The sequence below is a fragment of the Microcaecilia unicolor genome, chromosome 3, assembly GCF_901765095.1.
Source record: "Microcaecilia unicolor chromosome 3, aMicUni1.1, whole genome shotgun sequence".
In the NCBI taxonomy this organism is placed as follows: domain Eukaryota; kingdom Metazoa; phylum Chordata; class Amphibia; order Gymnophiona; family Siphonopidae; genus Microcaecilia; species Microcaecilia unicolor.
The window spans coordinates 307410336-307554514 of NC_044033.1; the positions used below are offsets into that span (position 1 = coordinate 307410336).

A 144179-nucleotide genomic window follows, 5' to 3' on the forward strand; every position below is an offset into this window, starting at 1 on the left:
AAAAAAAAAAGCAAACAAAAAAGGCTTCTCCTAAAATAAAATGCAATAACGTTACCTCCTTCGTTGGCAGATTCACAAGGTACAAAATAAAAGATCTATTTGTTTATATATGTTAATAAATGTCAGAATCGTCAATCGGAAGGAAGAGACAGAAAATAAAGCTAAAAAGGTGTTTTGCTTTCCTTTTCTTTCTGCAAAGATCTGGGCGCCTCGGTTTCGATTTTAACAACTATAAGATTGTTGCAATAAACAAACCAAGGATAGGATCCTTGGAATTATTTATTCCTTGTATATATTTATTTATTGGAAGGATTCCTTCATTCCCCAATATTAGACGATTTTGCTGCTTAAACCTCTCCTCATCTGGAGCCTTTTCCCCCCAAGCTCTCCGCCAGGACTCGCCCTTCAAAAATTTCCCATCCAAATCCTTTTTCTGATCACTGGAGAAAAGAACTGAGGAGGGAAAAGAAAAAGCTACTTTGGGGGAGAGGTCGCTTAACCAAGCAGGTACTGAAATATTTATTTTATCTTTTATTTCTGTATGTGAATTGTGCGTCTGGTGAATTAAGCTTCAGCTCTTTAAACCAGATCTTTTCACCACACTCGAGTCATCCCTGGCTAGGCATGCTTAATTTCGGTACATCGATCTAATGCATTTCGTTTCATTGCAAGGCCTTTGCAGTGTTGGCATTAGGGGATGTTTTAGCTTCTGAATGCATTTCTCCCATTTTCATAAATGCATGATCAGTGAATTCCGGTTGCAGATCCACAGCAACCTCCCCCTCCATTTTTTCTTCCTTCCATATTGGTGCAAACCAAGGAGAAGGGGCGAAAAAGCTAGGAATCCTGTTGTATATTTAAAGTGGCTGTTGAAAGATTTCTCTGATTGCAAGATCTCCAACATTTCTATTGAGATATGACAGATACTGAACCGTCATTGTTAGTACATAGTTAAGGACTGAAAGTGCAAAGGTTCCACTCTCTCAGATCTATAGGATAATAATTGTCAGTTTCCTGAAAGTTAGGCTGGAAATTGTGGGCGGGAGGGTCCCTCTGTATAACTTGAGCTCGTACCCCTTTAACTTTTCGATTTTGGGAGAAATCAGATTTGCTTGTGTGCGCGCATGGTATTGACCCGGGTAGTCTTTCACTTTTCATGATCTTAGGCACGTGTTAGCTCGAGTGTAGCCTTAGCCCTCATCATCAGTTTTATTTTGTTAAAGGGGGCTGGCTGAGAAGGGCTGCGGGCAGCCCCTCCCTTTCCCCTCCCCTGGGGCTTGGCCTATGGCGCTGCCTGAAACGATGGTGGTTGGCACTGGCAAGCTAGTGGCCCCGGGCTGAGGGGAGACCGGGTAATGGTGGGGGCTGAGCAGCAATGACGCACAACTTGTGAGACCTGAAGCAGGAAGGAGCTGCAGGAAGGAGCCGACCAGCCACCCTGCTGCCTTAAAAGGGCCGAACATCTTTAAACTAGAGGACTTTAAATCTTCCAGCCTCTGTAACCCCACTTAAAATTTAGGACATGTGACGTTTAAAGCCTGAGTTTGTGCTTAGATCCAGCTTTGGAAAGGCGATGCAGTCTGATTAGCAAGGCCCGAGAGGAGGACTGTAGCTCTGAAAGGGGTCAGGATCTCACTGCAGCAGAAGGATATGCAGTTAGGGGTCCAGTGCTTTGTGGTGCGGTCTCTATTGATAGATCTTACAGGCTGTAGCTAGATGAACGTGCTTCTTATGTATGGTAAACAGATACTCTGTCCTTTAGGAGCAGCAATTGCATCAGCTTGTCTGTAATCTTAGGCAAGCCACTTGGTACAACTTAGATTGTAAGTCCTTTGGGGACAGGAAAATAACCTACTGCACCTGAATGTAAGCTGCTGTGAGCTGAATCCCAAAACTCCTTCTGGACCTTGGCTTTTAAGGTCTCTTGCTGTCCTCAAGAGAGAATATCTGCACTCATGACATCAATAAAGGACTAAGGGCCAGATGCACTAAACCTAACGAGCCCACAACTTGTGTTTTAAACTGGTTCCAGCCAGTTTAAAACGCAAGTAGTTTACCGGGGGCATGCACTAAGGGCATTTTCCCTGCCACGGTAGCAGGCAACGAAAACGGAATGCAAATTATTCAAAAGCTATTATAATGAGCTGCACTACCGTTGTAGCCCATTATAATGAGATGCACTACCGTTTTTCCGATTCCCTTACCGTAGGAACCTTAACGGGAGGTCTGCACCTCTCGTTGGGGCTCTTGTGAGGGAATCGGAAAGGAAAAGGGCCCCCCAAAAAAGGTAAAAAAAGAAAAAAAAAGCAGGGAGCGCATGTGAGGGGCGTCGTTTATGGAAGTACTCTCCCTGCGCTTGTGAGAGACGTCTTTTTTTTTCGCCATTTTTTGCTCTGCCCTTTTTTTCACCCTTCTATATTGTCTTCGCCGTGCCACTTACCCCTCCACAGCAAAATTTTTCTATTTTCCTGGTTGCCGGAGAATCAGGATGTCCCTTTCGATTATGCACCTCTTCCTGGTCTCTTCAGCCAATCAGAGCACGTTTCGCTGACAACAGCCAGCTAAACCCGCTTTGATTGGCTGAAGAGACCAGGAAGAGGTGCATAATCGAAAGGGACATCCTGATTCTCCGACTGGCAACTGAGGAAAATAGTGAATGCAACTGAGCTACACCAAGTAGCTCATTTGCATTCCCTATTGTTGATGCATTCCCGTTCCCTACCGATTCGCTACACTCCTCATTCTTTATCTCTGCAGACTCACTTTAATGGTGTTATAGTCCTAACTTTTAGGACTTTTAGTAATGTAAACTTGGACAGCAATCAGTAGGAATGGTCTGGGGAAAGCACAAAAAAGAGGTGGGGCATACAGTATGGCGTGGCTAGTGTTCATTGCTGTCAGTGGCAGCGTTTGAATAGCGAGCTTCTGTTGGGCCACTGCTGGATCTCTCTACTCACTATAGTGCTGTTACACGGTCAGTTTACCTTCTTTTGGCTGGTGGGGGAAAATGGGGATAACATGTTGGCTAAAGCTTTATGTTTAAAGCTGCTGTGGCCAGTTTTATCAACTAAAGAAAATTTTTGTTTATGTAATTCTGTATTAATTCAAGGGGTGGGGGTAGGTATTGCAAGTTGAAGGGTGTAGCATTCTTGGGTTAAATAGCAGAAGAGTCTTGAACTCATATGTTAAAGATATTTCTTGATTTTTTTTTTTAAGAACTCTAACCACTAGACATCTCCCTGTCACAGTCCATGAGAAAATGCAGAAAATCAAATTACCTTTACAGAACTGATTTAGAAAAAAAATACTTTTTTACCATACTCCCACAAGTCTGCAAACCCTCCAGCCCCTTGCCTGTGTGACAGTTTTTCAGACTTTGCCAGGTTGCCCTGAGCCATCTTTTAGCAGTGGCAGCAGCTTCCAATGTCTAAATACTTACAGTCCCCCCTTTTGCTTACGTGTGGAATTTCTGTCCTAGTAGAAAGCCTGCCAAAGCTGGTAGGATGCAGCATATTGCAAAAGCACGCCAACTCATAGCCTGTGTGCTAGTGGCTGAGGCACAGTCAGAGCAGACTCCTTAAGGCCTTATTTGTCCAGGCCATTGGTTAGAGTGAAACTGATATTGATGGGAATGAGTGGGATTCAGCAGAAGAAGGGATCTTTTGCTTAGTATGTTCAGTTACTCTCTGTATTGAAAATTTTATGTATTGTCATTTTTACTTTTATGTTGTAAACTGATTCTATATCATTGGAAAGGTGGTGTAGTAAACATGAAAATATCATTACAATTGTGAGAAGCATTCTTGTAACAGAAACAGAGAGCAATAGGGAATAATAGCAATTTTTTTTTTTTAATGATCACACGGTCTAGTACTCAGTCAGGGCCATTGAGCCAACTTTTGGTTTGATGCCCTCCCATTGGCATGCCCTGCCCCCAGCCTACCTTTTAAAGGCAGGTTTCCCCTCCTGAATACTGACAGCATTTCACCTGATGCTACTCGCATTAGCCCCTGCACCTTTCCTTTGCTGCACCCCTGTGGAAAAAGGAAGTTATGTCAAAGGAGGGGCCGGGGCGCGGCAGAAGGAAGGTGCTGGGGCTGATGCGGGTAGCGTTAAGTGAAACGCTATCTGTGTTTGAGAGGGGAAAATTGCCTTTAAAAGTAGAAGGGGGAATGTTGCCTGAGACAGAGTTAGGAAGGGGGTTGCCTACTCTTCTTTTTTTCCCTGCACACAAAACGCCACCGAGAAAGCCCTGGACCAGCTTAATCTATAGGGCCAATGATGTCACAGGCTCAAGCGTTTGGCACTCTTTATCTCTGGCGCCCTGGTTCATATGTTAAGCCAGCCCTGTACTTGGCCCATATGTTGTGGGAGGGAGGCAGGCAGGCACTCTTCTAGGAAAATAGAATAAAGTTTATCAACACTAATATGCCAAAAAAAAAAAAGAGAGAAAAAACCCAAAACAAAAGAAAACCAAAGCCAATAGTTGCTGACAAATAGCCTAAACAAAATTAACATGAGGCATGGTGTGGAAGTTTACCAATGAATCCAAGGTTGGAGATATATCCCTTACTAGTGTGGAGCTGAGAAAAATAGAGAGATAAGCAGCTCCTTAAAAAAAAAAAAAACACGTTTCTCAAAATTGATCATAAGCATACATCTACTGGAAAATGTAAACAAAAAATTCAAAAATTTATGCTTCTGTAGTAAGCAGTTGATGAAACACAAGTATGGGAGATGTGTTGGTCTGCCTGATGTGCAAACTGGCTCAGAAAGAGATAATACAAAAAGTAAGTGTATTAAACTGAACCCCTGCCTGACTTTGGGGCCAGTATAATAAGTATGTGCTAAATAACAGCTCCTCTTTCACACAAGCTGTTCACATTAATTTTTACTTTGTAATGAGGTGCATAGTGCACTGCATTAAAAAGAAAAATCTGTGCTACTGTATATATGAAGTAATGTGTAAAAAACAAAAACAAAGCTATGCTGCAATGGAAGTAAAGTACCCATGAAATTTAAGTTCCATATTAGTGTCAAAGGTTAACATGTTGGTAGGGTTTTAACTAGTACCTCAAACCACTGACTTGGAGACTCTCTGATGCAGTCCAAAATGACCCTGAGACAGGAAGACCCTGAGCAGAGAATTTCACAAACCGACATTAACATGCTGATCCACAAAGCCTGCACCTCCATTTTAGTGCAAATCTGTTTTTATTGAATTGTACCAAATCTGGAACAATAACAGCCAATATATATGAAAATGTGACCAATTCAACATTGTTTCCCAAATAGAGCATTCATAGATTAAAGCTAATCATAGTAGAGAGCTTGGCTTCTTATAGCCCTGTACAATAAATTGGGAAACAGCTACTAACCCACCTCCATTTTAAAATGCTCTGCACTCATCTGTTCCCACAGACACCCACCTATCTAACCCCTAATCCTTCACCAATCCACCTCCTGCCTATCCACCAACTTTCTTAGACTGGGTGAGGATGGCTTGGTAAGTGGATGGAGTTTCAGTAGGGGAACAGTTGCATCATTGAGTAGTGGGGGTTAGGGGATGTGGGATCCTGGAATTGGGCTGCAGGACATCCTTGAGTCAAGATCCTAGGGTACTTGGGGACTTACAGACTCCCAATTCAAGGTCCAAGTCAGGAGTCCCTTCTCCTGGAGTGTCTAACTTGGCTATCTCAGCCCAATTTTTAAACGTCTAGTTGATTCCCATTGAAGTCAAAATGTTACTCCACCTCCAGGAATTATTGTATTTGTTTTTGCTATATTTATTCATTTTCATTCATGACATTTATACCCCACATTAGCCCGAGATAAATTCAAGTTCAATATGACTTGCAAACGAACAATAAAGTGCATAAAACATAATGTACAGAATATAACAATAAGTTCAAGAAGCAAGTTAATACACATGCAGTAAGTAACCAGATATTTAGACTATCTCAAGTACAAACAAATAATGAAGGGTAGATAGGTGAGAGCATAATTATGCAGGACTATATGGGAAACGAGATTAAGAAAAGGCTTATGTTGGCTTGTACCCCACCTAGAATTGTGGATTGAGAGGACTAGAAATCTTTTATAAATAAGATTCCGTACTAAATAGGAAGTAGAAAAAAAACACACCAAAACTTATCGTACATTTATTACATCAAAAGTAATTCAATATGCAGCTGATTAAACACATTTCCATGCCCATTGTTCTAAGATGGTTCAGTTTAGTGCTTCTTGCTACTAACCCAAAATAACTCACACTAAGGTTAGCAGAGTTAATTGTATCAGCCTCCTAGGCATTTGCCGCCTTTGCCTATGCTTTGAACCAGTTCTGCACTGACATTTGGAAATCAACAGGCTGAAAAGGGTAGGGTTAGAAGAGTGAGTTGAAGACCTGGAGAATAGAGGGGTGCTGAAGTTTTAGGGCTTATTATTTGATGGTTTTCTCTCCTTTAATTAACCAGATAGCTCCTCAAGGGTCACCCTGAAGCAATCTTATTTCACTCCCATTGCATCCATGGACTTGTATTTCCAATTTCTCAGTAAAATTAAGGCCTAATGTCAATAGCTGGTAGTGAGGCAAAACCATTTGAAGCTTCTGTGTTCTCAGGGAAGTCCTTGGACTGTTGCTAATGGCAGTAACAGCAGTTGGAAGGGCTGTTATGCTGCAGTGAACCTAGTCCATTAAGCTCAGCTTTCTGTCTACAGCATCCTGTGAAGATTATGACGGAGTCTGAAGTCCTGATTCTCTGTATTTCTGAGCAGATGGATGGTGGCTCAGTGATGCCACCCTGTCATTTGCCACTCTATGGTGACAGGCAGCCTCTAGCCAAATTCAAACAAGAAATAGCAATAGGCAAAAGCATCCTCCTCTTTCAATTCGACATGTCGAGCAAGTACGACATGGTAAACCACAATATATTAATAAGTCTACTAGAAAAGTTCGGGATCAGTGGAAACATACTCAGCTGGATTAAAGGTTTCCTAACCACAAGATCATATCAAGTAAAGTCGAACTCAAACTTATTTATTTTATTTTTGTTTTTTGTTACATTTGTGCCCCTCGCTTTCCCACTCATGGCAGGCTCAATGCGGCTTACATATTGTATACAGGTACTTATTTGTACCTGGGGCAGTGGAGGGTTGGGTGGCTTGCCCAGAGTCACAACCATGGAAAGCAAACTGTGGAGTACCACAAGGATCATCGCTATCACTGACCCTCTTCAACTTAATGATGATCCCACTAGCCAGAGGAGTGGCCTAGTGGTTAGGGTGGTGGACTTTGGTCCTGGGGAACTGAGGAACTGAGTTCAATTCCCACTTCAGGCACAGGCAGCTCCTGTGACTCTGGGCAAGTCACTTAACCCTCCATTGCCCCATGTGGGCCGCATTGGGCCTGCCATGGGTGGGAGGGCGCGGGGTGCAAATGTAACAAAAAAATAAATAAAGACCTCGACCCTTTCATCTACGTAGACGATGTAATAATTTACATCCCTTACAAAACCAAACTGCAAGAAATCGCCAACAAAATCGAGCTAAGCCTAAATATCATGAAATTATGGGCCAATGCATTTCAACTAAAACTCAACAAAGAAAAAAGACACTGCCTTGTTCTCTCGTCCCAACACAACATGGACAACCCCACAAGCATCAACACCCCAGGTCACACCCTCCCCATCTCAGACAACCTGAAAATCCTTGGAGGCATATTTTCAAAGCACTTTGGGAGGCTAAGTTCCATAGGTTTCTATGGAACTTTGGGAGGCTAAGTGCTTTGAAAATAAGCCTCTTGGTGTCATAATAGGCCGTAACCTAACACTGGAGAGCCAAGTAAAGTCCACTACAAACAAAATGTTCCACTCAATGTGGAAGCTCAAACGCGTGAAACAGTATTTCATGAGGGATACCTTTTGCAATCTGATACAATCAATGGTGATAAGCCAACTAGACTACTGCAATGGAATCTATGCAGGATGCAAAGAACAAACCTTAAAGAAACTTCAAACTGCTCAAAACACGGCAGCTAGACTCATATTTGGAAAAACGCGATTCGAAAATGCAAAACCCCTCCGAGAAAAACTACACTGGCCCCCAATCAAAGAATGCATCGCCTTTAAAATCTGCACCATGGTTCATAAAATTCTCTATGGTAATATCCCAGGATACATGATAGACTTAATCGACCTATCAACCAAAAACGCCTCCAATTCAACACGATCATATCTCTACCTACACTACCCAAGCTGCAAAGGTCTTAAATACAAATCTACTTATGCATCCAGCTTCTCCTACATAAGCACACAACTGTGGAATGCGCTACCAAAAGCAGTGAAAACAACCTACGACCACCTAAACGTCCGGAAAATACTAAAAACCACCCTGTTCAAAAAGGCATAGCATCCTGACCGAACTTAAAAGACAGACCCTGGCTACACAAGAAAACCAAAGCATGTATGATCACAACACTACTCCTCCGCATCACGACTACTCTGTGACTTTGCCACATAAACCTCATCTTACCACAACAGCACAATGTATTTGTTCACACCGGAAACAGCAAATGCCATTCCAGCACTATGTAAGCCACATTGAACCTGCAAATAGGTGGGAAAATGTGGGATACAAATGTAAGAAATAATAAAAATAATAATAGAGGGAGGCAAGGGTGTGGACAGTAGAGAACATAGGAGTGGAGGAGTGGCCTAGTGGTTAGGGTGGTGGACTTTGGTCCTGAGGAACTGAGTTCGATTCCCACTTCAGGCAGCTCCTTGTGACTCTGGGCAAGTCACTTAACCCTCCATTGCCCCAGGTACAAATAAGTACCTAAGCCGCATTGAGCCTGCCATGAGTGGGAAAGCGCGGGGTACAAATGTAACAAAAAAACAAACAAAAAAAAAAGCCACGCTGTGTTGGAGACAGAACACTGAGCTTAATGGACTAGGTCTGCCAGCGGCTAGTCCTGGTCACAAGAACCTATCCAATCCCAAACCAGTGATCTATTTCTCATAGCTGATTAAAAGGGATTAGTGATGGCTAATATTTTTATGACATTTTCTCCAGGAGCCTGTCCAAATCTCTCTTGAAGCCTGCAATGTTAAGTTGTCTTGACCACATCCTCTGCCAACAGGTTCCAAAGCTTAATTATACGTTGTGTCCAAAATAACTTCTGAATTTGCTGGTTAGTTTCTCAGATTGTTCTCTTGTTCAGTGTTAAATGAGTAACAACTGTCCCCTATAATACTGTTCAGCTCACGCATGATTTTATAAACCTCTATCATATCTTCTCCAAGCTGAAAAGCCCTAACGTATAGCCTCTTCATAAGGGAAGTTTTCCATCCTCTTTGTCGTTTTGGTCATCCTTCTCTGAACCATTTCTAGTTATATATCCTTTTTGAGATGGGGTGACCAAAACCGCACACCATATTCAAGGTGCAGATGCGCTGGAATCCTGTACAGAGGCATAATATTCTCAGTTTTGTTCTTTATCCCGTTTCAAATAATCCCTAACATTCAATTTGGTTTCTTAGCAGCTGTGACACATTGGGCGGAAAATGTTTAATGTATTTTCCACAATGACTCCACTGGGCAACATTCTGGGGATGGGGGGAATCCTATCCCAAAAGGAAAGGCTCAACCTTAACCAGGGTGGGACCAGGCATTTAAAAAGGAGATAGAGCAGCTTTTAAATTAGAAACTGGGAGAAGGCCGACAGTCTCTCAAAAGTGCATTGTTTGGAATAAGGTATCTTTCAAAGATATCACCAAAACAGGGAAGATAGGGCATTCCAATAGTGAGGTTGCAATAGAGACCATAGTAAGCCAGGAGGCGTATTTTCAAAGCAGTTAGATTTACAAAGTTACATACAGGCATATTTTCAAAGCACTTTGGGAGGCTAAGTTCCATAGGTTTATATGGAACTTTGGGAGGCTATGAGGCATATTTTCAAAGCACTTAGCCTTCCAAAGTTCCATAGAAACCTATGGAACTTTGGAAGGCTAAGTGCTTTGAAAATGCACCCCCAGGTGTCTAAATAAAAAGCAGATTTTCAAGATTGTACATTATTACTGTCAACTGCTGAGCAAGATGTAAATAGGAACAAGAACCATAGTTTGAAATGTCTACATGCAAATTTATTTATTTTATTGCATTTGTATCCCACATTTTCCCACCCATTTGCAGGTTCAATGTGGCTTACGGAGTCCTGTTATGGTAAGCCTAAGAAATAAGATGGGAGAGTTAGAATATAATTCACTAAATGAAAAATATAGATATAATAAGAATCTCTGAGACTTGGTGGAAGGAGGATAACCAGTGGGACGCTGTCATACCAGGATACAAATTATATCGAAGTGATATGGTAGATCGAATTGGTGGAGGGGTAGCATTGTATGTTAAGGAGAGCCTTGAATCGAATAGACTAAAAATTCTGCAAGATATGAAACACATCTTGGAATCCCTATGGATTGAAATTCCATGTATAAAGAGGAAAAGGACAGTGATAGGCGTGTACTACCGTCCACCTGGCCAGGATGAACAGACAGATGTAGAAATGTTTTCAGAGATTAGGGAGACTAACTAACAAACTGGGGAACGCAATAATAATGGTTGATTTCAATTACCTCGATATTAACTGAGTTAATGTAACATCAGGGCATGCTAGGGTGGTGAAATTCCTTGATGAAATCAAGGACTACTTTATGGAGCAGCTGGTTCAGGAGCGAACAAGAGGAGGAACAATTCTAGACCATTTTTGTTGAGCACAGATTTCAGGCTCACGGTCTATAGTTTCCTAGGTCAGCCCAGATACTTTTTGTAAAAATTGGGTTATATTGGCCAGTTCTCAGGTATTGTGCTGTTTTAAATGATGGTGTCAGCTGGGTGTAGGCATATCCCTGGCAAATCGCGCAATGCTATTGGAGCTGGCCTGTAACAGTTTGGCTGAGGTTCGCTCCATCTTCTGTTGTCTGGGTTGTTTACACCATGGTGACATGCACTAGAAGGCATATCTGACTCTATTCCATAATTTATCTTGCTGTGTTGGAGGAAGGAACTAGTTAGACATAGGTTTGAGTGAGCTAGTCTTAGTTCAAGCAGAATCACTGATAGTCCTCTGCCTCCTGGACAATGGCTGTGGCCAAGCTCGATGGTCAAGGCTACAGTGAGCAAAGGTTAGAAAAAGACTGGTCCCCATTTTTGTGAACTAATTGTAAATGAATCGGGACTTATCTTCTGTGTCTGATTTTTGAACCAGAATTGGTTTTAAATATCAATATGTGTGTATGTACATACTGCATATACTGTATATATAATATTGTATGCTGGGGTAGTATTTCTACAGTGACATGAAAAGTTTGGTTTCAGCTATTGTAGTATTGAATTCCATTACAGGAAGCACATTATTAAAACGTGAATTTTTTTTTTAAGGACTGATTATTCAGATAAATGCCACTTGTAGAAACTTAGCCTCCAGAGCTGTGTTGTTGACTCATTTCAAGCTGTAAGACGCAATTACACAGCTGAAATGTCTTTAAAGTCCATTTTATACTTTTCAATATGGATTCAGTTACAAGAGAAACATTTCAGGTCATTGTTTCTTTCTGGCCTCGGTTGTTTAGTGTGAAGCTTTACATGGCTGCCAGAGATTCAGAAATGACTTCAAATATGCTAGAGTCAGGTGGTCTTGGTTGCTCTTTTTGCTGCTTTCCAATATGTTCATGTGAGCGGCGGAGACTGGATTTTCTTGATACCGGCTGTGCCTAGAGCCAAAACAGAGTCAGCCTCATGAAGTGCCAGGGTTCTTTTTACAAACCATGGTTTTGTTCACACCAGCTTCAGTTATAAAATGGTTTGGTCTGCTTGAAGAACCTCTCTTTGTAGCTATAAGTAAACAATTTGCTTTGCGACTGCATCAGGCCCACTTAGTGGAAAAAACACAGAAATCTCCAGGGAAGGATAATAAAATTGATCTGTTTTTGTTTGTTACTTGTAACTTTGTATGGCCAGTTGAGTTGAGGCTTCCTAAGCACTGAATTTGTATAGAATGGTTTTTTTTTATCTTGTTTTTTAATGGTTCTTACATATTAGATTGGTTATCGGTGGCATCGTATGCACACAGACTGTGAACTAGCTGGAGGCCAGTGCCACGTGTGACTTTTTCAGAAATGGCTGCTCACACTGTTGCAAGGGAATGGCCAGTGCACTCTTGGGAGGTGAAGCCACATGGAGGCAATAACTGATAAAAAGCTACTCAACAGCATGACAGATACCATTGTCTATTAAATATATTGCATGCAAAATCCTATCAAATATACTTTTCTTCTCTCTTTTGTTTGCCTGATTACTGATGTTGCTAGCTAGTGACTGGCATGGTCTTTTCTTAAAAGGCTAGTGGAGGCTTCTTCTTTTACAAAGTTACTAATGTTTTATTTACCTCCCAAAAGTGGGGAAGAGTGTAATAAGATGCTAAAATCTCATATTAAGACTAACAGTATGTAGCTGAAACTCTACTTCCATACCGATGGCCTTGCATATTCTGGCAGCTATTGATCTAGGTCAATGGTTCTCAACCTTTTTCCTCTTGTGCCATATCAAACATACAAGGTTCTCATATGTGGCAGTGCACAGTGGGCTGTCACAGGGTGGGGGGTGGGGTGTCCTTTTGGTAATGCAGCTGGCTAGTTCTTTTCCTCACATATGCCAATGCTTCCTCTTTCTCAGCACCCTTCAGCCGTGACAACGCTCTCAGGCTTACCCTCTACACCCAGTGATCAGTATTCAGAGGAGGAGAGCAAGCCAGGATCCTGTGTTTCCAGTCAGGGCTAGAAGGAAGCAAGGTCAGGAAGATGCAACAGGGATTTCAAATACATGGCTTCCTGCATTCCTCAGTCATCATGCCCATGTGTCTATTTTGAAAAGAACAAGCTTGCCATTTGTAAACATTTTTGGTGCCTCACCCTGATTGAGAACCACTGGTCTAGGGAGTGCATTAATTGTTTGACATCACTGCATTGTGAACCAGCCAAATTTCATTATATATCTTACTCATGTCACTGATAGTGGGTTACCAGATAACTCCTAGGTCATCAGGGATAGACTGAGCCAGTCCTGCTTTTGAGCCATTGTAAAAATCTTCAAATCCTTGCTTGTGTTTTCACGTTCAAAATGCACTGATGTAGGCATTTGTTTCACTAATCTACACACCATACTGTACACTTTCAGCTTGAAAGAACAATTGTAGAAATGTTCAAAAGCTAAGTAAGATTAAGTAACTAAAGTTGTAATTGCATAAGTCTTTTTTGCCACTTTGCACATTGCCCTTTCCTTGGTAGATTAGCTCAAACTCCTTTAGTTGACTGGTGATCATCTGTGGACTGCAGTCTTCAAGGCTTACCATAGATTTTCTGTTTCATTCAGGTCTTAGTCTTGATTGGGTCACTCAAGCACATTCACTTTCTTCTTGCTGAGATGCTTCATTATTGCTTTTGCTTTGTGCTTAATTGGGGTCATTGTGCTCCTGAATGAATCTTTTCCCCAGTCCCAGGTCTATGGTAGACTGGAACAGGTTTTTCTCCAAGATCTGCTTGGACATTATATTGCCCATCATTCCTTTGATGTTCGTAAACCTCTGTCTCTGCTGCTTAAAGTGTTTCCACAATATTATGCTTCTACCATTATCTTTTCTATAGAGATGGAGTTGGCAGGATGATGTACTATGATTTATGTGACAGATAATCGATTCTCATTGAGTCCAAGACTCCAAAGTGGAACTTTTTGGTCTTATCAAACTACAAAGCCTCCCATATGTGACCAGTGCTCTTTAAGCATTGCTTTGCAAACACTGTTCAGCGCATCTTATCTCTCTCCTTCAGCAGTGGCTTCCTGTTCTCCTCCCATACAGGCCATGTTTATGTTGTAATATTAAAATAGTTGAATCTTCAGTATTTTTCTCAGTCTCGGCCAAAAACCTCTGTAGTTTTAACATAATCTTCAGCTTCACAGGGACCTTCTTCAGCAGTTTTCCTTATTCCATGGCTAACTGACTTTGAAGGGATGACCTGATGGAAGCAGTGTTTCATTGGTGTGAAACTATTTCCACTTCATGGTGATGGACTTGAATGTCCCAAGAGATATTAAATGCATTCAAATTTATAGCCTTCCTTCAGTCTGTACAAGGATAGGCCAGTACAGATTCCTAAGTGGCCACGGAGAACTGAAAATGATCGAGCCAGTACTTCAGATACGAATACAGAAAGAGCACGTAAGAGAACACGGAATGACTCTGATGAACTCTTTACTTCCCCCTGTTCCACACCCATCAACAATTCTACAATTATACAAGACAAAGACGTGGCCCCTACCCGTTTTTTAGACAAACTTTGGGACGACAGGAACAGAGGAAGAGAAAGGGGACTACATCTCCAAAATGGATGGACAGACAGAAGGATGGAAAGGGACTTCCAACCTTATCACAGGATGGAATTCAGAGGAAGAGGGAGAGCATGAAATGTAGGCCACCAACGACGCCCATCATACAGGAGACTGACATACCCATAATTAACCTTTCAAATACTGAATTATCAAATACAGAATTACCAGTTCTTAAAAAAGGCCTTAAATGTGTACCAACTAACCATTATGTCCCGTTGCAGACGAGGATTGATATATTCAAATTCGAAAGGAAGCTCAAGATTACACATTTCTTTGTTGGGATTGAATCTAACTACAATGACCACTCCATGGTCAAACGCCCCTCCAAATGGATTCCTCAGGGACCCACGGATCCTCTGATTTTGACATTCAAACAATGTGTATTATGCAATATCAATAATCTGGAAAAACAGAAAAAAAGAATGTTCCACAATTTAACAAAAGATGAAAACACTGCACTCAAGAATCTTAGGAGTAATCAAGAGATTACCATCAAACCTGCTGACAAAGGAGGTGGAATTGTTGTCATGAACACTATCGATTACATTGCTGAAATAGTAAGACAGTTATCCAATGAGGAATTTTACCTCCAATTAGACAAGGACCCCACTGAGGAACTCAAACATGAAATCGATTTTTGGGTATCTTTTGGTTTTGAGTCTGGATTTTTAACCATCAAAGAGAAGGATTTTCTTACAACACTCCACCCCATCACTCTGGTGATATACACACTTCCGAAGATACACAAGACACTTGTCAACCCTCCAGGTAGGCCCATAGTTTCTGGGATAGGCTCCATACTTGAACAACTCTCAGATTTTATAGATTTTCTTAAAACCTATGGCTCCTCCGGTTAAATCATATGTCTGGGACTCCTCACATGCAATAAATTTGCTTCATGAGTTTGATGGTGATCTGACTGATATTATTCTAGTCACTTCAGATTTAGAATCACAGTATACCAATATTCCTCAACAACAGGCATTGAAAATTATCACTGATGTGTTAAATGACAGGGACACTAACACTCGCATACCCACATCCTTTATCGTCCAACTAGCATCCATAGCACTCCAAGAAAATTATTTCTGTTTCCAAGGGAAATTCTTTAAACAAATTAAAGGAACTACTATGGGTGCTAGCATGGCCCCAGATATTGCCATACTGTCTGTAGCCTCCTTTGAGCACTTGTACCTTGAGTCTCATCCGTATCAAGAAGAATTTCGGTTTTGGAAACGATACATTGATGATATCCTTGTGCTTTGGAAGGGCTCCATTGACAAATTACAGGAATTTCACATGTGGATCAACACCCTAGACAGTAATCTTAAGTTCACTATGCAATATGATCATAAAGAAATACCTTTTTTGGACATTCTAATCCAAAAGGACACTTATAATTTTAATACCACAATATACAAGAAACCAACGGACAAGAACAACTATCTCCATTTTCAAAGTTACCACAATAGAAATCTCAAGGAGAACTTACCACTATCCCAATTTCTGAGATTAAGAAGATTATGTAGCAATTATCAGGATTTTGAACATCAAACAAAGCCTGTGGCCCAGAGATTTCGAGACAGAGGCTATCCTGAACAATGCATCTCTCAGGGCATTTGCAAAGCCAAAGCTGCAGACAGAGAAGACTTGTTGACACAACATGAAAAACGGACAAACCCAGATATTGTATGCAGTCTGAAGTTCTCCAATCTCTCCAAAGATATTTAAAAAATACTACGTAAACATTGGCATATTCTCAAGGGCCATCATTGTTTCCAGGACAAATGGCTCACTGTGGCCAATACACGCAGTAAGAATATTAAAGAAATCATAGCACCATCAGCTCTTCCTGTCGCACCATCCACAGCACCTTCATGCATGGGCCACAAACCTTGCGGCTCTTGTTCCGTATGCCCCTCATCAATGACCATTACAGCATTCATCCATCCTCAAACAGGAAAGGCATATCCCCTCAAACACTCCTCCAATTGCAACACCGAAGGAGTAGTTTATTTAATTCTATATCCTTGTGAAATGATCTATGTGGGGAAGACCACTAGAAAAATTAAGACCAAGATCATTGAACACAGAAGCAATATCTGGAGACATAACGTAACAGCACCATTGGTTCAGTACTGCAATGACCATTCACACAACTTCTCTGATCTGTACTTTCTAGTGTTCAAAATTATAAAGTCATCATGGAGAGGTAATAATATAGACAGGATGCTTCTGCAACAGGCGCAGAGGTCAATTTTTGAATTAAATACAGTTTCCCCTGCTGGTCTCAACATGGAAATTGACCTTTCTGTTTTTTTATGAACAATCTCTTTATGAATATTCTCCCTCTAGAGTATGATCCATGTTTTTTCTGTATGTGACATCATTTGTTCTGATTTTATTTAAACTGTTTACAATGTTTTGTCAGTGTTCATCTCGACATGTTCTATTAGATTTTACATGTAGATTTTACATGTATATTTATATTTTTTATTTTATATATTTATGCTCGTTTATTACATGAAGTGTTCATTGAATTTTTTTTATATAGTTATGCGTAATTACACAGCATGATATATGGTTCAATCTATGTTCTCTTTCATATACTGTAAGTGCATTATATTTTATTTGAGCTCAATTCTATTTTGTTCTGTTTTAAACAATTTTTTATGAATAATCAACATCTTGATTGATACATGTTTTTGTCTTTTACAGAGTATAGTATGTGATATCATTTGTCCTGATTTTATTTAAATTTTTTATAATGTTTTGACAGCATACAACTTAAAAATGTTTTTTTCATGTTCCACCATATTTTATATTTACATTTACACTCACAATTTATGTATTTATGTTTGTTTATTATGCATGAAGTGTTCATTAATTCTTTTACATGGATATGTGTAATTATGCACTTTATCATACAGTATGACACATGGTTCAACCTATGTGATTTTTCAATTAATATAAGTGCATCATATTTTATTTGAGCTCAATTCAATTTTGCTGCTCTCTATAATTTAGTTTGTGTTTGAACTATATCATTAATTATTTAATATTTTTTATGTTTTTTATCAAGGTTTTATTATACATCTTCCATCATTTATGTATGTGTATTCATTCCTTATTTTAAACCATTATTTAAATGTACAGTTCACACTTCATATATTTTTTATAGACCCATTCTAATTCTACTCTACATATACAGATTATATATGAATATAATGTATTTTCAATACACATAGATTCATGTACGTATACACATTTCATTTGAATATATCCAATCTTGTCAATACACATAGATTCTTAACGAGCACATGATTGTACATATTGATTTTAACTATTTTTGGATTATCACTGACAAGATTCTGTTCCTCATTCATTTTATTATATTTTACATTGTTTCTATGTTTTTATAATTCAACCATTATATTATGGTATGTATGTTAATTTGTGTGGTCTGGATTTATAATCATATCTCTGTGTTTTTATGTTAGACCCCTGAGGCAGGTGCTTGTGCGCCGAAACACAGCCCGTGTTGGGTCTTTTTCACAATAAAGGACGGCTGTTATCTCTTTCTTGAAGGCCCGGTGTTGCTTTTTTGTCTGTGTTGTATGCTGTAATACCCTCTCTTTTGTGACTGCATGGACATTATATTGCCCATCATTCCTTTGATGTTCGTAAACCAAACCTCTGTCTCTGCTGCTTAAAGTGTCTCCACAATATTGTGCTTTTACCATTATCTTTACTATAGAGATGGAGTTGACAGGATGATGTACTATGATTTATGCGACAGATAATCGATTCTCATTGAGTCCAAGACTCCAAAGTGGAACTTTTTGGTCTTATCAGACTACAAAGCCCTCCCATATGTGACCAGTGCTCTTTATGCATTGCTTTGCAAACACTGTTCAGTTCATCTTATCTCTCTTCTTCAGAAGTGGTTTCCTGTTCTCCTCCCATACAGGCCATGTTTATGGAGTAATATTAAAATAGTTGAATCTTCATTATTTTTCTCAGTCTCGGCCAAAACCCTCTGTAGTTTTAACATAATCTTCAGCTTCACAGGGACCTTCTTCAGCAGTTTTCCTTATTCCATGGCTAACTGACTTTGAAGAGATGGCCTGATGGAAGCAGTGTTTCATTGGTGTGAAACTATTTCCACTTTATGGTGATGGACTTGAATGTCCCAAGAGATATTAAATGCATTCAAATTTATAGCCTTCCTTCAATCTGTACTTTTCAAAAATGTTATTTTGGAGTTTGGTAGCTCTGTCTTCAGCATGTTTAGACCTTTGCTTCAGATTCACATCATACAACAGAAATAGCCTGATTCTTCATCCAGACATATTCAAATCAACTACTGTGAATGACACAAGTGGGCTGTATTTGTCTTATTATGGACCTTAAGATTGTTTTGGAAACTGAACTATGTCTGTTGTTCTATGACAAAGGGTGTGAAACTTAATAAGATCAGTGCTTTTTTGGTTTCTTATTCTTAATTACTTTTTAGAGTATTTCTACAATTGTCCTTTTACGTTGAAAGCATGCAGTTTGTTTTGTAGATCAGTAAAAAAAAAAACCTCCTATTTATTTTTAGACAGCAGAATGTGAGAATTGTACAAGGGTGCGAAGACTTCTTTTTTACAAGGCACCGTATCTGTGGAGATGTCCCTTTGACCTCAAGCTCACGCATATACCGAGGTAAATCTTTGAAACCAGGAATAGCACTTCCATTAGGTGAACTAGGTGGTTGCCTAGAGCACCTAGATTCTGGGGAACAGCAAAAGATATGAACGGGCTGGTACTTCAGTTTTTCTTTCCTCCCTCCCTTGTGTTCCCCAGTGTTTCTGACCCGATCTGTTGACATTCCTTCCTCCATATCAGTTACCTTTGCTATGCAGGGCCAGCATTGAGGTATATGAAAGATTGCATGCACTGCCTCTGTTGTATACAAATCTATCGCCCTCTGCTGAAGAAAACCTTGACCAGGACAAACTTGAAAGTTACAGGCCAGTATTCAACATCCCATTTCTAGGGAAACTCATAGAACAAACAGTCTGTGTTCAACTTAATGAATGGCTAGAAAAGAGTAACTGGCTAGATCCATGTCAATCTGGATTCAGACCTAGTAATGGAACAGAAACAGTCCTCGTATCCCTGCTAGATGATCTTCACAGAAACCGAGACAAGGGATTTGCCTCGATGTTAGAACTGCTAGATTTCTCAGCAGCTTTTGACACTGTGGATCATGATATCTTGCTAGCACAACTGACAGAAACAGGTATCAGTGGAACAGTACTTGCCTGGTTCAGATCCTATCAGACAGGCAACAATCCATAATGATTGGCAGCAACTCATCACCACCATGAGCACTGACCTGTGAGGTACCATAAGGATCAATACTGTCACCTATTCTGTTCAGTATCTACCTCAAGCCACTAGCTGAGCTGATTCGGTCAATGGACACTCAGTTCTACATCTATGCGGATGATGTGCTGCTACTCATACCCATTGAACCTGACTTACCTACAGCCTTGAATAAACTAATCACTTGTCTAACATCAGTTCAAGAATGGGCTAAACACAACAAACTTTGCCTGAACCCAAGTAAAACCGAGCTTCTCTGGGTACCTAACACAAGTGGATACATACTTGACATCAAAATTCCCTTTTGGGAAGTAAGAACTCCCCCTCAAATCACAAGTCAGGAACCTTGGAATACAGTTAGATTCAGCACTTACTCTGATTCCCCAACTCCAAGCAACCTTCAAGAGCTGCTTCTACTATTTGCGACAGCTACGCTGCCTCTCTCCTTACATCGAGAAGGTAAATCTTATCCCAGTTGTGCATGCCATGGTAACATCAAGACTGGATTACTGCAATGCACTATACAATGGTCTGACTACAAAGGGCCTACACCAGCTCCTGTTGATTCAGAATGCAGCTGCAAGACTCATAGAAGGTTGCAAGCAACGTGACCACATCACACCATTTTTGCAAAAACTTCATTGGCTACCAGTACAATACAGGGTGAAATTTAAAACTCTATGTCTGATCTTCAAGGCCCTGAAAGGAAATGGGCCCGAGTATCTGAAGAGTAGGATGATCCTCCACACACTGCCAAGGACACTTATGTCCTCCCAAGGACTTTCACTAACTACACCCTCTCCAAAAGACATTACACGATGTGATACCTGCAAGCGAGCTTTCTCAGGAGTAGCCCCCACACTCTGGAATTCATTGCCTGAAAGGAAGCAGGTGAAAGCTTGGCTCTTCAGCCAAGCCTTTAACGGAAGAAGTAACTAAATTGTTAGTCTCACTCACACACACAAGGATTGACTCGGGCTGCACATAGTGCAGCGGGACATGTTTATCCACGTCTACCCTAGCAGAGATAATATGTAACCATCTCTCTGACCTCACATGCAACTTTCTTCAAATCAATTACCTTACTTTCTAATTCTTCCTACTTTCTTACTCATCTATATGTTACAACTTTGCCTTACCCTTCACTACCAATTATTATGTTCTAGTACATATTATGTTGTAGTATATCATGCCATACTTTGTATTGTTGTTCAAATATTTTTACTGATCTAATTGCCTCCTGTTCATGTTTGATCTATTCTTACTGTACACCACCTTGAGTGAATTCCTTCAAAAAGGCGGTAAATAAATCATAATAAATAACTAAAATAAATATTCATCATGGATAGTTTGAAAATCAGACTGACTAGGGGATACTCCAGATCCTGTTTGAGGAACATCATATTGCATGGTTTTTGAGATGTTTAAGTACAACTGAGAAGTTGAGATTGTACCCAGCGTACTTTGGTTTATGAGTTAGCTTATTTCCCGTCATATTATGCAAAAAAATTAACACATTTTGAAAACTATCCCATGCAGTAAAATACATAATAATTGCCCATTCATTCAGGTCTATAGTCCATCCAGATCGGTATCCTGTCTGATGAGGATAGCATCTCCAAACAGGGTTACTTTGACATATTTTGACAGGAATAAATTACACTCGTAAACCAGAGTATGTTGGTTGTGGTGACAGTCTCAGATTTTCTGCCAGTGCTAACCATAATATTTGTATTGTGTCTACGAGAGCTTTCTTCTACAGTTCATAGGGTATAATGTGTATGGACAAGTGCTTAATGGATGTGTATAAGAAGGAGCATGTCTAGGGTTTTGTAAGAACATAATACCACACTGGGTCAGGCCCAAGGTCTGTCAAGCCCAGTAGCCTATCCGGGTCACTAGGAAAGTACATTGGAAGAGACGATCTATATTCTTATGCTTTCTACTCAAATGTCACTGAACTTAAGTTTAGTCATACTTGCAGATTCAAATTGAAGTCGCATGTCTCTTTTCAAATCACTGGATTAGAATGATGGTGGTTATAATTTGTCCAAACTCATTTTAAACCCAGCAGTGATAAATGCCTTGGTTACATCCTCTGGTATTGAATTCCACAGATTTGATTGCTTATTGAGTGAAAAAATATCAGGTTTGTTTTAAATGCGCTAACCTGCTTGATACAGTTTGAAGGCATAAATAGTTATTTCCTATTAACCTGTGATTTTATGTCTCTATCATATCCCTTCTAAGTCATCTCTTCTCTAAGCTGAGAAGGGTTCGCATGTTTAGCCTTCCTTCATAAAAGAGCCATTCCTCCCTTGAGGTTGTCGCACTTTTTGGTATCTGTTCCAGTTTCACTCTGTCTTTTGAGATGGGGTGACCAGAAGTGCACAATATTCAAGATGTGGTTGTACTATGGATCTGAAAAGAGGTATAATGATGTTCTTGCTTGCTTATTTATTTATTTAGATTTATACCGCCTTTATGAAGGGATTCACCCAAGGCGGTGTACAGCAGGTACAGTTTAACATACAACTTACAATTTTGTTAACAGCATAACAATAGTAAAATAACCAAGAATATACACAAGTACAATAAACGAGGCAAACTTGAAAAAAGTAGATTGAAACCTAATAGAACTACTGTGAAACAGTATAAAAAATATACACATTTAACAGCACTGGAATTCAAATACCAGAGATATAATACAGTGTTAGCATAATACTAATGATACACTTAAGCATGCATTAGAACATTCAAATAACATAGATACGACGCTAAAGATTTCTATAATCCGGCTTACCATATAGTTGAGGAACAAGAGCAGATATGTGATGGGAACAAGATACTTGGTACAGTGTCAGTTTGGGATAATTTGATGGATAGCTAAAATCAAGGCAATTTCTTTGTATAGTTAAGCAAGAGATATTCCTGTATATTCTTGTATTCCTTTCCAACTAATTCCTAACATTACATTTGCTTTATTTGATCACCGCTGCTTACTGAACTGGGGATTTCAATGTATTGTTCACAGTGACTCCAAAATATTTTTCCTGGGTGGTGACTTTTAATGTGGAACCCAGCATTGTGTAAGTATAGCTTATAGTAATTATGTATTCAAGGGTGTGGAATAAGTTAACTCAGTTTTATCCATATAAGATACCAAAGCAAGGAAAAGTGTGGTACTGGTGAGGAGGGCTTGTTTTATGCTTTCACCATCTATTAATGATTTTGATCTGTGTCGCTAGCTTTGAAAGGAATCACAGGGGTAGTGAAGCCGTGGTCCTTAGCCATATGTAGGTGAGAGAAGAACCTCAAAGCACGTTCATTGTGTTGCTTGATGGAGCTGGCATTTGTCTGTTTCTGGGTACTGTGGGCAGGCTGAGCTCTCACTCAGGCCAACTTTGTTGCCATGGTATCATTTTCTGGTACCTTAAAGCCAATAGGCTAGCAAGGGTTGAGAGAGAGAGAGAGCAAGAGAACCAGGAAGAATTAATATTGGTGGGTATTTTCTTGGGGCTGGCCATCAGAAGTGTGATGATCGTAAGACAGGGAGTCTTTACTGTTGAACATGTGGCCCAATAAAAGTTTTCTTTTACCCAGATAGTAAAGAAACATAAAATTATGACATGCAGTATCTAAGGTAGTTACCTCTCTCTGCACATGATTGAGAAACAGGGTGTGAATGTAGGCCTGTATTTGTAAGAACCAGAGAGCTGAAACATTGTTGATTGCCATGATGTTAATTGCTTAGGTGAGGGACTGAGCCCTATATTTTAGTTTCTGCTGTGTCAACCAAGCAGAGGTGGTGAAGAATCTAGGTTTCTGGGTGGCAAATTGAGAACGGCTGGGGGATGGTGACAGCAGCACAATTCTGTTCATAGTAGTAAGGGACGCTTACAACGTTGCTATTAGATAGACATAAACCATGAAATGTTAAAATAAACACAGTGTCAGTTGGTAGCAACCACTTCTAAAATCACTCAGACACCCTTATAGTACGATACCCGATTAAAATGTTACCTGGTGTCCAGCAGAGTGTCATAAAATTATTATACAGTAAGGGCAGGGTTATAAAATAAGTAGGTAACCCACAAGAGTTGTTCATCATGCAGCAGAATCAGCAACTGATCCCTTAAAGCTTCCCATCTCCCCACCCAAAAAATAATTGACTGCCTTTCTGATAGGCAGTGAAATCTAAGAGCTACAGCAGCAGAATTGTCATGCTACTGATTCAGAAGGAAGGGGTTGAGGGAGACGCTGATGTGTTGCTGTAGCACAAGAGTGGCCTGGCTAGGTTTCATGGTTTTCATGGTGAAGAGAGCCCTTCCCTCTGCTTAAGAGAGCTAGGGAGATGGTAATACCTGTGAGTGTCGATGATGAAGAGATTGGACGTTTAACCCGGTTTGAGCTCCGGACCCAGTCTACAAAAGAAGTTAATTATCTCTCTCACTTCAGATCTCACGGTCTTCGCTTTCACGTGGGCCACTTTTACCACACACCTTCTTTTCAGTCTACTTACAGTTGAGCCGGGGTGGGTCTATGGTCCGGAATAGCAATCTGGGGGTTTGGGAGACATTTTACTATTCAGGATTCCAATCAGTTCTTAAGCTTTGGACTTAAGCATGGTTCCTGGACTGAACAACAACTCAACATTTATTGAACTTCAGCAACAAGCAGCTGGTAAATTAATATACTGCCAACACAATAGATTGAAGTACTCTTGAATTACTTAAGTCAGCTTTTGTTATTTCAGAGGTTCCAGAGGTGATCCGGGAAATTACAGACTAGTGAACCTGATGTTGGTGCCGGGCAAAATGGTAGAGACTCTTATAAAGAACAAAATTACAGAGCATATACAGAAGCATAGATTAATGAGATAAAGCCAACGTGGATTTAGTGAAGGGAAATTTTGTCTCACCAATCTACTACATTTCTTTGGAGGAGTGAAAAACATGTGGATAAAGGTGAGCCAGTTGATATTCTGTATCTGAATTTTCAAAAGGCATTTGACAAAGTACCGTATTTTTCGGACTATAAGCCGCACCGGACCATAAAACGCACCTAGGTTTTTGAGGAGGGAAATAGGAAAAAAAAAATTTGGACTATAAGACGCACTTTTTCCCTCCTCTAAAACCTAGGTGCTCCGGTGCGTCTTGTCCGAATCCCTCCCTCCAAGTTCGGGATTGCCCTCCCTAGGGTTACCTCCCCTCCCCCCCGGCCCTGTCACCACCTCTCCCCTTACTCACACGATCTTCCCTGGTGGTCTAGTGACGTTGGGGCAGGAAAGAGCCCCCTCTTTCCTGCCCAGCGCACTGCTCTGCATCCTCCTGTATGCTGCCTGTGATGACGGTCTCGGCAAGATTCAAAATGGCCACCGAGAATTGAAGTCTCGGCGGCCATTTTGAATCTCGCCGAGATCGTCATCACAGGCAGCATACAGGAGGATGCAGAGCAGCACGCTGGGCAGGAAAGAGGGGGCTCTTTCCTGCCCCGACGTCACTAGACCACCAGGGAAGGTCGCGTGAGTAAGGGGAGAGGTGGTGACAGGGCCGGGGGGAGGGGAGGTAACCCTAGGGAGGGCGATCCTGAACTCGGAGGGAGGGCGGGCGGGCGGCCTGCTAAATCTCTACCTTCGGACTATAAGACGCACCCCCCATTTTCCTCCCAAATTTGGGGGGAAAAAGTGCATCTTATAGTCCGAAAAATATGGTAACTCATGAAAGACTCCAGAGGAAATTGGAAAGTCTTGGGATAAGAAGTAGTGTTTTATTGTGGATTAAAAACTGGTTAAAAGATAGAAAACAAGACAGTAGGGTTAAATGGTCAGTATTCTTAATGAAGAAGGATAAATAATGGGGTTCCCCACGGGTCTGTTCTGGGATCGCTGCTTTTTAATATATTTATAAATGATCTAGATATGGGAATAACTAGTGAGGTAATTAAATTTGCTGATGACACAAAGTTATTCAAAGTTGTTAAATCGCAAGAGGATTGTGAAAAATGACAAGAGGACCTTATAAAACATGGAGAGAAATGGCAGATAACATTTAATGTGAGCAAGTGCAAAGTGATACATGTGGGAAAGAGGAATCTGAACTATAGCTATGTGATGCAAGGTTCCACATTAGGAATCACCGACCAGGAAAGGGATCTAGGTGTCATCATTGATGGTATGTTGAAACCCTCTGCCCAGTGTACGGTGGTGGCGAAGAAAGCAAATGGAATGTTAGGTATTATTAGGAAAGGAATGGAAAACAAAAATGAGGATGTTATAATGTTTTTGTATTGCTCCGTGGTGTGACCCGCACCTTGAATACTGTGTTCAATTCTGGTCACTGTATCTCAAAAAAGATATTGTGAAATTAGAAAAGTTACAGAGAAGGGTGACGAAAATGATAAAGGGGATGGGACAACTTCCTTATGAGGAAAGGCTAAAGCGGCTAGGGTTCTTCATCTCGGAGAAAAGATGGGAGATATGATAGAGGTCTATAAAATAATGAGTGGAGTGGAACAGGTGGATGCGAATCACTTGTTTACTGATTCCAAAAGTACTAGGACTAAGCGGCACGCAATGAAGCTACAAAGTAGTAAATTTAACACACATTGGAGAAAATATTTCTTTACTCAACGTGTAATTAAACTCTGGAATTCGTTGGCAGAAGAAGTGGTAGAAGCAGCTAGCTTAGCGGGGTTTAAAGAAGGTTTGGATAGCTTCCCAAAAGAAAAGTCCATAATCCATTATTAAGATGGACTTGGGAAACTCCACTGCTTATTTCTAGGACAAGCAGTATAAAATGTACGTTTTTGGGATCTTGCCAGGTACTTGTGACCTGTATTGGCCACTGTTGGAAACAGAATACTGGGCTTGATGGACCTTTGGTCTGTCCCAGTACGTCAGTACTTATGTTCTTATGTTCACTTACTTCACGGGTATATTTACAGGGATACGTCAGGACTATTTATATAGAGACAAGTGCTCCTGCCCATGCCTATCCTGGGAGGCAGTGCTAAATCCCAAAGGCTGTCTTCTCCCCTCCCTATCAGTTTATCTGCAGCGGGCTCAGACCCCTCACTGTCTGACCCTTCTCCAGCGGTGATCCCTCTCTAGATTCACCCTGGACCTGAGACTGAGCTCTCTCTGGCTCCAATCCCGCTGCTCATAGGCTGGAACCCTTCTCTGCCCACCTGTAGCACTCTTAATGCTCCAGTTGCCACTTTGTATAGTAGTCCCCCCTCCTTGTCAGCCAAAGTTTATCTATTTATTTATTTGCTGCATTTGTACCCCACATTTTCCCACCTATTTGCAGGCTCAATGTGGCTTACACTATGTTGCAAACAGGACTCCCCTCTCTCCTCCAGATCTATTGGCAGGAGATTTTCAGACAATCAAAAGACCATGTGCATTCACGTGCAACTACTTTTATTAACTCCTAACTCCTCCCAGAGCTGTCACTTACCCCAATATGGGCACTGTCTTTCTGCATTTTATTCCATAAACACTCCCATGGGCTGGGCTTCCTCCCAGTCACTCTCCCCAATGACTCTCTCTACCAGGGTTTACACTATTCAGTAATCCCAACCTAACCAGAAATTACAAACATTAGGTTGGTGATGCAGGAAAAATGAGAGATGTAGCAACATAAAGCCATAGCAGGAGCATTTGATAACATCAGACTGTGTTCTCCTATAGGAGACCTAAGACACAATGACTATCTCTGTTACAGCCAAGAAGGGTTAATGTTTGTCCATGATAGTACATATAGGCAGTAGGAAGAAAACGTTTGTACATAATGAGGAGGACACCATGTGAGCCAGAGCTACAGTCCCATACAACATTATAGAGCATGTGTGGTGGTTTCACTTGATGTGATAAGGGAGGGTTATTTGGAAGATGTTACCTTTGTGGAACCAAAAAATTAAGCAGAGATGCTATTGTACTGTACCGCCATTTGAAGATGGGTCTCATGAGGCCCCAAAACTCATTTAGTAGTCATTGTTAATATCAGTTTTATGAGTGACACTTATGGAGCAATGTCTCCTTTGAAGGATGTTGTTAATGAATTGGACAGTTATTTATATTTGAGTGATGCAAGCGATAATGTTTTGATTTTGTTGAAAAATAAGCAAAAGTACTGGCCAAAACTGGTAAAACTCACACAGGGGAATTCTGTGCATTCCTGCTACCAGCATATCTTCTGAGAGGACATTTTCTATTGTAGGAATTACTATAGAAGACAGGAGAGCTATATTGAATCCTGAGATTGTTGATGAGTTATTATGCACAGATTAAAAAGCCATAACTGTGCTTCATGGGCATATTTCTCCTAAGGCATACAGAGTGGGTTGTATTATGTCCCCTGGATATTTTAACAGGGTAGGTTAGGGGCTTTTTTGTGTATCGACCCTCCAGATCTTTGCGATCAGTGAATGTGATGTTATTAGCTAATGGGAATTTACACTCTGTGCATTATGCTTGTACTAGGAACTCATCTTTCTCTATCGCAGGTCCATAGGTTTGGAATGAATTCCTGGGATTTTAAGAATGTGTGTCAGTATGGCACAATTTTGCAAGCTTTTAAAGACACATCTGTTTGTGAAAGCGTGGGGTTGAGTTTGCTGCTTTGATAAATGTATGACGAGATTTTGTTTGTGACATTAATATGTGTATGTTTTATCGTGATCTGCTTAGTTGTAGGTGGAATAGAAATAAATAGTTGAAGTCAGATATTGTTGGATTTGGAAGGGTAGAGGGTGGCGGGGGTATTTCAGTTGCTCGTTATTGTTTTCTATTTGTGATTTACAAACAGTTGTACAGAATATTGGTGCTTTTTATACTTTAATAAATAGATTTAAATATAAAATCATGTGTTCAAGGCATGTGCAGATGGGGATAGAGCTGATGGGGGTAAAATTTGTCCCCGTGTCATTCTAAAGCCCTTGCTAAAGATTTTGGAGGAAGTGTTATAAAAAAGAAACATAGGAAACTGAAGGCAGGTAACAACCATATGGCCTATCCAGTCTGCCCAACCATGCCATCTACTCTCCCTTTCACATCCTTAGAGATCCTATGTACTTGTCCCAATTTTTCTTGAATTCATATACAGTTTAGTCTCCACAACCTCCGCTGGGAGGCTTTTCCACAAATTCACCACCCTTTCCATGAAGAAGTATTTCCTCAGGTTACTTCTGAGTCTTTCCCCTTTCACCTTCATCTTATGCCTCTTGTTTAAGAGTTTCCTTTCAAATGAAAGACTCACCTCCTGTGCATTTATGCTATGTAGGTATTTAAACATCTCTATAATATCTCTCTTCTCCCGTCTTTCTTCCAAAGTATACATATTGAGATCTATAGAAACATAGCTAAAGGGAATGACTGCTTAGCAAGGAGCTCCATGGGCGTCAAAATGTTGCTTGGTTTTAGGCTACAGTTTAATCCAGAATAGACAATTGAGTTATACTGAAGGCAAGCAGAGCAATTGGGGGTGTTAGTAGGGAAGTCCTTGGAGGAGTTTGTTGGCCTGCATGAGGGAGAGAAAAGAGGTAAGAAGGCATATGGTGCATCAACAATAGCACATAGTATTTCCATGCAACCTCATTGAGTGTCCCCTAGTCTTTGTACTTTTTGAAAGAGTAAAAAATTGATTCTAAATGAGTAAAAAATCGATTCTAGACCACAGTCATATCTCCCTCATCCGTCTCTTTTCCAAGCTGAAGAGCCCTAACCTCTTTAGCCTTTCCTTATATGACAGCTGTTCCAAACCCTTTATCATTTTGGTCGCTCTTCTGTGAACCTTTTCTAATTCTGCTATATCTTTTTTGAGATACAGCGACCAGAACTGAACGCAATACTCAAGGTGAGGTCACACCATGAAGGTATTTTATTTAAAACATGTATAGGCCACCTATTCCTAGACAGTTTGCTAATAAAAATCATTACAGGTGACTCAGGGCGGATCAAGAAGGTTTTACTAAAAGAAATGTAGTGGTGGATGGCAGAATTAAAAATGGATATTGCCTTGCTTCTGACTGATATAAAAGACAGGGAGGCAAGCTTGAAAAAAGATAGTTAAACTGGGAAATAAACTAGAGGAGACAGAGTGGATTAGCATGAGGAGGTAGTCGGTGAACTCCAGAAACAAAAAAGAGTCTGCAATATGTAAGATGTCTTTGCAGCTTCTGACTCATTTCATATGCAGCTACATCAGCAGTCAGATCAGTGCTTTGTTCCAGCTGTTTAATAAAATACTAGTTTTACTCCAAAGAGTCTTCAGCTCTTCCCCAGTAGCCCACTGAGTACCTTCCAACCTAAGGGGCTCATCTTCCAGCACTATATTGTAAGTTGTTTCATTGTAACTATCCATTGAGTTTTTGTAGCAAGATACGTAAGTACTTAGATTGCCAGACCTGCCAGTGTTGACGTTGTCAAAATGTGATCCCCCGCCACCAACACTGTCCCATGCTGCTGTTGCCAAGATGGGTGGTTTTTCTTAGTCTAGCACACCAGCTGAAACCTTTCCACCTTCGGAGACCCTGCCAGTAGTTAACCTACCAAAGGCATAGCTCCTAACATTATTGGTGCATTCAGACCCTTGTAGCACAACTATGGTTAGCAGTGTCAAAGGCCACTGATAAATAAAGCAAGACCAGAATATAAAAGGTCCCTAAATCAAAGCCTTGCCTGAAAACATTGAAGCTAATCTGTAACTAAGTCTCTGCGCCATGATATGGCTGAAAACCAAACTGAAAATGATCTAAAATAGAGTGGGAGTAGTGGACAGACCCTCAATCTTTGTAAGCTATTACAGGAAATAACCCTTCAGTTAGCAACTGGTTTGCTATGCAAGCAATGGACTCACAGATTGCATCTGACAAGGTCTTATCAAACAGCAATCAAATGGGCTAGTAGTAGTTTATCACCTCTTTAGTAACAACTGAAGCCCTCCAGATTACTTGTGAAGGATCAGAAGAATGTGATGCCTCAGTAATGGAAAAATATGCTGCATTGTGATTTTGTCTGTCGGCATATTTTCAAAGGCCTGAGCACCAATCACGTCAAGTAAATTGTTAGCATATTGCACTATAGTCAACTCCTTCACAACTTTGCAACAGTATGACCTAAATAATCAGAATAAGCAGTTAACGTAAAGGCATCAGAACAGGATCCTCAATATCTCATTTATTTATGTACAGTAAAATGCCAATTATCCGGACTACCCTCTGCAGAGGGTGGTCTGAATAATCATAAATACATATAATCCAGTATGAAGCAAGTGTCATATCAGTCAAAGAAATCCTCACAACTCATCTATGCTGTTTTCGCTGCCATGTCCCCGCCAGCAGTGATAGCAAGACTGTTTCTTCTGCCGTGTTTCCGCAAGCAATGATAGCATTTTGTTTCCTCTGCTGTGTTCCCCACAAGCAGCAATAGCAAGGCTGTTTTCCCATAAGGGCAAGGCAGAAAGGGCATTTTTCTGCTTTGTATGAGTCTGGAAAGGGCAGGACTTTTCTCTATGAGGACCACAAAGATTGGCTGGGAAGGTATTGGCAGATAATGGGTCTGGATAATTGGGAAACTGGATGATCGGCATTCGGATAATTGGCATTCTACTGTATAAAAAAAAAAAAGATTACATTCAGAGATTATGAACAAAAAGGAAAATAGGAAATTGCAAATCTTCTAGTATTCATACAAGGAAATAACAATATTAACTTTAGCCCACAGTATCTAGGGACGAAAAAGAAAATACCACAAATTCAAAAGGAATAATTCAATAAAAGTCATAATGAGCCAACAGCAGCTGGTTAAGGATATGTGGTTATGGAAGTACCCCATTACTGTACAAATCTCTCTAGTATGAAGAAAATCTATGAGCTGTTTAGGGTTAAAAAAAATGTTATCACCACAAGTCACAAAACTATGACGGAGAAACTTCAACATACATGCACCACCTGTAGCTAGGATCCTCGGCTTCATTTGAACATAAAACCCCCAAAAACTGCGCATTAATATGTCTAAAGTCTCAAGACACTCACTTCAAGCTCATACATTTAGCACAAGTCCATCAAATGATACCTTTCAACTCTTATGATTCTGGGCTTGTGATACTTGAAACTAAAGAAAACTTTTTTTTTTTTTTTTTTGGAAGACCTCAGGCGGAGTCATGGGGCTCTCATCGATTTTAGCCTCCACTGGCCTCCAAACCTGGTTTTAAATCATATTTTTTTATATATATGTTTTGTGCTTTTAAATAGTATTTTTTAACATTCAGATCCTCAATTGTGTGAAACTTTCAAACACGAAAACATTTTGCAAGTTAGTACTTCAATAGCACTTAGCTTAAATAGATCTCTTGTCATAGTAACATAGTAGATGACGGCAGAAAAAGACCTGCATGGTCCATCCAGTCTGCCCAACAAGATAAACTCATATGTGTATACCTTACCTTGATTTGTACCTGCCTTTTTCAGGGCACAGACCGTACAAGTCTGCCCAGCAGTATTTCCCGCCTCCCAACCACCAGTCCCGCCTCCCATCACCAGCTCTGACACAGACCGTATAAGTCTGCCCTCCACTATCCTCGCCTCCCAACCACCAACCTCTCTTCCCCCACCTGCTCCGCCACCCAATTTTGGCTAAGCTTCTGAGGATCCATTCCTACTGCACAGGATTCCTTTATGCATATCCCACGCATGTTTGAATTCCGTTACCGTTTTCATCTCCACCACCTCCCGCGGGAGGGCATTCCAAGCATCCACCACCCTCTCCATGAAAAAATACTTCCTGACATCTTTTTTGAGTCTGCCCCCCTTCAATCTCATTTCATGTCCTCTCGTTCTACCGCCTTCCCATCTCCGGAAAAGATTTATTTGCGGATTAATACCTTTCAAGTATTTGAACGTCTGTACCATATCACCCCTGTTCCTCCTTTCCTCCAGGGTATACATGTTCAGGTCAGCAAGTCTCTGCTCATACGTCTTGGAACGCAAAACCCATACCATTCTCGTAGCTTTTCTTTGCACCGCTTCCATTTTTTTAACATCCTTCGCAAGGTACAGCCTCCAAAACTGAACACAATACTCCAGGTGGGGCCTCACCAACAACTTGTACAGGGGCATCAACACTTCCTTTCTTCTGCTGATCACACCTCTCTCTATACAGCCTAGCAACCTTCTCGCTACGGCCACCGCCTTGTCACACTGTTTCGTCGCCTTCAGATCCTCGGATACTATCACCCCAAGATCCCTCTCCCCCCCAGTACCTATCAGACTCTCACCGCCTAAGTCTCTCGTGGGTTTCTACTCCCTAAATGCATCACTTTGCATTTCTTCGCATTGAATTTTAATTGCCAAACCTTAGGCCATTCTTCTAGCTTCCTCAGATCCCTTTTCATGCTTTCCACTCCCTCCCGGGTTTCCACTCTCTTGCAAATCTTAGTATCATCCGCAAATAGGCAAACTTTACCTTCTAACCCTTCAGCAATGTCACTCACAAATATATTGAACAGAATCGGCCCCAGCACCGATCCCTGAGGCACTCCACTACTCACCTTTCCCTCCGAGCGAACTCCATTTACCACCACCCTCTGTCGTCTGTCTGTCAACCAGTTCCTAATCCAGTTCACCGCTTCGGGACCTATCTTCAGCCCATCTAGTTTATTTAAGAGCCTCCTGTGGGGAACCGTGTCAAAAGCTTTGCAAAAATCTAAGTAGATTACGTCTATAGCACGTCGATGATTCAATTCTCCAGTTACCCAATCAAAGAATTCAATGAGATTCGTTTGGCACGATTTCCCTCTGGTAAAACCATGTTGTCTCGGATCGTGCAACTTATTGGCTTCTAGGAAATTCACTATCCTTTCCTTCAGCATCGCTTCCATTACTTTTCCAATAACTGAAGTGAGGCTTACCGGCCTGTAGTTTCCAGCTTCTTCCCTATCACCACTTTTGTGAAGAGGAACCACCTCCACCGTTCTCCAGTCCCTCGGAACCTCTCCCGTCTCCAAGGATTTATTAAACAAATCTTTAAGAGGACCCGCCAGAACCTCTCTGAGCTCCCTCAATATTCTGGGGTGGATCCCGTCCGGTCCCATGCCTTTGTCCACCTTTAGCTTTCCAAGTTGTTGATACACACTCTCTTCTGTGAACGGTGCTATATCCATTCCATTCTCAGGTGTACTTTTGCCAGTCCCTCGCGGTCCTTCTCCAGGATTTTCTTCAGTGAAAAGAGAACAAAAGTATCTATTTAGCAAATTGACTTTTTCTTCATCATTATCTACATAGCGGTTCGCTGTATCATTTAGTCTCACAATTCCCTTTTTAGTCATTCTTCTTTCACTAATATACCTGAAGAAATTTTTGTCGCCCCTCCTTACATTTCTAGCCATTTGTTCATATCTTGTCCAACACGACATGTTTCACCGCTTGGCAGCTTCAAGGCTAGGTCCCTTATAAAAATGCATAATACACTGATTTCAGTTAGAGGTATTCCCAACAATATTATATTTTTTACCCCTTAGCTTTAGACTCCTTGCTACCAACCGTCTCAGTGTTACCACATTCTTTACCGATGTAAGATGGCAGCGGTGTTTTTGGACAGCTGTTTTATGGTGAGTGAGGCTGAGGACCTTCCAAAGAAGGAAATGTTCCTCCACCAATATGTGTTTAGAGAAGAAGGAGCCAGGTGTTTCATGCAACTTGTTTGCTGTTGCTACATGATGGGATCACGCGTTAGAGATAAGGGATTAGCCAATGAGCACAAAGTGTGCATGTGAATTGAAGCAGAAGAGGCTAGTAAGAATAAAGGAAATAACCTTTAAAGTAATACCACTTTATCTCTAATTCCGAATATTTCAGCATTTAATCCTAATGGAGTTACCGTCTTCATTGTAAATATCCAAAACTGTTCACTGTAATTTAGTCTCGTTTCTAAGTTACCTCCCTCCCACCCTTCATGTATAATATCAATGATACGCCATCTTATATCATTCCAACAGTATTGTTTTTCTTTCCAGTGGCTTACTAGCGGTGCCTGCAAATTCCCGGTGGTAATGCGACATTTATGTTCATTTAGCCTAAGTTTAATGGGTCTACTACTGCGTCCCACATAGTATAAATGACACGGGCATTCCAATAAGTATACCATATTTTTAGAATTGCATGATACTCTTCCTATTGTTTGAAATGTATATCTTGACTTTGGGTCAATCCATTCTGAACCTGTAATTGCCAAAGGGCACCATTGACATGTGCCACATATGTCTTGTTGTCCTCTTGTTGACTTAGAGGCTGTTGTATTATATATTTGACATGTCAGCATTTCTCTATCGTTTTACCCCATCTATAGGGTGTTATAGGATATTGTTGAAAACCTGGGAATAGTTGGAGGGATATGTCAATGTTTTTTGAAGGATTTAAATATATCGTTTGTCGCATATGAATATAGTAATACGCATGTCAGATGGTCTGGAGCTGATTCTGATGTTTTCTGCAGCAGTAATTTCACGCTGAGCATCTTAAATATGCTTGTTTCAAAGCTTTATTGGGATATCCCTTTTCCTTAAACCATTGTGTTAAGATCCCTGCTTGATATTTAAAGTCTTCTAATGTGTTGCATATCCGTCGTATCCACAGGAATTGGCTGATTAGTAGGTTATATTTTAATTTGAACGGATGAAAACTGACAAAATTCAACAAATTATTTCTTTCCACCGGTTTGCGGTACAATGTGGTATCAAATTGGTCATGCCATTTAATCACCAGCACATCCAAAAATTCAATCTGATTTCGATCCTTATGTGATGTAAATTTCAAATTGACATCCAAGGTGTTTATCCATAAGCCAAATTCCTGCATGGCAGTCTTAGAGCCCTGCCACAGCTAAAAACATGTTGTCTAAAAATCTCTTCCAAAATAGTATTGACTGAAATGGTAGTGCACCATATAGATGTTCCTGCTCAAATTTTGCCATATATAAAGAGGCCACTGATGGGGCTAGTGTTGCTCCCATGGCAGCTCCCCTCTTTTGTTGATAAAATCCATCATTTCAGAAATAATTCTTAGTTATGACCACCTCGGCCAGTAACATTACGAATTCGGTAGTGATTCTTGCTGGTTTCACTCGCCAGTCTAAAGTATGTTCAATGATTTCTAAAGCTTTGTCCTGAGGGATCACTTTATAAAGAGATGTTACATCCAGAATAGCTAGCCAAATATTATCTGTCCTGCATGTCCACGGAAGTGCTTATAATTCCAGGAATTGAGTAGTATCTCATAAATATAATGGTATTTTGCACACCTCAAGTCTTAAAAATGCATCTACAAATTTTGATAATGGCTCTAAAACTGAATTTTTGGTGGACACAATTGGGCGTCCCAGTGGACTTTGCAGGTCTTTGTGAATCTTCTGTACAAAGTAGATTTTTGGGGTGCTAGGATGTTGTTCCTTCAGAAATGCAGCTTCCTTATCTGTTAGCATGCCTCATTTGTGAACAGATGTTACTATATTTGATATATCTTCCTTAAGTGTGATTACAGGATCAGTACTCAACTTTACATATGTATCCTCATCGGAAAGCAGCTGTAAACGCTCACAATCATAGCATTCCTTTGATTGTATAACTGTGGCTCCGCCTTTGTCAGCACACATAATAATCAGCTTATCATTATTTCACATGTCCATTAGAGCCCTTCTTTCAGGGTATGTAAGATTGTTCTTAAATTTAAATGTTAATTGTTCTAAGTGATGTAAGTCCTGTAGTACAAGCTCTTTAAAAGTGGCAACAATTGGGTTCATGGTCCCCGGCGGACACCACTTTGATGGGGATTTACAAATTGATATGTCAACTGAAGGGGGATTTTTTTTTTAAAGAAGTAGACTTTAAGTTGCAACTTACGAAAAAATTTATACAGTGCTATATGAGTGTTAAAACGAATGATATTTATTGGTAGGCACAGAACCCAATCCCAACCTTAACACTTCCTGCTGTATTTCTGATATTGAGGCATTCCCAATTGTCACTACTGTTTCGTTTGGTTTATTTTCTGCCTTGTCACTGGTCTCATTTGCTGGTCCTGTTGTTTCTGCAATCCTTTTCCACGTCCCATTCCTCCTGCCAAGTTTTTTGGAATAGCTCTTTCCACTGACATCGATGTATCAGTAGAATCTCCACTATCATCATTTCCCTCCGCTAAGTCACCCGAGGATCCCTCAAAAGCGACTTTCTTCTTCCACTTTGTCTGCTTTTCCTTAGTCCAGGTGTATACTCTTATCATTTAAGTAATCTTTTTCATCTCGCATAAACTTTTTAATCTTCACCTGACGTAAAGTCTCTTTGAATTGTGTTATCAGTTGTTTTGTTACTTGCATTTGCTTATCAAAAGCTTCTTTATCAAGCTTTATAGCCAGGTCAGTCTCTATTTGGGAAGATTTAGTTCAAAGTTCCACTTCGGTGGAGGTAGACGTTTCAACCAGCAATAACATCAAATCGCGGCTGCATCAATTTAGGATTGCCGTCCATTTGTCCGTGAAGGTTTTATCCATGGTATTGGACCAGAGTTACCGTCTTCAACGTAAATATCCAAAACTGTTCACTGTAATTTAGTCTCCTTTCTAAGGAGTTACACGGAAGCACCCTGGTCCAATACCTTAAAAAATCAATGATCCCATGTGGACTACACATTCTAAAAGAACCAAAAACATTTACCAACAAGATTTTTTTGTTTGATATATTACAGAACTGCCTGGTTTCTTATTTTGGCTGTCCTTGGGATGCGTAACAGTTGTCTCCAACTCCATAATTCAAATGCATCAATTTTTCGCCTGTCTGCCTTTCTCAGTTTCCAAGATTCGCAGCCATATGTTGCTATTGGGAAGATGCTTACACTGACCAATCTACATTTGGTTGCAGGGCTGATGTCCTTGCTCTTCCAGGTGTTGTTCATTCACACCATTGCAATTCTTCCAAGTGTCAGCCGTCTCTTGATCTCAAGGGTGCACATACCATTGTGATTTAATTTTGGAGCCAAGAAAGATGAAATCTTTGACAACTTCAATTTCTTCATTGTTGATCTTGATGTCAACATTCACGTTTTTTTTGCTGATGTCATGATCTTTGTCTTGTTGATGTTCGGGTGCAGTTCAACCTTCTCACTTTCTTCTTTGACTTTCCTGATCAGATGTTCAAGATCCTTCTTATTTTCAGTCAGCAGGGTGGTATCATCAGCAATCTTGGACTCATCCAGGCCTACTCGTCGCCTGATGGTTTCAGCATACATGTTAAAAGCTGCTGGTGACAGGATGCATCCTTGTCGTGTGCTCTTTCCAATCTTGAACCAATTTGTGTCTCCATAAGGCGTTCTGATCTTGATAAGAGTGATTTTATGAGTTCAGTTAGGTGTGTTGGTGTGCCCATCTCCTTCAGGCAGGTCCAGAGCTTGTTATGCTCAAGCACATCAAATACCTATGAATAATCGATGAAACACATGTAGAGATCTTTCTGGTACTCCCTAGTTTTTTCCATAATCCGTTGAAGGTTGGCATTATGATCACGAGTGCCTCTACCTTTCCTGAAGCCAGCATGCACATCTGACAACTCCCTGTTGATGGTTATACTCAAGCACTGCTGAATGATCTTCAGTAGGATTTTGCTTGCATGTGGTGTCAGAGTTATGGTGCAGTAATTTGTGCAGTTCTTTTTATCCCCCTTTTTTGGAATTAGGATGAAAACTGAGCTTTTCCATTCTTTTGGCCACTCACATGTTTTCCATATACATTGGCATAATGCTGTTAATGCTGCCACTGGTATGGGCTTGAGCAAATCTGTTGGTGTACCATCAATTCCTGGTGCTTTTCGGTTGGCTAATTGCTTCATTGCCCACATGATTTCTTCCTCCAGAATATTTGGTTCCAGCTCCAGTATATCATCCTTGTCTATCAGATGGGTCTGTTCAACTTCATATAATTTCTCTGTATATTCTTTCCACCGATAACAGGAACAGACAATTATTCCATTGCAGAGACTATAATAAACACAACCCAAACAATAAACAGAGGAGAAAGGCCTCTATTTATTTGTCTCTTGATATACCACTGAAGACTCAATCACACCCAAACTCTACACAAAAGAATGTGGTGATTAGCTTTTTAGTCACTCTTTGTTGATTCAACGTTAACACCCTCCAGCACATGAGGCTCTGGCATCTACCCTGGCTTCTCTTCTGTGTGACTCTCTGACATAGTATATCAGAGCAGACAGGATGGTAAGTACTGACCACAGGCTTCTTCACCAGCGTCCACCCTGGCTTTTGCACCACATGCCCCAGTGATGTCACCAGGGAGTAGAGTTAGGACTGTCCTTGATGGCAGGTAAAAAAACGCATGGTGCAGCTGTTTACCAGCAGGGTCTGGGAAGATAGCAGCTGTCATAGGAGGCAGGATGGTACATGCTGGCCTTTCTCACACCAGTGTCCAACCCAACCTCTTCACTGCATGCCCCAAGTGAAATCACCAGGAGATTGGGTTGATATTGTCCCAGCTGACGGGGGGGGGGGGGAACACACACTGCACTTAAACTCACATTGAACGATTTTTATTCTCCTAATTCTTACCAGGTACCTTTCTATGCTGCCTTGTAGAGGGTCTTAAAACGAGTTTTTGAGTTCTGCATATTTAAGGAGGAGACTGGAACACATCTTTAAATCAGGTGTGGACAAATCAAGACCATCTTCTGTCAGTAGGGATGATAACAAACTGGGTGTCAGCTAGACATGACTTATATAGTCAGATTGATTTCTTCATGTTAGCACTGACTTTGTGGCATTCTCGCGGGATGTCTCTTGATACAACCCCTTCTACCTCCACTTCAGCACAGGTAATGTTTGTTTGTGTAGTTCTAGCTGGAGACTTAATCTCTTTTTTTTTTCCTTTCCTGTAGGGATTTGGTCAGGGAGTCCCTTAGAGAATATCATATCTTTAGCCCTCCCAGGGAATGTAATTCACTGTTTAGAGAGAAGGATTCTAAGGTGATGCCGAAGGACCATATAATTTCACACATTAGGAAAGTTAAGAAGAGCAAGATGTTGGCAACTTGAGAGAGAGCACAAAGCTTAAGGGCCCAAAGAGGATATTCAGGAACCTCTAGGGATAATCTTGCTACTCTAGAAATTGGTGAGTTACTTGAGGTGACTAAGACAGATTTTATGAGCATAACAATAAGATGGGGGCCTATGCTTCCTGAGCCATGTGAAAGATGTGCCATCACAGACAGGTGGAGAGATTAAGTACAAGATGTTGGGTTTTATTGAGCATTTTGATGCCTTGTATGCAACAGGTCATCCACCTATCCAGGCTGAGCTGGAGGGGGCTTTTTTATTTTCAGAGCCTCAGACCGTCCTCTCTGATGCTGGAACAAGTGAAAAGGTTGGGTGCTCCTGTTACTCTATGAGATTTGTATCAAACGGGGATCATTGAGGACTGTTCACTGGGTAATAATACTCAGAGAATACTTGATTCACCTTGCTCATTGTAAGGCCTCCTGGGGGTGTATATATTGATTGATTCAGAGAAAGCCTTTGATAGGTTGAGTTGGTCATTTTTATGCTCTTGTTCTTGACCACTTTGGTTTTCCTTCTCTCTTTGGATTGAATGAGGGATTTGTACTCTAGCCCTAGAACATAGCTTCTGATTAATGGATGGCTGACTGATTCATTTGATATATATCATTGTGCTAGGTAGGGCAGCCCCTTATCTTCCCTGCTTTTTAGTCTAACAGTTGAGCCCTTGGCACAGAAGATTTAGTCTAATCCCAGTATTCAAGGTTTTAATCTAGGGAGTGCTCTCATTAAATTAGTTTGTATGCAGATATTTTGCTTTTTCCTACCAGGGTAGATCAGTTGGTCAAACCATTACTAGACATATTGTGGTAATATGGCAGGGTATTGGGTAGCTTCCCTGATTTCTCCAGAGCTGTTGGGTTTTAAGGTTGTAGCCACAAGGTTCTGGTATTTGAATATCCAGATTATTCCTAAATTCTCAGATCTTTTTAGGGCCAATTACATCTCTGTTCTGTTAAATAGAATATTGGCAAGTGAGGAGTTCGTAGTGTTGTGTTGAACTGTTTGGAACAGCTCAACTTATAGAAGGTGAATATTCTTCCCAGGTTTTGTTTTCGTGCCATGTGACATTTCTGATTGAATGTTTTCCAGCTTCAGTAGGTGGGTGTACTGTGTTAGATATGGAACAACAGAAAGCCTTGGATATGGCTCTCCCAGCTGTTGATGCCTAAAACGTGTGGTGATTTGGCTCAGTCTAACCTGCAGTGTTATAACTGGGGCACCAGCTTAGCATGTTTGAAAGACCTGTAGGAAGGGAAAGGAAGCCATACCGGGAGGCGCTTAGTGGAATTACAAGCAGTAGAAGGTTAGTATTTTGCTTACTGAACCTCCAGAATTGCCATACTGTAGAGTAATATGTAGAAAATAGGCCTAGCCTGGCACATGCATTTAAACTGTGGTGGCAAATTTTTAAGTTTTTGGGCAGCATGCCCCATTAGCTCTTGTCTATACAAACCTAAACATTTCAGCCTGTATAATAGTAAATGGAGTTTGACTGAGAAGAGAAGGGACTTAAGGGTGTCTGGCAATTCTATTCAAAGAGCATAACATACTCCTTTAAAGAACGCTAGTCTGAATTCACAATCTGCTTATTTCCAACAGAGACGGCTGTTAACGCGAACTGATTGAAGAGCCTGGAGGCAATAGGGGAAGAATTATTTCTTGCTTATATTGGTGAGTAAGTTTGGGGAAAACCACTACAAGGAGACTGACAGACTGTCCAAATGAGGACTTGGGCCTTGAGTTGGGGGAACAGGACTGAAAATTGATGTGCAGTTTAGGAACATCTTAAGGCCTGTTTGTTTCAGAAAGACACTCATAATTTAATTTAGCCTGGTAGGGTTCTAGATGTGGAGTTTGAATAAAGCTCTCATGTTTTATGTGTTGTTTTATGTTCTTAATGGTGTGTTTTATTGTAATACGCCATGAACAGTCATTTTTTAAAAATAAATAAATATGGAATCAGCATTTAAAGTTGTCTCAGAAGAGTGGACCCTACAGGTGGCCTGGCACAGACTTTCATATGTGGTAGTTTTGCCCTGTGGTATATAAGAATTCCGGAAGATGGTTGGGGAAATGTTTAGAAAGGTCGCTGGTAGCAGACTGAGCTTACACCTGAAGTGGGCCTTCCAGGAAGGTGGTCAGAGGTTATAACTAGCAGCCAGGTTTACAGCTGCCACATTCTAGAAGGTCTGCTTCCTGCTCTGGTACCTGGTTGCACCAGATTCAAGAGAGTCACAGTAGGGAGGATCATCTCAGTGCCTCTGAAGGGTTGTGTTCATATTTGAGAACCCTTTTGGCAGGTTGTAGCTAAGGATATCAACAAGATTTAAATTTATTGCCTTTTTTTATAGTCCTGATCCACTGGCTGCTTAGCCACCCAACCAGTGATTATCTCAATTTTTACGAACATATTTGTGTACTTACATTGTATGTTCTGCATTGAGCTCCTGTAAACTGACATATGTATTCTGCTGTGTTTGAGTTTATAAATGTAAAAAAAAAAAAAAGCATAATTCCGATAGATGTATCTCCTCTTTCTGTTAGGATCTTAGGCATAGTCTTTGATTCAAAACTTACTTTCAAACTGCAGATTGATAACATGATTGAATCTTCCTTTTTTGCTCTCTTTTGTCATTTATTTATTTGGCTTTTGCTCACATCTTTTTCAGTAGTATCTTAAGGTGAGTTGCAGTCAGGTACTCTGGGTATTTCTCTGTCCCTGGAGGGATCACAGTCTGGTATGTTCAGTTTAGCCTTTCTTTTCACCTCAATCTGTTCTCTCATTTTGGCACTTGTTATAACTAGGTTGGACTACTGTAATTCTTTGTATGCAGGCCTTCCACTCCGTTCTTTAAGCGTCTTCAGCTAATCCAGTCAACATCAGTCAAACTCACCCATCATGCGCATCATTTTGATAGTTGTTACTCCTCTGTTTGAAACACTGTCTTCCAGTTTCCTATCGTATTAGGTACAAGCTTCTTATGCTTGCTTTTAAGGGCCGCAGCCCCACAGCTCCCACTTACCTGCACAGACTCCTTGTTCCCTATAACCCTTCAAGCTCCCTCCAATCCTCTTCAGGTAATTTATTTATTTGTAGCATTTGTATCCCACATTTTCCCACCAATTTGCAGGCTCAATGTGGCTTACATTTGCCGTAATGGCGGTTGCCATTTCCAGGTAACAGAATTACAAATGGTGTTGCATTAAGGTGTGTTCCCCATCTACAGCTCTTCACTTATCTATTTCCTGATATACCTCTTTCAGTTATTTAGGCCCCAGGTTATGGAACGATCTCTTCTCTCTCTTCCCCCCCCCCCCCCCCCCCCCCCACCAACATCTTAGAATTGATATGCCCCTTCAGTCTTTCAAAGCACTTTTGAAAACTTTCCTCTTCTCCGATTTTCGCTCTGTTTAATTGTCCTCTCCTTTCTTGTTTTCCTTCTTCGTTTTTTTTTCCCTCTGCCCCCACCCACAGTTTCAGAATGAGAAGAATTTTGTTTTTATTGTTGTAAATCACTTAGTTGCCTGTATAGGCTCAATTTGCAGTATACGAAATGTCTGGGAAAAAATTAAATACAGGAAATCATTAGAGCCAAAAAACAATCCTTCAGAAAGTGGAGAAGAGAACCAACTGAAAGTAACAGGATAGATCATAAGGAATGCCAAGTCAAATGCAAAGCGGAGATAAGGAGGGCAAAAAAGGACTTTGAGAAGAAATTAGCGTTGGAAGCAAAAATACATAGTAAAAACTTTTTTAGATACATTAAAAGCAGGAAACCGGCCAAAGAGTCGGTTGGGCCGCTGGACGAAAATGGTGTTAAAGGGGCGATCAAGGAGGACAAAGCCGTAGCGGAGAAATTAAATGAATTCTTTGCTTCGGTCTTCACCGAGGAGGATTTGGGGGGGACACCGGTGCCGGAAAGAATATTTGAAGCGGGGGAGTCGGAGAAACTAAACAAATTCTCTGTAACCTTGGAGGATGTAATGGGTCAGTTCAGCAAGCTGAAGAGTAGTAAATCACCGGGACCTGATGGTATTCATCCCAGAGTATTAATAGAACTAAAAAATGAACTTGCGGAGCTACTGTTAGAAATATGCAATCTGTCCCTAAAATCGAGTGTAATACCGGAAGACTGGAGGGTAGCCAATGTTACTCCGATTTTTAAGAAAGGTTCCAGAGGAGATCCGGGAAATTATAGACCGGTGAGTCTGACGTCGGTGCCGGGCAAGATGGTGGAGGCTATTATTAAGAATAAAATTGCAGAGCATATACAAAAACATGGACTGATGAGACAAAGTCAGCACGGATTTAGTGAAGGGAAGTCTTGCCTCACCAATCTAATGCATTTTTTTGAGGGGGTAAGCAAACATGTGGACAATGGGGAGCCGGTTGATATTGTATATCTGGATTTTCAGAAGGCGTTTGACAAAGTGCCGCACGAAAGACTCCTGAAGAAATTGCAGAGTCATGGAATCGGAGGTAGGGTATTATTATGGATTAAGAACTGGTTGAAAGATAGGAAGCAGAGAGTAGGATTGCGTGGCCAGTATTCTCAGTGGAGGAGGGTAGTTAGTGGGGTCCCGCAGGGGTCTGTGCTGGGTCCGTTGCTTTTTAATGTATTTATAAATGACCTAGAGATGGGAATAACTAGTGAGGTAATTAAATTCGCCGATGACACAAAATTATTCAGGGTCGTCAAGTCGCAGGAGGAATGTGAACGATTACAGGAGGACCTTGCGAGACTGGGAGAATGGGCGTGCAAGTGGCAGATGAAGTTCAATGTTGACAAGTGCAAAGTGATGCATGTGGGTAAGAGGAACCCGAATTATAGCTACGTCTTGCAAGGTTCCGCGTTAGGAGTTACGGATCAAGAAAGGGATCTGGGTGTCGTCGTCGATGATACGCTGAAACCTTCTGCTCAGTGTGCTGCTGCGGCTAGGAAAGCGAATAGAATGTTGGGTGTTATTAAGAAGGGTATGGAGTCCAGGTGTGCGGATGTTATAATGCCGTTGTATCGCTCCATGGTGCGACCGCACCTGGAGTATTGTGTTCAGTACTGGTCTCCGTATCTCAAAAAAGATATAGTAGAATTGGAAAAGGTACAGCGAAGGGCGACGAAAATGATAGTGGGGATGGGACGACTTTCCTATGAAGAGAGGCTGAGAAGGCTAGGGCTTTTCAGCTTGGAGAAGAGACGGCTGAGGGGAGATATGATAGAAGTGTATAAAATAATGAGTGGAATGGATCGGGTGGATGTGAAGCGACTGTTCACGCTATCCAAAAATACTAGGACTAGAGGGCATGAGTTGAAGCTACAGTGTGGTAAATTTAAAACGAATCGGAGAAAATTTTTCTTCACCCAACGTGTAATTAGACTCTGGAATTCATTGCCGGAGAACGTGGTACGGGCGGTTAGCTTGACGGAGTTTAAAAAGGGGTTAGATAGATTCCTAAAGGACAAGTCCATAGACCGCTATTAAATGGACTGGAAAAATTCCTCATTTTTAGGTATAACTTGTCTGGAATGTTTTTACGTTTGGGGAGCGTGCCAGGTGCCCTTGACCTGGATTGGCCACTGTCGGTGACAGGATGCTGGGCTAGATGGACCTTTGGTCTTTCCCAGTATGGCACTACTTATGTACTTATGTACTTATGCATAAATAAACTTAAGAGAACTGTGTGCTCATGACATTTACTATGAGTTATTCAGGGCCTAGCAGAGAGATTTTGAAGATGGAAATAAACCAGTGAAAATGCTCACCCTGATGCTTAGGAACCGAAGGAGTGGGTGAGATGATTCTGTCTGTATGGGCATAGCGGGAGGGACCAATTTGCCAGTTTCTACCAGTACTTATATACGAGCAGGATGCCAGGATTATCAGGTTTCAAGTTTAATCCGAATTTGATATACTGCAGATCAGGCAACCATCTCAGCATTGTACAATCATATATTTGAAGAGAAAAGGTTACACTAGGAATATTCAGAAAGGAAGAGGGTGGAAATAGGATAGAGGATTATGCTTTACTCAAGACTACCTCCAGGAAGCAGGCGAAAGCCTGGCTCTTCTCTCAAGCCTTTAATATATGTGGCAACTGTCTATCCACTCACTCCACACCTAGACTAAGCTTACTGCACACCTTTTAACTTAGACCAGGACCAGGTCCTCCTACCTTATTCAACTGTACATTAATTTTCCTTCTATTTAGCCACTCATTTATTCTGATGCCTTTGTCCTACCCATCTTGCCTGTCTGTCTCCTGCACTTGCCCCCCCCCCCCCCCCCCCCCCAGCTGTCTATTTGGATGTTTTGTTTTATTGTACAGACACTGTGAACATCATGACTGTTATATGAATGTTCTTCCACGCTGCCCATTTATTTTTATTTATTTAAAATATTTATAACCCGCTCAATCCAATGTAGGTGGGATACAAGCAAACAATCACAAAACAGACAAACAATAAACAAAATAAAATGCAACAGTACAGGAGCAGATCAAACTATGCAAATGCTGTCTGAAATAGTTTCTTCACCTGGTGGTGGAAAGTGCAGTGCTTAATCTGCATTTTGAGCTCGCTTGTAAGCTGATCCCATAGAAAAGGTCCAGCAATAGAAGAATGACCTGGTGACAGGTTTCAGCCAACCTACAAGAATGAGGCGGTCAGTCGTAGTAACTGAGAAATAAAGTTGTAAACATGAACAAAATCAGAAGGGGCATCACCTCCCAAAGCTTTAAAAATTAAACACAACACCTTGAATGTCACATGCCAGAAAACTGGCAACCAATGCATGCCGAAAGGAGTGGGGCAACATGATCAAAATGAGACAGATGCCCAATGAAACGGTTGCCAAATTTTGAGAGCTTTTCTCCGAGAGAGGCAGACCCAGCAGCTGTATCACATGCATCATTATTATTCTGCTGACATTTTATCATTGTGTAATATGAATACTCTGTTATGCTGTTGTAATATGTATACTTTTTGTACTGTATTGCTATTACTGGGATTTAATTTGCCTGTTTACCTTATTGATTGTATTTCATGGCTTACATTTGTCATTTTACTGTTAAGCTATTATTAGCAGTGTAAGTTGTTTATATCAAGCTGTACCTGTTGTACACTGCCTTGGGTGAATCTTTTCATAAAAGTGGTAAATAAATCCCAATCAGTAAATAAATGTCACCGTAGGGAATGCAACAGTTGAAGTCTATTTTAAACTCTGTCACTTTTCCAGCCATCTCCCAGGAGATGCAGCAGACATTGAATGCTAAGATAACACTTGAAGTAAAGTAGCAATTCAGGGATTAGCTTCTGATATATATTGCCAGAGTTAGATGAGAGATGTATCTGTCCTAGCTGATCCCCTGACTAGATGGCTTGGGGCTTATTTTACAAAGCGGCACTACCGATTAGCATCACGCCGAATGCAAAGAAGCCCATCCTATTCCCATGAGCACTTCTTCGCATTCAGCGCTTGCTAATCAGTAGTGGTACACAGGTTGGGGGGGAGGGTCATAATTATTATCACTGTCTTATCACTCATTCCTAACAAAGGGAAATATAAAATAGTTTACGAATTGTATAGGCCCATTTTACTCCATAAATTGATTATAAAGATCTTAGCACGGCTGTTGAGGGTCTTACTGGTCCTGGTTCTCTAGACCTGGCCGGATTTCTGTTAGGAAGCCAACAACATTAAGAGGATATTTCATCTAATCGAGGCAGCAAGGAAAGGAGTGGAGGAGTAGCCTAATGGTTATTACAGTGGGTTCGGTTCCCACTGCAGCTGCTTGTGACCTTGGGCAAGTCGCTTTATCCTCCATTTCCCCAGGTACAAAAATGTAGATTGTGAGCCCTCTAGGAACAGAGAAGATACCTGTATATAATATGTAAATCACTTTGGCTGTACCACAGGTATATCAAATTCATGACCCTCGCCGTTACCCCTATGGTATTCCAACTGTGTTATTAGCCACTGACATGGATAACGCCTTCAATGGGGTACATTGATTATTTATGATAAGGGCACTCCAAAAGATGGTTTGGGGGCTAATTTTATTTCTTCAATTAAGCAAATATATTCTTATCCTGAAGCTTGTGTGAAAATGAATGGTGGTGGTTTGACCTGTTACGTTGGGAGGAGAACCTGTCAGTGGTATCTTTTATCATTTTATTGTTTTCACTCTCCATGCAACCATTTGTGGGCAAAAAGTGATGAAAGCAGGGTGGCAAATAAGCAAACACACCATCTACTGTGTCTGCTGATTTTGTATCGCTGAGTATCACTAAGCCTGAGATTAGTGAAGTTATTTCAGTATTTGGGGCAGGTAACAGTTTTTAAGATTAATATTGGCAAAATGGAAATATTGAATGAGCACTTCATGAGGCTGAATTTATTTAATTGGGCACAAGACTGTATCAAGTACCTAGGAGTAAATGTCCCTTAGGAAGAGACTCTAAGCCAAATTATGATTAATGTTGCCCCTTAAAAAGATATTGGAAGGCTTGGATAAATGGGAGAATTGCCACTATTAGAATGAAAAGTCCTGCTCCCTTTTTAAAATATATACACCAAGCATTGCCTGTGGATATGCCAAAGAAAGTCTTAATGATGCTTCACAGGAAAGTTTTCTAGTTTATCTGCTAGAGGAGACCACACTTCTAGGGCTGTATTATTTCCAGGGGATGTGATGTAGAAGATTGGAAGTGCCCAGTCTATTGCTACTCTAACAGGTGGCCCACTTGACAGTTATTTTGAAATGGCAAAAGATATGAAGGATCAAAGATGGTTTCAAATAGAGCAGCACTATATGTAACGTGGAGGTCACTGGAAACCTCTCATTTGTGTGTCACTGGGGGGAGGGGTCAAGCTAAGGTTGCATTTTTCCTTGCATGCACTAATAAGATTTTTTTTTTTTTTAGTTCCAATATTTTTATTGTGTTTTATAAATGATAACAAATGGCTAAAATAAAGCAATTAGCCAGCTTAACAAGTTAACAGTAACAAGCATCAGCATACATGTTCAAGTTAGGGCAAGTCCGGGATTATTTCGATAACAGATCATAATCATAAGTCACAGGAGTAATACATAATTTCAATTCTGGCAAAGGTTATTACATAGTGGGTTTAGTAAAGGAGACCATATTTTGTTGTACTTAACAAGTGAGTTATGTTTTTCAGACGCAGCATATTCATATTTAGCTAAAATACACACAGAATTCCACCATGATAAATAAGTTACTTTGTCAAGATCTTTCCAACAAAAGAAAAGTGTTCTAAGGGCTTGATGTAACATTAAATCCAGTAATTGTGCTTGATATTTGTCTATTGATGATTGTAACATTAGTGATCCACATATAACTATATTATATGATAAAACATCTTGAATATTCAAGGTGGAATATATTGGGGCTTATTTTCAAAGCACTTAGCCTCCCAAAGTTCCATAGAAACGTATGGAACTTTGGGAGGCTAAGTGCTTTGAAAATATGCCTCATTGTGTCCCATACAGAATTCCAATATTCTTGAATATATGGGCAAGAATAGATGATATGTTTAAGATTTCCAACATCTTTTTCACAGGTCCAGCATTTATTCGCACTGTTTTTTGGTTTTATTGTGTTCAATTTGGCGAGTTTAGCAAGAGTCCATAGGGCTCTGTGTGCTAAGTAGAACATAGATTGTGAAATGGACACTGATTTGGTGGTATGAGTAATTTTAAACCAAAATTTTTCCCAAGTTTTTTCATCTAGTTGGGCATTTAGATCACATTCCCATGATTACATGGTATTAGTAGGTTCTTTGAATTTAGCTAACTGTAGTATTTTGTACCATTTAGATGCGACTTTTTTGGAAGTCATAAAAGACTTGCAAAGTTGCCAACAAGAAGGGTAATCAATAGTTAATTTTTTTATATCTACGGAGTTAGTTACACAGTGTTTGAGTTGAACCCATTTGTAGTATTGAGAACTTTTAAGACCATATTTTATACTTATTTGGGCAAAAGGTAGCCAAGAATTATCTTTTATAACATCATTGAGAGTCCATATACCAGCTTTTTTCCAAGTATTCCAATTTATGCAACAATTGTTAATTTTGAATTTTGGATTGTTCCAAATTGGGATGTACATAGTATGTGTTATGGGATGTGTGACAACTGAATCAAGTTCATTAAAAACAGTTCTAAGAGTTTTAAACAAAACATTAGAAGAAACATTAGTCTTTTGAGACCAAGGGAAGAAATGTGTGGGTGTGTCTGGTTGCTTTAGCATTTCAATCTAGAACCATGATGAGGTGTTGAGTTGTTCTTTATCATACATAAATGCTGAGTTTTGCTTTAGGAGAAAAGATATGTGATAATCATAGAAACTAGGAAAATTGGCACCACCTTTTAGTGGACATGCCTTCAATTTTTTAACTGAAATTCTAGGTGTTTTATTTTTCCATAAAAATTGTACTAATTTAGCTTCAACCTTCTTATATGTTGTTGGATTTAGTAACATAGGTAGCATGCTAAGAATGTAGTTAATTTTTGGCACTATCATCATTTTTATGGTTTCTAGACTACCCCACCAATTAAGCCTTAATGGTGACCATTTTTGAGTTAGTAATTCAGTAATTTTAATTATATTTTCAGAGTTATATTTAATAGTGTCCTCAATAGTGGGGCCAAATAAAACTCCCAAATACTTAATTTGATTATCATTCCATTGAAAATTATATTGTTGAATAATATGTTTCAGATGAACACAATTTATGGGCAAAAGTTCCATTTTTGTGGTATTTAATTTATAACCGGATATTTTGGCATATTTAGATATTAAACACAGTATGTGAGGGATTGATGTAGGAGAGGTGAATAGTAGGACATCATCTGCATACGCAGCTAATTTAATGTTTTGTTGACCAATTTTAACGCCACTGATAAGGGGGTGTTGATGAATCGCTGTTAATAATGGTTCAAGGGCTATATTAAATAATAATGGAGATAAGGGACAACCCTGTCTAGTGCCCCTTGTTGGTGTAAAAGGCTTAGAAATTACATCATTAATTTGAATAAATGTAGTTGGGGAGGTATACAGGACTTTAATTATATTGATTGATTGTGCAGATAAACCATACCATTGTAGTACTTTGAACAAATATGGCCATTCTACACGATCAAATGCTTTTTCAGCATCTAATCCTATTGCAACCAAAGGATCTGATGTTTCTTGTCCATGCATTAGTATGTTAGAGAAGGTTCTTGTGTTATCTGAGGAGGATCTCCCATTCATAAAACCCGTTTGATCCGGATGTATGATTTTAGGTAGGAAAAGTTGTAATCTCTCGGCAACAATTTTGGCAAATATCTTGGCATCCAAGTTTATTAAAGATAATGGTCTATAGTTTTGCACAGAACTGGGATGTTTATTAGGTTTCAATAGCACAATAATATTGGCTTCAGTAAAAGTGCCTTTTATATTACCAGTTTCTATCATGTAATTGTAATAATCACATAAAATTGGGGATAATATAGACTTAAAGGCTGAATAGAATTCAATTGGTAAACCATCCGGTCCGGGAGCCTTTTTTGTCACCATGTTAGGATAGCTATATTAATCTTGTCTATTGTGATTTTTTTTAGAAAACATCTTATTGTCTTCTTCTGTGATAGTTTGATGTTCTAGTTTTCCCAAAAAATCATAGTTTAATGACTCAGTTTCAATGTCTGAAGTATATAAGTCTTTATAAAAAGATTGGAATCTATTTGCTATGTTTATGTTATTTGTTAGAAGAACATTATTCTCATCTTTGATTGAAGAGATGTAGTTTTTTTCTTTGCGGGCTTTCAGATAATTAGCTAGGAGGTGTCCTGCTGTATTACCTTCATAGTAGTATGATGCATTGTTATTAAAAATATATTTGCTAGCTTTAGTACCTAATATTGTATTATATTTGAGTTTGGATGCCTTAAGCTCTTCTAATATGGGTATATTGTTAGTGTCACTTATATGTATTAGTTCTAAAGATTTTATTTTATTTTCTAATTCCAATATTTCATTATTTAATTCTTTATTTCTAGAGGCTGTAAATGTTATTATTTCCCCTCTTATAAACGCCTTAAAAGCATCCCAAAAATTATTCCAAGAAGTGTGATTTGGCGAGTTGAAGTGAAAATATTCTTGCATTGCTTTTGATATATATTCTATGAAATTAGGATTAGTTAGGAGTGTGGAATTAAATCTCCAACGATGTCTATTTATTTGTGTTTGGTTGATGCTGAGCTGCAGCGTAATGTGTGCGTGATCTGATAATAAAATATTGCCAATGTCCGTGTTAAGTACGTCAGATATCAAAGATGACGATATTAAGATTTAATCTTGCCTTGCCTTGATAGAAATGGAAGGATTTTTTTGTAGATGGGAGCAGCAGTGGTTGACACCTTCTCACAGTTTTGTAGTAAAAAAAAGGTACTTTACAGAGATTTGGGTAGAATTTTGGCTTTCCACATCAGACTAGTACTTAGGACCTACAAGTGCAGCATTGTCTTTGGGAAAAACAATGTGGGGCAACGTTTGGAGATTGACTATGCTCCATTTGATAGCGCAATAGCAATTAATGGGCCATAACAAAAATATGGCATATTAAGAGTTGATAACTTTAGCCCGATGGACCTTCATGTGAGATTGGCATTACCAGCTGCAAGTATTATCCAAGTTTATTAAACAGCTTGATATACCTCTCTAGGAACAATCCATCAAAGCGGTTTACAACATCTAACAATGAGAAGCAAAGAAGGATGAAAGGAGCTATGTACAAAATAGGAAAGAAATTAGGTACAGAAGAGGGAAGGAAGAGTAAGAAGCATCAGGGTGATTGCTAAAAGGTAAGTATAGACAGAAAAAGACGTTATCTGGTAGTAACAGTAGCATTAGTGGTCCGTGAAGTACAGGTAGGGCCAAATGCTAAAGCAAGCAAGTATGCCTTAAGTTGGGTTTTGAAAGTATCCAAGGAAGTTTCCAACTGGAGGGCCAAAGGAGCAGTATTCCATAATTGGGGGACCCATAACGCTAAATATTTGCTTTCATATAGAGGAGAGGTGAATAGAGGGAATTTGGAGCTGACTGGCCTGAGAAGAGCGTAGAGTCCTGAGGGGGCAGTACGGTATAAGGCATTGTAAAAGGTAGGATGGTTGCCCTAAATGGAGAGATTTATGGACCAGCAGAAGTATGTTATAGGAGATCCTATAAGAAATCGGCAGCCAAAGATCACTTCGAGTAGCACCAGTGAGTAGGTGTATAGTTACGTTCTGAGCAATGAGTGACTCTTCCCCAATTTCTGCTTCTTTATTAGAGCGAACTCCTCCTCCACAGCCAGGTAACCTTGCTAAAGTAGGAAAATCTAATTCCCTACAAGGTAATAAAAATTTCTCCCTCTTTAACTGTTTCAGTAATGGATGAACAAACTGGTGAACTTGTAAAGGAGATTCCTAAACCAGTCCAGATGGTGATTGAAAATGCTTCAGAAGGAATAGAATTTCAAGAAAAGCAAGGTACTCTGCAAAATATGTGGCAGGTTGTTAAACGGATTGATCATTCAATGCAAGGAACAGTTCCTTTGTCATTTTCTCAGGAAGGAGCTGTTAAATTCTCCGAGACTGAGAAGAGATTAGAGAACATTGAAATGAATCTAAAGAAAGCAGAAGTATCTATTAATACTTTACAAGCTGCAGTTGTGTCTTCAGTTAAAGAGAGTTCTTTGTTAAATGCTCAGTTAGAAATAATGGAAAATCATTTTCGTTCTGGAAATTTGAGGTTGTTGAATTTCCCAGTGATTCATCATTTGGCTTCATTAGAACATTTAAAAATGTATTTGAATGAAATTCAGGTGAGAATATATATTAGCATATCTGGGTTTAAAAAAGGTTTCAGCAAGTTCCTGGAGGAAACATCCATAATCTGTTATTGAGATGGACATGGAAGAAGCCACTAGTTGCCCTGGGATTGGTAACATGGAATGTTGCTACTAATTGAGTTTCTGCCAGGTACTTGTGACCTGGATTGGCCATTGTTGAAAGCAGGATACTGGGCAAGATAGACCTTTGGTCTGACCCAGTAAGGCTATTCTTATGTTCTTATTATGCATTAAAGGGTTCTAAGTAGAGAATGACATGGGGACGGGGACAGAGCCCGTGGGGACGGGGCGGGGACAAACTGTCCCCGTGTCATTCTCTAGTTCTAAGGTAACAAAGAAGGGGGAGATGAATCAACTAGTATCTGCAGATAGATTTGATGTTTCTCAAATTTAATTATCTCAGGATATTATTACTAAATGTGCTACTTTATTAGTGGCCTTTCATTCTGAAACTAAGAAGAATCAATATTGAAATTTATATTTTCCTAAAAAACAGATTCCATTCTGTGGTCAGCCAATTAATGCTTCCTGATGTGGCCAGACAAACACAGCTTTGTAGGAAACAATTTCTACAGCTTAAGCCAAAGGTCTTAGCTGTGGGAGCTACATTTTTCTGCAGATTTGCCTGTAAGTGTCTGGTCAATTATGGAAACAATAGATATGTGTTTGTTCATCCCATTCATTCACAGACTTTTATTGAACAAACCTGTTCTTCAAGGAACTGTAGCCTAGATTTTTCTTCTTCTGAGGTAGTCTATTTGTATGATTTGATTTGCCTGTCTTTCTGGATGAACATTGTGATGACAAGTCCTAAGATGTGAACTATATGATAGATAATTTTCCTTTTTGTTTCTTCTGTTTTTTGTACATTTTTTTCTTACATTTTCTTGTATGTATAATAAGTGAGGGGGGAAAAAAAAAAGAGATGATGACTTTAAAAGTTTAAATATGCTTAGCTGATAATTGTCTTTCCCTGAGTTCTGTCAGACCAGTCATGACAAATGGATTGTTCCTTTCTGCAAGCAAGTGGAGACTGCAAAACTGCTTGCTGTCTGTGTTCATCAGTATTCAGTGCTGTAGCTTGCACTTCTTTGCTCTATCTCCCTCACTTGTTCACACGTATAGCAGCTGTTCCCGTTGAAGCATGGTAACTATCATTTGGCTCAAATTAAACTGACACCCCGTTTTGGTACTGTGCACAAGGAAGCCTTCTGTTTGGATATCCTAAGGTAGAGTTCTCTGCAAGACTTTCTATAATTCAAAAATGTTTGGCCAAACAGCCAGCAAAAATGCAGCCTTCTGAGATAAAGCCTTAAGGTTGGCATGTTTGAGGATTGAAGGGACATTAAGCACTGCATTTAAATCTAATAATGGCATGCTCTGTTGCACAAAGGACTTAAGGTATCTCACTTCTGTCAGAAAGCATACTGCTCTAGGACAGTGTCTCTCCAGAGAATGCCAGAGCAGCAATCCGCACCCTGAAGGAATTAATGGAGAGACTCCTTTGAGACCCAGCCAGTAAAAATTCTATGATGTCCAGTACTTGTACCCTCAAGGTTGAAGGGGAGCAGCTTTCTTGGGGCAGAAAGCTGGCATGTACCCAGCCTTGTTTTCTTTCTTGCCAGTCGCAGGTCTCTCTGTCATAAAATTGATCAGGCTAACCAAATACTGGATGGCTGGCAACCCTAGGGGATCAGTGGACTGCTTTCCTCAAGGCCATACTGTAAAACTTCCTGTTTGAGAAAAATAAAATTGAACAAGTTGAAAAGGGCATACTTTAATAGTGTGACAAAATGGTGTGTTTTCCCTTCCTCCATTTGCAAACTCGTATGAAATATGTAAGGCCTTTATCATAACATATCAAATGATAGATACATTCCTGGTTAGAGGGAAAGTGATTTGCTGGATTCGTGGAATGGGGGAGACACTAAGAATTAAGGGGTCGATATTCAAAGTGATTTAAGCTCTGGCCAGTTAAATTGCTTATGTGAGGCTGTTCAGCTACACTGGACCAGTTAGTTCCACGGAACATCATTCCTGACCACTAAACTAAAAGTTATTTTGTGGGCATTCAGCGGGCGTAGTCGGCACTTAAGTGGTTAAGTGCCGATATTCAGCACTTAACCACCTAACTTAAGAGGTCAAATTGGAACGCATAAAAGTCAATCCTTTATGCTGCTTAAGTGCTGAATATCACACTTGACTGCATAAGAGAGCGTCTGCATAAACTCACAGTTCCAGTGCCTGGACGTGGCCCGACATTGAATATCAGGGAATAAAGCCGGTGGTGGCTAAAAAAAAAAATGCTCACCACTACCGGCTGAACATTTACCCCTTAGTGTTTGCTAAAAGTGCAGGGCTGACTTCCCAGACAGAATTGCAAAACCCATTATTTGGTGTCATGACCTGGGTAGACTTACATGGAAATGCCATTGTTCAATGCCTTTGGGGGTTGTGTGATCTTTGGCCATCATAATGGGGTCTTGGCCACGTAAAGTCTGAGCACTGTTACAGTGAAAGGAGCTAGGGATAGAAGGGAATATTAATTTTCATTGTGTTGCTTTGGTCAAGCTACTAAGGAACGGGGATTATCTTTTATGGTTAAAGAAGTTCTTGAATTTGAAATGTTTGATATTCTGGATCAATAAAACCAAAGGCAGCAGAGTGGGTGGGCTTTCCAACGAAAAAGGTGTTCTGCTACCCCAGAATAAAACATGAAGATAAAAGCTCTTGCCAAACCAATGGTAAATGCTTTCAGGGAAAGGCGGACATTTCTGATTTCCTGCCTTCTTCGATTTCTACATTTCAGTCATGTCCCCCCCCCCCCCCCCTTTTCTGTTCCTCCTCCTCCCATTCCTTATAGAATTCTAACCCTGACACGTAGAGCAGAAACTCGCTCTCGTGTGTTTGTATAGCACTGTGAACATCTTATAGCACTACAGAAATAATTAACAGTGGTAGTTCTACTTCAGCCACAAAGCCTCAAATTCTGTTTTTGTGGGGTGAGGAGAGGTTGGGCTCAATTGTTTACTCTTGCCCTTTTGGCTTCATCTGCAACCATCCAGAGTTTTTCCACATTTTATAGTGCATATCCTCCTCCTCCTTCTGGCCTAGCCGTAATAATAGTTGTTGGCCTGGAGGTACAGATTGTAGCTCTTTCCAGAATGCAGTACGCAGGCAGTCCGAGTTAACCATTGTTTACACTGAGATTCCCTCCCCAGCTAGCCAGAGGAACAGAAGGCTGACTTGGGAGTTAGTCACAGGTCTCTCCCACATGGCAATATACAGAAACATCCCTAGGCCCAGTCCGTACCCTGGAAGTTTTCTAATGGGCTCTAAATATAGCATATAGAGCCATAGTTACCAGAGTATTCCATTAAGCAGGGATTCTTCATTAAAGATTTTCCGGTCTTCATGACAGCGATCCCCACAGTACACCTAATGACCTAGTAAGGAAAAGGATAGAGATTTAAAAACAATTCCTAAGGGGGAAAAAGTGCACAAAATGACTCAAGCATGAATGTTTCTTTATGGTAGTGTTTGCATTGTCCAAAATATCATAATTGTATACATAGAATTAGTTTTATACATATTTGATTTTTGTGAAGTTTTGATCAACATGCATTTCAGGAAACCACCAGAGTCTTCATATTGGGATTTTTTTTTCACACATATTGAATTCTTCAAAGAGGCATGGGTCCCTTTTTACTAAGGTGCACTAGTGTTTTTAGCACATGCTAATTTTTAGCACGTGCTAAAAACGATAGCTCGCCTATAGCATGGCTTAGTAAACAGGGCCATTATTTTATAATTTCACACTTATTTCAAGACATTGCTGACTTTTATAATGAGATTAAGTGAGCAATTATGGTCCGTGTTCTGAACACATATGTATAATACTGTATATATCAGTTCTTTATATAGTTATATTTTTGAACAATGAGAATACTCCTTTATCATTCATTAATATTCCTAATCAGAATTCATTTTCAAAAAGTTGCCAAAAAAGAGTAGATGTCTAGAAGGTAATCAGACAATTTGGGCGATATCTAAAGTTACCAGAACAAACTTTTTCTGAATATTTGTTTCGGATTTAATATACTGCCTTTCTTTCATCAAACCAAGGCAGTGTACAATTCAGAACAGAAACAGAAAAGAACTCTAACGTATAAAGAAAAGAGAGAGAAAATCCAGAAGGTAGAGGAGAAAGAAAAAGCAGTCAAATCCATGCCACAATATATACTCTCAGACAAAGCCCTTGTACTCCTGAAAATAGAAATTCGGTTTTGAGGTACTTAAGGGCAGCCTTAAATTTAGGGTAAGATAATTCAAGTTGTAATTGCATGTTGATTGAATTCCGCAAAGAGGATCTTGAATCCAGATGGGCAGCAGAGAGTGCTGAAATAAGCTGGAAGCCACAAGAGAAGCATAAAAAGTGAAAGGCAATAAAGGTTGGCCAGATGTGGAGGACCTGAGTACACACTTTGAACTGAATCTGGTAGGAATTGTTTAGCTAGTGATGTTGAATGAAGAGTGGACTTACATGATCATACTTGCTGGCCTGGGAAAGAAGCCGGACAGCTTGTAGTTGACTAAGAAGGTAATGGGGGAGGCCTGCATATACTCCTCCCATCCCTCCACTGCATAAAATTAGTCTCACTTGACTTTCAGTTAGCTGGAGAACACTATCCTATCCTATCAAACAATCACTTAAGTTGGGCTTCATTAATAGAGGGCCTAAAGTTATCCAGATAACCCTAACTGGTTATATTCAGCAGCAGGAATTAGTCAGTTAAATCTACAGAGTATCTAGTTAAGGTTTTTGTGCATAAATATATTCAGATAGCATTAATGCTAACTGACCTGATAGGTATTGACACCATAGTAACTTAATAAATGATGGCAGAAAAAGACAAAAATTGGCCCACCCAGTATTCCTAATTGAGGGGTAGATGTGCATATTATTGTGCATACATGAGCCATCACCAGCTCCTTCCCTCCTCCACCTACATCTTGTTTTCTGTCTGACTTGTTAACCCTTTTTACAGCACTGCCCTTCATATCCATACCAACCTTGTCCAGAGCCTATTACATTTGTGGCCTCCACAATTTTCACTTGTTGCCATTTTAGGCCTGGTCATTTTCCTCTGATTCTTAGAGAACTAGTTTCCCCTTCCATATTCTCTTCTAATGAAACCATTGTCCAGAATATCCAGTTTCCTCATGCAGGTTACCCCAGTACCTTAAGAACAGCCATGCTGAGTCAGACTAAGGTCCATCGAGGCCAACATCTGTGGATAAAGGCTGAAATGGCCCACAAAGTGTATAGGATTGTAACTGCCGGTCCATTCCAGTGCTGTTTTGGGCTTAACTACCTCTTTGTGCAGGTTACCATTCTCTGTACTTCTCACATCTTGTTGAATTCCATTACCATTTTAATCTCTCCAGATACAGGACCATCCTGTGCATCCATTACCCTTGCTGTGAAAAAAATATTTCCTGATGATCTGAGTCTGCCTCCTCTTAGCCTCATACGAGACCTAGTTCTGCCACTTCTTTTCCAGTGGAGAAGATTAGTTTGTGCAGGAATTCCTTTCAGGTATTTAAATGTCTGTATTATCTCTGTCCCGTCTCTCTTCTTCTCTAGGATTTATATATTTAGATCCTGAAGTCACATCTCGTATGCTTTTGGATTTTGGTTGCCTGTCTATCCTTGTTGGCTGCTTCAACTGTCTAGTACAGGGGTGAGAAACCGCAGTCCTTGAGGGCCACAACCTAGTTCAAAATTTTAACAGTGAATATGCATGAGGTCTATTTCATACAATGGAAGCCAAAAAAGGATACAAAAGTGGAAAAATGACCACGGACTCCAAAGATGAGAGGGATAACCTTGATACTTTAGCAAATTTTATTCAAAGACTCGACACAGCACTGTGTTTCGGCCTATAGCCTGCTTCAGGAGTCTGTAAATAATCAAATGTCCAAAATCGTATCTTTTCAATGCAAATAATTCAAAGAGTGGGTCTTTAAAAAGACCTTTGTTGTTGTAGATGGTCTGAGTGTCTTTTGTATTATTTGCTTTTTCCCCCGTGGGATTTCAGAGTTCTCCACCTTGGTGGATTCTTGCTGGTCCTTTTCACTGGAACCATACAATGGAAGCCATACATGCAAATCAATCATGCATATTCATTGTGGAAATCTTGAAAACCAACTGGGCTGTGGCCCTCAAGGACCGTGGTTGCCCATCCCTGGCCTAGTAGTTTTATGTTTCTTGATGTTTCAGTTTATGGTTTTATGATATTAGTTTATATTTTGGCCCTTATTACAAGCCCTTTTTGCATTTGATACTTGCATAAACTAGCACTTAGATACTGATTCTAGTGCTTACCTTAAATATAGGACGGAGCGATCACATTTGGGTCATTTGTTTTGGTCTTGTAGTAAGATGCAGCTTTTCTAGCGTGACATTACCGCGTATATTGGTTGGTTTCTCCAATTACAGGTGCCGTTGTCTTCCATATTTTATTTATTTGCAAATTTTGCCTTGTTAGGTCAAGCAGCCAATAAGAGTGAGTGAGAATTTCTTTATTACATGATGATTTTGATGCAAGTGTATCCTCGTGCAGTCGCACAATGGTGGAATTTCTTATATGACTTTATGATTGTGGAAAAGTGGAGAGTGAGAAGAAGTCATCCAGATTGTTGGAACCGCTTTTGGAAAGTGTGGGAACCTGTTTTGGACTACAATGATGTATAAAGCGAGAAGTTGGATCTTTAATTGAGTTTTATATTGTAGTGCATTTGCCATGCCTGGTTTTCTATTTTTTTTTTGGGGGGGGGGGGGAGGGGGATCTGGATTCAGATTATTGTTGCTTAATGGGAGTAGGTTCTTAGCAATGTCATAGTAACATAGTAGATGACGGCAGAAAAAGACCTGCACGGTCCATCCAGTCTGCCCAAGAAATGTGCCACTTTTTTGTGTATACCTTACCTTGATTTGTACCTGTCTTTTTCGGGGCACAGATCGTATAAGTCTGCCCAGCACTATCCCCGCCTCCCAACCACCAGCCCCGCCTCCCACTACCGGCTGTTATCCAATCTCGGCTAAGCTCCTGAGGATCTATTTCTTCTGAACAGGATTCCTTTATGTTTATCCCACGCATGTTTGAATTCCGTTACCGTTTTCTTTGCATATTTTGTGTTTGGCTTTTGGATAATTGTTTTTTTTTTTAATTTGTTAAAAATCTGTCTCTCTCTCTCTCTCGACTTAGCGAACTCTCTGTAGCTCTGGTTTGTATACATGAACCTGATTCAATGTGACAATTGGTTTCTGTTTTGAAAATTTTAATTTGGGTGAATTTGATTGTGAAGAAACACTAATAAAGAGTTAAATAACAAAAAGTTTAAGAAATCCTTTGTGAGGTGAGGGCCATCCTTTGGGAGAGAGAGAAATTGGTGTTATCACGCTGAGCCCTGAACTTTTGGGTGCTCTGTGATGTGGTGGTAGCCACTTCCCCTGCTTTTCAGTCTTAGGGCTGCTGTGAGTGATGCACCCCCACGCTGTTCATCCCTCTATACTCCTCCCCCCCCCCTCCCCACCCAGCCCCAGGTCAGCCCTATCCTGTATGTTCTTTAATTTGGATGCTATTTTTGCCTCTGAAACTTCCCTTGTATCCAGTACTTTCTGAGTACAATTATTTTCTGATGTTACTTTTCTGTTCTATACCCTTCATCTCATGTTGTGATTTCTTGTTCTAGAAGTTTCTTTCCTCTGAAAAATGTTTGTGTCTCATACATTACTTTCACCTCTAAAATAGTCTAAAGTCACATATTCTCCACTCTCCTCTAGGGCATTGTTTCTCAACCCTATTTCCCAGAAACACCTCACCAGTCTGGTTTTCAGCACAAAGAGACTGCTCAACATTCACCTTTTGGATGGAAGTAATGATTTACACCCTAGACAAACTGGTTTTCGTGAAGGATATAACACTTGAGTGTGCTTTCCTTGGTCTTACAAGTATTAATCAACTTGGATAGAGGCACAATGTTTTCTTGATTTCTTTAGACCTTTCTGTAGCACTTGACCTAGTGGATCATTCCATCTTTTTTCACAGGCTTGCTGACCATAATATTTCACTTACTATGCTTTCCTGGTTCCGGTCTTAAGTCATTGCCTTTATTTATTTAGATTTTGCTCACACCTTTTTCAGTAGTACCTCAAAGTGAGTTACATTCAGGTACACTGGGTATTTCCCTGTCGGACTCACAATCTAAGTTTGTACCTGAGGCAATGGGGGGTTAAGTGACTTGCCTAAGATCATAAGGACCAGCAGTGGGATTTGAACCAGGCAGCTCTGGATATCAAGACCTGTGCTCTAACCATTAAGCCACTCTTATAAAGTACATTGGTCCAACTCCACCTCTTCCCAATATGATCTATCATGTTGTGGTCCCCAGGGTTCAATTTTGGGCTCCATATTTATTTTCTTGGCTCCTCTCGCAATAATTTAGTCCTTAAAAAATGTAAAATCTATCTATACTGGCAACATCTAGCTTCTTAAAACCATGGACTCCTCAGAAAATGATTTGTCTTCTATTATCTGTCCACAACTGGAGGAAACTGCTAACTGGCTCTTGAATAACAAACTTATTCTAAACCCTTCTAAATCTGTCGCTGTCTTGTTTCCTTGGCTTAAATCTGCATCTAGTTCTTATTCATTACTACTTCGTAGTATACCTATTCCATTCCGTTCCAAGACTCTGTTAAAGTTTTAGGTGTAACTTTAGATAAACATCTGACTTTTGACCAACATAGTTCTAAGATTCTGAAAAATCTTTCTTTATACTAAAATAATTGTGTAACATATACTTCATTTTGTCTTCTCCATTATTTAGTGCTCTTGCAGCTAGACTATTTTAGATCTATTCTTTATGGCTCTAAGTTATCATCCCTCAGGAGATTACAGCAGATCCAAAACACGTCCGTTAAATTACTCTTTCATGCAAGAAAGTATGACCATGCTATATTACTGTTAGCAAAAGAACATTGTCTCCTGGTTTCCTGTCGGCTACCATTTAAGTTACTTGCTCTCACTGATCAGATTCTTCACTGAGTTGACCTCATTTTTATCTACTTTGTTTATATCATACTCTCTAACTCAGGCTGTGTGTTCCTCATAACAAAACCTCTTTGTTGTCCTCTCCTACTCCTACCTTGATTATACCAGGAACAATTGTTTCAGTGTCATGGTGCCCACATTTTGGAACAGTATACCCCTGGACATCTTCCTAGAAATGTCACTCAAGAAATTCAAAACTACCTTAAAAAACTATTTTGATCAAGTATTCCTTGGCTAATTTTGTTTTCCTCAGGCCCTGTGGCTTCCTGCACTGTTCTGTCCTGTATACTTATATGTGACCTCACATCCTGTTTGTTTTGCTTAATCATTTAATTGTTTAATAATATTATTTTAGTATTTTGTAATGACTGAATGAATATATATTATTGTAATGTAGGTCTCCTTTGGTATCTTATTTCTATGATTTTTAATTGTAAACAGCTTTGATGTAGTGGTATATCAAAGATAAAATATAAATATTTGTATGCATTGGGCCGCAGATGTACAGAAATAGAGTGTGCACATTCATTGTCGCTCTCCTGAAAATTTGACTGGCTGTTGTGTCACCAGGGTGGGATTGGGAGCTATTTTACAAGTTTAGATTGTCTCATTCCATAGGTCTGTGGTGCAGATGCTTCACCAGTTTGGTATCTTTTCTATGGTCTACATCAACTATCTATCCAGTCAGAGGTAGAGCCTCCAGAACTTGATGTGATAATGCAGACAAATCCACCTAGTTAAATTTTTCTCAGTCATAACCCTGCTGTATAAGTTCAGAGCCTTTTAATTGTGTTCTGTTGATGAGATTGTAAGCTCCAAGGAGCAGAAACTGTTCTTTGTGTGTGTCTGACCAGGGGTTCAGTACCATTTGACTCTTCCAGTTTGACCCCAGGCATAATATCTGATATAAGCAGACTGTCGGTTTTAAAGCATGATATTCAAAATGGCAAATATTGCATTGAAACGCAACCATGACAAAATTCAGTCATAATGGATACTTCTACTGCAATTATGATGAAGCTGTAAAGTTTTGGTGTTGTGACAACAGATGAGGCGGTTAAACTTGTTAATGAGCATAGATAAGATCCAGTGTGGCAGGAGTCAAGAAGTTTAATTTAATTCTGGCATTTATAATCCACTTAACCATCAAAGTTCAAAGTGGAGAACAGTCTTGCATTATAAGTAGGTACTATCTCTGTCCCTAGAGGGCTCACAATCTCAATTTTTGTACCTGAGGCAATGGAGGGTTAAGTGACTTGCCCAGGGTTGACAAGATTGTTACATGGAGCTGCAGTGGGAATCGAACCCAGGATGCCGTATGAGGCTTTTATAGGTGGCACAGAACCACCTACAAGAGAATGAAATTAGAGTCTTAATTGTGATCTTTAACCCTAATTCCAGCAAGGTCAAACTGGTGGGGTCGAAATGTCCTGCTTCCCTATACAATGTTTCTTAAACCTGGTATGTATTACATAGTAACATAGTAAATGACGGTAGATAAAGTCCTGAACAGTCCATCCAGTCTGCCTAATAGTCACACTCATTATCAAGTCATGATTAAGCCAACAATGAATGCAATATAAAATACTTGAGGCATTTCTGGGTCATAGACTATAGAAGTCTGCCCGGTCCTGTCCTTGGGTTCAAACTACTGAAGTTGTTGTTGAAGTCCACTCTAGCCTGTCCCAACTCTATCTTCTCATTTCCAGGACACAGATTGTAAAAGTCTGCCTGGCACTATCCTCACATTCGAAATTGTGCAGTTGGCAACAGTGCTGACTCAATACATGCCTTTTCTGTTTTAAATTTCAAGCACTTTGGCCATTTAAGTGGTGAAATGGTAAAAGTTATCTGTAATGATTTGGGATGGTCCAAAGAGTAGGGGTTAAACATTTTCTAGCAAGGGGCAATATTCACTGTTAGGGCTCAGGTGTCACCATTTTGCAGAAGACGACACTGGAGGCAGGAGTGAATAAGTGTTACTCTTATCTCCTGCCTTTTGGATGTGTGTGGAGTGGAAGAAGTTGAGTGTGGGGTCTGGGAGAGAGGTCCACTTGGACCACCAGAGACTGTATGGACTTCCATGCCTCAAATTGATTCAGCCACTCACCAGATAACTTATCTATCAGAGTCAGACTGCATGAAAGACTAGTAGAACTTGAAATGGGTAAGCTATCTGCTTAAAGTTGGTATGTTTTCAATAATCCTGCTTAGATAGCATTGCAGAAAATGTGCATAAAGTTAAACAGATACCTTGAGCAGTTACTTTTGTTGACTCTAGGCCACTGAATATCTACCTCCTAGTGCGTAGACTTAGGTGGGATTCAGAGGTAATCGATACGGTGTTCTAAAAACCAGACCTGTTTCTGATACCTGCAGACTGGAGACAGGGCTGATGCTAGACATGATGGGGCCTAGGGCAGTTGCTAGAGAGGGGACCCCAAAGCTTGCTTGCAGGGCATCTCTTTCAACTTCATGCAGGTTTGGGGCCCTCTTTAACATAGGGGCCCAGGGCAATTGCCCTGCCCACCCCTAACGCTGGCCCTGACTGGAGATAGCTGTCTCTGAGCTGAATTGCCCTGGGTTTTATTTGGTTTTCACAGCTTCTGATTTTTCTCTTTCCCTCATTTTTTCCCATGGATCTGTTTTATAATGATGCACTGGTTGGACTTCGCTTCTGCTAAAATGTCATCACATTCTATTTCCCCTCCCCATCCCACAAAAAAAGCAGTGTATTTTCCAGTGAATGAAATCAGACTAGTGAATATTAACTTTACCTGTTATAAATAGAGCTGTTGATTCATTGGATTCAGTTGGCAACTGTTGACTAGTGCTGTGTTGAACAGAGCATTGTGACCTTAGAAGATGAAGAAGGCCTTGTGTTAAACACGGTGAGGCCCTGAACAAAAATTTATGAGAAACTCCCAAAGACCACTAGTGGGCTGTATTTCCGTCAGCTTCAAGTAGGCTTGGGAGCTCAAGGCAATTGCCCTGTTTGCAACCCCCTAATGCCAGCCTTAGAATGAATTACTTACAATATGTCTAGCTATCAGCATCAGCTAAAATCTTTTCATCTAGGTGTGATACTGTTGTGTTTCTTTTTAAATTGTTTTATTTATTTATTTATTTACGGTTCATTTCTACCCCACATTTTCCCACAAATGCAGGCACAATGTGGCTTCCATGAATTACAAAAGTTAAAAGATACAACATTTGAATTTAGCAGTAGAATAAGGATAAAATGTTAGCAGCAATTAGGATGGTTAAACAGCAGAATTACTAATGGAATACACTTGTTCAAAAGGTACATTTTCAGCAGCTTCTTGAAAAGAAGGTGGTCAATACACAAAATTAAGACTATGGTTTCTATTTTAGAAGCATCTTACATGTAGATCATATACAGATATAAATAGCGATTTTTAGAAAGCTGCTGTTTTCATGTGGAGGTCCACATTGTGCAGAAATTTCAAGGAAGTGTGATTTGGGTGGGGCTTGGGTGGACAAAAATCTACACAAATATTCCCCATTTTACAAAGGGAATACCTGTCTACAGGGAAAAATGTACCAGTTGGGTATTAAACTAGCCATGTGCAGGTTTTTGAAAGGTGCTTGGTTTTGGCCAGGGCTTTTTTAGAGGGATTAAAGGATTCATTCTCCTAATTCCTTGTTTATTTCTGCTTCCAAAATGAAACCAAATGTGACCATCTCTGGGGAAAGGTGTCTAAAGTCTCCAGAAACAAACAAACAAAAAAAGGTTTTAATTCTGTTAGCGCAAACAATTTGTAATACAACAGTGAGCAAGTGCAAGGTGATGCATGTGGGAAAAAAGAACCCGAATTATAGCTACGTCATGCAAGGTTCCACGTTAGGAGTTACAGACCAAGAAAGGGATCTGGGTGTCGTCGTCGATAATACACTGAAACCGTCTGCTCAGTGTGCTGCTGCGGCTCGGAAAGCGAATAGAATGTTGGGTATTATTAGGAAAGGAATGGGAAACAGGTGTGAGGATGTTATAATGCCGTTATATCGCTCCATGGTGCGACCGTACCTTGAGTATTGTGTTCAATTCTGGTCGCCGCATCTCAAGAAAGATATAGTGGAATTGGAAAAGGTGCAGCGAAGGGCGACTAAAATGATAGCGGGGATTTGACGACTTCCCTATGAAGAAAGACTAAGGAGGCTAGGGCTATTTAGCTTGGAGAAGAGACGGCTGAGGGGAGACAAGATAGAGGTATATAAAATAATGAGTGGAATGGAACAGGTGGATGTGAAGCGTCTGTTCACGCTTTCCAAAAATACTAGGACTAGGGGGCATGCAATGAAACTACAGTGTAGTAAATTTAAAACAAATTGGAGAAAATGTTTCTTCACCCAACGCGTAATTAAACTCTGGAATTTGTTGCCGGAGAACATGGTGAAGGCGGTTAGCTTGGCAGAGTTTAAAAGGGGGTTAGACGGTTTCCTAAAGGACAAGTCCATAAACCGCTACTAAATGGACTTGGGAAAAATCCACAACTCCGGGAATAACATGTATAGAATGTTTGTACGTTTGGGAAGCTTGCCAGGTGCCCTTGGCCTGGATTGGCCGCTGTCGTGGACAGGATGCTGGGCTCGATGGACCCTTTGTCTTTTCCCAGTGTGGCATTACTTATGTACTTATGTAGCACAAACCTCCATCCTTTTATGTGAAAAAATAAAAAAGCTACAGAATTTCAAACATGTAACTTTTTCAGACTGCTTAAGGACTCATGACGTGAAAAACTGGCCATTCTCAACATTTTGGATCCGTTATTTTAGTCACCTTTTCCCAGAGACGATCACAAATGAATAAAATCTGAATAAACAAACCTACAAATGTAAAGTGTTGCTACGATTTTAATCATTTCCCTTTTAAAATCGAAATTCCAACCACATTTCACACCCAACCCATTATAAAATCATAAAAAGAGGAACATTCTAACTCCCATCCATACACTCCTAACTAGCTCATGGAGAACAATTGCAACCCAACAGTACACAACCCCCTCCTTTCACCTAAATAACATAAGCCTTGACAGTGACCCCACTCATAGCATGAATACTTGTCTAAACAAGCTTCACTAAGCATCAGAACTGTAGATAGGACAGGGAGAGCATTCCACTGAGGGCCCCAAAATCCTCTCATAGTAACATAGTAGATGACGGCAGAAAAAGACCTGCACGGTCCATTCAGTCTGCCCAACAAGACAAACTCATATATGCTACTTTTTGTGTATACCCTACCTTGATTTGTACCTGTCCTCTTCAGGGCACAGACCGTATAAGTCTGCTCAGCACTATCCCCGCCTCCCACCACCGGCTCTGGCACAGACCATATAAGTCTGCCCGCCACTATCTCCGCCTCCCACCACCGGTTCCAGTTGTGCATCAGCTAAACCTAGGACTACTCAGCAACCTGGCACATAATTTTCAAAGTTATTACCCAAATAAGCTGTACAATGGGACAGCTACAAGTGGAAACAGCACCATTTCCACATGGAAGTTGCAAAATCGCTATTTCCACACGAAACTGCCAACACTTCCATGTGGGAGATGCCGGGTTCATGCTGTTCATTTTATCTGTATATTTCTAAAATGGCCACTTCCAATGTATGTGCCAGCAAATACACTGCACTCCTGCAGTTATTTTAGAGAAGGCTTTGAGTCGGCAGACAATTTGACATGTCCTGACATGAACATTGCAATTTTGATCTCTACTTTCTATAGAAAGTGATGTGGTAGCAATGTTAGTCCACTTTTAAAGGTAATGAATAGAAAAAAACATTTTTTGATTAGCTTTGTCACCCTCCTATCAGGCAAACGTCTCTCCCTGTCTCTCATCCACCTAGCTCTCCCTGATTCTCACCTAACCTTCCCCACCCTCCTCCTGTGAGACTGTCATTGAAATGCTTTTGTGTTTCACTTATATATTCTGATCTTTGTCAATATTTGCTCATTTCTGATCTGAAGAAGGGTTACTTTTGAAAGAATAAAAAAAATGTGTTAAGTTAGTCCAATAAAAAATTAGTCATTTTATTTTCTCTCTTTTGTTTTATTTCTATATATTATGTTCTACGTAAAATGGGTCTTTAAATGTTAGTAGTGAAAGTGTATGCTCTCAAGTGGTCCTCAGGACACACCAAGCCAATCAGGTTTTCAGGATACTCACAATGATGACATAGATTTGCATACTATAAAGGCAGTTCTCAGTAACTAATACCACCTCTGATAACGGGAGAACCTACTTCAGGACATATTTATCAATGGGCAATTTATTAACAGGTAATAATAAGAAACATAAGTGTGTTTGATTTCCTGAAGTCTCAGTGTTTGGAAATTTGTATAGTCTGTCATACCTGAATGTATTTTTCTTTGAACTATAACTGAAAAGGTGTAAGCTAAGTCCTAATCCTGCTGAAGGTTGTACCAGGTAGGCTTCATTGGGGTTGTGTTTTGCTAACTTGCATAGGTGTGCCGTACTGGCTGCTCTACTCTGCATGTTTTTGTCTCCTTGGCTTCTCAGGCTAGCTTGAGACAAATGGATGCAGTGACGAGTGGAAGTCTCAAGAGAAAGTTTGACGAGGTGGATGTAGGATCTCCCATTTCTACCCCCAAAGACTCTGATGATGAGATATCCAACAGTGACAGTGCTGACAGCTGTGACAGTGTCAACCCTCCAACCACTACAACACTTATACGTAAGTAGCAAGTCAGGGGTACTTAGCACATTTCCCCCTCCCTGACTATATAGTTCTACGCGGACATCTATTCAAAGACAAGATGTAGCTCAGAATTGCATTTGCGTGGTTTGTGCATGCAATAAGGTATCCACTGTGCCTGAGGTATTTTGTAGTGCTGTGGTGGGTTTAAGAATGGGGCATATGGATGTCACATGAATTTTGCTTATTGATGACCATAAAGAGTTCAGAAGCTTAGAGGGGCATTTTCGATATGACATCTAAGTTGGACTTTGGACGTTTCCCCCGGAATTTCTGGAGTTGTTTTATTCATGCACTTCCTTTTGGAACTGTTGTTATTTCTTTCAATAAAAAGATCTTTAATTAAATGTCAGGGAGGAGCTGGGGGTGCTGGGTCAGAAAGCAGTTGGGAGGGGGGCCCACTAAACAACCTGAGGAGAATTTTTAAGCTAGGAATGTTGGGGGAGGGTTGTTTGGATTGGGGAGAGGGAGGGAGACTGGGGCCGATGCACAAAGTGGTCCGGGGCAGGGTAGTTGAGTTGGAGGGAAGGAAGGGGTGCTGTAGACACTCTCTCCTTTAAACCAACCCTTCTGTGCTGCCCTGTACCTGGCGAAAATTTTCTCACACTAAATGTGCACAGGAAACCTTTTTTTTTTTTTTTTTTTTGAGCAAGGGCGGGGAATATTTGATATGTTTTTTTAAATGCATTTTAATGCACTGTACGGTAATGGTATCCACACAAATGAATTCTTGCGTTGAAACTATTTGAGCATTGCTGGGCCTGTAAAACTCTATTAAAACCATTCTAATGTTTTGTGCATTGGCCCCTAAGACAAAACTGTTTTATTTTACAGGAAATGCTTCTCCTTAACTTAGCTGCTCTCTATAGAATTCCATTCCACATGGCTGCTATGAGGCAGCTCATGCCTGTTACAGGTCAGCACGAGTTCAGGTCAGCCGTAAGCTCCCCATATCACTATTCCATTTCACTCCCCCCCCCCCCCCCCCCCCCCCCCCCCCCCCACACTTTTACCTTGCCAGGGTCCTCAGTGCATAAACCTCCTCTGGCCAATACCTTTATGCTTCCTTAGCCCCTCTGCAATAAGCTGTGCTGCTCTCCCCATCCTTTCCTAGTAGGAGTGCACCCACTGCTCCATATGTGCGTACACAGCGGAGTGCCAAATTCTGGGTTCAGGAATTATTTAATTTGTAAGCCTGCTGCTGCACCTCGTACCTTCTAGGGATCCAGACTGATTCACTTACCTTATCTGCTGTCTCTGGAGACCCTTCCCAACCCCTCTGTCACTAGGCTGCTCTTCTCCTCACAGCCTAAATCCCTAATGCACATGCACATACAGCATCGGTCACATGACCAGCTCAAAGCACTGACATTTGTAGGGTGCCCCAGGCCCCCTCTCTTATGCTGTTTGCTGCTGGCCTGGGCCTTGACCAGGCCCAGAGTGCCGCAACTGTGAGCATTTCCAGTTTTGCAGGTGTGTTGAACTCCACCTCGTGACTTGGCAATCCTTGATTGTGCTCTCAGCATTACTAGGAGCTCCCGGCTCAGCACAAATCCCTCCGCCAGGAACTGCTTGTTATAGCTCCTGAACTCCACAGCTTGTCCAAACAGCAGCCAGTAACAGCAGAACCCCCGGCTAGCCCTGGAACCACCAGTTCCGCCCCAGGTGAGCTCCTCTTAAAAAAAAAACCTTTTCACCCCATGTACAATAATATTTCCATGTATTTAAATTGTATTGTTTGTAAAAATATTTGTAGTTCTGCAATCAATTGGGGTTAGTAAAATGCCAAATAAGTGTTCTACATTTGGATGTAAAAGTGGCTATGGTAGTATTTAAGACACAGCAAGCTGACACCAAGATCACTTTTATGTTCGTGTTTTTGTTCAAGAATAAAGATTTCTTGGATAAATGGATTAAGGATAATCCTTGGAAAGACTAGTTTCCTATACAAAATTCAGAAATAATGTTTTCTTCACTTTGGGCCATGTGAGTTTGATGAAGAGCAAACCGACAGTAACACTGTAGTAGAAGCAAAAGCATTCATTTCGGAGACCATTTAAACGCAGGGGCTGTTCTAAGTATTTCCCCCCAGTTCACCAGAATATTTCTTGATGATATATGCAGCCCCCCCACCAAGAAAAAAAACAACAAAAGCAACAAGCGGCGGTCACTTCAGAGAAGAATTAATTGAAATGAAAGACTGTTCTAACAAATCATTCTTAGACGGTAACAACATTACAGATAACAGACAGAAATTTCTTCTGAACTTGTATCTGAAACAGCTGCACCCTCTGGATTCACAACAGCTATTGCTTAAAGCAAACTTATAATCGACATGCTGGAATTCAAGTCCAATAGTTTGGATATCGGAGCATCAATTTGTTTGAAATCTGACCTATCTGCAGTTGTCAGCATTAATGACAATATTGTTCCGTTATCACAATATAAAGATCTGACAGTTGATGATAGAATTCAAAAACTGTTTCGGCTTATTAATCTCATGGCTCATCTAATGTCATGGACGACAGACAGAAGTACGGGACCGTGGATTTTAAACATAAAGATAGGCATTCCTTCAGTATTCTTAGCTTTCTTGCCTGCCTGATTTTAAACAAATTACTTTCATTACTGAACAGCTGTTGTACAGGAATGAAGTGTGGTTGAAGCTATTCGCCTGAGTTAACTATCCTTACTTTTACAATGTATGCTGCAAGTTCATGACATTCTTCTACAGTCGCATATTCTTTGCTTACCATCAGCTGTAACTAGAAAGAAAATTAATAAACATCTTAACAGCCAAACAGGACTTGGGAGCACATCATATCTTAAACTTAATTTTTTTCTAAACTCTCAGCGATGAAGCAAAATGTCCTTTTGCAACAATAACACACTGCCTGGGCCAACCTGGAGCCTTTCCTGTGCCGCATCCCACCCCTCTCACACAACTCCTGGTTTACACATGGGCGAGACACAGCCGAGGAAAGGTTCTGGGTCAGCCCGGGCAGCATGTTATCACTGCTGCTGCCAGCAGAGGTCAGGTTTGAAGAACCAGGGGTCTTGGGGGACTAAGGGAGGAAAAGGGAGAAGCTCTGGATCTGCAGCGGGAATGGGAGAGATGCTGAAAACTTGAGACAGTGTCACAGCAGGGCCCAGGGATTCACTGAATCCTTGAAGGCCCTGATCACATGCCACTGGAGCCACTGCTCTGTCTGTGTGCCTTCTCCAATACACACATCCCATGTGCTGTGTCAGGATACACCGGTTGAGAGCCGCTGCTATAACCTGAAAGAAAAATTCTAATCGTCACAGTCTCACAGGTTACTGTTTGCAATATCGTGGACTGTGTTGATTCCAGTGAAGCTTTTGGTCACATGCTGGTAACTGACAACTTCTACATTAAAGGACGTGACTTAACTAAAATGATTGCTCAACGATTTTTTAATTGCTTGGTTAAGAATTTAGTTTAAAAAAAACTTACTGTTAAAGTCAACTGAAAGCTTGAAAATCCATCCAAAAAGAGAGAAATTACTAAATTGCAAAGCGCTTCATAAAATGGGATGGACATTAGTTTAACATTTTTAGCCTTTTGTCTATCTATGATTGACTATCTTTCAGACATAACTTTGCTAATAAATATTGTTCCTTATGCTTTGTGTTATTTTAATGCTGTACAAAGGTACAGGCTGATTTACACCTTTCCTTCCAGGTACTCTATAAAGTCCATGCTTTCATCATATGTTCGGTTGGATACTCCTCTGTTGCTATCTCACTCTCGTCTCTCTATATAATTGTTTGCCTGGTGTTGTGATCTCCTCTCATAGTTTTCAGTACCTTCAGCTCCACCAGAAATTTCACCAAATATTCAGTCTCAAGTTTCAGCCTGCTTTTCTTAGATTGCTGCCTGGGTGTTCACCACCATCTGAAACTGAACATAGCCAAGACAGAGCTTTTTATATCCCCCTTCTGTTTTTTAGCTTCTGCATGTAACACTGTCATCCTTCTGGTCCCCTAGGCTTCTACCCTAGGGGTTATCTTTGACTCCTCCCTCTTTCTCTCTGCATATCCAACACACTGCTAAATCTTGTTCTTTCTCTATAGCATTACCAAAATCTGTCCCTCCCTTCCTAAATACACTAACAAAACCCTTGTCCATGCTCCATTTAAACTACTGCAACCTGCTCCTCACAGGTCTCCCACCAAATCATCTCTCTCCCCTTCAGTCTATTCAAAACTTGACTGCATGGCTTACCTTCTGCCAGTATTGCTGTACTCGTGTAACCTCTATTCTCAAGTCACTTCATTGGCTCCCTATCCATTTCCGCATACAGTTCAAACTTCTGTTACCGACCTACGAGCGCTTTCATTCTGCAGCTCCTCACTGTCTCTTATCACTCCCCACACGAGGGAACTCCATCTTTGGTTGTTGCTTTACATGTGCCCGTCTCTTCCCCTACCAACTCCAGACGTTCTTACCTAATTGCGACATAGCCCTGGAATAAATTTCCTGAGTCTGTGCATTATGCTCCTCTGTCCTATTGAAATCTAGCCTGAAATCTCACTCTTTAAGGCTGCTTTTAAAATTTGTAACCCTTTATTCTTCTGATGTGCATGTTTTTAACCATTTCCCCCCCAAAATGAAACTCGTAGGGGCCCTTTTACAGAAGCTTAGCGCACGCTAAATGCCAAGAAGCTTATTTTATATCTGTGGACAGTTAGTGCAGGTTAAGCTTTTAGTAAAGGACCCTTTAATGTCTTACTTGATTCTAAGCTCCAAAGAGCGGGTACTTTCTCTAATGTATATGTATACAGTGCTGTGCACGTCTAGTAGTGCTATAGAAATGACAAACAGGAGCAGAAGGTCGGAAGGAAAGAGGGAGAAATTGGTTATGACTATGTGAGTTTACTTCCTTTATACAGATGGTATCTTTCATTTTCTTTTTTTTCTCAATTTTATTTAGTAAACCGCCTATAAAAGGTATATCTTTTCAAATATGAGCATGTATTATAACAGTAAGTGATACTAACATTGTAGTTTATTTTGCAAAATGTAATCAAATAAGCCAAGAAGCACGTTTGGCCTGTAAAATTTCCAGCCTGCTACGTATTCTGTTCAGTCGCATGTCTTCCAGAATGGCCTTCACAACAAGCTATACACATGCATTGTTATTTTAGTGTTACCCCCACCCCCCCCTGTTTACTAAGCCGTGCGACAGTGCCGACACAGCCCACTTTGAATGGGCTGTGTCGGTTCTAGCACGGCTTAGTAAAAGGGGGGGGGGGGGGGGGGTTAGTGTGTTTATTTCCAGGCTGTCCTTGTCCTGGCCTCCCATCCCTTTGCTTTCTGGTAGCATTAGTTTCCTTAGTGTTTTTTTATGAATCTGAGTTAGATATGTGCATCCCAAACAATAGGTTTCTTAGAAAACTCTCATTGCTATGGTTTTTTCTGTGTTGTATCTGAGTCTGCTGTTTGACTTGGTAACATGAACCTTGAAGAAATAAAGTAATAACCCCCCCCTTTCCCCTGTAGCCCTAGAAGTTATCCCCCTAATTTTAAACAAGGGTCCTCAAATCCAGTCCTCAATACAATTTGGCATTTCTACCCTGCAGTAGCCCCTGAAGAATTCTATGAGGTTTACAAGCTAGAAGCTAGGCATTCCTAGGAAAATACATAAAAAAGAAATAACTATTAATTGTCCTCTTATGATTTTCCAGAAAAAGTAATTGCCTATTAACCGACCATTACAAATTTGTGACATATATGTTACAGTAGCCCCTGAGATGCACTGGGCGGGGTTTCACTAGGGAGTGCTGTTCCCTCCTCCTACAACGAGGTACAGGGAGGGGGGGTGGGTGTGGACCACTACACCACCAGCCAGGGCTGGTGGGTATCAGGTTTGGCAGCTCACTTGGACCACCAGGAATTTTGTTTTGGGCGAGGGGGAGTAGGGGGGGCTGGAGATCACTGGACCTACAGCCCCCCCCCCCCCCCATCACTGTCCCGGTGGGGCACTAGACCACTAGGGCCTTGCTTTTCAGAGGGACTTCTCCTGTGTTTGACAGGTCCAGGCTTTTGGCAGCCCAGACCTGTCAAACAAGTGCGGGAGCTGTTCTGGCGCTATTTTTAGAGCGCTGTTTTAGACCAGCGGGGGGAATTAATCATCGGCCTGTTAGTGTACAGACTACTGTAATTTTAAACACGTATGTCACATTTAAGCACTGGCATAAGGTGCATGAATTCTGGTTTACAATAGTATTTGGTAAGAAATCCTGTGCCAATGTTACAGAATTGCCCCTTATGTGTATAGCATGTGTTGCAATAATTCTGACGTGGTTGGACTCTTTTTGTCTCCCATCTGTAGCCACGTCCATCCTGAAGCGGCAGAAGCAGCTCCGGAGGAAGAGTGTGCGCTTTGACCAGGTGACGGTCTATTACTTCACCCGCCGGCAGGGCTTCACCAGTGTGCCCAGCCAGGGTGGCAGCTCCTTGGGCATGGCTCAGCGACACAATGCCGTCCGTAGGTATACGCTCTGTGAATTTGCCAAGGAACAGGAAGGGAACCACCGGGACATCCTGAGGGAGCACTTGAAAGAGGAAAAGCTCCATGCTCGGAAAATGAAGGTACAGCAGAAAGGAGGAAGTGAGGACCGGTTAAGTCCTGAGTATGGAAAAAGATTTCCATGCTGTAGATTTTGAAAATAAAGTATTATTACATGCTTTCTTGTGTAGACAGCCTGAGGTGTCAAAGAAGCATCATATTTTAAGGCACAGGCGAGCCAGTTCTGGCTTTACCGTATCCCACCCCCCACGGCAATAGCTGAATAACGAGCACCCCCTTCCCTTCGGCTTTGCATGCTTACAAAATGATATGTCATGTTTCTACTCATTGTGACAGCTCAGTTATTCTCTCTGCATGTGTAGACTTCTAACTTGAGCCCTTAGAGAAATTGGAACTGTAAGACCAGAGAGGCATTTTGGGAGGAGAGGAGGGTGTAAAGGTAGGACTGGCTCAGTCTTTCTGGTTATATTACTGTAACATGACTATTAGTGCATGAATTACACACCAGCATCACCACCAACCTTGATTCCCCCCACCCCCAAAAAATAAGTGCTAAGCTGATATATGTTGGGTGCTTTGTTCCTGCCAGTAAAGAGGCATATTAGCTGTTTTTTAAAATCTGCCATTTTCCCAGTGGCTGCTTTGTACAGAAGGTTGATTAGGCATTCATTGAGAGCAACTTAAAGACAAAAGGGAGCAGAGTTCATCCAGAAGATGACCATCGAGAACTTGGATTTTGGAGTTCTAGAAGGTCCCGTTCTCTATTCTTGCCCTTCCCAAGGCTAATTCCTCAGCCAGAAACAGAAAGCATTAAAATACAGCCTTCCTCTCAGAAGGAGTAACCTGGGATTTTGAGGCTAGGTTTGTCATGTCATACTTTTGTACAAATACCTCTTCTCCATTTCTAGCACTGGCTCCTCATCTAACCACATGGGGCTTGTAACCCCTCCCCAACTAAATGCCAAAAAAATTAATTCCATGAAGCGAGGAACGCTGTGGCAAGGTGCCTAAAACTTGCTTTTTGCATCTTGGGAGTTGTGGTAATAAGTTGCATGTATAGTGCCTTTTCACAAAGAAGTAACTAATAAATTTAAAAAGGTGATTTTGGTAGTACTGTAGGCCCCCCTGAAAAAGTACTGTTTCACTGCCTCTTTCCATTGGAGTGACTTGACCAAATGCTTCTCGCTTTTTAACCTTCAAATCTTAAGTTTCTAGTTGCAGTACAGTTTTACCAAGTCTGCAGTGTAGAAAAGCTGGAAAGAAGACTAAGGAAAGTAACAGTGGGGAGATCAGCTGAACTTCAGTTCCTGTAGTGACTGTTTTAGAGCTAGTGGACAAACCAGGCTGCAGACACTCCTTGCTCTAGAGAGTTCATTAAACCTGTGCTGTACAGAAGGCACCTTGCATTGCATCATGTAACATATATATCCCAAGGGCCTGACTGAAATCTGCCCACATCTTACCATGCTTTGCATGATGAAACACACCAGCCCCCTGCCTTCCCACCCCCAAACACAATATCTCTTCCAAAACAACCTGCTGGTTCCAGGAAATGAAGCAAGGTAGTACCAGAGAGACAGCTTTGGAAAGCACTCATCTCAACTCTCATTTGCTAATGTGAAAGGGAATGGAAAGCCCTGGGACACAGCTGGTTGAGGGGAGAAAGGGGAGGGGTCTGCCTAGCAGGGCTGTAAAGACCTCAGTGCAGTTCTGCCTGCTGGGACTTAGAACCAGAAAGCTTGTTATGATGAGACGTATTCTGTGGACAGTGTACGCTGTCCCTTGCTGGATATATTGTATTCATTATAGATACAGGTGTAGCTGAATATAAATACATGTGTGTAGATCTGTATATAAGAGATGCTGAGAAGTGTATTAATTGTGCTGAGTAATCCTGGCATGTCTGGACAGCAACAGACCCTGTGCTCATTCCATTCTCATCTTCCCCTTTTTTATTTGTTTATTTTAAGCTGACCAAGAATGGAACAGTGGAGTCAGAGGAAGCAGAGGGCCTGACTCTGGAGGATGTCTCGGATGAGGACATCGACGTGGAGAGCGTGGAGGTGGACGATTATTTCTTCCTGCAGCCACTCCCCACCAAACGGCGGCGAGCGTTGCTCCGGGCCTCAGGTGTCCACCGCATTGATGCAGAGGAGAAGCAGGAGCTGCGTGCCATCCGCCTGTCACGGGAGGAATGCGGTTGTGACTGCCGACTCTACTGCGACCCTGAAGCATGCCCCTGCAGCCAGGCTGGGATTAAGTGCCAGGTACCCTGTCGCTTTAAAAAGCAAAGAGGGGAGGAGCAGACTTGCTTAACTTTCCAGTTACTCCTCCAACCTCTTGTTGCACCAGAAAACCTTTTCTGCTCATTTACACTTGCTGTACTTTTCATTTTTGGTCTCAAGCTTTGTAACTGGATGATGATTTTGCGTTTTACCAATGGTCTTTTCCAGAGTTTGTTTATAAAAGAGGATTGGCATGAAATCAGATAGTGAAATTGATTTTTATTTTCATAATGGCAGAGAGATACTGTTACTGTGTGCAATGATTTGTGATGTGCTACATGTACGTTTCTCATCTAATTACTGCACACTGTTTTAGTGGTGGTCTTGTTCCTATTATTGTACCTCTGTGAATCCTTGAAAATGTTCTTCTGTTCCTTTTATTTTTTTTATTTTTTTTTTGGGGCCTCTCCGACATTTTCACAGTTGCTCATCTTTTGTAAGATTTCATATCCCAGAATCCTTTGGGATGAACCTTCTGACAGTTTGAGTCTTGCTTCTTTTCCTTCATAGGTGATTACGAAGCCCCAAATGCTTGAAAAGAGAAAGACGTTGAAAAATAAATGGCCCTGGAGTTTAGGTGAGAATGACATGGTCTTTCTTTTCTGTTTTAGGTGGACAGGATGTCTTTCCCATGTGGGTGCTCCAGAGATGGCTGTGGCAACATGGCAGGCCGAATTGAATTCAACCCTATCCGGGTGCGGACTCATTACCTCCACACCATCATGAAGCTGGAACTGGAGAACAAGCGACAACAGTCCCGGCCTCCACCTCTTGGAGATGAGCCCCCTCATGGCTCCGGTAATAGCAACTCCTCTGAGACGCAAGATTTCCAGCAGTTCATTGCTGAGAACTACCACCTGGAGAACGAGGCAGCTGTCATGCACCTGCAGAGTGCAGAGGAGCTGGAACGACTGAAGGAGGAGGGGGGTGACTCCACCAGTGGATCCAGCCTCAGTCTGGACTCCAGCGTTGAGAGCCTGGGAGTTTGTATCCTGGAGGAGCCTCTAGCAGGGCCTGAAGGAGTCTGTGGAGCCTTGACCACACCTGTCCTCATTCAGACTGAGCTGCCCCCAGGCTCTTCTGTTCTATGCTTTACGGACAATTCCGACCAACCAAGCTCATCCATGGATGACCAAGCTTACTTGAATAGATCGCCTGTAGTTTATTACCAGATAGACCAGAACTCAGTCCTGGGTGTGAAGGGCCAGGCCAGTCTGGAAGAGGAAATGGCCTCTAGTTATCCAAAAGAGAAAGATTTGGGCCCTTGCCCTATGCCAGTCACCCCCTTAGTACCTCATAGTCCTCCAAAAGACCTCTCTATGGACAGTGGAGTAGAGACTGGTAAAGACTCTTCAGGCCTGGGATTGCCCAACTTGGACAATTGTAGGGTGACTGGCAGCACAGATGACGTGGTTTGTGCGTCCTGGCTACCCACGAACCTTCAAGGAGGGCAGGAGGGGGAACAAAGCGGTTTGGAGCAGCCCCAGGAGAATGGCTGCTTGGTCGCTGAAAGTTGTACACCTCAGGGTGAGCACACCCCTGAAGGAAGTGTCCTTGCCGTGTGACGTTGATGGCTTCTCTGCCATTTTGCACATTATTCCCAAATCCTTCTACCCTGGTTCTTGTGGGTTGTTTTTTTTCTTTTAATTTATTTTTATGTTAGTTGTCCAGTGAAATTTCAAAAAACACACAGCAGCTGCTCTTTCTAGAATAATGTTTTTTTTTGTTCCAAAATACTGATCTGATACTGACTTTTACAAACCTCATCTGGTGAGCTTGTGAGATGTTCTCTGGGTGGATGGAAGGAAGGAGGGAGGGAGGGGGAGCACTACCCCCTTTGTAAATTCCTGATAGATAAAATGCATCAGGAAATGTTGCTGGGTTTATGGCAGGTGCTGTTTGTGGTAGGGGGAGCCTTGGACAGGACTGTTTATAGTACTGTAATGATCATTGTCTTAGTCCAGTGTTACCAGTGTACAAACTGCAGTTTTTTTCCATCTGTGTTAAGGGTTGTGGCTTGAGCTGGTGAAACTCTTCCAGAGTGATCATTAGGCAGGTGAGCATGAAGCTGTTTACGGAAAAGAGCGGTGTGCCAACCATGCCCTAACACCTTTTGTATTGCGTTACCCTCTACCTTTCAGTGTTCCCTGCAGAGCCTTTCCCTCTGCCCCTTCCCAGCAAGCTGCCTTTATTGAGCCATCATAATATGAAGTCTTATTGTATTCTGTGCCCAGCTAGCCTCAGAGAGCCATTACATGTATCAGGTCTCCTTTTATACCATCTGGGAGCAGATATGTGACCTCGCTCTTTCCTCTTTCCCTTAGAACCCAGTAAGCTTGCATCGTAATACATTTGTGAGCTCTGTAGATGGGGTTAGTTTTGATGAGCCAACACGCAATGCATTTTTTTTACAATTGTAACAGGCAGACTGTGCTAGCCCGGTGGGGTATGAATGGCTCAATCAGGTTTATCTGTCTCCACTCATATCCCACAAGGCCCTCTTGAACCCACAGTCTAGGAAAGTCTTGTTCTCCAGATTACAGTACGTCACTTTTTACTCTTGCAGTAGCTGCTTTAAGGATGAAATTGCTGCATCCTTGGGTCCCACTAGGGTTGCAAAGAAACGTGACGCTGTCAGAGAGCTGACTGAACTGGTCTTGATTTTACCCCCATGGATTACTTATTTTATTTCTCAAAGAGAGAAAATTGGGAACTGAGACACAGAGGTGCGTTAGAGGTAAAAGCACCTCTCCGTCATGAGAAAGCACTTGTTCGTAACTGTGTCCCGAGGCCTGCAAATCCCATTCATTCACACGAGCTGGCATGTGGTTGCAGCATCATAAATAATGGAAGTATGGTACACACCCCACTTTAGCTCTGAATAGCGGCATCCTGCCAGTCTGTATTTTCCTCTTTCACATGTAGTGTTTTTTAAATATATACATGATATCAGCAGAGCGTTTACTTAGATATACTGTGAAATGTCGCCCTGAGCCATATCTAGAATGTAGCATGAGACAGTTTAAACCTGTCCTAGAACAGTCTTGCAGGAAAACTTCAGGCTTCTGTCACTGTTGTGGGAGGTGTGGGTAGCAAGGGGGGGTGGGAGTTGCATATTAATGGCAACCTAGAGTAATTTGGAAACTTGGGTAAAAAAATGTAAAACTGCCTCTCTCAGTACTTGAATGCATTCAGTGGAGAATCAGACATTGCAGTTTTCTCTCTCCTTTCGAATCCTGCAAGTACTGTGTGTCTTTTTAATTGTAGCCTTCTCTCTCACATACTTATGAAAGGATTCCCAATCCTCACAGAGCTCTCCTGGGCGATTTAGTGGGTGATCATAGGTGTAGACACAGAAGAGGTGGACTCTCAAATGCCAGGAGACTGAGAGCTGTGGACAGCACAGAGACTTGCTGGAGCAAAAAAGACAAAGCTTAGAGCGTGCGGAATATGGTCCAGTTTGATGCCTGTGTTTAAAGCGTACATTCCAGCATGGACAAAAGGTGGGATAGGATATCAGGTTGATCTGTGTTTCTCTCACTCAACATTCTTAACTGCTGTAAATGCAAAAGCATTTTGACTGTGATTCATCTAACAGTGGAAACAAAATTAATAGCAGTCTCCTTTTTATAACAATTTAATTCTGTATTCCTGTGAAAATATTGAGGTTTGTAAAGTTTCTGAAAGCTTGCTCTTTCATTTAAGAATCTAAATAATATGAGATTAATCAGAATATCTGGCCCACACCAAGCACAGGGGTCACAATTTTACTTGCAATGTGCATTCACTACAGTCAGCAGAAGAGTGTATTCAGCATAGGGTATACTTTAAAGAGAGGTATATGACCATAGAAACAATTACCCTGCCTCCTCCTATCACTCCTCATTCCATGTTCCCTGCCCCCTCCTCTCATTCCTCATCCACTATCCCTACATCCCCACTAATAACTATTACCCTGCCCCCTCTTATCTTTCCTCACCCCTTGTCCCCTGCACCCCAGCATTCTGCCCCTCCAATCATCACCCTATTGCGCCTACACCCCCAGTAAGAACCATCATTCTTCCCCCTCTTATCCCTCCCCTCATGTTCCCCCTGCCCCCCCCCCATTATTCATCACTCCATGTCCCCTCCAAGCCCACTAATTACCATCAACCTTCCCCCTCTTACTCCTCATGTCCCCCACACCCCTAGTACTAACAATTACCCTGCCCTTCCTATCATTCCTCACTCAATATCCTCTACATCGCTAGTATTAACTATCACCCTACCTCTCTTCCTGCTATCACTCCTCACCCTGTGTCCCTTCAATCTCTGGTACTAATTATCAGCCTGCCCCCTCCTATCATTCCTCATCCCATGTCCCCTACCCCCCTTAGTAATAATTATCCTTCTTAATCTAATCTTTCTCAGTCAATGTTCTTTAAATCCATGGAGATCTCACCCTTCTCCCAGGACCTCGAATGACAGTGGATGGATGAGCTGAGACCTCCTGTCCCAGTCCTGTTCTATGCATGAAACTAGCTGGGAGAAAACTAGAAAGTCTGGCATGGCGTTACTGGGAGAGCTCCTCAATTGATCAGACATACTCATACTTTGGTCGTTAGATACCACAACCTAGACTCATAAGTGCAGTGGGTTCTGAACATGGTAGAACAAGTTCTAGTGCTATTATCTACCAGGAGTTTTATAGACTGATACTGTCTTGTCGATGTGCAGTGGTTTATCGATGAAGGGCATTTCTTTGTGCACCCTGCCCGTGGCTGTTCTTGCCTTCACTTCTCTCCAGGCCTGGGCATTAGGATAACTACACGTGTGCAAATCCTAATAAAATCCATTATCCAAACCCTCCCATCAGACCACCGCATGAGAAGGACAAAAATGGCAGCATTCGGGAGAAGGATTGGTGCTGTGTCTTCTGTCAAACAAATTGCAGTCCGTGACTTGTTTTCTTCCGTAGAGATTGTGAGAGAATTAAAGTGACCTTAATGGAAGCACTTTCCAGCTAAACTAGAATATGAGACTTTATGTTGTCCTGGAGAATAGAGGAGCTAATGGGGTATTAAGGTCACGAGAGCCATTTTCTTTTCCTTGAGTATTTTATATTCAAAGTTGACACAGAAGTTTTTTTGGGGTAGAGCAGTGATTATCTGGAGGTTTAGGGAAAGCTGTACGTTAATTATTGCTTTGAAATGAACAGAAGGAGATGCTGTGAGGTGCAATAGACAGTCTAGCTTTGCTCAGTGCACAGATAAAACAGCACAGCATAAAAGCCAAGTAATAATAGTGTGCTAAGTCTGCTCCAGATCATCACATGTAGCATTTTCTCCATATTACATGGCTTTTGTTTTAAACTTGGTGCCAAGCTTGGAGCAAAGAGAGGTTTTCAGTGGAGTTGTGGGGCTTCAGACATACTCTTCTAGTGGGGTCAATAGGGAAGATTCAGTAGCGTAGCCAGAGTTTAATTTTTAGATGGGCCTGGAGGTGGACTGGGTGGGCACAGGCCTCGCATTTCCTCTCCACCCGCTACCACCCTCACCCACCCGCCGCCGCATTTTCTCTCCACCCGCTTACCCCCCCCCCCCCCCCCGCGACAGCCCCCTGCACATGGTCAGTTCTGGTCATTTTTACTAACCTGAAGCGCCGTTCTCCTTCCAGCACCGGCGATTCCCATAGCCAGCCTTCTGCCAGCGCGCGTCGTCGGAGCCTCTTCTCAGGCGCATCCCGCTTACTCTGCAACTTCCTGTTTTCTGCAAAAGTGGGACGCAGGAAGTTGCAGAGTAGGCGGGACGCGCCTGAGAAGAGGCCCCGACGACGTGTGCTGGCAGAAGGCTGGATATGGGAATCGCCGGTGCTGGAGGGAGAACGGCGCTTCAGGGCAGTAAAAGTGAGCAGACCACGTGGATGGGGAGAGCGGGCAGAAGAGGCTGGGCAGGCCTGGAGCAAAAGTGGCTGGGGCCCGTCCAGGCCCACCCGTGGCTACGCCCCTGGGAAGATTAATCTCTGCAGATGACAATAACCTTTGCAACAGAACAAGCACTCATGATGGAACAGACAGAATTAAGCAGGTTCTGAGAACTTTTGAGGAGTGATTCAGTGCTTGGCAGCTAAATTTCAGTACAAAAATGTGCAGAATTAGGGGAAGGGGACTAGGGATTGCTGATGTGCACTAGCCAGGAGCGGGACCTCATTACTCAAGGTGCTGAAACAGCCTACCGAAGCAGCAATCATCCAGGTTGCAGAAGTACCATGTTAAATTCTGAATGAGATTTAAGGGCCTAAATCTGTATAACCAGGAGGAGAAGAAAGATGAGTATACGATAGAAACATTTAAATAATTCAAAGGTATAAATACAAAAGAAATATCTTTTTAATGGAAATTAAGTCTTAATTATGAGGTTCCAGTGGGTTAGATTTAGGAACAACCTTTAAAAAATATTCCCTCTCCCTCCCCCCCCCCAAAGGTAAGAAACACACAGAACAGCCTTACAGGGTGCATTGTGATGGCAAACATGGTAACTGGATTCAGGAAAGAAAGATTGGAATAAGCACAGAGGTTCCTTGCAGAGAAGTGAAGGATAGCTGGAATCTATAATACTGCAAAAGGAAATAAATTGAGTAGACTAGGCCTCAGTCCTTCTTTGTCAAGTGAATTAGAAGAAACTGTGGTTTTAAGAGAAATTAACACAACAGCTTGTGAATTTTTTTTCCTTTACAGCAAATTTCTAACTGCACAGGGCAGCGTAATTTTAAAGTAATATTTAGTGGAAGAGGTGTGAGCTGTGGTTAAAACCACTACAGGCAAGGGAGGAGTCCTTTTATGAACTGTACACCTGGGGCAATTCTGCGTGCTGTAGAATTAGCATAGAATTTCCCATTTGGGCAGAGTTGTACATTTACTGCACAGAAATTCAGTGACAAGTGGCTCAAGGAGTAGCACAACTCGTCCCCCCAAGCCAGTGTTGGGAGACGGCAGAGTTGGTTGGTGTAGCCGAACAAGGAGAGAGGTGGCAAGCTTAGCTTGTATGCTCGGAAAAGGAAGTCAAGGCCTGCGTAGCCCAGAGAACAAGCTGCTGCTGTGTATGACACAGCCTAGGTGGAGGAGGGCAGCAGTGAGGACAGACCTTGAAACAGGTGAAGAAAAAACAGCTGGAAGATGAGTCTGGAATAAATGAGGTTTGAGGCCGACACTAAGGAGGGGGAATGGAGTGACAGAAAGAGCTGGGAAATTCGGCCTGGGGAGGGAAGGGGGGAGAAAGAGCTTGTTTTGACAAAATCTGCAGAACTCTGAGGTACTGTATGCAGACATTTTTCATTTTTGTGTCCTGAATTCCCCCATAGTAAACTGCAGCGAGAGAATGATGGACCCTTCTGTAAGCTGTTGTACAAATCACTTATGAAAACTAAAGATTTAGATTCTGGAGAGAGGATCAGGCCTAAAAGCGCATTGAGCTGAGGAGTGATGAAGCCAGGGTTCAAATCTTGCTTTTCCCCACTGATGCTTCTTGTTACCTGGGGCGAGTTAGTTTGGGTACCAATGGAAATTAGCTCGGGAGCAGGGACATACTGACTGTACTTGAATCGTAACTTGCCTTGAGCATGAGTTTGAAAAATTGAATAATTACATCCAAAACGTAGAAGCCAAGGTTTTCCACCTTAGGCTGGCTCGCTCTTTTCCTGAAATATAATTCTAAAGCAGTCTGCGATCCTGTGTAGTGGTGCTGTATTAATGCAGCTATAACATCAAAAAAGGATAGAGGCAGAGTCCCACCCATACAGAAGGTCACCCTAATTAAATTTGTGATTGGGAGGGGGCACCTCAAGGAGCCAGGCAACAGAGCATTGGTAGCAGCGGTGCTGCCGAAGGCTGGCTGTGTGACCCATACCATCAGCCCTGCTTCCAGTTCCCAGGAAACATTATTTTGGGATAAAATGTGTTCATTGCCAGGCTTTCTGCTGTATTTATTATTTGGAAATGCTGCTTGGAACGCTGATCCTAGATTACAGCTGTGTGAGACCATGTGTCAGCAGAGTGTTGTAAATGGCATACTGACATATCTGTTCCGTTTTCTTTCCTATAGTGCACCATAAATAACTAAAAGCCTGTTAGGGAGTGGATATTACTTGACGATTACAGCATTCCTCAAATAAACTGTGAGGCATGAGGCCAATTGCCTTAAACACCTGAGAATTGCAGTGTCAAGGTACAGTGTGACCTGCACTGCCTTGCAGATCCAATTTTACACAGAGATGGTTCTTATTTATTCTTTTTAACCAGTTAGTGGATGCAGCTGCACTGTGATTTTAAACTTAGAAAATCACAGTGAACTTGTTAAAGTTCAGCTCATCCACTTTTCACATACTGTTGGCAGCATGGAGAAAATGAAATCTGAAGCATGAGATGTGTTCTCCCTACAATTAATGCCAATTAAGTAGGGAAGGGATTTTGGATTCAGCTTGTGCCTCTTTTCGATTGTAGCTCAAGGTGTGTTACATTCGGGTACAACAGGTATTTCCCTGTCCTCCGAGGGCTCACAATCTAGGTTTGTACTCAAGGCAATGGAAGGTTAAATGACTGTCTCTTTGTATCAGGTGTTCAGCGCTGCGTGCGTCTGGTAGCGCTATACAAATGCTAATAATAATGACTTACCAAAGATTACATGGACCTTCAGTTGGATTTTAACTAGGCTTCCTGGTTCTCACCTGATACTCTAACCATTGGGCTACTCCTGGCTGTCTTCCTGTCTGACATCAGATGCAAATGGACTTCATACCACCTTTTCTGGCCACACAAAGTGGATGTGAAAACATCTGTGTAAGGCAAATGGTCACATTTTTGTGAAAGTGCTTTGAAGGCTAGCCACCACAGTTGGTGTGGTTACAAGACAATACTACTACTACTACTTATCATTTCTATAGCGCTACTAGACATACGCAGCGCTGTACACTTGAACATGAAGAGACAGTCCCTGCTCGACAGAGCTTACAATAAATAACCACCTCCCTCTCACCATCTCTTTCCTGGTGGTTTGTTTTCTTTCTTTTGTTATTTCATCTGTTGCAGTCTCATAATTCCTTTCTGCTTCCTAACAAATAACTAGATTTCAGATCAGCATTTTGGTGGAGGGTCACACATTTTAGCTCATTTTGTGGCATTTTGATTTATTAATTTGATTAGAACTTTAAAACTCAGCCCTCCCCCCAAATGGAAACTCAAGACCCTATTCCACATACCTACTCAAATAGCCACATTTTTTAGACATTTATGGAATCTGGGAATACTAATTTCTTCCTGCAAAAGAGGGGGAGCTCATTCCACATTTTCAGTCCTGCTGGCTTCTATAGTTGGCTGGGATCCTCGTGGTCCCAGTTTCCTGGAATCATCTCAAATATGTGTCTTGACAAAAAGCAACACCTAATAGGTTTCCCGCCTGAGTCCCAGCAGAGCTCTGCAGGACCCACAGGAGTACCGCTGGCAGCAGAAAGGATGATTTACAAGATTTTCATGAATAAAGGTCTGCAGAAGGGAAAAGTGGCATCTGCGGTTCCTGCTGGCCACAGATCAGGCTTCTATTTTTCAATTTGTGAGAGAAAATCAGGATGCCCTAGAATGGGGCAGTGGCACAGCCATTTTAGATTTGTAATACTGAAAGAAGGTAAAGTGTCCCTGGCATTCTGCATATAGCAGCCAAATGCACAGCAACCCTCTCTCCTCCCCCCCCCCCCCCCCAACAAGAACAGATGAGAAACAGTGGACTGGGCAAAGATTAAATTAAACTGGAGGGGTAATATAATACATGGGGTGGTCCTGTGCTCTGACTCTGTGTAGATGGATAGTGTAAATATATACACAATTCATGTTTGGGGGTAGGGAAGAGACACTTCAATTCAGCTGTCATAAAACCATTTCTATGATATAACATAGTCTATGACCTTAGCACACTATAAAATGTATTTTCTGTTTGATTCATGACTTGGTGTACACCCCGAGGGCATTCATTTGCCACTGGAGAGCAATTTAGTGCAACCAAGAGCTGTGCACTTCCTGGCATCTTTCCGATTGGCTAAACTGATGGTCAAGCTGGTCACACAGCATTCAGGCAGGCTCCTGAGATTAAAAAGAAAATATCTTTCAGAGGTGAAGTTAGTTTGCTGCTTCTGAGAATAAGTAGTGTGCTCTGTATAGAGAGATTTTATTTTTCAAATGTAACTCAGCTAAGTTGAAATGCCTTGTTAAAATTATTTTAGTGGCATTGTGGAGATGAAAGGAATGCATTCAGAGGCACAAAGTCCTATTGGGCACGTGGCTTGCTGTTTAATGCTGAGATCTCCCTATCTGAGATTTATCCCTTGAAAACACCAGGTGCCTAGTCTCCTGCTTTCAGATCCTGTAGCCCTTTTCCACCCAGCCCTTGAGCTGTTCTGAAATGTTGCAAAGGAAGGAATGTTACAGACAGGGTTCCGTTTCCGCTTTTCATTGTGACACTAACATGGGTACCACACTATACATACCTGGAGTGAAATATATGTGCTAAATATAATTTTGTTATTTTCTGGGTCAGTGATGTAGTACGACAGACAGTAATCTTTGCTGGTTCTAGTGACCTGCTGTACAGAAAAGAAGCTAATTCAAACTTGCCTGTTTTTGAGGGGGTGGGGGGAAGGGAAAACATAAAAAAAGACAGCAACTATTCCAGTTCCTGGGTCTTTTATTTTATTTTTTTTTTGTTTGTAGCCTCTGCTCCCCCTGTACCTCCAACTCCTTAGCAGTAGTAATGAATGCTTATATGTTTTGTTTTGGTCTCACAGTTCTTTCAAATAGTACTGTACACAACTGCTATTTTCAGTATGAAATCCAAAGCTTGTCTTGTCCATTTTTTTTATTTTTTTGCATTTTAGGTTATCTAAAATTGTGATAATGCTGTATTTAAGAGAATATTTAAGTGTAAAAATAATAATTAAAAAAATCATATAAAAATAAAGACATATGCTCTGACTTGGCCTTTTGGAATATCTTCTCTGCACCTCTCAACAGCTTGTCAGCTTATAGCCATGCAGGAGAAAGGACTGGATTTATGAATTCAAGCACTGTAATTGGCTAACAAAGATCATGTGACATGGGTCTGCCTATGAGTACACCCAATTAATAAAGTTGCTTACCTGTACCAGGTACAGGGACTCAGTCACAGTTCTGCCACCAACAGCACTGAATTACAGAATGTGTTTTCTGAACTTCCTTCAAAAAGTCTGAGGTTCTCTCTCAGAAAACATGTGACATACCCTGGTTCTGTCATTACACTAATGAGCTCAACTTGAGGAGGATGGGTGTGTGTTATTTATAAGTTCTAGAAAACATCTATTATAGATAAACAACTTCACCTTCCTTTTCCTCCTGTTAGATCAGTCCAGCAAGTGGAGGCAGAGAACGCTGAATTTCAGATCCTCAGCTATAAGGATTGGTACAGTCGTATTCCCTGCCTTCAACAGACAATTGCAGTCTAGATTGGTGGAGCAGTTTCTGTTTCTCAGAGGCTTGGGTCAAAGCCCGTGGCCCTGGGAGAGTATTCCAGCAGTAGCTCTCAGAGTTGGTCCAAGGGCCTTTACCTGATTAAGGTATGGGAGTCACAGCTGCTTAGCCGGGGCTGGGCTTCAGCCTTCTCCTGATGGACTTGGACCCTGGCAGTGAAGGTCCCACAGGATCCCAGCGGGCAGGGGGGGCTTCAGGGAGCCCCTTCTGCATCTGTCTGTGAGCCCTCAAACCGTATTCTTCCATACCTGATCCCATGCCCTTCTTTTTTCCCCTTTTATGTGGGGACATAAAGTTGTTGTTTTTTTTAAACTTTGTCAGGCTTTGAATGAGGTAGGGACCGAGCTTGCAGGAGCTCCAGGAGGCAAAGAACAGGTTGGGGCATGTCTTGGACTGGCCTGGGCAGAAGAGGCAGTGTGCTGGCAGCTACATACAGTCATGCAGACTCGATATATTGTCTGACCTTGGCTGGCATCTGCTGCACACAGTATCTCAGTTTGGCCAACAGCTCTTTTTGCCCCATCAGTGATGAAGTAGTGGGGCTAGTTGTTGATTGTAGCAGATGCAACTCCAGAGGATGCCAAAACCCAGAAAGCGTTCTTGGCCTGGCAGCAGCATTGGAAGAGTTTTCCCACTGCTCTGTAATGTAAGCACTTCTACAGCCAGTTAATCACTCAGATAGCAATTACACTGGACACATTTGGCTAAGGGTATGAGAGTACCTAAACTTTTGGCCTTAGGTTCTAGCTACGCAGTCCACAGGAAGGAATTATGCCAAAGTGGAAATATATATATTATTTATTATACATAAAAACAAGCAATTATGACAGATATAAAAATATACTGATTATTATACCAATAGCTAGATGAAATATATATAGTGTAATGTGATTACACAACTATATATCCTGAGAAGAAAATGCCAACTTAACAGCTAAATTAGGCAAGACTATGTACCTGAGAAATAACTATTCACTAGCAAAAACACAGGTCTCTAAGATTCCCTGACTGTAGAAGGAAATCCCTTTTCTCTGACCCTTAGTGGTCTGCAGTGACAGCTGCAGATAGGGTGTAGCCTTGGTTCTGCTTCAGGGCTCCAGCTACCTACTGGCAGTGAACCCCTGTAATCTGGTCTTAGATGTGATCCTGTCCAGCACAGGTAGCATATACTCACTCTTTAGGAAGCCACAGAGCCACTTCTGAATTTGACCTTGTGCTGCTCTCAACACAAAGAATTACAGTTCACAGGTGTTTGGGCAATTCAGTCTCCCTCCGAGAGAGCTGCATACACCCTGAGATCCTCTTCTCCTTTGTTCTTTTCTTGCCTTCTCCCAGCTCCAGCGTTGGACCTGCCCACCAGGTCCAGGTGACAATCAGGTACCAATCATGAACCCCGTACCTCTGTTAAGTAGGTTACATAACGGTCATGGCAATGAGGGGCCTGGCGGGCTTCCAGCAAGAACATCTTAGTAGTAGTGGTAGTAGTCTTGCAGTGCTAAACTCCTGATTGGCTGGGGTACCTACAGTGCCAGGTTTGGGAACCACCAGTATAGACTGAAGACCACATCACAGCTTTGCAAGTCTTTTCAATTCAGGCTGACCTCAAGTGGGCTACCAACACAGCCATGGCTTTGACACAGTGGTGTTCCTGGGGGGGGGGGGGGGGGGTCCGCCCCGGGTGCACGCTGTTCCGGGGCAAAGGGAGCATGGAACGAACGATGGACAGGCGCGCGCGGCACCCCCCAGCGGCGTGCACCCGGGTGGGGGGTTCTTTCGCGGGGGGGGGGGGGTGTCCTTTAGCCGGGGGGGTCGCGCTGCATCCGGGGGGCGCTGCACCACTGCTTTGACATTATAAGCAGTTATAGGACCTTCTAGAGTCAGCCCAGCCTGGGCATAAGTGAAAGAGATGCAGTCTCCCACCCGGTTGGATAAAGTGTATTTACCAATACCTACCCCATTCTGTTTGCATGAAAAGAAACAAAAGCTAGGTGGACTGTCTATGGGTTTTAATCTACACCTAGAAGGCTAAAGCTCTCTTGTAGTCCAATTGCACTTTTGATAGGATAGGCATGAGGCTTTGAGAAAAATGTCATTAGACCAATTCACAGGTTAAGATGGAACGCCACATTATCAGAGGAAGGAACTTATGGGGTGTGTGGCAGACTACTCTGTTATGATGAAAATCTTATGTAAGGTGGATCATCTACTAGGGCCTGAAATTCACTCACCCTGTACACTGAAGTGATTGCACCAAAAACAAAACCTTCATCTGAAGAACCTGACCTGGAAGGAGGCAAAGAGGGGCATAATCAAACAGAGCGCCCAAGTTTTCCTGAGGACGTCCTCGCAGGACATCCCCGTGAAGGGGCGGGGAAACCTGTATTATCGAAACAAGATGGGCGTCCATCTTTCGTTTCGATAGTACGGTCGGGGATGCCTAAATCTCAACATTTAGGTGGACCTTAGAGATGGTCGTCCTTAGGGATGATCATCCCCGATTTTTGGCGATAATGGAAACCGAGGACACCCAACTCAGAAATGACCAAATCCAAGCCATTTGGTCATGGGAGGAGCCAGCATTCGTTGTGCACTGGTCCCCCTCACATGCCAGGACACCCTAGGGGACACTGCAGTGGACTTCAGAAAAAGCTCCCAGGTTCATAGCTCCCTTACCTTGTATGCTGTGCCCCCCCCCCAAAAAAAAAACCCACTCCCCACAACTGTACACCACTACCATAGCCCTTAGGGGTGAAGGGGGGCACCTAGAAATGGGTACAGTGGGTTTGTGGTGGGTTTTGGAGGACTCACATTTACCACAAGTGTAACAGGTAGGGGGGATGGGGCTGGGTCTGCCTGCCTGAAGTGCACTGCAGTACCCCCTAAAACTGTTCCTGGGACCTGCATACTGCTGACATGGAGCTGGGTATGATATTTGAGGCTGGCATAGAGGCTGGAAAAAATATTTAAAAAAATATTTTTAGGGTGGGAGGGGGTTAGTGACCACTGGGGGAGTAAGGGGAGGTCATTCCTCTGGTGGTCATCTGGTCATAAGAAAAAATGGACCAAGTAAAGTCACCCAAGTGCTCGTCAGGGACGCCCTTCTTTTTTCCATTATCGGTCGAGGACATCCATGTGTTAGGCACGCCCCTGTCCCACCTTCACTACGCTTCCAACACGCCCCCGTGAACTTTGGTCGTCCCCGTGATGGAAAGCAGTTGAGGACACCCAAAATTGGCTTTTGATTATGCCGATTTGGGTGACCCTAGGAGAAGGATGCCCATCTCACGATTTGTGTCGAAAGATGGGCGCCCTTCTCTTTCGAAAATAAGCCTGAAAGTGGTTCAAAAGGAGCTTTCCTCAGCTGGGTGAGGATGATGTTGAAGTCCCATGGTATGCTGGAGGTTTGACCAACAAATCTCTCATGAACTGAAAAACTATTGGCTGTATGGAGATGAGCTTCCCCTCTACACCGTAATGGTAAGTACTAATCACACTAAGGTGAACACTTGCCATATTGGTTTTTAGACCAGATTTAGAGGTGTGGAAGGTATTCAAGCAGGTTTTGCTTTCACACCAGAAGGCAAACATGCTTCACTTAAAATGTATAATACCTCTTAGTGGAATCTTTCCTGAAAGCCAACAAAATCCTGGAAACTGGAAAATGGGTTGCAGAACAGACTGCTCATTCTTGGTGATGAGAGCCTGAAAACTGTCCAATCTCCACCATTCTTCAAAAGACAACAACTTTGAAGAGGGAACCATACCTGCACCTCAGCCAATATGGATCATGGTTTCCCAGTCATGCTTGAGTGTCAGCAGAGTTTCCCTATGAGAGGGATACACATGCAAAAGACCCCTCTCTCAAAGAGGAAGGCATGTAATGCTAGCCTGCAGCTTGGAAGATGGTGTGAGCAACACCCATATTGAGAGACCACTTGTGCAGTTGCATCACCCTCCTGACCCTGTCCCTGCCAAGTATGTGGCTTGGAGCACTATGCCATGGCTGATGGCCCAATTTCACATCCTGACCACCTCCTGTCACAACGGGTAGAAACCTGTACACCCCTGTTTGCTGACACAGTACATGGCAACCTGTCTGTTTGGATTAGAACAATTTTGTCGACCAGTTTATTTATTTATTTGGCTTTATTTACCGCCATTTTGAAGGAATTCACTCAAGCGGTGTACAGTAAGAATGGGTCAAACATGAGCAATAGGCAATTACAGCGGTAAAAATATTCAAATAACAATACAAAGTATGGTATGGTATACTACTTACCTGTCTATATGTTACATCTTTGCTTTACCCTTCACTAGCAATTATAATGCTCTATTATGTATTGTGTTGACATTGTAAGACAGTCGGAAGAATTAGAAAGTAAGGTGACTAATTTAAAGAAAGTTGCACATGAGGACAGAGAGATGGTTAAATACTATCTCAACTACGGTAGGAGTGGATAAACATGTCCTGCTGCAGTATGTACAGCCCATTAAAGGCCTGGTTGAAGAGCCAAGCTTTCACTTGCTTCCTGAAGTAGAGATAGTCTTGTGTTAAGCGGAGTCTTTCAGGCAGTGTATTGCAGAGTGTGGGGGCTACTCTTGAGAAGGCTCGCTTGCGAGTATCACATTGTGTTATGTCACTTTGGAGAGGGTGTGGTTAGTGAAAGTCCTTGGGAACTTAGTGTCCTTGATGGTGTGTGAAGACCAGACATAGAGTTTTACATTTCACCCTGTATTGTACTGGTAGCCAATGAAGTTTTTACAAAAATGGTGTGATGTGGTCACGTTGCTTGCAACCTTCTATGAGTCTTGCTGGTGCATTCTGAATCAACTAGAGCTGGTGAAGGCCCTTTGTAGTCAGGCCATTGTATACTGCATTGCAGTAGTCCAGTCTTGGTGTTATCATGGCATGCACAACTGGGATAAGATTAACCTTCTCGATATAAGGAGAGAGGCAACATAGCTGTCGTAAGTAGTAGAAGCAGCTCTTGAAGGTTCTTGACTTGTGATTTGAGGGGGAACTTTGTATTTCCCAAAAGGGATTTTGATGTCAGGTATGTATCCACTTGTGTTAGGGACCCAGATAAGCTCTGTTTTATTTGGGTTGAGGCAGAGTTTGTTGTGTTTAGCCCATTCTCGAATTGATATTAGATAGGTAATCAGTTTATTCAAGGTTGTAAGTCAGGTTCAATGGGTATGAGTAGCTGCACATCATTTGCATAGATGTCGAACTAAGTGTCCATTGACCAAATCAGCTCAACTAGTGGCTTGAGGTAGATATTGAACAGAATAGGTGACAGTATCGATCTTGTGGTACCCTGCAGGCCAGTGTCCATGATGCTGATGAGTTACTGCCAAACATTATGGATTGTTGCCTGTCTGATAGATAGGATCTGAACCAGACTGTTCCATTGATACCTGTTTCTGTAAATCGTGCTAGCATAAGATAATGATCCAGTGTCAAAAGCTGCTGAGAAGTCTAGCAGTAAAAACATCGAGGCAAGTCCCTTGTCTTGGTTTCTGTGAAGATCATCTACTACTACTACTACTACTACTACTTAGCATTTCTATAGCGCTGCCAGGGTTATGCAGCGCTGTACAAGTTTAACACGGGGAAGGACCGTCCCTGCTCAAAAGAGCTTACAATCTAAAGGTTACAAACTATGTAGTCAGTGTAGGTATCAAGAGTGGGGAAGGTGGTTATGCACCAAAAGCAAGGGAGAAGAGATGGGTTTTGACTACTACTACTACTGAGTAAGGACTTGAAGATGGGCAGGGAGGGTGCATGACGTATGGGCTCAGGAAGGCTGTTCCAGGCATATGGTGATGCGAGGCAGAATGGGTGGAGTCTGGCGATAGCAGTGGTGGAGAAGGGTACAGATAGGAGTGATTTGTCCTGAGAGCGGAGGTTACGGGTGGGAACATACGGGGAGAGGAGGGTAGAGAGGTAATGGGGGGCTGCAGATTGAGTGCATTTGAAGGTTAAAAGGAGAAGCTTGAACTGTATACGGTAGCAGATGGGGAGCCAGTGAAGTGACTTGAGGAGAGGGGTGATATGAGAGTATTGGTTCACGCGGTAGATAAGACGTGCGGCAGAATTTTGGACAGATTGAAGGGGGGATAGATGGTTAAGCGGGAGGCCAGTGAGAAGAAGGTTGCAATAGTCAAGACGAGAGGTGACGAGCGAGTGGACAAGGGTTCAGGTGGTCTGTTCAGAGAGGAATGGGCGAATTTTGCTAAAATTATAGAGGAAGAAGCGACAGGTCTTAGCTGTCTGCTGGATATGGGCAGAGAAGGAGAGGGAGGAGTCGAAGATGACTCCGAGATTGCGGGCTGAAGCGACGGGGAGGATGAGGGAGTTGTCAACAGAGACGAAAAGTGGGGGAAGAGGAGAAGAGGGTTTGGGTGGAAAGACAAGGAGCTCAGTCTTTGCCATGTTCAGTTTCAGATGCCGGTTGGACATCCAGGCAGCGATGTCTGAAAGGCAGGCCGAAACTTTGGCCTGGGTTTCGACCGTGATGTCGGGAGTGGAGAGATAAAGCTGGGTGTCATCAGCATAGAGATGGTACTGGAAACCATGTGATGAGATCAGCGAGCCCAGGGAAGAGGTGTAGATCGAGAAAAGAAGCGGTCCAAGGACAGAACCTTGAGGAACCCCAACAGAGAGCGGGATGGGGGTGGAAGAAGAGCCATTAGAATATACTCTGAAGGTGCGATGGGAAAGATACGAAGAGAACCAGGAGAGGACGGAGCCCTGGAACCCGTATGAGAACAGTGTGTTAAGAAGTAAATTATGATTGACGGTGTCAAAGGCGGCAGATAGGTCGAGGAGGATGAGGATGGAATAGTGACCTTTGGATTTGGCGAGGAACAAGTCATTACAGACTTTAGAGAGTGCTGTTTCTGTCGAGTGCAGTGGGCGAAAGCCGGATTGGAGGGGATCGAGGATGGCCTGCGAGGAGAGGAAATCAAGGCAGCGGCTGTGGACAGCGCGTTCAAGTAATTTGGAGAGGAAGGGTAGAAGAGAGATCTAGTAAGGATATGAAGACTGTTTCCGTTCCATAACCAGGTCTGAATCCAGATTGACATGGATCTAGCCAGTTTCTCTTTTCTAGTCAATCATTAAGTTGAACACAAACTGTTTGTTCCGTGAGTTTCCCTAGAAACGGGATGTTGGATACTGGCATGTAGCTTTTACATTTGTCCCGGTCAAGGTTGTTTTTCTTCAGCAGAGGGCGAAACACTACCCTTTTTAATGATGTTGGTAGTTGCCCATTAGAAAGAGACGTGTTCACAATTTTTGTGGCACCTTTTATAAGGCCCATACTTGCTTGCTGAACATCTTTAGAGCAGGGCTTTACAACCTCAGTCCTCGAGGGCCACAATACAGTCCATTTTTCAGGATTTCCCAATTAATATGCACGAGATCTATTTGCATGCACTGCCTCCATTGTATGCAAATAGATCTTATGTATATTCATTGGGGAAATTCTGAAAACTGGACCTGGCAAGGGCCACTGTTGCACATCCCTGCTTTAGAGCATTCCAGATTACATGTAGTTCCAGGAGACCGACTGAAGCCTGGTCTCCTAAATAGACCAGTGTTATTGGGTGCAAAGCCCATCAACATGAGCTCCCCATCCCAGAATAGATGCAGCTGTAGTTGGAACCTTTTGTTGCAATAGAATTTGGAATGGGAGTCTTAGAGTCAAACCGGGTCAAACCATCCGATAGAGAAGCAAATATCACGTCTGTGGCCGTGACCCCTCTCAGACTCACCGTATTTCCGGCGGTCAGATTCTGAGCTGGCTCCTGTCTATTCTTCCTGTGTTAATTCTGTCTCTGTCTGCTGGCTGCATTGGACTGTCTGGTTACTGTCACCCGTTCCAGATTTCTGCTCAGTCCGGTCCGGATATTCCAGACTGCCACACTTGCTCTTTTTGTTTGAACCTGCACAGCTCCCGTAGTTGCCTGATGATTGCTGCATCTGAGCCTCAGCTGCTGCTGGGCTTATTAGCCATTCTGAAATCTTTCTGCTTTGCCTTTGCATTGCCTAAGGCGCTAAGGTTTGTCGGTGTGCTGTGTGCACGTCTGCCTAGTCTGGTTTTATTGTATTGATTCTTGTCTGATTCTAGTTAGTCTGTGTGTAGTTTAGTTTAGGGTTGTTTGTTTCTTAGTCTTGTTCCTTGGTTGTAGTTCTTTGTGTAGTCCTTAGGTTATCTGTGTTGTCTGTCTTTAGTGGCTGCTTGCAGCTTCCAGTTTCTGTCCCCTAGCTTGTCCATTCCCTGCCTTGTGTTGTATTGTCTATCTGTGAGTCCTAGCCCAGTTTCCTGCCTTGCTGCCCTTGTTCATCCCTTTCCCCTCTGACCCTCAGTCCCTGTGCTGCCTAGCTGATATCCAGTCCCGGCCCTGTCCAGTAAGTCCTGCCGGCCACCTGCACCCAGGGGCTCAACTCCTGGGGAAGGGTGGCTAAGTGCAGGTGAAGTCTCACTGTTTGTCAGAGTTCTGCCTTGCCTCTTGTGTGGGGTGGTTTTGCCTGCCACTGCCGCTCCTCGGCAGTGGCCCAAGGGCTCACAGACCTAGCTCCTGCTGTGAAAGCGTGACAGCAAATGAGCCAAATCTAGTGTAATGGTGATGACATCCACAAGTTTCCCCTAGCATGGCACCGCTGGGAAGAAAGGGTCCATTGAGAGGCAAGCCATGAGAGGGACATAGTTTATTGGTACTTTCTATACTGCTTGGACGGACCAGGCAAGGCTAAACAGTTTACAGACTAAAATACAAAGAAGAAAGGAAAAAGAACTCATTCACTCTCTATAGTACACTCACAAAGGAAGTGAGAAAGGAATAGAAAGGGAAAACTTTAACTATAAAAGGGACAGAAATAAAAGGGTGGATGGTAGTAACAAAGTAAGTAGACAAACCTCAGCAGTCTGGAACGCCAAAAGCTTGGGTGAAAAAAATGGGTCTTAAGTTGGGACATGTACTGTGGAGGTTATATGGCCTAATAGCTTCAACAGCTGTCGAGCTGTGACCTGTTGCCTATGCTGAACCACAATGGCGATGGCAACGAAAGCATCTACCCTTACCTGAGGCAGGTAGACTTGAGCTTGCACCATGTCTAGCAGGGCTCTCCAATGTACTCCAAATGCAGAAGTGGAAGTAGATGGAACTTGGGGTAGTCGATAAACCTTAGTACCTCCAGCAAACGAATTTTCTCCTACATTGATACTTGAGCACCTTCCTTTGATGTGCTCTTGACCAGCCAATTGTGTAGATAGAGAAACACATAAACTCCCAGCCTGCATTGCTAGACAGTTTCTGAACACTCTGGGAGCAGACGTGAGGCCAAATGGCAGGACACAATACTGGCAGTGGCGTTTCCTCACCCAAAACCCGAGATACTTCCTGTGACTGGGATGTATCTGGACGTGGGTGTAAGCATCTTTTAAGTCCAGCGAGCATAGCCAATTGTTTTTCTGAATCTTGGAAAGAAGGGTGCCTGAGGAAATCATCATGCACTTTTCTTTGACCAGATATTTGTTCAGGGCCCTTAAGTCTGGATGGGACAGCATCCCCCTGGTTTTTGGGCATGAGGAAGTACTTGGAATAATAGAGGCCAGCTTTTCATTATCCACTTGTCCTAGGTCTAAGATGTGTACCCATGAGAGTCTACAAAGACTGATACCTATGGCAGAAAGTCTGGACACCACATCAAAGGCCTCAAAAGTGGCCCAAGCCAGGTGTTTTCTGTACTCCTTCTGCAGTATGACTATCTGGCAAAGGCATGCGACCTGCTCGAGTGGTAGAGTCTCCGCAAACTCTAGCATACTGCTCACCAACGACTTCTGGATGTTCATTTAGAGTTGGTAGAACTGGATGCAGAAATGAGCATCAAACCCTGGAAAACCATTCTCCCAAAAGACTCCAGAGTGCAAGCATCCTTGCTTGGGGGAGCTAAGGCATGGGTCCTCAACTTTCTGGCCCTTTTGAGAGCAGATTTGACCACCAAGAAGTAGTGTGAAAACTGCAGCTTCTCAAATCTGGGAGCTTTCTAGACCATATGCAGTCCATCTTCTTTAGAACAGCCTTCGGAGAAAGAGAGTGGGGTCTCCTAATTTTTCATCTGTGCATCTTTTATGATGATGTGAATGGGCACCATCATAGCTTCCTTAGCAGGGGAGTCATAGTCGGATGTCCAACATTTTGGTCCTGGGCTCATCCTCGACCTTCAACTTAAATGGAATTCCATTCCCTTCAAAACATCTACAAAGGAGAGTTCCTCTGGGGGAGATTTCGTTCTTTCTTGTAGTGGGAGGGGTCTGAAGGTAGGCTAAGGGGCCTCTCCTCCAAGACATCCTGTGGCTCCATCTCAGATCCCTTGAAGCGGTCTGACTCAGACTCTGCAAAATATTCCTCATGAGTAGTTTGAGTCTATGCCTACCTCAGTCTACTGGATGGATGTCAAGGTTCTGGCATTGGTGCTGAGGGATGGGTCTTCTTCCAGTCTACAGGGGTCATTTCCTCCCCATACAGGCTGGTGCCAGCTCTGATGCCCAATGAAGCACCAGCATCAATGAGCCTCTGCCAGGCAGGGTATGGGTCTCCAAGATGGGCTGGACTGTACCAAAGTTGGTGCAAGTGCCCTCAATGCCTCTGCATCATGCCACTCCTGGCTGCACTTCAGCTTCTCCTGTAGCATGACCTAGAGTCGCTCCTCGAGGGCAGGCATCAGTAAAGGCGGGTTCAGTGCAAAGATGGTGGAGCAGGAGGCAGGGTCCTGGCTTTGGAGAGAAGGGAGCATCAACACCAGTTCCACAGAAGGAAAGTGGTCCTCATGGCACCGATGCTTCTCAGGTATAGGCGATGCCTGTGTCCCAGAGCTCCTGTGCACTGAAAATGACCAATGCTGATGTTTCTTCACCTTCTTTGTGCTCAGCATCTGAGTCCTTCAGTGCAAACAAGAACAAAGCAGGATCCATGTGGGTCCTCTGTGCCAGTTCCATGGGCGCTCAGTTCAGATGGGCGCTACCAGAACCCTGGTGTACCCCCACATGAGAGCGACTAAGGAAAAGAGGTAACAGAATCCAAATAAACTGTGAGAGAATTATTGTGAAGAAAAGAGGATAGTCAAGTAAAAGCAGAGCTCAAAGTCCCAATTTCTGACAGACAATGAGAGTGATCAACAAGGTCAAAAGCAGCAGATGCCTCAAGGGAGACAACTAAGGCTATATTGTTTTGTCTAGGAGCTGAATGAAGGTTGCTCAGTAGCGCTGTGAGAACTTATTCAATAGAATAAAACTGATGAAAGCCTGCTTGATGTGGATGAAGAACCAAAGTGTTTTAAATAAAAGAGATCAGTTGCGAAGACACCACATTCTCAGCAACTTTAGAAATGTAAGCACAGATTCGATACAGAATGGTAATTAGAAGGCATGGAAGGGTCAGGAGCTATTTTTTCAGAATAGGTTAAAGCAGATCTTTCTTCCAGGTCAAAGGCACAACAGAGGAGAGACTTTTACAGATCAGGGAGAGTACTAAAGGTAAAAAGACCATGGGTAGGAATCTTAAGCCAAAGGAAAGGGACAGGGTCCAATAGACAGATAGTAGTCTTCATTGAACAAAGCATTACTGAAAAAGCAGTAATAGGGGGAGGAAAGAATGAGGTGAGAGGAGCAAGTTAGGGAAGGAGCTGACCTTCAGTCAGCACTAGAGTCAGGGAAAGTAGTAGGTGAGGGATAAATAGGTAAGTCATCACTAAGATCAGAGGAAGCAGTAGGTAAAGGGGGGGGGGGGGGCAGGGGCACACAGTTATCCAAGAAAATAAACCATGAAGGTTCTCAACCTTAGAAGTGAAATACTGGGCTAACAAATTTGCTTGGGGTCTACAGGCTATGGTAGTACCACCCCTAGGAGCTGTAAGAGTAGCTACAATTTTCAACAAATGCTTGGTAGGATTGCTAGAAGACTTTTAGGGGTTTTTTTTTGTTTGTTGTTTGTTTTTTTAGCTGGGAGTTGAAGAAACAAAGTTCTTGTCTACAAAGAAAGAGAAATTCTGGAGACTTATGCTTCAGCCAAAGACATTCAGTAATTAGCACTCTGCGCTTAAGAAGGCAGAACTAGCATGATACCATGGTGTTTTATAGGGATGGTGAGGGTAGGGCTTTTCAGGGACGAAAGCATCTGAGCCATGATGGACAGATCCATTCTAGCAAAGAGCTGATCTTTGAGTGGCAGTGAAACATGGGTATCAGTTTTTACCACATCTATCCCACTTTATGCTCTTCTTTATCCCAGAATTCCCTAAGTGAAATGGTAGAAGCATGAATAGGGTAGGAAGGGGAAACATAGGGCAGGAGAACCTGGTGCACTGATTTGAGAACAAAAGATACAACATAATGATCCGACCATGACACTGGAAGAATAGATAAATGTGTGAAAGGGAATGGGGCTTGATATACCGCCTGTGTTTTTTTTTTGTAATTACATTCAAAGCGGTTTACATAGTATATACAGGTACTTATTCATACCTGGGGCAATGGAGGGTTAAGTGACTTTCCCAGAGTCACAAGGATCTGCAGTGGGAATCGAACCCAGTTCCCCAGGATCAGAGTCCGCTGCAATAACCACTAGGCTACTCCAAGAGAAATCCAAGAGCACAAGATCAAGAGTGTGTCCTGCAATATGAGTGGGGAACATAACATGCTGAGTGAGACCAAAATCAGAAACAAATGACAGGAAAGAAAGTTTTAGGGCTAGACGGTAAATTAACATGAAAACTAAAATCCCCTATGCAGTGGCGTAGCTAGGGTAGTTGACACCCGGGGCCGGTCATTTTTTAACACCCCCCTCCAAAATCCAGTACTAGGCATACCAAGAATACAAAACACTCAGGATCTCTAGAGCAATTCTACCATACCATAAGCAGTAATTTGTACGAGTCACATAAGGAAAAGGAAAGCATTTTAAACACTACAGTGAGCACTACAACATCAATTCACCTATTGTAAAACGAAACCAGACAGAATAGTACAGATCTTCGATCCTGCTCAGTGAATGCCAACTGAGAGCCATGTCTTTTTCACACACAGATACACCCTAAACCTCTATAGAATAAGTAATCATAAACTTTCTATTTAGACAAACATTAAACTGAACCCCCAAGAGGCCAGACTGAGCATACAATGCAACACCACAGAAACAGAAAATGTCCCCAAGTACTGTGCGAAATATAAAGACAGCAGATGTAAATTTGAAAAAACTAACGAATACCAATTACTTTACAAATTAACAAATAGAAATAAAACAAAAATAGAAAATAAAATAATATCATTTTATTGGACTAATACATTTAGCTTTCAGAGGCCAAAACCTCCTTCCTCAGGTCAATACAGTATAGTGCTGTTACAGTATCCTAACCTGACCTGAGGAAGGGGGTTTTGTTCTCCGAAAGTTAGTCAAAATGTATTAAAATTAGTCCAATAAAGCTTACCTTATTTCCATGTTCTATTTATAAGCATTTATTAACATAGCTACAATACTACTTTATCCTAAAGCAACAAAAATATATATATATATTTTATTTACAGTTTGTTGTCTCTGGTTTCTGCTTTCCTCATCTTCTTTTCACTGTCTTCCTTCCAGCATCTGCCTTCTCTCTCTCCCTGCCATCCTGTGTCTGCTCTCTCTCTCCTGTCCCCTCCATACAATGTCTGCCCTCTCTCCCTGCCCCTTCCATCCACTGTCTGCCCGCTCTCTCTCTCTCTCTCCTTTCCTTCTAGCATCTGCCCTCTCTCTCTCTCCTTTCCATCTAGCATCTGCCCTCTATCTCTGCCACCTTCCATCCACTGTCTGCTCTTTCACTCCCTTCTATCCAGTCTGCCCTTTCTCTCTGCTCCTTCGATCCACCATTTGCCCTCCCTCTCCCATCCATTCAGGGTCTGCCCTCCCTCTCACTCCCCCTTCCATCCAGGATCTATTCCCCCTCTATCACTGCCCCCTCTTTTCGGCTCCCAGTTTCAGCCCCATTATCCCACCTGCGGCTGCCCCTAGTTCCAGATCCATTGATTCTCCCACCTACCCTGCCCCAGGCATGACCCCATTCTCCCTCCTGCCCACTTTTCAGACCCCAGTTCCATGCCCCTTTTCCCATCTGTCCCCCACCCAGTCCCTTCTGCCATCCGAGTCCCTCTCACCCCATCTGTCTCCCACCCAGTCCCTTCTGCCATCCGAGTCCCTCCCACCCTCACCCTGCCTCATCTTCTCCCTGCTACCCGGTCTTTAAAAAGAAATCTCCAACGCGATAGAGAAGCGCAGAACCTCGTGTCTGCATGTAAAAGAAGTGGATCGTCTCTCATCTGGCCTTCCCTCTCTGTCCCGCCCTTGCGGAAATAGGAAGTTGCGTCAGAGAAGGGCGGGACAGGTGAGGGAAGGGCCAATGAGATGATCCGCTTCTTTTGCTTGCAGTCGCAGACACGAGGTGCTGCGCTTCGCTACCACGTCGGCGATTTCTTTTTAAAGGGCTGGTGCGGGGTGCCAGAGGAGCGAGCAGCGGGAGCGGTGGAGCACCCCCCTCTCTGCTGACACCCGGGGCGTACCGCCCCCACCGCCCCGCCCTTGCTACGCCACTGCCCCTATGATCAATAAATTGGAAAAAGATTTTTAAAATAAAAAAAAAATCACTAAGATCTGAAAGAGTTTAGAACAGGATATATAACATAGGGACAATAAAAGACCACCAGATGAAATGATATAGGTGAGGAACTTTGAAGACCCAAAACCTCAGGGTATGAAAGAGCTACAGGGGAAAGTTCTACAACAGTAAAAGAAGATGGCAATATGAAGTTCTACCTCCCTTACGCTTGAACGGCCTATGAAAAAAAAACCTGAAAACCAGGCAGAAGAAGACAATTAAGAGGTAGGACTCCTCAGAGTGCAACCACATCTTTGTGAGACAAAGGATATCATAAGATTTCATGAGGAGTAACTCATAGATCAGGGGCATTTTACAAGCCCACAAGAAAGTGAAACCAATGACGGCATAGCAGGATTGGTGGTTAAACAATTTGTTGATGCATAGGCCTACTAGTAGCATGAGAAGTATCACAGGGATGGAAAACAATTTAGAATCCATCTGAGAAGTCAAGGCGGCTTTAAATTCTCTACCCAGAATGAAAAAGAAAACTAAAAGTATGGGAATGCCTATGGAACTCAATGGAGGACAGAATGGAGTTCGCCACACGGCGCTTGACATGCTCCTTGGGTGTGCACCTGCGGCGCAAAATGCCACTGGTTATCTTGTAGTTGAAGAGTCTCAGGGCTTATGTCAGTGGGTCAAGCAATCAAGTGATCAGGGAAATTAGGCAGGCAGAGAGCTCGATGCCAGAGGTAAATCCAGTCAGGGACCTACAAAACAGAATATGTGCAGCAGTATAGGTAACAGGAAATCTCAAATACAAAATGTTTTGCAGTTTTTAATGTAATCAAAACTATTTAAATTACAGTGACAGTTACAGCATTTCAGTAATACAAAGGAGGCACTCTTACTAACAGAGTATTTGTAGTTCACTGAGAAGCAAATACACAATAAAACCATAAAATATACCAAATATTCTTTAGGGTATTTAGATTAGTTTAGTTATTCCTACTCTTTTAGCAACTTCAAATAAACAGCTCATCAATGCTATGAGGTACATAGCAGTCTAGCAGCAAGATGTGGCAATCCTGTCTTTTGCACTCTGCATGATTATGTCCCAGTTGGTCAGATGGTGTGTGTGTGTGTGACCTCAATGGAAAGAGTTCATGGCTCTAGGAGACATAGTAGAGAAGTCCCATCTCTGATCTGTGACAGGAAGTAATTATGTAACTAGGACCTGCCCGCCAGAGGATGCAATACCCGCTTCTTTTGGGGATGCATCTCCAGGGGCTTCTGCCCAGGAAGAAAGGGTAAGGGACAACCATTTTAGTTGGCAATTCAATCATGTAGACAGGAAACTACAGACCTGTCAGCCTGGCATCAGTGCCAGGTAAAATGGTTGAAGCTATGCCGCTTTAAATAAATAAAGGACTTTGAGACAGACACAGCTTTAACCCGAGTCCCTGAAGAAAGATGATTGAAATCCGTGGCATCAGGCGATTTCAGGGGAGAGCAGTCCTTGGTCTATTATTTCAGCGAGAATACCTCATGAGCCCTGGGCGTCCAGTTACCAAGGACATGGGGCTCCTAAGTTACGTCTTCTTTGCATTTTGTATGATAACAGCAGAGCTGGCCATCATTGGTTTAAGTTAATGTTTTTGAGCATATGAATAAATATGAATAGCAGACAGCACGGTTCTAAACAAAGAGTAGCCCGATGAATGAAGTGCTATAACACCCATCAGAGGTCATTACAAACCGCTAAGTGGGAGTGGATATCTCTGAGGGCACTCTTTTTCACATTTATATAGTAGCAATATAATTTCCTGGTTTTATAGAGCACTATTTTGAGAGTTACCAGCGATTTAGGGATTTCTGTTTAGTTTACTCTTGGTGTACCATAATCCAGGGCACCTAGGTTCATATTCCACTGCAACTCTGATTTTAAATGGTGAGCCCTCCAGAGAAAGGGAAATACCTACTGTACCCCTCCTCAATAGCCCTCAGGTTTGCAGGTGTCTTTAATATTTACATACAGCAGGTATAATTCTGATTCTGGAGGGCTCACCATTTAAAAGTTAAGAAAAAAAAGAGAGAGAGAGAGAGTTGAAGTAGGATTTGAACCTGGGTCTCCTGGTTTATAGCCCACTGTACTGACCACTAGGCTACCCTTCAAACCTGCTTGCTGCTGTGTTCAGAACGCCCACAATACCTGATGTCATCAGAGAGCCTAGTTTCCCTTTCTGGTGTCAACTTCAGGGATGAGGAGGGGGGAAAGTAACCACTGGGGGGCTTCATGAGGGGGTCATGCCTTAATCCCTCCAGTGGTCAGATGCTGAATCAGAGCACCTTTTTGTACCCTAGATACGATTGAAACAGGTCTAAATTAAAATGTCCTCTTTAGACTTGGCCATTTCTCCTGTTGGACATCCTAATTTTGGGTCCTCCATAGTCAGGCACACTGCAGTGTAGGACATCCAAATTCTGTTGTTCCAAAAATCACAATGTGGACATTTTGGGGCCTTTTGAGACATCCATCTGCTTTGAAAACGAGCATCATAGTGTATTGTGGCATTGCCTCCCATTCCATGCATAATTTCCTAAGGTGTCTCTCATGGGGAACTTGAGAGACACCTTAGGAAATTAATCATGGAATGGGAGGCAATGCCCTATCCAAAAGGCCTAAGTCTGAATTACCCCGCAGATTACTTTAATGCCAACACAGTGTTGATCATCCAACACCGGATAACTTTTTCAGATCAACAAAAGACTTAAGATGTTCCAGTTCAAAAAAATATACACTTCACATCTAAATGAACAGTACATTTACACGGATAAGACAGTAAAAACGTTGCACCCTGATGTCTTCTCTCATGTCCAAAAAAACACCTCCTCTTATCTTAAATGTTTTTAGCTACAGGATAAATCCACACTCTTCGATTGTTGGAAATTCTTGAAAAACAATCTCAAAGCAACATTCAAATCCTGCTCAAACACAAAGGAAATCAGCAAAGTAGCTCTCCCAATATAGCAGACAAGTCTTTCAATACATTGGCCGCCTCTTGTACCTGACCAGGATCTTCCGGGGTCTCCCTAACTTTTTTAATGAGGTAAATAATAAATCTTATCAACCAGAGGTAGCAAGTGTCCAAGGAAAACTTCAAATTCTCAACAAGATATATTTTAAACAAATCCATCGGAGACACCCACAGGTCTAGGAAAATTCAGTATCCTAACAGTTAAACACCTATTAAAGTTTTCCATTTGTTCAATTTTCCTATGTATAAAGATTATCCTTTACCAAAGATGTTGCATTCCCTTTAGGAGATGAAATTTCCATGATTATGTTGCTCATATTCAGCAGAATCCTGCTTAATTTTCTCCACTGACTGAAAAAGACATTCCACTTTTGAAGCAAGGTTAGCAGTTTCATGAACAATCTTGACACAGAGGCATTCAGCCTTTCGATGGCCTGTCATAGAGTCTCCAGTGTAACCACCACCAGGAGGGGGGTGAAGAGGGTTAATACCGCGCTCTGCCCCCAGAGATAACCTCTGCCACCATACCATCAGATGTGGCAACTTCCACCAATTTATGATCTGCTACCGTTGCCCTAGTGGTGGCAGGGCATGGTGGGACGTCAGTTCTAGAGGGACAAAACATCTTGCCCCAAGGACTTGCCCGCTCCTCCTGCCAAACTCGCAGTAGGGCCCCCTCCAAGCATTTGATGTGGGCATTGAGTGGAGTAGCGTTCCAATGTCTGCTGTACCAGAGAGGAAGTTCTAGCTGGCGATGGTAAGGCATTCACTATACCCTTTCTCTTGGTATGAGGCATACCGGGACTGAGGAAATATGAAATTGCTCCAGCAAGCAAATGGGAAATGACACTACCAGACTTCAGGACACCATTTTGGTCATTCCCCTCAATGGCTTTCATTTCCAACTTGATCAAGATGTTTCCAAGGACAACCACTTCCCCTGAGCTACCTGCCCAAGTCAGTGAGCACCCCAGCTTAGTAAGCTGGCATCTGTTGTTAAAACCATACAATTTGGAGCTTCCAAGTCCATAACTCTTCTCAGATTCTAAGGATTCAACCACCAGCTCACACTAAGGTGTACCCTCCCATGTCTACAGAAGACAGCACTTTTAGGACTGAGTATGAGTTGACCATCACCTAGGAAGAAATCTGTAAAGGCTACCTATGCGCTCAAGACTATGGTATTAACTCTACTGTCACTGCCATAGAACCCAGCACCTGCATGTAACCCCATGCTTAAGGGGGGCACTGCTTCAATAATGCTTGGTTCTGGGACTGAATCTTCAGACATCTCTGCATAGGAAGAAAAACCTTTTCTTCCTTGGTGCTGAACTGCGTTCCCAAATATGCCATGCACTACGAGGGCATCAAATTTCTTTTCTCACAGTTTTGGACTCAACTGACTACAGGAGATGCGTCACTCAATCTGTCACTTCAAAACTCTTCCTCTGAACTGGCTTGAATTAACCAATTGTCCAAATACTGATGGACTCTGATGCCTTCCTAGCAGAGAGCTACCACTACAACAACCATGACCTTGGAGAAGGGACAAAAAACTGTGGCAAAACTGAAAAGGCATGGCACAAAATAGAAAATGATTCCCTACTATCACAAACCACAGAAACTTCCAATGAGGACAAATTAGAATGTGGAGTTAAGCTTCCTTGAGATCCAAGGTGGTTAAGAACAGCTGTGACTAGTGAATGCAACATTTCTATTCTAAAGTGAGTTACCTTTAGTGCATGGTTTACCTCTTTTGAGATTCAGAATATGATGAAAATTGCCCTCTTTGGCACCATGAAGTAATGGAATACCTCTCAGCGCTGCACTCTTTTTTTGGAACAGGGACAACCACTCCCAACTATAACAACCTCTGAAGAATAACTTACATGGCTACTTTCTTGGCAGCCATGCAGCAGGGAGAAAAAAAAATCTACAAGCAGGTGAGAACCCCCCCAAACTTTAGCTTGTAACTAACTGAATACTCAATGATCAGATGTCACTTGGACCCACTCCCCGACAAATGCAGAAAGGTGACCTCCAATCTAAACTGTCAGGGAATGGGCCTGCAGCCCATCACTGAGTAATCTGAAAGCTGCAGGCTCTTTGTCCCTGCCCCTTTCCCTTCCTATGAGGTCAAAAGTAAGTAGTCCTAGATGGAAACCAACACCACCAATAGGAACCTGTCCATCCCAGACATTCTAACACTTATCATCATAGAACTTCAGTATAGAAAAAGCAAGAAGTCCTGGGCTTGTCCTCAGGTAATCTGTAAGGTTTTGAGTTCCTGAGATCCTTCAACAATTTTTCTAGATCCTCACTGAATAACTTCCCCCTGAAGGGAAGTCTGCTAAGCTTGGCCTTGGAGGCCATGTTCACTGACCAGCTCTGAAGCCACAAAAAAGTCTAGCTGAAACAGACAGCCACAATTCTAGCTGAAATCCTGATGAGATCATAAAGAGCATCTGCCTATATACAAGCTGGTTCCCTAGGAGATTCCATCTTCTCCAATGAGGTCCCTTCATAAGACTGCTGTAGGCAGCAGAGACAGCCCCGAAGACAGCTGCTTGAAGGCCAGATACTGAAACTTCAAATGCTTGCTTTAAGTGTCCCTAGTTTACAATTCTTTACACCTCGTAACAGTTGCCATCAAGGCATCCATTTTGGGTTGCTACAATTTCTCCTTCCCCTCTGCTACCAGAGGGTACATATAGCTTTACAAACCTGGAGACCTGCCTTGGGAGCATTCCATGTTTCCATAATCTAAGAATGCATCACCTGATGCACAAGAAATGCTTTGGGGGCTCTCTTATCTACTCCAGAATTGCATCTCCTACTGAGACCACTTTAGGAACTTAAGCTTCAGAGATAGGAGTGGAGGAGTGGCCTAGTGGTTAGGGTGGTGGACTTTAGTCCTGGGGAACTGAGTTTGATTCCCACTTCAGGCACAGGCAGCTCCTTGTGACTCTGGGCAAGTCACTTAACCCTCCATTGCCCCATGTTAGGGTGGTGGACTTTGGTCCTGAGGAACTGAGTTCGATTCCCACTTCAGGCACAAGCAGCTCCTTGTGACTCTGGGCAAGTCACTTAACCCTCCATTGCCCCATGTAAGCTGCATTGAGCCTGCCATGAGTGGGAAAGCGCGGGGTACAAATTTAACAAAAATAAAAAATACTTAAGGCTCTTACAGTTTTAGAAATGGCCACAGACAACTCTTCCCTCCAAAAGAGATGAAATGCCATAGGGTCATCCCTTTTGGCCACTGGAAGCTCCCACTCAAGGTGTTCAATGATCGAGGGAACTCTAGAAATATTAGAAGCAGTAGCACAATCTTACAGAACTTCTGACCTGACCACAAAGTACAGGACTTCCAGTCTTCAATGAGTGACATTCTCACTCTTTTACTGTGAAGGGTCTTCTGTATGTCTAGGTAACACCTAAAACCCACAACAGACTGTAGCATCTGGGACCTTTTTAATAAATAAGTCTTATGCATAAGAAGGACAAATTCAGGGGGGAAAAAATCCCTGCACCCTAGGTCCCTAAACCTTCACTAGTGGCAAGTAAGGTGTCCCCCCCCCCAGAAGTTCTAAATCCATAAAAAGATCGTTTTGACAACACAGAAGGTAGCCCAGAAAGAAAAACTGCAACAGAAAGCGATAAAATGTCTGCCATTCCCATGCTTTCTCTGAGAAAAACCCAGCCAACCAGATTATCTCCAGCAGAGATTCCTTCTGAAGGTAAGGCAGACTCAAAATCCAGTAGCTTATATGTAAGAGGGCTCCCCCTTTAGTCTGTACACTTTATTATTGCCATGTAGCAAAAGCCACAATGCCTCACAACCTGCTGGAGACAGAAAAACTGATGAGCCTTAGCTGCATGGTGCCCTTTATAGGGCAGAGATTGCAAGCATTTGGTCTCTGTCTCTATTGGTTTTGGACTGGTCTGGTGAGGATGATAAGGATATTAGTCAGGTAGACTTGAGAGAGCTATTGTTCATCCCTGGAAATGAACTATGGGAAATAGATCTATGTTTTGGGTACTTACGACCCAGGTTTGCTACCGTGGGAGATGGGATGCTGGGCTTAATGGTCTGACACAGGATGGCTTTTCTTATGTTTTCCTGGTCATATACCTGCTTGCTGCCATGCACACAGGAAGTACTGACATTCCTTTTAAAGGGTCAGTTTCTCAAAGGAATTGCCATGAGGTTTCTGAAGCTTGTTAATAAGATGACTTCCAATCACATTCAGTGTGTTCCATGTCTACAAGACGCCAATACACTTCCAGATCTCCTCAATGGGCATAAGCAAAAGGAAGTAATGATATCAGAGTACTCTGTACAACCTGGATTACAGGCCTGGCATGAGTTCTATGCTATTTAAAAATTCCATAAGTTCACCTTGTTGAAAAGATTGCTGCTCCATAGCATGTACTATACTATACATTAGATAGGAAGGTGAACCACTTAGGAGATTGGGATTTTGGAAACGGTATGTTTTTCACACTGGCCTAGTAGTCTGGCAGCAGCAGACCTGGTTTCAGTTTCCAGGCCCACTACTGAGACACTGTTCACTGCCCTGAAACTAGGGGACAGGAACGTTTTGGAAAACATGTTTTATATGTTTTAGTTGTTTTCATGCTTTTAACCTGTTACCTCCGCATTGGCTGCTCCTAAAGGTGCATTCTTAAGCCTAGTAAACTTTTCAAGAGATGTATACTAATTGTGAACAGCAAGCTAGAACAAAGCAAAATAAATGCTTTATAACTGAACACAGCATGCACACATACCACATTCCAGAAGGAGCCAGGAGCTTTCCAATGACTAGACTAACTGAGGTAGTGGGAATGTAAACTGGGGCCAGATCCCCAGTGGCTATGAAGGAAGGTGTGTGGCACCAGAGCCCAGCCCTGCTTCTGACACAGCTAGAAGTACAAACTTCTTTCCTTTTTTGGCAGCTGGAACATGTGAAAGATGCCAACAATCTTCTAACAGTAAAAACAGGTAGAGCAGTGTTCCTGCAGTAGGGGCATAGCCAGAAAACAGATTTGGGGTGGGCCTAGGCAAAAAGTGGATGGGCACCAAGTGTTCCCCCCCCCCCCCCCCCCCCCCAACCACCACCAAAAAAAAAATCTCAGCTGGCAAGAAAATGCTTCTTTCCACCTTGGCAGTCTGCAGCACGCATGTGCTGAAAACTAATATGCAAGTGCTGGTATCATGGAGAGTACTATTTTCATTTCCATCAGGTGGAAGTCTTCAGCTGGTGGAGCTTGGGAGGTGTGCTACTGTTGGGAGGGCCTGAGCCCTAATTAGGTGGTCCCTGGCCCATCCAGGCCCACCTGTGGCCACGCCACTGTCCTGCAGTGACAGCAGCAGCCCAAGGAGAATGCTGTTGTGTTGGTAATGCCTCCAAAAGAGGAGAAGCTCAGCTCCTACTCCCAAAAGCACCAGCTAAAAATGCAGCACCTATTAAAAAAATTAAACGATAGTAATTCAAAAACTATAGCCTCCCACTACAATTAAACAGGTCAAGTTTCAGTGATGGCAGCCACTCTATTAATTTACACATTAGCACCTGTACTGGCATTTCAACTTTACTATATATATTATGTTCCATTGTACCTATAAAGCCTCATTTTGCTAAGACACTGAGGTATGAATTGGGACGTGTAGGTTGGAATATTCACAATTTTCCTGGTATTTTACAGAAGGCTCTACCAAAAATTTATAAAATACGTATAAGGGTGCCGACAAACTCATGCATATTTTCTGGCATGCATAGTGGGAGCATCGATTTCACAAAACCACACATGCAGAAAAGTATAAGTGCAGCCAATTAAGTTGCAAAGCTCCAAATGCACATTTTTACATTTGAAATGCTAAAACTGTATGTGTTTTGGGAGGGGGAGGGGATAAGCACTATTATCCCATCTCAATCACTAATTTCAATCTCTGACCAAAAACAAGTAATTTGCAGAACTTTATGCAGGCGTCAGAGAAAATGCAAATGTCAACAGGGACATTTTTGGAACTATGTGTATTATTCCTACTTTAAAATAGAAAATACACATAATTTTTGGACCCACCCAAAGCACACCCCTTTAAAATCTGACCTCTGTAGTAGGGCTGTGCTGAATACATGTATCATGCAATCACTGCTAGTGCTGCTACTATCCATTTACTTTAAGCCACCTAAAGAACAAACCTAGACTAAAAACAGATTATCTATCTAGATGGTGGCTGGAAGTTGCCACTCTCCCAACTAATTTTGTGGCTCCATCTCTTTGCTATGCAGACAGTGTTCAGCTGGTTAGAGGGATTTTTGGCCTGGCACTACCCATATAGCATATGAAAATCTACAGATAATTTACTTATACGTTCACCAGCTATCAGCAACATTCATTAACAAGAATATTCTTTAAAACAGTTAAATTCCTCCCTTAAACATAAAACGAACTAAAAACATAAAGCAGAAACAGGAGACACTTTAATACATTTTCCCCCTGCAATAGAAGAGATAGTGTAGTTCCTGACAAGACTCTCCTGGAAACAGACCTAAAAAAAATACACTCTGCAACTTTTTTTTCACAGCACAGTATAGGGGAGGCAGGAATGATATGGTATACCACTGTTATGGCAAACAACCTCCATTAACCAAAACAACAAAGTGCAAGTGTTTGTCATGAGCTGTGTATTTACAGCTTCCTCCAGACAGAAGCCATGGTATGTACAGGGCACCAGCATATGACCCCCAAAGCAGTAAATTTGGGCAACTTTCCCAGCAAGAGCATCTGGCTGCACCAGGCCCTCTAATGTTTCTTCTAGAGCCTTGCTTCCTGCTCAGCTGGATTTTGTGGCTCATCGGAAATGCTGGTGCACCTGCTAAGAAACATCACTTAGAACTCAAGGACTTCTGCTTTTCTCAAAGGACAAGGCCTGCTCTTCTAGTTTCCTGCAGTGCTGAAGCTAAGCAGCAACAGTCTCTGGCAGCTTAAAGTTCTCTGTCTTTTTGGTGCTGTATGAAAACTGTAACTGAACCTGAAAAGAAAAATTATCCTTCTCAGTATAGCCATTTTTTCTTCCTGTGTTGAAGTGTCAGGAAAACCCACATCCACAGAGTCCATGCCATCAATGCCTGAAAGAGCGGATGTAGTTGGTTGAGAGTAAAACCAGACTGAACAACAAGAGAGAAGCCTCAGAATCTGGATAAAAAACAAAAACAAACTCAGAAAAACATGAACTATAAATACCTGTGGCCTTATCTAGAATTTACTCATTTTCCCTACCAGCTTCAACACTGCAGATCTTTTACTCCCCCCCCCCCCCCCCTAGTATCCTCAGTGCTTGCCTTATGCTTTCTCTATGGTCATTTCACCCCCATCCCTTCTATTCACCACAGGGGAAAGAATGGCAACTATATTTTGTTACACACACATTTCCAAGGACTACAACATATTGCTTAAAGTGAAGCATGAGAATAAGAGGAGGAAGCTGGTGATGTTTTTACTCTCCATGAAATGTAACAGCGGCATACACAAACAGCTTGTTGTCCCTGAGAGTTCCTCGGTTTTAGGAATTATGTTGGCAGGTGTTTGGGTAATTCATTTTATTATTGCTGCTCTCTCATAACCTTTATTTTTTTGTGTTGGAATTTTGCAGTGCTTTGTGTTTTTTTAATTTTATGATTTCATGTGGTTATGTTGTGATCTGCTGTGAACAACCCTGCAGAGCTTGTTGGCAGACTAGAAGTACTTTTAAATACATTTCCCTTAAGGTTTAGTGTAATGGAGAGACTTGACAGTGTCAAATTTTTGTTTTTAGTTATCAATTTGACTCCATTGCTATTTTTCTTTTGACCAAAATTTTCAAATTTCTGTTCCTAGAGTATCTGGAGAAGGAAAGGTGAGCAGTCTGGTTCCTTTCTTTTATCGCTCAGTCAAACCCTGCTACAGTCCCACAAATTTAAGACTGGATTTTTGTGTTGCCCTTTCCAATTTAGACTCAGATACCAAAGTAACTCTAAGGTCCTCCCCTCTGGTCAGTAGGTGTCACTAGAGTAACACCTCAAACTCACTCCTTTTGGCTATAGTGAAACGGAGAAGGGCTTAAAATTAAGAAATGCACTTCAGCTGGCTGAGTGCAGAAGATAGCAGCGCTTCCAGTTCACTGCACCAGGTACAGCAGCAGTGCCAGCAATAAGCAGAATCCCCTTAGAAAATCTGAAATTGTGTTACCTTTCAATCTGCTGGAGAGCTGAAGCCACTGGGTGAGCCAGATTTTGCACTCTGCTGAACTCAGTTGAGTAGAATTCAGTCCTCGGACATAACACGCCTAATAAACATATCAGTGGAGTGTGTTATACATTCTGATGCTCTTTTCCCCAAATGCAAAACATAACCCTGAAACCTACATACAAAAACACACTTTTGGATGATATCGGCATCTGAGAGCTTAATAAAGTCCTTGTTAAATTCTAGGAATACAGCCTCACCCCCACTTACATTTTTTAGTTCTTTGTCTGAGAGTTCATGAACTCCAAGCTTTAGAAGCGCCTTGTCGAGATGATGAAGCTCAAATGTGTGGTTCCACAGCCGCCAGCGCAGGAGAAACGTGGGCAAGTGGGGTGTCAGGAATAGAACTCGGCTCAGTGCTTTCTACAAGAGAACATTTTTAAAGAATTAAATAAAAAGGAACCAGGCCAGTGGCTCAGTAACAGTGCTGTGAACTGCCATGCAGAAGGTCCGGGTTAAAAATCCCAGGCCAGTTGAAGCTAGGAGAGGCTGCTTTACAGTGCCAGCTAAGGCCAAACATAAGTTACACATTCAGGCCTGTGGCCTGTGGCCGTGTGATGGCTGGGCCGAGTTTCAAGGGGATATAAAATAGGGGTATTACACATTAGATAGCTGTAAATGAAGGCTCAGGATGTATTTAGTCCAAGAAATGCCATTTAACAATTGAGCTAAAATCTCCCCGTGAAATGTGTCAGCCATCTCCCACCCTCACCACTATCTATCGTACTTTTTCCTTACATGTCTGAATTCTGTCAGTGTTTCAGCTGCCATCACTTCTGTGTTTCCAGGCATCCACCACCCTCTAAGTAAAACAGCATTTTCTCTGAATTTCCCTCCATAAAAATTCTATCCCCTCCTGTACTCTACGGAAATCTCTTATCCCTTCTTCTCTGCTTTCTTCTACAGAAAAAGCTATAGGCCCCATAGGATAAAATCTCTTTTTGAAAATGTAGCCAGACAAAACACACTGAGCTAAGTGGCAACTCAACATATCAGCAGTGAATTGCACCAGGCTGAAGCAGAGGCACTTACCATGTGATGCATTTTCAGATGCTTCAGATCCAGGGGAGGTCCAGAAAAGGCCCGACTCACACTCTCTAGTTCTGCAACTGCTGGGTGAGAACCATGCTGAACCTTGGATGGTAAAGGTATGAAAACAGCTCATCTTCCATCATACTATACCTGCATGAAGGGTGTTGCCTTAAATAAATACGCCAAAGAGTAAGACAGAGTGGCTTATACCAACTACAAAACAGTCCAATACTCCCCAATATTTCAGTTCCATCCCAGGATCTCCACCTGGGCAAAACACAGAATGGGACTGAAGTCTGAAGGAATGCATTCAACCTTTAGAGCTCTCAGATAGCTTTGGGTGGAATTATATGCTTTAAATTGGTGAGTCTGTGCAGCACTGCTGCCCACTGCTATGGTTTTGAACACCTCTGGATGTTTTGGTTTTTTTTTTTAGTCAAATAAAGGGCCATATTTCCATTTCACGAATCAGTTTGCACAAAAATTTAGTGTTTCCTAAGCTTTAAGAGGAAAAACATTTTACTTGGAAAAAAAACTGCAAGGGGAAAAAAAAGGCCTAAAGATAAACAGGACAAATTGTATTGTATTGTTATTAATGGATTTATATGCAGCTTTTAACCAGAAAGGCTACAAGATGGATTACATACAAGAGAGACTTCTCAAAAAAGAAGTTACAATAAAATACAATCATAAAATCACCTATTTAAATAGGCTAATAAAATATCCCCAATCTAACAAATATGATTAAGACTATATATTTCAATTCAAGTATATTACAATCTTTGCTTTGAAAACAGGTAAGTTTTAAGAACCTTTCTAAGTAAGACATAGGATGTTATATGCTGGAGTTGAGTCGAGATACTGTTCCAAATTTTGAAAAGCAAAGGAACTTATATTCTTCACAGAAGGAAAAATTCAATAATAGCCTACTTCTGGAGTTAAATCCATTGCCTGGAAATATTAAAAATTGAGCTATTATCTCAGGGTTTAATTCGTAACAACTTTTGCAGGTGAGACATGCAAGCTTAAAATGTATATGACTATCCACCTTAACCCAAAGCAGATCATTTAACAAAGGAGTAGCTTCACAATGTCTACCTAGATTAAAAATCAATCTAGCAAAAGTATTTTCCAACAATTTGTGGTTTATTCCTCAATTTCACAGTGAGAGAACAATAAAGTGAATTACAATAGTCCAAGTGTGGTATTAAAGTAGCTTGTGCAACTGATTAAAAACTTACTAGTGGTTACACAAGTTTTGCTAGTAAAGGTTTTTTTTTTTTTTTTTTGGGGGGGGGGGGGGGGGGGTTAATTATTAAAAGTTTTTGCAAGGTTGGCGGGAGAGGATGAGGTGGGATTCCCCCTTCAGAACTGCAGGGAATTAAACCCCTGGGTAACAAATGCATTGCTTCAAAGGTGCTGGAGTAAAAGAGGCTTGCTGGCTTTAAGTGCTACTTTTGCTCCACAAGCCTGCTGGCTGATCTGTAATGTAGTGCTGGAGCAGCTGCATTTAGTCCTAGGACAACTGGTTTTTCCGCCAGCTTTGACACCTCTTATCCAAAGATAACGGTGCATGAGGTTTTGAAATTATATACATCTCTTCAATGCAGGGCTTCAAAAATTCATCCAGGACTTACTTGCCAGAGGTGAAATGCATTTGCTTAGTACTTCCTCTGTCCAAGTATTTGGAAGGGGAAGCAGCGATGATGGACAGAATGCATTTTTTTTCCTTGGTGAGTGCACAACTCTTCCCACCCCAACTCAGTACAGCCCACGTTCTTATATGTCTTCCCACTCCCAGCCTTCTCATTCCTCTTCTAACTCCTCCAAGCCCGCCTTCCTCCTCTCAGTCCCCAATCAGGACTAAAGATGCCTCTTCCTTCCCTGGGATACTGATCAAGACCAAAGACATTTCTTCCTCCTCTTAGTCCTGTCAAAAACTTCTATATGCCTTAAGCTGTTGCTTTCAGAGCCATCTTGCCACCCCAATATATATATATATATATATATATATATATATATATATATATATATATATATTGGGCAAGTTATTTTGTGAAGCCCTGCTCAGATGTCAAAAGCCCTGTCTGGAGTACCTCTGTGCAGAGTTGAAGCATCTTTTCTTTAAGAAGTTGGTCCTGCAGCCTAGGAACTGCCTGCTGCAATCCACTTAAGACGGCAGGATAAGCCTCTGCCCGGTTGGAATGGTACACATTGAAAAACTCTACTTGCTGCTGGTCAGTCCAAAAGTGTTGTATCAAGAATTGTCTGGGGAAAAAATACCTTTAGAGAAAGGAAACATACCACTTGATTAGCCAGAAGAGAAAGACTCGGGACACCAACAGCCTACCATCTCAGAGACTTATACGTTTTGGTAATATGATCCTGGGATAAAATGGAATGTTTACTAAGATGTGAATCCCAATCATTCGTTAGCTGCTATGAAGTGTCACTGTGGCACCACCACCACGGGACTAGGCTGGGTGGCCAACTTTTGTTTTCATAGGTCTCCTGACAGGGTAGGAGCAGAGCTCCAGTTTCTGGCTGTTTTTGTCCCCCTGATGTACAAGGCACTGTATTTGTTCTTTTGTACCTATTATTTATGTAGTGTTAGTAAGCATGTGGGCAGCACTATATAGACCCACATAAGAACTGGTCCGTAGAGTCTGCAATCTAGTTAACTCACACAGACAAGACAAAATAAAATAGTAATCACCTAAGTACTACAGTGGACATTTTAACTGAGCATACTGTTTTCCCTTTTCTTCCTCCTCCAGTTCCCTCAGCTAAAAACTCTGCAGTGTTTGAAGCCATGAGCATTTCTCTTATAAAATTAAACACACTCATTTAAGTATCAGCATTTCCAAATCATTTTTGTTTGGAAGATGATGCTTTCAACTTAAAAGGCAGTCATATCCCTCCTACTACCATGCAGCTAGCTAGATTTCCGTGCCCTCATCTATATACAGCTCCAATGAGGCAATGGTTTGGTGCATCCATGGAAGAGGAACTAACTGCAGGCAACGAGCCTCGGAACTTAGAAGAGGGGAAAGATGATGGGGAAGAGGATCCTGGGGATAGCGGAATTGATGCTAAATGATACAAGACATTATTTCTGTCATATAGGACTAAATTCCAATTTGGGCACCAAAAACAAGTTTGCACTGAGCGCTAATCTATAAACAGCGCTCTGAGTTGGGCACCGTTTATAGACTTGTGCGTAGTGCCAGGATCTGTGCCCAACTTTTAGACACAAGGATTTACACCAACAGAACCCTGGTGGAAATCCCAGCTCCTTGAATTCTAAGTGTAAGTGAATGCCCCTGACCCGCCCATGGCCATGTCCCCTTGTCAGCTGCACGCTAAAAAATTTACATGCGCATCTTCATAGAATAGAGCTTAGCAAGATACAGACATAAAATCCAAAGTGTTGCCAATTAGCCACAATAATTGATTGTTAGTGTACAATTATCAGCGCCAACAGGCTTATTACGTAAATTGTGTGCATGACCAAATTTGCACACACAATTTTAAGCACCACTTATAGAATTCCCCTGCTAGTGCTCTTAAATGGATCCTTGCCCTCCACCTCTAATGAATATGCAGGAGCTAGATTTGCATACAAATGTGGGTGGAACATGCAATTCTCTCATGCATGTTCATTAGGGCTGTCCTGAAAACCAGAATATATGAGGGTGGGGGGAGGGGCAGGAAGGGGGGTGCTGAGCATCACTGCTGTAATAAGAATTCAATGCCTCACATCTCAGGCTCTTTTTTCTCTAGTTATTTTCTAGGAAATGTATTTCTTAATAAATTTTAAAAAAATTAATACATGTTCTCTTGTTTTTCACTAGCCAATTGAAAGGCTACATGCATATGCCAGTTTAATCATTACATGCAATAAAAAAGTGTATTTAGGTCTATACTTACATCAACACTAAGACCAGGTAATTTGCAAAAGGTGGAATGGCTATCAGTAAAACAGGGGCTCCTTTAATTATATCCCTGCGAAACTTAAAAACAGTGAACACAATTAGATTTAATTCCATTCATCCTCATAGCTCAAGCCAAAGTAGCAAGGCCCAGTCTGAAGAAGCTAAGGGCAAGAAAAGACTGCTTTCCTACAGGAAACGTGACACTTTGGACACGGAGCTTCTTCAAACCTATGACAGACAGCAAGGAAATGTTTTAAAGCTGTTGCATCTGCTGGTCATTCTTGTAGACCACAGAAAGTCAAATACTTTTCTCCCTATTTCCTTACCTCAGTAAGCTCATAAAAAAAATCTACATACACAATAAAGGCAATGCAAGATTAAGCACAGAAGCCCAATTTTCTGCAGCTGGTACTGGCACATTCCCCGTGTTGGCGGTGCTTCCCAGAGTGTTATTTTGGAGCATCCTCTCGGCTTTCTAGGTACTGTGGATATGGTAGAGTAATAGGCTGCATTTATAGGCATACTGTGATATGGTTATAAAGCCTTTTAGAATAAATGTCACTAAGGACAATGATATAAAACACCAACTGTCCCTAGTGTTGGTGCCAGCAGACATTGTAGGTTTTATGCATCTACACATCTGGGCAATCAGAAACACATTAAAAGCAACAAATCTTGATGTGATTCAGCATGGCAGTTCTCAGTCCTGCAACCAAGGCCTTCCGTCTCCCACATTTCTGCATAATTTGCTTTTTCCACAAGAAACGGCCTTGTGCCCTACACACCCTGATGACACTGACCTCTCTCCTCTAGCTTCCTAAATACCACTGTTACTCTAAAGGAATATAACTGTTACAAAACGGCTACAAAATTAGTAAGCAGTCTTGAATGCAAAAATTAGAGGGACAGGCTTATGAACCTCAACATGTATACGCTGGGAGAGAGGAGACATGATAGAGACGTTTAAATATCTCAAGGGCATTTATGTACAGGAAGAGAGCCTTTCTCAAATGAAGGAGAGCTCTGGAATGAGGGGGCATATGATAAAGTTAAGAGGGAATAGGCTTAGGAGTAATCTAAGGAAGTACTATTTCACAGAAAGGGTGGTGGAGGCGTGGAATGGCCTCCCAGTGGAGGTTGTGGAGTCGAGGACTGTTCCAGAATTTAAAAAGGCATGGGATAAGCATGTGGGATCGCTTAGGAACAAGAAGAATTAGGGGTTACAGAGGATGGGCAGACTGGATGGGTCATATGGCCTTTTTCTGCCGCACTGTTTCTATGTTTAACATAAGATGTTTTAGATACAGTACCCAACAGCAAGTGCAGCAAGGGGGAGAGAGAGAGAGAGAGGATAGTACCTGGTGTGTAGATAGGGGGCAGAAAGGCGAAGCCTGTATGTGCAAGGGGTGAGAAGTTTAGAGTAAGCAGGAAACTGATGTCTGTGGATGGAGGGAAGGATGCTGATTCAACTTAACTGGGCACCTGAGGAAGCAATGGAAGGGAAAAAGCAGGCTGTGGGGAAAAAGAGTGCAGTGAGAGAAAGGTAATGTGAAAGAAAAATGGAACACTGTAAAAATAAAGTTATTGTGATTCATGTAAAAACAGTTTGAAATTTTTTTTAAAAGACTTATGGGTTAATAGTCAGCCGGTGGCTGTCAGGATTTCTGACCACTGCCAGCTAATTTAGACCCGTCCAGGTATCCAGCTCTTTGGCAGCACCCAGAAGCTATGCAAGTACAGCCATAGTCAAAGTTAAGACTGCTTTTTGTGCAGTCCTATACGCCCATTTAGCTATGTGGACACCAGCACTGAATATTGTCGGGCGCCCATATAATTCCTGGCTCCTCCATGACTCCACCCCCAGCCTGCCCTAGCACTAACTAGTGAGTGCTACAGAGGTCACACCGAATTTTCAGCGACACTGTGATTAAGTGCTGCTGAAAATCCAGGAATGGCCTGCTCACCACAATTTAACTGGCAAGAAGAGTTGTTTTGAATATTGATCCCTTAATTTTTAAAGTTAGGATTTTCAATAAAGTGAATTCTTTGTTCACATTAATATAGTCATAGGCAAATACATCAAAAGATCACTGTGCAATTTCTAAATTGATACCACAGAATTTATCCCCAAGCTGCAATTAAAATAAAAAACCAAGAACAAAAAAAACAGGGCCTGAACTACAACTCTCAACATGCTTCAGTGAAACAAGGTAAAATGACTCAAGGCGGCCCGCCATTACATAGGAAAAAAATATCAAAGAAAATATCATACAACATATCTATTAAGCTATAATGACAAGGCATTTCATGGGTGCATATTTTATTTATTTAAATTTAGCTCACACCTTTTTAGTAGTAGTAGTAGCTCAAAGTGAGTTACATTCAGGTACACTAGATACTTCTGTGTCTTCACAGGGGTTTCAATCTATGTTTACTAAGCTGCACTGTAGGCACGCTAGTGCTTTTAAAGCACACTAAAAATTAGTGCGCACTAATGCTAGGGACACCCATATTTTCCACTGGGTGTCTCTAGCGTTAGCACACACTAAAAACGCTAGCGCGCCTTAGTAAACAGGGCCATAATTTGTACCTGAGACAATGTGGATTAAGTAACTTGTACAAGATCACAAAGAGCAGCAGGAGGACTGGAACTCTAACCACTAAGCCAGTGATTCCCAAACCAGGTCCTGGAGGCACCCCAGCCTGTCAGGTTTTCAAGATATCCATAATGAATATTAATAAGAGAGCTCTTCTTGCACTACTTCCACTGCATGCAAATCTCTCTCATGAATATTCAGTGACATCTTGAAAACGTGACTGGCTGGGGTGCCTCCAGGACCAGGTTTGGAAACCAGTGCACTAAGCTACTCAAATTCACTAATATCAACATATATACCTGTTAAGGGAAAGTTTGTTTCAACATTAACTGGTTAATAAAGCACTGAACACACAGTAAATACAGAACAAGCTGCTTCATACCTGCCTTAACTTTTCCATTTCCCTATAAGGAAGCTGGTAAAACTTTAACCCCTGATGAGCCATTTTCTTTTTTATTCTTATGACTTCTTTTCCGTCTAAAAATAACAGCTGACACCCTGTGTTAGATACAGAAGGGAAAATTAGGTTCTTTCCATGATAATTTTCTTTCCTTTAGTCATAGCAGATGAAGCCATTACGTATGGGTTGTGTCCATCAACCAGCAGGGGGAGATAGAGAGCACTCAACTTTTCACAGTGCCTCATGGCCAGCCAGTTCCACTATTTGAAGCTTCCAAAGCAGTATGGCAAACCGCAATGGGAATAACATGAACTTTCCTCACAGCGAACAAAGGCCCCTTAACAAGGGCATGAACTCAAAAAAGGAGGGAATAAACTCGTCCTCCACTTTGTATAAACGGAGGGAATACTTGCATCCTCCTGGAGGGAATAAACTCATCCTCCCAAAACATGAACTGGAGGGAATGAACTCATCCTCCTATAACTGTAACAAGAACCCTGAAGACTGTTTTTCGACTCCTCAATGAAGGAATATAACTTCAGGAAACAAGAATAGCACCTAAAATCAGAATCACTGCAATACAGACAATCATACAGGGAGGGCTCATGGCTTCATCTGCTATGACTAAAGGAAAGAAAATTATCATGGTAAGAACCTAATTTTCCCTTCCTTGTCATCAAGCAGATGAAGCCATTACGTATGGGATGTAACAAAGCAATCCCTAAATAGGGTGGGAACAAGCCACACCACGTGCTAGCACCTGTGCTCCAAAACACGCATCCCTCCTGGCAGCCACATCCAGCCTGTAATGTCGGGCGAAAGAGAGCTTAGAAGCCCATGTTGCCGCACTGCAAATCTCATGAAGAGATAGTGCTCCAGTTTCCGCCCAGGAAGAGGAAATCGCTCTTGTGGAATGTGCCTTAAAGGCTTCAGGCGGAGCCCGGCCAGACAGCAGATATGCTGAAAAGATAGCTTCTTTGAGCCAACGGGCAATAGTGGCTTTAGACGCTGAAGACCCTCTGCGAGGACCTGCAAACAGCACAAAAAGATGATCAGAGGTCCTGAAAGAATTTGTAATTAGCAGATACTGCAACAGAGTCCTGCGCACATCCAAAAGGTACAACTGCCCAAATGAATCTGGAAACTCCTCCTCAACAAAGGAGGAAAGAAAAACAGGCTGGTTTAGGTGAAATGCTGAAACCACCTTAGGCATGAAGGAAGGCATGGTCTGAACCGTGACCCCTGACTCTGAGAATTGCAGAAAAGGGTATCTACAGGACAGCGCCTGGAGCTCTGACACCCGTCTCGCCGAGGTAATGGCCACTAAAAAGACGGCCTTCAGTGTCAAATCTTTCTCTGAAGCACGCCGAAGCAGTTCAAAGGGAGCCCCCTGAAGTGCCTTCAATACTAACCCCAGGTTCCAAGTTGGACAAGGTGCCCGCACGGGAGGACGGAGCCGAAGCACCCCTCTAAGAAACCGTGCCCCATCTGGATGAGAAGCTAAGGACATGCCTTCAATCTTGCCACGCAGGGAGGCCAATGCTGCCACTTGCACCCGCAGGGAATTATAGGCCAAGCCTTTGTGTACACCATCCTGCAAAAAGTCCAGAATCAGCAAGACAGGAGCCCGCAACAGAGAAAGCACTCTTGAAACACACCAGACTTCAAATTGGCGCCAAATCCTGCGGGCCTGCAGGAGAGTGGAAATTACCTTATTTGAGTAGCCTTTATCTCTCAATTGCGCCCTCTCAATCGCCATGCCATAAGACCAAAGCGGCAGGCGTCCTCCATGGCCACCGGACCCTGTGACAACAGGTGCGGAACCAGAGGTAACGGAAAGGGAACCTCCAACCGCATACCAAGGTCTCCTGGGCCAATCCGGGGCAATGAGCACCACTTCTCCTGGATGCAGCCGAATCCGCAGGAGCACTCGCCCTATCAAGGGCCACGGAGGGAAGACATACAGCAAGCCCAGGGGCCAGGGTTGAGCCAAGGCATCCAATCCGGCAGAGTGAGGATCCCTCCATCTGCTGAAGAAGCACGGGACTTTGGCATTGGAACTGGTCGCCATAAGATCCATCACTGGCTTGCCCCATTTGGCACATACCTGCAGGAATACATGGTCTGCTAGTTCCCACTCTGCTGGATCGATCTGATGCCTGCTTAGATAGTCGGCTTGCACGTTGCTCTGACCTGCAATGTGAGCTGCTGACAGGGACTGTAGATGCAGCTCGGCCCAGTGGCAAATTTGTTCGGCCTGCGTGGCTACAGCTCTGCACTGAGTGCCACCTTGTCGATTTATGTAGGCCACTGCTGTCGTGTTGTCCGACATCACTCGGACAGCCAATCCTTCCAGGGTCACTTGAAAAGCCAGAAAAACCTGAAACACCGCTTTCAACTCCAGGCAGTTGATGGACCACTCCGACTCCTCGGGTGTCCATAGACCCTGGGCATGCTTCTCCTTGCAATGTGCGCCCCAGCCTTTCAGGCTGGCATCTGTCACCACTAGGCACCAATCGGGGAGCGCCAGCGGCATTCCCCGCCGCAACATGCTGTCCGAGAGCCACCACTCCATACTGAGGCGGGCCGCAGGGAGCAAAGAAAGTCTGCACTGATAATCCTGAGATACTGGAGACCATCGTTGAAGTAGAGAATACTGTAGAGGTCTCAGGTGCGCTCTCGCCCATGGCACCACTTCCAAGGTGGCCGTCATCGATCCCAACAGCTGGACAATGTCCCAAGCTCACGGGTGGGGCATCCTCAGGAGCAGACGGACCTGATTCTGAAGCTTGCACCGCCTTTGCTTGGGAAGAAACACATAGCCCGAGGCTGTGTCGAACCTGGCCCCCAAATATTCTAGAGATTGCGAGGGGGTCAGGTAACCTTTGGCCATATTGACGACCCAGCCCAGAGATTGAAGGACTGAAACCACTCTGGCTGTAGTTAGATGACTCTCTTTTTCTGAGTCTGCTCTGATGAACCTGCTCTGGTGAACCTGGATACCCTCTCACCTGAGAAAGGCAGCTACTACCACCATTATCTTGGAAAAGGTTCGGGGAGCTGTGGCGAGGCCAAAAGGCAAGGCCCGAAACTGGAAATGTTTTCCCAACACCGCAAACCACAGAAACTTCTGGTGCGGGGGCCAAATTGGTATGTGCAAGTAAGCTTCTTTCAGGTCCAGAGACTTGAGAAACTCTCCTGGCTGTACCGCCGCAATGACGGAGCGCAGGGTTTCCATGTGAAAATGCCGCACTCTTAAGGACTTGTTTAGCTCTTTTAAGTCCAGGATCGGGCGAAAAGACCCGCCTTTTCGTGGCACCAGAAAGTAAATGGAGTAGCGGCCTAGACCTTGTTCGGCAGGAGGCACCGGGGTCACAGCCCCTATCTGGCACAAACTGTGTAGTCTTCTCTACCACCGCCCGTTTGGCGGCAGAACCGCATCTGGACTCCACAAACATGTCTCTCACCGGGGCAACGAATTTTATTCGGTATCCGTCTCTGATCAGGTCCAAGACCCACTGATCTGCGGAGATTTTGGCCCACTCCTCGAAAAAGAGGGAAAGTCTTCCTCCGATGACAGGAAACGAGGAGGGGGCCGGCGCACCATCATTGAGAGGGTTGCCCCTGAACTCCAGGCCTTGAACCGGCAGCTGCGGAACGTTTGTCCGAGCAAAAGGAGTTTCACTGCTGAAAGCGGGCACGAGAAGTGAACCCAGCAGCACGCCCCGGGCGGTACCTTCTAGCTTCACGGAAGCGAGGTCTGTAAGAGGAGCGGACCGCCTGAGCCTTAGAGGAAGGCTTCGGCCTATCTTCGGGCAAGCGCTGAGGTTTGGAATCCCCCAGGCCTTTAACAATGTTTTCTAGCTCCTCACCAAACAGGAGAAGGCCTTGAAAGGGCAACTTCACCAACCTTTGCTTAGAGGCCATGTCCGCCGCCCAATGTCGTAGCCAAAGAGTGCGGCGAGCCGCCACTGCTACAGCCATTTGTTTAGCCGAAGCTCTGACCATATCATAAAGGGCGTCAGCCTAAAAGGACAAGGCCGACTCCATCCGCGGAGCCACTTCAGATAAGGTCTCCGCTCCATCACCGGGCTGTTCCACTGCCTGCTGTAACCATGCCAGGCAGGCTCTAGCAGCATAACAACTGCATGCAGACGCCCGAACAGTGAGACTTGCCAAATCAAAGGACCGCTTCAGAGCTGAATCAAGCCTGCGGTCTTGAATATCCTTCAGGGCAACACCTCCTTCAACAGGGAGGGTAGTTCTCTTTGTCGCAGCCATGACCAGGGCATCCACTTTAGGCATTGCAAAGCGAGCCAAATGTTCCTCACTCAGAGGGTATAATTGCCCCATAGCCCTGGCAACCTTCAAAGGTCCCTCGGGGTCAGCCCATTGAGCCGAAATAAGCTCTTGGATGGAGTCATGCAAAGCAAAGGCTCGAGCAGGTTTCTGGTACTAGCAATCCTTGGATTAACAGAGGAGGCTGTGCCACTCCCAGGATCTTCAATCGAGAGGGCTTGTAAGGCATCTGAAATAAGCGCTGGCAGCTCCTCGCGGTGGAAAATCCTCACTGCAGACGGATCATCAAGCTCCTGTGGCAATTCTGCACCCGACTCTGGCTCCTCAGCCCAAGAAGTTCTGCCAGACCCCTCAGAATCCCCATAGCCTGACCACGGGGGGGGGGGGGGGGGGGGGGGGGGGTGCGCCACACTCAGAAGGGTAATTAGCCCTTCTGCGTTTATCAGGAGGATAAGAAACAGGCAAAGCCAACTCCAAAAGGCCAAGATCCACTGGGGGGGGGGGGGGGGGGAGGGGGGGCAGGCAGAGGGTCCGAAGATCCCTGTGGAAGAGCTCTTTTAAGCATGTATGCCCTATGCAGCATTAAAACAAAATCAGGGGAGAAAACCGCTCCCTGACCGCCCGGATCCTGCACAGGGCTATCAGCTCTATTATTAGCCTCACTCAGAGGACCTCCCCCTCCCGGATTCAGGGCTCTCCGTCGCAACGGAGGCTGCGCCATGTGGAAAATCCAAAATGGCATCCGCTGCCAGCTCAGAGCGCGAAAGATCGCCGCTCGCCATGCTCGGACTGGCTCTACCGTCTGTACAGCACGAATTACAGAGCCCCGCTGCTGATTTTCACTTGCCACATTTAGAACAGCGCTTTACAGTCTCCGCAGCCATCGCCGAAAATGGCGGTAAAATTAAAAAATGGCGGTTCGCGCCAAAAACATCCCGATCGTGGGCCCACCCCGGAGTCAGAAAACACTCTTACCTCACTAAACCGAGTATCACAGCTCCGGTCCTGCAGAAGAATCTCAAGAAAATACCTCTTTTCCAAGATCGCTGCGCTAAAGCGCGACGCAACTTTAATTATTATTTTTTTTTTTTTTTAACGCTGTGAGGAAAGCAGAGGCAAAAGAGGTAAATAAAAACACTCCGGAGGCTCAGATAAGTGGGAAAGGCAGGGAAAGGCGAACCAATGTGCCTGCATCCACTGAGTGGGAAAGGACAAGGAAAAGCAAGCTAATATGTCCACATCCACGGGGGCATGGGTAAGGCAGGGAAAGGGCTGACCTATGTGCCTTCAAAGTGAAGCTGCTATAGCCTCTAACACCCCGGCTAACAACTGGCAAGCCAGGAGCCACCCCCAGGCAGATTTCTGATGGAGCTCGAAGAAGCTGTAGCCACCCTGCTTGGGGAGATAGAGAATACTGAAGAGGCAGTGGAGCTAGCTGGCCATGAGGCACTGAGAAAAGTTGAGTGCTCTCTATCGCCCCCTGCTGGTTGATGGACACAACCCATACGTAATGGCTTCATCTGCTTGATGACAAGGAACAGACATTTAATGAAAAAGAATTGATAGTTTTCTTGAAAGAAAGGGAGAACTGTAGAAACTACCAAGATGTTTTCCTACAGATACATGAAAGACAGGCCTTGACACAAAATTTTTTTTTTAAATAAAGAACAAAACAGTTGGATAACAATTACAAATTTTACTAGGTTAAAAATCACTTTTAAAACACAACCTTTCTGTATTTGACAGTAATGGACTCAGGACCCACCTTTACATTGGTACTGGTGTAATAAGTTGCATGAGCTCGCCCAACATGACCATATGGGAGCAGCCTGTGTGACTTGCTGCAGCTGCTTGGAGAGAAACAGCCTGCTGTTTGTGTGCTCACTTTGTATGCTGCTCTGCATCAACCAGACAGGGAAAACATTGAATTACTCCTGCTGGTTTATGCTGAGCCCCTGACGCGGTAATTGAGAGGATAAAACACAGCCATGTTGGGCGGTTAAAGAAAGGTTGTATGTTGCTTTTACTCATGTGTTGAATAAAAATTGTTTTATTTCACCACATGGATCTACTTTTTTTGCTATACCTATGCCGACAGCCAGCAGCCCATGTAGAGGCATGTGCCAGGAGATGCTGTAGAGAAAGTAGAGGAGCACAGAGTTAATAAAGCATTGCCACATTTGAATGTACGGACTGATGTTGTTGAAAGAAAAAAAAAATAAGATCTCTGTAACGGACTCAGACTGATAATGCTGCATCTCGAGGCATTGCCGTAGACTCCACTCTCCAGAAAGGGCTGCAGCTAATGCTTCTAACAGTACTTTGCAGCTGCATTTCCAGATATGTAGCAGCTCTTTGCACTCAAAAATGGAGATGTACAAACATGTAGCAAAGCAGCTGTGCATCGCAGACCTGGGAGAAGACTGCATCCCACAGGTAGAGACAGGGCCAGCTTAACAGACAAGAATGGATCTAAAACAGACACAGATAGCTGGAGAGGTTCTGGAGATGCAGAGAGGAAGCAATGTCGACATTCAGAGACAGAGTTATGCCCCATATTCAGAAATGGAGCTGTGCTCTACGCACAGAGATGGAGCTATGCCCGAAATTCATAAATGGAACTATGGTCTAGGGCCAGAGATGGAGCAATGCTCTACAAGCAGACACCGTGCTATGTTGTATTCCCATAGAAGGAGCCTTGCTCTACTCGTAGTGACAGCAATATGTTCTACATTCAGAGAATATGGAACTGCTGCCGGTCAGATGCAGAAAGGATGTAGCCCACATGCAGAATAAGAATGCTGCTAGCATGTAGAAACATCAGAAAAGCTGATACCATCCAGCAGAAAAAGGATGCGGCCAGCATACAGCAGATAGAAATGTTGCCAGCTTGCCCAAAAGGATGCAAACAGCAAGCAGCCTCCAAGGATGCTGTTAACATGAAGCAGAAAAGAATCCTGCCAGTACATAGCTCCACAGAATGTGGCCAGCACGCCGTATAGATACAAGAATACTGACAGCATACTGCAGAAAAGCAGGTGAGTAGCTCACAATAAGGCCGCCAGTATGCAGTAAACAAGGACAGAGGTAGAATGCAACACCTAATGACACATAATATAAGAATACAGGAAGCAGACAGCACCTAAGGATGCAACCCGCATACAGCAGCTAAGGATGCTACTAGAATACAGCACATAAGAATGTGGCCAACCAGCAGAAGATAAGAATGTGTCCAGCCTGCAGCAGGATTCAGTTCTCTAGTATGCTGCCTATATTCCACATAAAAAAAAAGAGGCACCCATAAGGATGCCTCCAGCATGGAGCAGCCAAAGTCCACTGCCGGCAGGGAACATATCACGATGTTGGAAACCTACTGAACCTAAAGATGCTAGCCTTGTGGCGCCTAAATGGACACTGCCAGCAGACAGCATACCGGGGTGCCCTTATGCTAGCATACAGCACATAAACACACTGCCCGCAGGTAGAATATAATGCCCCTGACCATATGCCACCTAGAAGGGTACAGTCAGCATGCAATAGAAACAAGTTCTGATGCCAGCATGCAGCATAGCTGGATGTTGCCTCAAAAAAGACATAGTGGAATTAGAAAAGGTGCAGAGAAGGGCGACGAAAATGATAAAGGGGGTGGGACAACTTCCCTATGAGGAAAGGCTAAAGCGGCTAGGGCTCTTCAGCTTGGAGAAAAGGCGGCTGAGGGGAGATATGATAGAGGTCTATAAAATAATGAGTGGAGTTGAACAGGTAGATGTGAAGCGTCTGTTCATGCTTTCCAAAAATACTAGGACTAGGGGGGATGCGATGAAGCTACAATGTTGTAAATTTAAAACAAATCGGAGAAAATGTTTCTTCACTCAACGTGTAATTAAACTCTGGAATTCATTGCCAGAGAATGTGGTAAAGGTGGTTAGCTTAGCAGAGTTTAAAAAAGGTTTGGACGGCTTCCTAAAGGAAAAGTCCATAGACCATTATTAAATGGATTTGGGGAAAATCCACTATTTCTGGGATAAGCAGTATAAAAAGTTTTTGTACTTTTTTGGGATCTTGCCAGGTATTTGTGATCTGGATTGGCCACTGTTGGAAACAGGATGCTGGGCTTGATGGACCTTTGGTCTTTCCCAGTATGGCAATACTTATGTACTTATGTACTTGTCTGCATGGAGCACATAAGGAAGCTGCTAGCATGTTGTACAGCGGGATGTAGCTAGCACATAGATCAGCAAAACATGGACAGGATGCAAACAGCTAGTTGATGCCAGCCAGCCACACTGAAGGATAGTACCAACATATATATTAGGATTTTGTCAAGAAGAATCAAAATAGGTGCCGACACAAACAGCATATAAGAGTAAGGCTAAAACACCCGAGGAAGATGATGCCAACCTGCAGCCGACAGGTATGCGCAAATAAAAAGCCAATGAAGGTTACACTATGCAGGAACCCGAAAAGCTGCCACTAAGCAGCCTGTAAGGGTCTGGCATCAAAGCAGGCTAGAAGTACGCTGTGCCAGCTTGGCATCCCAGAATGGCCGCACTATGCTGCCAAAAATGAACCTGCTACCAATCAGTTACAAGGAAGTTGGGACTATGCCACCGAAAGGGCCGCCACTCAAGAGCAATACAAGAGCCAGTTGCTATTAAGCAGCCGATAAGAAGGCTACCCCCGCATAGCGGAGAGGAAGGCACCAAAAAAAGCCTGAAAGATAATGGTAATCATGCAGCTGATAAGGAAGCCTATATCCGACAGAGAAGAATGTGTACTAGCTCAGAGCTATTCGAGACAGGTATTACCAGATATACCAGAAGGCTGGCAATAGCACGGAATCCCTGCTACCCAAAACAACAAGCTTAACAGTGCAACCTCAAATCCATAGAACCTAACCAAATGTAGTGAGGCAGACACAGCTCTGCCCAGAAGCTCCACCAGGACTCTTGCTAGTGAGCCAGTAAACCGGAAAGACTTAGAAGAGTCCTAATGCCTAAGAAGCCAGGGCAAAATATACAGAGCTGAAAGAGGCTGAAACAGCCAGACTAAAGACGCAGGAAAAGCACAAGAATTGGAGCAGGCAAGCCACTGCACTCAGTGCCAGTGCCATAAGTGAAAAGAACTCCGCTGAGAGACTTTTTCTTTTTTAACCTTTGGTAGCATTGGGATAAGCTGAAGAGAGACGGCTGCCGACAAGAAAATTATGCTCACCACAGGTTGGAAGAGCGTCTGACCATTAGGCAGACTAGCTTACGCTAACATTCCGAGGCAGCTGCTGTCGGGAAAAAGATAACCAGCTCCAGCAGTCACATGCGTCTCGTTTGCTGCAAGGCAGGAGCCAGCTGACAGCAAAATCAGTTCCACCAAAAATGAAAGAGAAAGTGCCATTCCACTACAAATACAGCAACGGCCATAGTACCTACAGCACTAAGCTCTGACAAGGGGGTATCACGTGAGGAGGTGTCCCACCAAAAGCTACAGTTAGGAGCCATAAAGATATGCACCTCTGATAAACCGTGGCAGACAAAGTTAGCACAGGAAGCAAATGAGTAATACAATTACAGATTTGCTGTGTACCATCTGTCCTACCAGGAGTTTGCTTCAGTTGACAAATATTAGCCTCATAACTCTCCCCAAAGTCACTACACAGGGCAGGAGTGGATCTGGAGGAGGGGAGAGAGAGCCGGCACCACCGGGTGTCACCCAAGCTGGGTGGGATGAGGGACCACGGGTATCATCCAACTCCAAGCAGGAAGCTCAATATAACCAGCTATAACCCCCTGCTCAACTGGCATCTGGATAAACCAGGTCAGGAACTGCTACCCAAGCACCAGACAGGAGCTGCACAATCCATTTACCATCCACCAGGAGACTGAGAAAAATACTGAGCATTCCAGGATCCACAATACCTTTAAGGGCAAAGTACTTGGAACTATTATTTTTCTCCATCTCCTTCCGTTGGTGGATGGACTTAACCCATTAGTCTGAACTGGTCTGGTATAGTCGAAAAGGAATGAGCTGTTTATATAGTGGTTACTTGCTTTGTATTGCTATAATGATCAATAAAAACAGACAACTAAAATTCTAAATAAAAGCTATTAAAAAAAAAAAAACAACAAAGCAAGCTTTCCAGATATTGCCATGGAATGGTAAATTCACAGTCCTGAAAGGAGGTGTGGTCTAGGAGGTAGAACACTAATGTATGATTACAAATCCTTCCCAGAGATGAGTTTAAAGACTCCTCTCTGACCTGCTATGGGATAGTGGTCACTTTATTCCTGAGAGCTGCAGGTAGCCAGTCAATGATAGGATTTGCCTCTTAATCTGGCTTTTCTGTCAACATTTTTTTAAATGCAGCCAATGTGCTTTATATAAATATTTGCATATTAACTCAATACATTTAATTTTAAGTCACCTGTCCGGAACAAGGCTCTAGGCAGCATATAAAATCATACAATACTACTACTACTATTTAGCATTTCTATAGCGCTACAACATTCTACCCAAAACTATCATTCAAAGCAGTTCATAAACATGTTTCACATAACTAAAATGAGCTACTGGATATATCAAGCATTTTACATGAAAACCCTCTGTTAATTTTAAACAAGGCAGCAAGTTTTCCTGTAGCTGCTGTATAGAGGGAATTCATAGCATCCTTTCCACATAGCATCTGCTCTAGTCTTATGAAGCCACATGGATCTGTCTCCACAGTTTTGTCTCTGCTTCCTGGTCTTAGGCAAGTCTATGATTATCTGAGTTTGCTGGTGGTCTGCTATCTTTCTAAGATAGAATCTGCTCTTCCTGGGCTTGATCTTTGTCTGCTGCTTTGGCTTTGGTTCCATGCCTGTTATTTTTGTTGATGTCCGGTGTCTACTTCTCCGCTGGGTCTGTGCCTAAAGGAATCACTGGACTCTACCTCTAAACCTTTAGCAGTTGATGACATCACTGGCCCCCCAACATAAAACCTCGCTAGCTGCTGAGGTGTTTTTGCTATTACACACCAGCCTCCATTGTGTGATCTGAAAGAGAGACTACTTTGCAATACCAACGGTGGGAGAAGCAGCGTCTCTGACCCCAGAGATGGTTGATGACATAAAACCTCGCTTAGCTTCTGAGACGTCATGCCAAACGAGCATGTCTTGCCCCTCTGTGTGTTATACAGAAGTTTTGTATATTAATATGAAAATTTACTTGTTACTGCTTTTTACCCTATATATATATATATATATATATATATTTGAGCTAGTTCTAGTATAATCTAGGCTCGAGGTTTAGTCACAATGGAGTGTTTGAAGGATGCGGTATTAATATTTATCAAGTACTTTGTCATCAGATTCCTATAATTCAATCGAATTTTAAATATTCTACATTTATATATAAGGGATATTATCATTCTAGCAAGTTATTGGATTGCTCAGAACAGTATTTTAATAGGACTGAAACTCAAATTGGCCATAGACTAGCTGCTTACAAGAAAAACCTGTTTTTCGTCATCGTGAAAAAGCGCGACTATCAGACGTAATTTAAAAGTGGTGTCTCAGAACACCGAGGTCAATACTCCTATTATTCCTATTCCCTATGCTATTTGTTCACTGGGGAACAAAACTCAGATCATTGGGGAATGGACTGAAGATAATCAAACAGGCTACTACTCTTTAACCAAGACCTGGTCAACATCAAAAGAAGGATCCCCTTATTAATAATATTTTCCCTTTAGGATACAAAATTGTTGTTTTATGTAGAAACAAGAAAAGGGAGGTGGTCCACCTTAATTTAGAAATGCTTTTTTAATATAGAAGTTATAGATTCATCATCTAACCCCTATCTTGAGATTCTAGCTCTCTGATACGCTAAAGGATTCGTTAGAATGTATTTTGTTTTATTCTCACTTTCAATGGCACCTTATTATTATTTATTGCATTTGTATCCCACATTATCCCACCTATTTGCAGGCTCAATGTGGCTTACATAGAAGCTATTGCCTCAATATGGGTTAAAAATTAAATACGATCAACCTAACAATAAATGATTCGATGCCTGAATTAGCAGTGGCTAAACGAAACTATAGAAAATTGGAATGGGTTTGGTATAAAAATAAGACCTTGAGTAATAAAACTAATTGGAGAAGTGATATTCACAAATATAAGATTTTGTATAAACTAAAACAAAGAGGTTATTACTCTAAACTGGTAGGTTTTAAATTCCAAATATTTATTTAAATTGGTTAATGACTTAACAGGCACCCGTTTGTAGTTGGATGGCTCAGGTGATTTAAAAAAAAAAAGCCTACCTCCTATCAATTAGCTGATTATTTTCAAACTGAAATAACATCTATTCATTCACAATTTGATAATCAAAATACTTATTATATATCTGAAGTTTTTTCAGCAGGAGTCCATCCCTGTAGATAAGATTTGGTCAACCTTCTCTACTTGAAGTGGAATACATTTAATAAATTATTTGTCAAATACACTACATCATATTGTCAACTGGACAGTTGTCCTGCGGTCTTTATGAAAATGGATAAGTAAACTTTTGTATCCATCTTTTTAATTGGTTACAGTTTTTATTATCTCATGTCTTTTCCCCTCAGAACTAGGGGAATCACTGTTATTCCTATTTTGAAGAATATAAAAGAAGCACACGATTTACTGTCTAATTACAGACCAGTGACGTCCATACCTTTTTTTTTTGTTCATCAATTTTTTACTCTTTCAGAAAGTACAAATTCTAGGGGACACTCAATGAAGTTATGTGGAAATACATTTAAAACAAATAGGAGGAAATATTTTTTCACTCAACAAATATTTACACTGTGGAACTCTTTGCCAGAGGATGTATTTAACAGCAGTTAGCGTATTTGGAAACAGAATACTGGGCTAGATGGACCATTGTATGGCTATTCTTATGATCTTATGTTAAACTATTAGAGGGATTCATTACATCTCAGTTTACAGATTATCTTGAACATTATAACATTTTACATGTATCTCAATCTGGTTTCAGACATCTGCTGTAAGAAGGAAGAGGCTGCCCTACTCTGGTTAGGCCCCTAGAGGGCGCTGTACCCCTAAAATGTCCAGGGAGAAGGGCTGGGTGAGTCTCTAAAGGGAGCCAGAAAGGGGAGGTATAGCTGGAGGTCGCTAGGACCGGGGCGAGTCCTGGAGGTGGAAACAGGTGCAGCAGGTTATGGGCTGGGTCCTGTTTGGCCATTAACTACTTAATACCCCACCTGGGTGGTGAGGAGGAAAAAGGAGAGCTAGCGGCTGAAGAAGAGAGCTGGTAGCTGGAGCTGGAGCTGGTAGCTGGAGATCCCCATATGAAGTACTGGCTGAGCCCTGTAGGCTGGTGGTGAACTGTGTGCAAAGCAAGGAAGCTGGCTGGGGTAAGAAGGCCCTAGATAACCAGGTAGTAGAACTGTATGTTCTGAAGAGGTACTGTGTGTCCCAGCTGAAAAGAGCCTGATTGGTGAAACCTGACTGTGTTTGCTTTTTGAGAAGCAGGTCACCCTGAGCAGAAAAGGGTGATAGATTAATTTGCATAAATCTGCATACTGAGAACCAGCTCACCCTGAGTGAAAGAGGGATCTGGGAGCCTGAGGTGGGAGCTTCATCCTCACAGTAGCCTCATCATTTTTCACACTGCATAGTATGGAAACTGTCGTAGGTTCTCTTTTGAACAAAGCGCGTTGAATCTTTAGTAAGGGTAAAACAGCTATTGTCCTTCAATTTGATCTCTCAAGTGCATTTGATCTTGTAGATCATGATATTTTCTAATATATACTTGAGGATATAGGAATAAGCACAGGTTTATGACAGGTTTCATGGATTCCTTACTAAGTGCTCAAATAGAGTTAAGATGTCTGGCTGTCTTTCAGAGCAATGGTGTAACCCATGCGGTGTCCCACAGGGCTCACCTTTGTCGTCCCCCCCCCCCCCCCCATACAGTTTAATGTATTTATGTACTCTTTAGGTTTAATGTGTCCGGAGAATGTTTTTTTTTTATCCTATAGCTATGCAGATGATATTACCATTCTGATTCCTTTTAGGTATTCCATTCAGTCAGAGACTTATATCAAAAAGGCCATCAATTTGGTGGAAGATTGGATGTCTCTACATAAATTTAAATTGAATAATGAGAAAACTAAATTCTTATATCTTTATTATCATCCCAATCCTAATGTCTCTTCTATAACTATTGACCAAACTGAATTTAAGCTTGAATCGGTTATGGGAATCTATTTGGACAGTACTTTATCATTAGAACATCAGGTAAGAAATCTTTCATATTATTGAGAAAACTTTGTGTAATTCATAAATTTTTTCTTTAAACAAGCAGTTTTATTTATTAGTACAAGCTCTTTTATGAAGTCAATTAGATTGTAATATAATCTATTTGAGCTGTCCTAAACTGTACTGAAAAAGCTTCAAACAATTCAAATCACAGTTAAAACACTCATCTTTCATTAAAAAGATATGACATGGAAGGGCATTTCTGATATGAGATCTAAATCCGACTCGGCCAGAATCTGAATAGCAAATACCGCAATTTCCGAAACAGCAAAATATTCTGTCCCAAGTGAAAAACACACAAAATCAACTGACTGGAGAAGCCAGCATTCTTAGTAATTTGGCCACACAGACAACCCAGCAGAGCAGTGGGGCACCCTAGGGGGAACTGCAGTGGACTTCACCTAAAAGCTCCCAGGTACACATCTCACCATTGTTCCCTTATATAGTATAGTGAGCCCTCCAAAACCCTACTGTACACCACTACAATAGCCCTTATGGCTGCAGGTGTCACCTACACGTGGGTACAGTAGGTTTTTGGAGGGCTCACACTATCCACCACAAGTGTAACTGAGTGGATTATGGGCCTGGGTCCCCTTTTCCATAGTACACTACACCAACCACTAGGCTACTCCAGGGATCTGCTTGCTACTTTAATAGGACTGGCTATAACATCCAAAGCTGTTACAGAGGTTGGTATGTACTGTTTATTTTACATCTTTGGGAGTTGGGAGGGGGTGTCAGTGACCACTGAGGGAGTATGGGGAGGTCATTCCTTTATTCATTCAGTGGTCATCTGGTCATTTGGGATACTTTTTTGTGCTTAGTCATTATTAAAACAGATTTAGCTCAAAACGTCTTAGTTTTAGTCCTGGACGTTTTTCAGCCATAATGGAACAAAATGAAAACGTCCAAGAAAGCACAAAGGCAGACGGTCTGCAAACTCCAAGATGGAAAATGAACAGAGCAGATCGTTAAAAGACAAACGTAATTTATTGTTAAGAACTAATTTTAAAAAATATATATATACACATAAACAGCCCGACACAGGCCGTATTTCGCCCAACAGGGCTGCTTCAGGGGCTACAAAAGAGATAATAATATAAATAAAATAGACATATATATTGTTTGTCATATACATATGCATCTGATTTAAAATAATATTATCAAACAATCACATATGTGTACATATCATGCAGAGATTTCAACATAAAATATGAAATAACATTAATAGAAAATCCATGAGAGATAAAATATATTGTAATATAACACCAATATCACAAATAAAAAGCTATGATATTAAAATAAAATAATAGACATCTGTACTGGACTGAAAACATATAGAAAGCATATAAAATATAATGCAAAAGAGAAACCATAGCAAATATATCATTATTAAAAAACATTAACATAATAGAAGTTTAAGGCAAAAGACACCCACCTACACAACAATCCTTTTACTGTCAAGTGTAATGAATATATATTGAGTGTGCTGAACTAAAAAAGAAAAAACATACATAAAATATGTATATATCGTCATATATGACTGAAAAATAAGCCATAAAAAACAATAGAAATAAAGTGAAAAAGATGACTTACATGTAAAAAAGATCACCTTGATTTGAAAAAACAGCGCAGTCAGAGATGCCAAAAACAGAATACTGACCTAAATATAAATATTATTAAAAATGGAAAAATATGAATTGAAACAAGTGTATTAGGCTAGTAGCATCATATGTATCTCTGTACATTTTTTTTATTGCTGTACATATACTGTAAAAGATAAAACAGTCAAAGGCATGAATTGAATTAAGATAAAATAAAATAACAGCCTTCAGAGGTATTACAACAACAGCCTTCACTAGGCTAGAGAGAAAAAGCAGCCTTCACTAAGCTAGAAAGAAAAATACTTACATGAAGTCAAACTGACAATCTAATATCTCTGAAAGTACTGAAAAAGTATAATAACTAGCATAGGAAGCTATATAGAGGAACTGCGGGTCAAGGGTCAAAGTGCATCAGTCAAAGGCATGAATTGAATTAAGATAAAATAAAATAACAGCCTTCAGGTATTAAAACAGCTGCCTTCACTAAGCTAGAAAGGAAAAACAGCCTAGAAATAAAAATACTTACATGAAGTCAAACTGACAAACTCATATCTCTGAAAGTGCTGAAAAAGTATAATGACTAGCACAGGGCATCAGTCAAAGGCACGAATTGAATTAAGATAAAATAAAATAACAGCCTTCAGGTATTAAAACAACAGCCTTCACTAAGCTGGAAAGGGGGGGTGAAAACAGCCTTCACTAAACTAGAAAGAAAAAAATACATGAAGTCAAACTGACAATCTCATATCTCTGAAAGTGCTGAAAAAGTATAATGACTAGCACAGGAAGCTATATAGAGGAACTACAGGTGAAGGGTCAAAGTGCATCAGTCATGCTGGCTCATTTAGTTATTCTGAATGCCAGGCAGTGACATCAATAGCATGAAAATGCAAGCAAGGAATAAAAATTGTGGTGAAATAATACAAATACTAATTAATCACCCAAAAAATATATATAGAAGGAAAATAAAAGAAACGTAAAATGTGTGCAATACATCTAAAAATGTATATAATTAATATATATGTGCTAGCTCATAAAATACATTAATGTATTCAGAAAACTATTAAAGGAATAAAAAAATGTGTATATAAAACAAAACAAAGGACAAGTTAAGTAGTTGTGGATGCCAGACAGTGACATCAATAGTCTAAAAATGCTACTAGGAATAAATAATGTGATAAAATAATAAAAATGTTAATGACACAAAAATAAAAAATAATATAGCCAATATATAAATATATGTGCTCTGAAAGCTATTAAAAAATAAAAATATATATATGCAGTAGAAAAAATAAAATTAGAATATCAAAATAAAAAATATATTGTCCTAATTGAAAATGAATCACAAAATAGAAAATGAAAAATAACAAATGAAAAAAATTGAAAATAATAAGATTGGTGTGGCGGATGTCTTAGATACCTCTATAAAATCATTAATGACAAATATTATGTGACATATTGTAACATAATGGTCAAAGAAAAACAGAGAGGTCTGTTTCAGCATTCAGACCATGTGGATGGATGGTATTTAGAAAATCATTAGAAAAACCATTAGTACAACACTCATTAAGTTTAGGACATAAGTTTGAAGACTATAAATTCTGTGTGATTTATGTATATAGGAATAAGTGGAGAGGAGGGCCGATAGACATTCATTTGCTACGTAAAGAGCAAGAATTTATTTATGATCTAAATACCATCCATCCACATGGTCTGAATGCTGAAACAGACCTCACCCCCTTTAGCCTCCCCAAACAGTTGGGCCACCGACCGCCTATGACTGCGCTGTTTTTTCAAATCAAGGTGATCTTTTTTACATGTAAGTCATCTTTTTCACTTTATTTCTATTATTTTTTATGGCATATTTTTCAGTCATATATGACGATATATACATATTTTATGTATGTTTTTTTCTTTTTTAGTTTACTTCAGCACACTCAATATATATTCATTACACTTGACAGTAAAAGGATTGTTGTGTAGGTGGGTGTCTTTTGCCTTAAACTTCTATTATGTTAATGTTTTTTAATAATGATATATTTGCTATGGTTTCTCTTTTGCATTATATTTTATATGCTTTCTATATGTTTTCAGTCCAGTACAGATGTCTATTATTTTATTTTAATATCATAGCTTTTTATTTGTGATATTGGTGTTATATTACAATATATTTTCTCTCTCATGGATTTTCTATTAATGTTATTTCATATTTTATGTTGAAATCTCTGCATATGTACACATACATGTTTATATGTGATTGTTTGATAATATTATTTTAAATCAGATGCATATGTATATGAAAAACAATATATATGTCTATTTTATTTATATTATTATCTCTTTTGTAGCCCCTGAAGCAGCCCTGTTGAGCGAAACACGGCCTGTGTCGGGCTGTTTATGTGTATATATATATATTTTTTTTAATTGGTTCTTAACAATAAATTACGTTTGTCTTTTAACGATCTGCTCTGTTCATTTTCCAACAAAATGAAAACGTCCAGGTCTTAGGAACTTCCAAATCCCACCCTTAACACGCTTCCTTAAGATCTGGGCACACTGCAGATGAACTGCATAGAAAAACGTCTGAAAATGGGTTCTGAAAATAATGTTTTGGACATTTTAGTGAGAAAAACTTTCAAATGCTGCTTTATGAAACATTTTAGACGTTTTTCTCTTTTGAAAATGAGCCCCCAAGTCTCATTTTTATATTAATTTACACTGGCTCGCAGAAAAGGCAAGGATTTTATTTAAATTGGCATACTTTTTATTTAAGATTCTAAATGAGAGGAAGCACATAGGAACTGAATGAGCATCCTCTCATTTGCTGCGCATGCTCGCGCCACTTTGTAAAAGAAGCCCTAACTCAAACCTAATAGGAGATCCAATTTTTTTTCTTCTTCCTACTTCTAGAGGCATAAGGAGATTAAAGCTGTTTGAGAAACTTCTGGTGTACCAAGCAGCAAAATTTAGCAAGGAGATCTCCTCTCTTGTAGCTATTTCATTGACCCACAAAATGTGTAGATGGCACCTTAAAAATGTTACTCTCAAAAGTATATATTGGGTAACAAATAATTGTCAACAATGGATTATCATAAAATAGTGATATTAATATTAGTTTTATGATTATACTGTTTTTGTATTTCCTGGTAATGTGTAGCTTCTTATGATTGTACTCCGCTAAGAACTGAAAGGTATGGTGGACTATCAATCTAAAAATGATATGTTTTCTGTCAGGTAGTGGTAAAGCCTCTCTTTCACCCCTATTGCCAAACCCTGTGGTGTCACTACATCCCACCCCTCACCATAAAGCTCCCTGTGATAGATCGCCTGAGCCATGCAGGCATAACTGTCCAGTGACGCATGTCAGATCCTGGCTAGTGTCTGTTCGATCCTTCACAATACCCCAATATGATATACCAGAGAACTACAGCCCAACGAAAGGCTCACAGATGGATGGACAATACCTTCCCATGAGGCACCCTCTTTTTTCTTTACAAGAAAGGACACACTAAAATGTGCTCACCTTTTATGAAGGTTGAATACAAGATATAGAACCTAGGGAACTTCCTTTCCAAAAACCTGTTGTATTTTTCACTCATATATTTGACTCTAGATGAGATGGCAGATAGTAGCTTCTTTGGCTTTGTGTTTGTGGATAATTGATATGATGGATGTCTGCAATTTAGAAAATATAGAACATTAAAAAAATAACCATTCAGATTCCCTTCCAAAAAGCTCTCCGTGTTTAGTGAAAAATGGAAGACATGACTGAATAAAACGTTGTCTGCAACCCTTCGATAAGGTCTACCATAAAGCAAGTACCCTGCTGTAGAGGGTGCTCAATCTCCTCATGTTTTAAGTGACAATTTTCTTGGGAATACAAACAAAAAAAAAAGACACACACAATTTATATTTCCTTTCACTTTTCTCACATAACAAAAAAAATAATGCTGTTGAGTATTACTTATTCTGGGCTGCCTCACCCCTGGCAAGAACTTCAGCCT

At 42.0% G+C, this 144179-nt stretch overlaps 2 protein-coding genes and 1 pseudogene across 4 annotated transcripts in view; 1 reads left to right on the forward strand and 2 right to left on the reverse strand.

The window, feature by feature from the left end:
• The first annotated feature begins 233 nt into the window (after positions 1-233).
• CSRNP2 (cysteine and serine rich nuclear protein 2) lies at positions 234-82292 on the forward strand. 2 transcript variants are annotated; one of them, XM_030195462.1, is made up of 6 exons: positions 234-507; positions 19043-19146; positions 69484-69658; positions 76039-76298; positions 78207-78503; positions 79133-82292. In XM_030195462.1, exons 3-6 carry the CDS (start codon positions 69499-69501, stop codon positions 80084-80086), a joined length of 1671 nt encoding a protein of 556 aa, XP_030051322.1. In that variant the 5' UTR covers positions 234-507; positions 19043-19146; positions 69484-69498; the 3' UTR covers positions 80087-82292. The 2 variants fall into 2 exon arrangements, with proteins under 2 accessions (XP_030051322.1, XP_030051323.1); XM_030195463.1 differs by lacking the exon at positions 19043-19146.
• Positions 38058-47638, reverse strand: LOC115464638 (annotated as a pseudogene).
• Positions 82293-113022: 30730 nt separating the features above from the next.
• The window catches only part of LETMD1 (LETM1 domain containing 1), a 32879-nt gene continuing 1722 nt past the window's right edge, over positions 113023-144179 (reverse strand). Inside the window, exons 2-10 of one of the 2 annotated variants that reach the window (XR_003941589.1) lie at positions 143699-143850; positions 123957-124072; positions 120973-121055; positions 119139-119325; positions 117043-117144; positions 116221-116373; positions 115954-116050; positions 113833-114921; positions 113023-113765 (exon numbers count right to left, since the gene is read on the reverse strand). Coding sequence is in view for 1 of the 2 variants with exons in the window: in XM_030198287.1 (XP_030054147.1) it covers positions 114848-114921; positions 115954-116050; positions 116221-116373; positions 117043-117144; positions 119139-119325; positions 120973-121055; positions 123957-124072; positions 143699-143850 (964 nt within the window). In the remaining variant the exon portion in view is untranslated. Of the gene's footprint in view, positions 114922-115953; positions 116051-116220; positions 116374-117042; positions 117145-119138; positions 119326-120972; positions 121056-123956; positions 124073-143698; positions 143851-144179 lie in introns of both variants that reach the window. The other variant, XM_030198287.1, reaches the window with a different exon arrangement.

Bases quoted from the DNA above. Each gene is read 5' to 3' on its own strand.
- CSRNP2 (XM_030195462.1), top strand. From the start codon at position 69,499: ATGGATGCAGTGACGAGTGGAAGTCTCAAGAGAAAGTTTGACGAGGTG. The intron at 76,299-78,206 runs GTACAGCAGAAA...GTTTATTTTAAG, and splicing joins TCCATGCTCGGAAAATGAAG to CTGACCAAGAATGGAACAGT. The intron at 78,504-79,132 runs GTACCCTGTCGC...TTTCTGTTTTAG, and splicing joins AGGCTGGGATTAAGTGCCAG to GTGGACAGGATGTCTTTCCC.